Source organism: Dipodomys ordii, unplaced genomic scaffold, assembly GCF_000151885.1.
Source record: "Dipodomys ordii isolate 6190 unplaced genomic scaffold, Dord_2.0 Scaffold155, whole genome shotgun sequence".
NCBI classification, from domain to species: Eukaryota; Metazoa; Chordata; class Mammalia; order Rodentia; family Heteromyidae; genus Dipodomys; species Dipodomys ordii.
In genome coordinates, this window is record NW_012267371.1 from 1,850,891 (window position 1) to 1,990,289 (window position 139,399).

The 139,399-nt window shown below is 48.9% G+C and overlaps 7 protein-coding genes across 9 annotated transcripts; all 7 read left to right on the top strand.

Moving 5' to 3' along the window:
• The first annotated feature begins 7,247 nt into the window (after positions 1–7,247).
• Hoxc11 (homeobox C11) lies at positions 7,248–9,572 on the top strand. The gene is made up of 2 exons (XM_013032479.1): positions 7,248–7,929; positions 9,340–9,572. The coding sequence occupies exons 1-2, from the start codon at positions 7,248–7,250 to the stop codon at positions 9,570–9,572; spliced, it is 915 nt and encodes a 304-aa protein (XP_012887933.1).
• Positions 9,573–19,535: 9,963 nt separating this feature from the next.
• On the top strand, positions 19,536–24,961 carry Hoxc10 (homeobox C10). Its single transcript, XM_013032465.1, has 2 exons — positions 19,536–20,421; positions 23,828–24,961. Exons 1-2 carry the CDS (start codon positions 19,668–19,670, stop codon positions 24,103–24,105), a joined length of 1,032 nt encoding a protein of 343 aa, XP_012887919.1. The 5' UTR covers positions 19,536–19,667; the 3' UTR covers positions 24,106–24,961.
• A 5,426-nt stretch (positions 24,962–30,387) lies between these two features.
• Hoxc9 (homeobox C9) lies at positions 30,388–38,373 on the top strand. The gene is made up of 3 exons (XM_013032529.1): positions 30,388–30,457; positions 34,592–35,714; positions 37,435–38,373. Exons 2-3 carry the CDS (start codon positions 35,177–35,179, stop codon positions 37,677–37,679), a joined length of 783 nt encoding a protein of 260 aa, XP_012887983.1. The 5' UTR covers positions 30,388–30,457; positions 34,592–35,176; the 3' UTR covers positions 37,680–38,373.
• A 5,928-nt stretch (positions 38,374–44,301) lies between these two features.
• Positions 44,302–48,368, top strand: Hoxc8 (homeobox C8). Of its 2 annotated transcripts, XM_013032531.1 has the most exons (3): positions 44,302–44,469; positions 44,511–45,116; positions 46,508–48,368. In XM_013032531.1, the coding sequence occupies exons 2-3, from the start codon at positions 44,681–44,683 to the stop codon at positions 46,798–46,800; spliced, it is 729 nt and encodes a 242-aa protein (XP_012887985.1). In that variant the 5' UTR covers positions 44,302–44,469; positions 44,511–44,680; the 3' UTR covers positions 46,801–48,368. The 2 variants fall into 2 exon arrangements, with proteins under 2 accessions (XP_012887985.1, XP_012887984.1); XM_013032530.1 differs by lacking the exon at positions 44,302–44,469 and having other exon boundaries at positions 44,502–45,116.
• A 3,811-nt stretch (positions 48,369–52,179) lies between these two features.
• On the top strand, positions 52,180–91,208 carry Hoxc4 (homeobox C4). The gene is made up of 4 exons (XM_013032528.1): positions 52,180–52,770; positions 88,269–88,385; positions 89,052–89,496; positions 90,015–91,208. Exons 3-4 carry the CDS (start codon positions 89,058–89,060, stop codon positions 90,368–90,370), a joined length of 795 nt encoding a protein of 264 aa, XP_012887982.1. The 5' UTR covers positions 52,180–52,770; positions 88,269–88,385; positions 89,052–89,057; the 3' UTR covers positions 90,371–91,208.
• Hoxc6 (homeobox C6) lies at positions 52,511–66,133 on the top strand. 2 transcript variants are annotated; one of them, XM_013032534.1, is made up of 3 exons: positions 52,511–52,770; positions 63,789–64,134; positions 64,925–65,627. In XM_013032534.1, exons 2-3 carry the CDS (start codon positions 63,981–63,983, stop codon positions 65,230–65,232), a joined length of 462 nt encoding a protein of 153 aa, XP_012887988.1. In that variant the 5' UTR covers positions 52,511–52,770; positions 63,789–63,980; the 3' UTR covers positions 65,233–65,627. The 2 variants fall into 2 exon arrangements, with proteins under 2 accessions (XP_012887988.1, XP_012887986.1); XM_013032532.1 differs by lacking the exon at positions 52,511–52,770 and having other exon boundaries at positions 63,697–64,134; positions 64,925–66,133.
• On the top strand, positions 68,429–70,822 carry Hoxc5 (homeobox C5). Its single transcript, XM_013032535.1, has 2 exons — positions 68,429–68,950; positions 69,706–70,822. Exons 1-2 carry the CDS (start codon positions 68,497–68,499, stop codon positions 69,918–69,920), a joined length of 669 nt encoding a protein of 222 aa, XP_012887989.1. The 5' UTR covers positions 68,429–68,496; the 3' UTR covers positions 69,921–70,822.
• Positions 91,209–139,399: the final 48,191 nt, after the last annotated feature.

The following is a 139,399-nucleotide window of genomic DNA, read 5'->3' on the forward strand; positions in this document are numbered from 1 at the left end:
GGAAGCTGCAGACAGGAAAGTTGACTAATGAAGACTCCAGGAAACTTTGCTTTTTCTTTCCTTTCTCTCTCTCTCTTTCTCTCTCTCCCTCTCTCCCTCCCCCCCTCTTGCTCTCAGCCAGCTGGGGCTTCCTCCACCCCACCCCCCATCTCCCTGTTTTCCATATCTTTCAGCACTATCTGTAATTCTGGGTTCCATCTCTCTGCTCCCCCTCTCCTTTACTGCAGACTTGTAAATCCGTTCCAAATCCAAGCCTAGCGGAGCAGAGTAAGAATCGGAGAGAAATTTAAACAGCACAAAGAAAAGTTCCCTTACAGCTTAAATGTCTGAATATCATGGTTTTCCTCGGGAAACAAAGCGCTATATTCGGTAAGAAGTGAGGTAGCAGGGTCTGGGAGGGTTGGTGTGGCAGGAGGTTTGGCTTTATTTATTTCTCAAACCCAGAGACAGAAAGAAAGGGAGAGAAGCAGGGATATGACAGAGAAGCATTTTTCCTTTAGTCAACTAGCAAAGCAGGAGACTGGAACTGGTAGAATTGGAAGCAGAGTGCATGCTTATAGGACTGGGTACCCCCAGAGTGATCTCCTGAGCACTAAGCTGGGTTAGCCCAGGCTTTGGGTGCTAAGTAGCAAGTATATGACATATTTGCTGGTTTCAAGGAGCGGGAAGCAGGAATGGAGGAAAGCAGGGAAATATGGAGGGTAAAGGCGGAGCCACAGCCACAGGCAGTCAGCCAGAGGGACAGAAAGTGAGATCCGGAGCAGTGTTGGCTGCGGTGGGCAGCCTAGGACTTAGCAGAAGGTGCCGGGAAGAAGGAGCCTACAGGAGGATCTTTAGCTTGATTTTCTTCCTCCTGGGCAGTGCTAAGATTGCAGGGGTAGGGGAAAAGTTAAGATGTGGGGTGTCTGCAGAAGGCTTACCTCCTTTTATCCCTCCTGTAGTTCACAGCTCCTTGTCGATTCCTCTGTGCTCATGGAGCCATCTTAAGGTCTGATGATGTTTTGAAATTGGCATTCTGATGGCAAGGGAAGAGAAGGATGCTCAGAAAGCAATGAAATATTTAACCAATTTAATCTGATGCTCCAAAAAAAAAAAAAAAGCCCAACCAACCCTAATTGTTGTCACCTACACCTTCCACAACTGGAAGGGAGAAATCAGCCCCCTCCCACTTTCCCTACCTGGCTGGGATACCTCTGTTATTAAAGATCTGAAGTGGGGCCTGCAGCGGCAGCTGGAGCAGCAGACAGGTCAGCAGAGTTTCTAGGCCTAGGTGCTTGGTGTTTAATTACCCTGTTGTTCTGATAGTGGAAAAACAAAGAGATCTGATTTGATTGTGTTTACTGATATTAAAGAATCCTTGTTGGCCATGCTGCTTCTGTCTTAAAGATCTAAGGTGATGAATTTCACCCATGGACATTTAGACTGGGAAAAATGCCACTGTGTCACAAAGTGCCTGGGTTCTTTGCATAAAGGCTAGAAGAGTGGCAAGGGCAGAGATCTTTGCTGACAGGAAGCCTGAGGGAGGGAATGGTAGGTTCTCTTTGGCAAAGCTAAAGTTCTATGAGAGTTTTTTTTTTTTAACCAGTCCAAATGGACTGGGGTGGAGAGCTTTCTTATGTGCCATCAGCTGGGAAAGGGGGTGCTCCCAGAAGTGACTAGCTGCGATGCTTCCCTCTAGTGTGGGAAAGATAGAGATAATTCATCCTGCAAAAAATATTCTTCGTGTCTGCTACAGACAATCGGAAGGCTCTTTGGAGATTTAGGGACTTGCAGAAAGAGGAGGGGCAGATCTAGACACCCTGGTGAAGGCTGAGGCTGAGGTGTGGACTCAGGGTAGTTTGGGAAGTCTAGGGGGAAGGTTAAGACTAAGAAGGTATCACCCAAATCCATTTCCTCAGAGAAGCCAAACACACAATGGGCTCCAATATTGAAAAACCCCAGATGACCTGCTTCGAAGGCATATAAACAGGCCAAGCGGATGCAGGTTAATAAAAGAGAAAAAAAAAAAAGCCCAGACAGGAACACTTAAAATGCCCAGAACAAAGCACACCGTGACAAATTCTCACCCAACACACAAGTACACGTACCGGAATGTTCCCAGGGACAGAGAGAGAGAGAGAGAGACAGAGAGAGAGACACACAGAGAGAGAGAGAGAGAGACAGAGAGAGAGAGAGACAGAGACAGAGACAGAGAGAGGACCTTCCCTACCTCAGACATTTACTCATGGACACTCAGGTAATACCTGCCCAGCTCCAAGAACAAATTTGTTGCATTCTTCTGAACTGAATCAAAGAAACCCCTGGCAGTGAAGGACAGACATCGGCTGCACTACACACCCCACCAAGCCAGCCTGTGTCCCCTGAGCCTCACTAATGCAAGATCCAGATCCATACCCAGAGATAAAAGTCTAGACAATAGACGGCTGTTTATGACAACGAGGCTCTCCAAGTTTGGGGCCGGGTGATAAATCTCTAGCGAATCTTCCTGTAACTCAACTTCTCGTTGAAGTGACGAGAGAACCACAGAGACCGCAGAGGAGAGAAGCAAAATGGGGGATACTTAAATCACCAGCAGAAGGCAGCTTCCTCGCTGGGTCCGCAGGCCACAGGCCTTCACGCTTGCCCCCACGCAGCATGTCCACAATGTGAAAGCTTTGGGGTTAAACTTCTGACCACAGGAGAGTCAGAGCTCCCTGGCTCCCCAATATCCTTCCTTGCGTTAGGCTCCAGGGGAGAATGTGCAGGCAGAAGTCAGGGCTGGTTCAGACCCACAGACCGTTCTTGCAGGGAGCAAAGATTTATTTTTTGGTGGTGGTAGTGACTGGAATCTTCTTGTTCTGTCACCTGAAAATCTCTCTCTCTCTCTCTCTCTCTCTCTCTCTCTCTCTCTCCCTCCCTCTCTCCCTCTCCCTTTTGGATTGATGGGTCGTTCCCTTTTGCATTTTCAACCCAGGCGTCTGATTACAAGTAAAGAGCCACTGAAGTTGATCTCATAAAAATGCCGCGAGCTCACTTTGATCAGCATGGACTGGGTCCGAGCCTAAGTAGGCGCTAAAGCCAGGGAATGGCGGCTCTGGCCAACCCGGCCTGTGTTTCCCGGCTAGGCGGGAGATCCGGGTGGCCCAAGAGGGCAATGTTGCCCAGAAAAGGTATTTTCTGTGGGGCCCCAACTGCCTTTGGAAAACTAAGGTCCAATGGGAGCCTCTCCATTTCAAACTGCTTTTAAGACATTTCCTTCATTTTAGAGCATTTGGTGAGGGGGGCAGTGAAATGGGGGCTCGTAAAATGGGGCTTTTATGGGGAGAAATAGGGTTGTTCTGCTAGTCTCCTGAGGGACAATCCCTCCCCAGAGGAAGCTGGGTGGGGTTGCAAAGGTGGAGAAGCTGCTGCCATTTCCCCTCCTATTCCCCCCCCATACCCTTCAGAGGCCTGAGGAACCTTGGAGTTGGGTCTATCAGCATAGGTGGCCTAAATTGGGGCCTTGAGCTTGAGCTTGCCATATTAACCAAGGCTTAGGAGAGGGTCAAACCACAGATTCACAGGCTCAGTGGTTCCCTGACTTGGGGTATGGTAGTGAGTATCCTGAGTGGAAAATAAACTGCTAGCTTTAAAATGTCAAAACATGCTAAAGGGTTTATTCTATGCAGCAATCTTGCTGTAAAGAGAGAAATATGCACAAGAAGGTGCAAGTTGATTTTTAATGAGGGCTCCTACTGGCAGGGATAGCCTGGGAAAAACTGTGGGTGTCCATGCGTGGGACTCCCTTTGCTTATCTTTTTATTGACTCCATGAGGGGTTGAATTTATAACCCAAGCCCACCAGTAATCTTACGATACTCTTTCTCCTCCCAGGGCTTTCTTCTTAGCTCATGGTCTGCAAGGTAGCCTCCTTCCCTGATCATGATCAACTCTCTGGAGCCCAGAGTAGCCGCAAGTCATAGATAAGCAAGGAGGCCCCAGTACTGTGCTCAGGAGGCTATGCTGCGCAGACAGCTTCTTCAGTAGATTCTGCCCCCTTCTGAAGCTCCCCTTATGGTCCCAGTATGGGAGGAAAGGGCAGTTGGTCATTGCCCTGGCCAGACTACTGAGATGGTTGCCTAGATGGCAGCTGCCTGCTAGTGCCTAGGATTGAGGCCACCAAGAGCCAGTGAGGAGGGTTAGAGGATTTCAGGTGAAAGCTGAGACTTTGGGCAATTGGCAGGGCCATAAGGGCCTCTTAGGTGAGGAGGATGGTGGGGAACCACCTTGAGTGGAGATCGCCAGGGAAGAGACTGGAGGCTAAGGATGAGTCCAAAAGTCGGGGAGACAAGCATTGCTCAGACGGAAGAGGGAGCAGCCTGAAGCAAGCAAGCTCAACTGAGGCTTTCAGGTGACCTGGAACCATGGCTAGACACATTATCTGCTATCCCATACCGTGAACTTTTTGCTAATGAACAATTAGCTGACCTCAGAAACCAGGGTCTTCTCTCCTTGATCCCAAAAGCAACCACCAGTTGCTAGGATTTTTTTTTTAGTTGTTGAAAAATTAAAATTCAAATACTAGAAAAAATACTTTTAAGGGGCAGAATATTACTGGTGGAAGGCTCCAAAGTTCTGACATTCTTTCCTGCCTTTCCTTTCTGTCTCAAAGAAATAAGACAGCCAACAGGTCCCTATAGCTGCCTGGCTCACTTTTATGGTGGCCCCGGAATAAACTTTGGTGGTCAAATTCAAGTGCTCAGGCCCACAAGCTGTCTCCTCACAGGAAGCAGCCCACCTACCCCACCCCCCACTTTGCCCTGGCTGTGCAAAATGTGTCTTGGGGGATTGGGCCCCATATTGACCAGTTTAGTAGGGGGAAAACAGAAGCTGGGACTCTGTTCTCATCCACCTCTCTGCAGGGATAGGGGTACCCCTGTCCTCCCGCTCACTGACTCCTATCGCTGTGTGGGGAGCATTTTGCCTCCAATAAATTCAAGTTTAATGAGGTCAGCGCAAACCCCATAAAAGCCACAGTCCATAGTTCCCCACCATTATAATTAAAAATGCTGCCCCCCAGCTCACCATATAAAACAAGGTTAGAGGAAAAGAGAAAATGCAACAGATTTTCCTTTTTGTGGTCCCTTCCCCAAGGAGAAGTTCCACACTTTAGCAAAGCCCCAATCTAGTTCCTTTTTGCATTCAGTTAAGATTAAGCCAGGACTAAATGAGGATTCAGGAAACAGTGCCTAGCATCCCGTGGGTAGAAGGCTACTTGAGGCCTCTCCCAGCATATTCCAGAACCATCCCCAACAATAATGCAAGGCTTGATCTATACAGACTCCACCCAGGTGTTGTTCTAAAGCTGAACAAATTTGGAGAGGCAGCGAGTGGCGGAAGAATGGACTTTAAAGGTTGTATTTGGAGATAACATACCAGTTTTGTTTCTTCCCTATCTGGTCCAGGGAGGCAGCTCAGCACTTCCACCATGTTTCAGCAAGGAAAAGCAAATTCAAATAATTTGAGAGTGGAAACCAACTTTAGCAAAGAGATAAAGGAAGGTTCACTTTTTTTTTCCTTTTCCTGCGAGTGCAGTGGGTTGAATTCTCGGAGGCTTCAGCTCTTTCTTCTCTAACAATTCATATCCTGGGAGCCCCTCCTTAGGACCAAGATCGCTTTCTGCTTATGTCGGTTGGTCTGGCATCCCTATCATGGAGCCATGAGTCCCCTTAGCCCTCGTCCAAAACCTTTCAAGAAAGTGATTTTGTCAGCTTCCCAGATGTGTGTTATGATCTGAAGAAGAATAGGAGGCAAAGGAGGCTGAATCATTGAGTCTACTCCTAGGGCCACAGGCATCCAGAAGACTGACAGACTTGAAGGAGAGCAGAGACAGGTCTGAGATTCAGGGAGGTACTAAGGTCTGACTGCAATTCCAGAAAGAGGTCTGGGGACTTCCACTAGGAAGTGACTCCTGGCCCTCTCCCTTTCCCATCTCAGGGTCTACAGCTTCTTCCCACTCTTCAACTAGTTTGTGCTGGAAATCCATGCATACCTGATCCTCCAATCACCTCAGCTTTCTAAATCATTTAAAGACAGGAGCCCCAAACCGTGGTATCTCCCCTTTTATATTCTGTCCTGGGCCCCAATACCAGGTTTCTTGTCAGCTTACTAGCTTACTAGTTGAGGCTAAACCCTCAACCCAAAAGGGCCAGAATAGAGAGGATACATATCCCAATCTTTTTCTTTGAGGCTTGGGATTTACAAATCCACAGTGGATGTAGCTTTCTGCACATTGATTGACAATAAAGGCAGGCATGAAATATTCACCCAGGGCCACTCTCTCATACTAAATATTTAACACAACATTAGAGAAGGTTTTTCCCAGACTTCGCCAGGCACCGGCTGGGCGGCTGGCGCACTGCTCACCACTCGTTTATGACTAATCGAGTCCCTTGCCGGCGGCAGCAGAGCAAGCCAAAGTTGGGACACTGGCTTATAGCTAAACTGCCTCACCTTTGGGAAACTTCAGCTACTCTTCCCGGGAGACTCTCTAAAGACAAACCTAAAAGGGAGCTCACCCAGCTCTAGCCAGAAAATAAGCCACTGGACTTCTTCAAACTCTTAAAAACAGGCGCTGACTTTGCGGGTTTGGAGGGGTAAGAGTCCCTGAGAGTTGGGGGTGGGGGGGGGCGAAGAATTCATTATTCTGGGTGAAGCAGACTGTGGGTAAAGAAGTCCTTGCTTTTACCGGAGTCTGGTACTGATCACCAGGAAGAGGCAAGACCTCTATCCTGAAAACTTCCCTCCTTTCCCCAATCCTAGGGGAAAAAAAGAGCAGCAGCTAGAAAAAAAATACAATTACCCCCTCCCAACCACCGCCCCCGCCCATCCCACCGCCCACCCCACCCCACCCAACCCTCTCTCTCTCTCTCTCTCTCTCTCTCTCTCTCTCTCTCCTTCTTTGCTCGCTCTGTGGAATGGAGAGGAGGGGAGTGAGGAGAGAAAAACGAATACAAATCTGCAATTGATTTTCATAATGTTTCTGCGGTGTTTGCAAACCAATCGCCTGAACGTCCCCGATCTTACCTAAGAGAGAGAACCCCTCCTACGTCTGCGAAGTGCTCCGAACTGATATATGACAATATCTACTTTGGATCACGTGCTCTCGGGAAGAGAAGACTACTAAGACGGATAACGCGTCATCTCGCCTTCCCAAATTTTTTTCTCCCCCCCTCGCTAGACCGGGTCCAAAACCCTTCCAATCCGGAGCAGGGCAGGGAGAGGAGAACGATGTTTAACTCGGTCAACCTGGGCAACTTCTGCTCGCCGTCGCGCAAGGAGAGGGGCGCTGACTTCGGCGAGCGAGGGAGCTGCGCCTCTAACCTCTATCTGCCCAGTTGCACTTACTACGTGCCCGAGTTCTCCACGGTCTCCTCCTTCCTACCCCAGGCCCCCTCTCGTCAGATCTCCTATCCCTATTCGGCCCAAGTGCCTCCAGTCCGGGAGGTCTCCTACGGCCTGGAGCCATCCGGCAAGTGGCACCACCGGAACAGCTACTCTTCCTGCTATGCGGCTGCCGACGAGCTTATGCACCGAGAGTGCCTGCCACCTTCCACCGTCACTGAGATCCTCATGAAAAACGAAGGCTCCTACGGCGGCCACCACCACCCCAGCGCCCCGCATGCTGCCCCCGCCGGCTTCTATTCCTCCGTCAACAAGAACAGTGTCCTGCCCCAAGCCTTCGATCGTTTCTTCGACAACGCCTACTGCGGTGGCGGAGATGCGCCCTCCGAGCCCCCCTGCACGGGCAAGGGTGAGGCCAAGGGGGAGCCCGAGGCGCCCCCGGCCTCGGGACTGACGTCCCGGGCTGAGGCTGGTGCTGAGGCCGAGGCCGAGGAGGAGAACACGAATCCCAGCTCGTCTGGTTCGGCCCACTCGGCGACCAAGGAGCCGGCCAAGGGAGCCGCCCCCAGTAGGTAGCAGCGGCCGGGAACCGGCGGGCAGCGAGGGAGGGAGGAAGGGAGGGAGGGCTAGAGTAGGGGTGGGGTGTGTGTGGAGGGGGGGGTAAGGCAAAAGGGAGCAGGGACAGCCTCATGTTTTGGGTCAGTCCGATTTTATGTGGAGTTTTATAAGCATTCAAAGGATTTTATTATAACCTACAAAGCCCTCTCTCCCAACGACTCGACTTTTTTACGATGGAGAAGGGGTGGGGAGGGAGGGAAAAGGGATCTTTGGAAAAGCCGGGTGACCCCCCCCTCCCCGCCTCCTCCCCCGTTATCTCCCTCGGTCTGTGAAATTTTTAAAAGTGCCACCATTGCGGGCGATATTAACTTTGATCGTGAACTTAGAGGATCATTTAAGGAAGGATGGGGAGCCGGGCTGCCAGAAGGGGTGGGAGGGAGGGGAGGGGTGGAAGGGGGGGAAGGGGAGGGCGAGGGAAAGACGTGAAGAAACCCAGTGAGGGGGGGAAGAGGTGGGGGGGGAAAGCTGTGGAGCACAACTTGAGACACCCCCCCCAAACACACACACCCAGCAAAGAGGCGAACCTAGGCTGTTCTACTTCTTTTTGAAACTATGTTTGAAAATGTGCAAACTATGCGTTTGTGGATCTTTGAACAGAGAAATCTGAGCCGCGGGGCGGGTTAGCGGCGACCGGGGAACCGGGAGAGGCGGATCGGAGCTGCGCTGCGCTCCAGGCGGGGGTCTCCGCGTCGCTCCTCGGTCTGCGGCCTCAGGGCCCGACCGTAGCCAGGCAGGCAGTGTGCGTACCAGGCGCGGCCGGGGTAGGCGGGCGTCCCGGGGCGCCAGAGCCCCCCCAAGCCCCCAATTTTAAAAAGAGAGTGTCTTTTAAGTGTCTGCTCGCGGGTCTCCTCCTCCTCTGGTCAGATCTCACTTCTTCGCGCCGGTTTTCCGCGGTCCCCAACCCCCTCCCCAACCTCGATGTCTGGGGTGGGGAGAGGGTAGTTGGGCTTTCATAACCACTAGGAGGGCGGCTGGGGAAGCGCGGAGAACCGTAGGGGCACGGGCCAGGCCCAAAGGGAAGCACAAGGCCCCGCACAGGCTCTCCTTCCTCTCCCCCTTCCCCCCCCCCCCAGATCTGTCAGCTAAAGCTCCAGCCTTGAGGGGGAGGAGGCTCAGAGTTGCTCAGTGCTCCCCCCCACCCAAGCTAAACATGGCAAAGGGGGTCGAGGCCTGCTCTCAGCGCCGCCCGGGCCTGCAGGAGAGCCGCCAGCCAGGCGGGAGGGCGGCCTGGAGGATGGGGCTGGGAGAACGGGGAGAAGGGCCGCTGAGCGCTCAGCGGGGCTGGGGTCGCCCAGGGTCTCACGTGTCTCTCTCCTCCTCCCCCCCCTCTCCTCGCACTTGCCCCCTCCCCTCCCTCCAGACGCCCCCCGCACCCGCAAGAAGCGCTGCCCTTATTCGAAATTCCAGATCCGGGAACTGGAGAGAGAGTTTTTCTTCAACGTGTATATCAACAAAGAAAAGCGGCTGCAGCTGTCCCGGATGCTGAACCTGACGGACCGACAAGTGAAAATTTGGTTTCAGAACAGAAGGATGAAAGAAAAAAAACTGAGCAGAGATCGGCTGCAGTATTTTTCAGGAAACCCGCTGCTGTAACTGCAGACCGAGCCTTTTTCTTTTCCTTTTTTCTTTTGGAAGGGGGGTAGGGAGCAGAGAGGGAGGGAGAAGGGGGAAATTATTTTATTTTATTTTATTTTTTATTTTCTAACTCGTCGTTTTTTTTTGTTGTTGTTGTTTTTTTCCTTCCCGCGGGTGGAAAACTGGACTATGGCCAGGGCTGGCACTCACTGCCCGTGATTGGCATTCTCTCCAGGAACCCCCTTTACCTTGGGATCTGACTCTCAACTATAGAAACAGAGACCCGGCTGGAAAAGGAAGGGAGGAGGGATGAACGGAAGTGTCTGACCCACGGCGAGTGGATCCCGTTGGCGCGCCGAGACCCCAAGACTCTTTATTTAAAAGAAAACACACCTTGCGACAAAGTCTTGCTGCTCGGATTGGGTGGGGGAGGGGCGGGCCTTTGGGCGCCTGCCTGGGCGCCTGAGCCCAAACAATCCTTGAACTAGAAACCTTCCCTTACCCAAGTGAAAAAAAGATTCGCTAAGACACCTTGTTTGCGCCAGAGGAGACCCCTCGGGCGCCCTGCCCTGACTCCCACATGCCCCTCTGCTAATGGGGAGGGGGGCAGCTAAATGTGATCCTGCCTTGCTGTGAAATTCTTGTACCTTTGACCTGGTGTTAGGTGTGCAAAGTCTGTGTCCTACCTCCGTCTGCGCCCTGGCCCCGCCTGAGCCTCCTCGAGCCCTCTTTAAAAAAAAAATCATAATTGGTGCGTTGTCTTAACCTTTTAAAGCAGTGCCCCCCCACCATGGATTTACAGCTAGTCTATGCAGTTGTTACCTCCTTAAAAAAAAAAAAAGATTGGGGTGGAGGAAGCAATAGGGAGATGGGATTGGGGAGCCTCCCCCTTGCTGGGGCCGGACATTTTTTTTTGTAAATAAATTTCATAAGTATTTCTTTCTATCCTGAGAGGATGGGGAGGACCCTCTGGAATGAGATTCAGATACCCCATCTCTCTCCATGTGTGTGAGTGCGATGTGTACGTGTGCAATCCCCACCCTGCTCCTGTCCCAGAGGGATTGCTGTGATTTTTTTTCCCCGTGGCAAATAAAGAGATTTCATTCTGTTCAATATTATGATTTTATTTGACCTTTTTATTAACCCCTCTCCTCTTAAAACCCTCCATGCTCCTAGGTGGAAGAGGAGGAGGAGGAGGAGAAGGAGGAGGGGGAAGAGGAGGAGGAGGTGGAGGAGGAGGAGGAGGAGGAGGAGGCAGGAAGCAGGAGGCAGGAGGCATGAGAACCCAGCCAAGGAGGACCCTCTTTCAGAGGTGAGGTAGGCCAGAGCTGGCCAACCTGGAGTTGCTCTCTCCACTGGCAGGGCTAACAGTGAGGCAGCAGCTTGTTCCTGTAGTTTTATAAGGGAAGGATATTCCATGGCTCCTCCTGAGCTCTCCTCTCTCACGTGCAGCTCGAACTGAGTCCAAATGCCCAGCAAAGCTTTCCGTTTAAGTGAACATTTGTTGTGGAGTTAATTGTAACCATCATCAAATTTAAATTTATAGGAATTTTCTTGGCTCCACCACCCTCCTGCCAGATGTCTCCGTCTGTCTATGTTAAATGCGTAGGGTTGAGGGTAAGGCTTTCTCGCGCCTCTCTCCCCCCACCCCTCACTCCCTCCTGGAATTTTAATATACAGTTTGGAAGGAAGGAGGAGAGAAGAGGGGAAACTAGTCCCTTACTTTTCTCCTTTGCAGCCCCTCAGGGTGGGGAGAGGGGGTGCTTGGCCCCTTCTCCTTTGGCACAAATGGCCAGGCTCCTTCAGACACCACAGACACCGAGGCTGGGGCCACCCTGATGTTTATACTTTAGGTGTCCCAGAATAGAAAGCTTCAGAGATGTGTTTTGTAGGAACTGACATAAAGTAGGGCACTGGGGAAGGAGGTGAGCTGTAGGGACTGTCAATACACCAGTCTGTATCTACTGCATGTTTCTTCTGTGTAAAGATTAATGTGGTCCTTTTCACACTTCTAGTGAAGGAAACTTGTCAGTCCCTGTTCAATATTCGTTGTTTGAGGGCAGAGGTTCTGGACTGATTCTCTCATCTCTCCCCCTCTTGGTTCTTGTGTGATTTAAAATGTTTTGTCATTGCAGTTCTGTGGGATGGAAGGAAAAAGCACTGAGGCCATTGAGCCTGTTTTTGATGACAGGGGTCTTTGCAGCTGAGGTATCTGAATCTTTATTTGTAAATGTGAGTCTCTAAGACAAAATTTGTCAACACAAGCATTGTATTATTTAAGGCAGTGTACCTAGGTGTGTATGTGAGGAGGAATCTTGTTTGCACGCTTTTGCCTGTAGTGGAATACATTTGATCACATATACATCTACAGTACGCATCCTGCATATGGTGTAACCACTGGCAGTGTTTATTGAGTGTGGTCAGCAATTGAGGGTCCTCTCTGTGTGCAGAGAGACACACATACATGTTTCTAGGTATGATGTTTGCCCACTAGCGGGCCGTCTCGCGGCCATGTTTCCTCTTAAATGACATGGTGATAACTCGATAGAATAAACCAGCTTATAAAGGAAACTATTAACCTCCAAAAGGCTTTGGATTTTGAAGAAAAATATTTTAAACCCGGCAGGTCCATTTTCCCTGCATTGTGTGGCCCAGAAAAGACCTTCAGATACAGAATATCCTGAAGGATAAGAGTCATAGTGCAAGAAAAACAATTACTTTCTGTGACCCAAGCCCAAGAACCTGCCATTCTTTGGTGACCTTCTAAAAGGTGGGGGAGAGGACCTGTGGCCCCCCAACCAATCCACCTTCAGCCTCTAGGTATGTCCAGCCCCCTTTACTGTCCAGGGACACTCTGGGCTCAACCTCTTGGGGTAATCCCCTCCAGCCGCAGCGCTGCCTGGGAACAAAAGATCTTCGTCTAGACGCCGCCATAAAGTGCCCCCCGCGCCTCTAAACCCAGTTTCATTTCGCCCTTAACGACCCAGTCTGGCCTGTGTTAGAAAACGCTTCCGCCCTAAATAGTAAACAAACTCAACAGTGGATGGTCTCGCTCTCCCAGCACACCCCAGACCCCCTCCCACCCCATCATCCCTTTACCCCCACATTTTCCCTCTTTTCCTCTAGCCTTTCTTAGCTCCCAGCTCCCCACCCCACCCCCAAGTAAATAAACCAGAGGCCGAGTTCAAAGTTTCCCGGAGCTGAGGAGGAATGTTGGTTGTAAAAATCCAAGCTTATAGCGCACGTGGGAGTTTACAAGGGTATTAAGTGGTGTGGGCTAAGAGAGCACTCTGGGCCCCACCCCCTCCCACTATGGGCTTTGGGGGTGCAAGGGAAGCCAGGGGTACTTGACTTGAGAAGTGGTTTTGGTATAGCCTTGGATTTGGAATTTCTTTGTTACTCCGACCCTGGGTCTGAGTATCTGCTAGGGAAGATAGCAATGCAAGGATTCCGTGGAGGTGGGCTCCTAACACCCCGTTGAATGCTCTAACAGAGCGTTCATGGGTTCTAGATGCCCCCATATGGAGGGGTTGGGGAAGTTTGGGAGGAGCAAAAGAAAAGGTACAGACCTGGTGTGTGGGCAGACTTACAGTTGCCTTCAGCCCCTGAAGCAGAGGGGAAGAGACCACCTTTGAACCAATTTCTCGAGTGGACTGAGAAAAGAAAGGGCTTTTCTCACCAGGCCAAAGAAGAACTTTGAACTTCAAGAGAGTCAAGGGCACCACCCCTTCCTCCCTCCCCACCTCAGGAATCTGGAGGGCAATTCCTTCTAGGCCAATATTCCCTGAAGGGGGCAATCTCGGGGTTTCTAGGAGTTCTAGGGCTGGAGAGGGCTCTTGGCTCAACCCTCCCTGCTCAGAGCCTGCCAGAACACTGTGCACGCGACTATACTCTTTATTATTCATATAAACCTTTGCAAAAGGCAACGCCTGGGAAGTTTTTATAACTTTGTTTGGCATAAAAAGTTTTACAAGATTCCCCCTCCCTTAAAAAAAAAGCTTAAATGTTTAGGTTGTGCCATAGGATGAGATCTCTTGAAAGAGGAACAAGAGGGGTTCTGGAGCTCTATTTTGTGGGTGTAACCTCTCTTTGCTGAAAGCAAAAAGGCTTGGATTTCGGCCAGTCCTTTTTGAGGTTCACCTTGGCTTTTGGGGGCTGCCAGCGACCAGTGGCTTCAGGCCTTCAGGGCAATACTGTGTACTATGCATTTTATAAATCACCAAAGTTTGTACAATGCCAGCCAGGACCATCTCATTCTCTTATTCTCCTCCAGCAGGCTCTCTCTCTCTCTCTCTCTCTCTCTCTCTCTCTCTCTCTCTCTCACACACAGAGCCCACTGCATAGAGTGGAGAAGTCCTATAACCTTGACCCAGACTGCTGATTTTGGAGGGTTTCTCAACACATAGCCCTGAACCCCTGTCGCCTGTAAAGTAAAAAATGGGTGTGAAGAAACAGTCCAAAATGCCAAGAAACTCTTGCCCAGAGTGCACAGTTGTTGCGGAACCCAAAGAGACAGAGGCCAGCAGGGTTGCAGTCTAGGAACACAGAGAACAAAGGTACTCATGTTGAGGACATGGCCTTTGGGCTGCCAAGCCCACAGATGACCCCTTCAACTTGCCCTCCACTTCAACTGACAGAGCTCAGTTCCCTCATTTCCTCTGGCTCCAGTCTTGAGGGCACCAAGCTGAACTTTGGCAAATTTAGCCTTTAGCTTAGGAGTCAGAATCAAGATGAGGGGACTGTTTCTAAACGCAGGCCTAGTGGACAAAGCTCCTCTGGTATGAAGGAAAAGAAGATACCTGACCTCTGGAACCTGGCACTTCAAGGAAGCCATCAGAATTTGTAGGGATGAGCCCCAGAGCTGGTTTTTCCTTCCCATTAATGGCGACTGCTCAGGCCTGACTGCTGGCTGCCGGCCCACTGGAAGTTGTATACCTTGCCTTGTGAGGCTGAAGGCAGAAGGTCAACTCCAAGCCTGAGCAGCCAGGATGGGGAAGCGTGTGACGGAGCCGGCTGTTTTTCCTTGTCTGAGCCAGCACAAGAGAGAAAAAGAAGAGAACCTAGGAAAGAAAGTCAAGAGGAAGAAAAGAATTAAAGAGAGAGAAGAAAAGCACAAGAATAAATTGAAAACAAAGAAAGAAGAAGAAAATAGGAAAGTAAGGAAGCCAACAACATTTTTTTTTAAGACAGGGTTAGAAAAAGAGAAGGAAAAAGGAAATACATGGAGGGACAAGAGCACGAAAAACAGAACAAAGCAAGCAGAAAGGAGGATGCAAAAGAATAAAGAAAGAAAATGACAGAGAAAGGAAGAAGGAAGGTTTAAAAAGGAAGAAAAAAAGGGAAGGAAGGAAAGAAAAAGACAGAGAGAGAAAGAAAACTGAGATCTTCAAAAAGGAATTTAGCTCCATGAAGAAAGATGGATTCTTTTTCTTCCCAGGAACAAATCTGACCAACAGGGAAAACTTAGAAACAAACCATTAAAGTGGGGACCAGGACCTTCCCCCGACCAAGACATTCTCTCATCTGGCTCCTCCTCGCAAAGCTACTCTTGTAGGCATTTGCAGTCTGGTTTCGATTCAGAAGGCAAACTTAAGTAGCTGATCGGCTTCGGCAGGGCCAGGAACGCGGTCGGGCTGATGCGGGTTATCAGACTTCAGGATTTGTGGATCTCTAGGAACACTTTGGGTAAAAGTGAATATTTGTGACGGGGTACACACAATTAAGTGCAAGTCGGACATGTGTATAGATGCTCAACTCAGTAGTATTTGGGCATAATTGCGTCCAGGGTTCAGATGTGAGAGGAATTACGCTAGCCAGCCTACCCAGATAACTGAGATCCGAAATACAGCAGTGAGGCCCCTGTAACTACCCGCAGCCTCTCAGCTCCATACCTGTTTGAAAAACCCTTCCTTTTATCTGTTTTTTTCCTGAACCTCTGTTTATTTCACATTTTTCCTGGGATTATCCTGCTCCCATTTCAACTGGTACTAGTGAAGAAAAGCAAATCCATTCCTTCAAGATTTAGGAATTTAGGAATGATTCATCTAGGCCTCCCTCACAAGAGGGAAAAAAATCATCTTTGCAATGACTGGTGTGGTTTTGCTTTCCATTTTGCTTGAAGAGATTTCAGTAAATACATTTTGGTTTTATTCTAGTTTATTATTCCACCCCAAAGGGATAAAAACACTTCCTTTTTGACTTAATCTTCTAAATTTCCCAGATGACTTCCTTAACCTTTTGGGGAAACCTCCAACAATTTTTAATTGGAGAAATCGGGGTGCTTTCTGGGGATGATTTGAGGGTTACCTACCGCCTAGAAGACAGCCAAGCTTTCTTTCTGGTCTTTTGGAGCACTACACTTTCCTTGTGCTTTTCCCCCAGGACTCCTAGAGCCCCAGGCCGCGTGGAACCGCTGGGCCCTCCTGGAGCTAGCCAGGAGCTTCTGGACCCTCCTAGGCTCATTGCTCACAGACTCACAGGCGGCAGGAGGCCTAGTCTGGCCTTGTTGCCTCTTTAGGATCCCGGTATCCCTGTGGCTGGAAGAGCAAAAAGGGTATGAGCTTTACCCTTAGGGCAGATGGGATTTGTGGAGCCATAGGCATAATCTGAACCACATTCTGGTTTGTGGACCCGCGGATTTTTCCTTCCCTAAATTGAGGTAAAAAGAGAGAGGAGGGGGGAGCCCTGGAGTCAGGCAAAGGCTCTGCTCTCTTAATAAAATGAGCAAGTTGGAAAAATGGCTTAATAAGAATCGGTACATGGATGATTTTAACAATAGAGACTTCCTTGTAGACACCAGTCCAGTGCCACAGGGGAGTGGGAGAAGGGTTTTGGCTCTGTAGGCAGAGGCCGCTAGGTGCATGGCAGCGATGCAGGCTGAAGGCTGGTGGCTGTGGCGGTCTGCATGCCTTTGAACGCCAGGCCTGGACAATAGGAAGCAAGCTGCCTTTGCTCGTGGCCTCGGGGAAAGATAAGCTCAAGGGGGCAGGGCTGGGACCCAGACTAGGTTGGACTTTGCCTGAACCCACACAAATGCTCCTTCCATCAGGCCCCCACATTCACTCTTTCTTCCTTTTACTTCCACCAAGGCAGATCCCTAAGTGTGCAAAAACCCCAACAAGTTAGCCAAGTCTGAGTCCGAGCACACTCTTATTTAACAGGCGCAGGATTTTCGTTCATCTTGAGTAATTAGAGGCAAACATTTGTCCCACCGGGGGTCCCACTTAGGCTGATGAATTTGATTTCTTGTTTCATTAATGGGCCGTGTTTATCATACTTGTAATTATTTCAACTTTAAACACTATTTGTTCTTGTGAGGAGGTGGGAGTTGAGGTGGGGGTCTCCCGGGGGTATTCTGTTCCATTAATAACGGCAGGGATTCTGAAGCCACTTCATCCCCCTCCCCATGAAAAAGGTTTGGAGATGAGAGGTAGGCTTGGGGTGGGGGGCGGGGGTCCGGCTGGTAAAGGGAGACCAGCCAGGGGCCAAGTGATGACTTCTCTCCTGCTGGCACCCCCACTTTATGCCTGGGGGCTTGGGTTTTGTTTTGTTGTTTTTTTTTGAGCAGATTTTTCATATTTGTCTACTTTCCCCCTCTTCTGCTGATCCTCACAACAAACTCCCATGCTAGGCTCTAATCAGTTCCTTGCAAGGCTTTTCCCCTTCTCCTCCGCTCAGTCCACACTGGCAGGAGTGGAGGCTTAGGTGGGTCAGTCATGGCCCCTCAGTAAGAAAAGCTAGGAAGAATGGAAGTGGCTAAGCGGCACCTGGCCACGGGGGAAAGGGCTCACTACACCCCAAAATAGGGGACAAGGGCAGGGAACTGAGATGACAAAACTCCATGGATAGCACACTAGGCAGGAAATAAAGGAGACATGAAAGGGGGGAGGGAGCCCCCCAAAGTCATATAATTCTCAATTGCTTTGGTCTTTAATTTCATCGTCCCATAAATGAGGAAATATCAGTTCCCATACTAAATTTTTATCCCCAGCTGATAAATATGACGGGAAATTTTCGTTGGGTCCTCGTAAAAGGGAACGGTTTCGATCAAACTGGTGGAGAAAGACTTATGCAGATAATACAAACAGAGTGGCCATAAAGGCTCGGCTGGTTCCCGCGGGATGGGCGGTGGGACAAATGGCTCTTTGGATTGACTGCTATCCGGACTGTCCCAAAGTCTGGTCTGGGGCCTAAACAGCCTAACCTTGCCCTGGGGAACCCCCTTGCTTAGGCCACGGTGAGCCCTGCAAATGAAAACACAAAACTATTTCAAATCTTCTCCCCGCTGGCCTGCAAGGAAGTCACACCACTCCACATTTTCGTCCCATTTTCCTAAGAGTTAAGAGATCCCTAAGCCTTCTCTTTTCGTCCCTAGTTCAGGGAATTCGAAGGATTTCTTTCAGAAGTCCTCCTCTTCCAGCCTTACTAGCTCGAGCCTCCCTTCCAGCGGTTTAAGCCTCCAGCTTATCCACGCGGGAGCATTCGGCACTCGGGTCCTTTCCTAGCCAGGCTCCAGCTCTCTTGGAAGTCGAGAGCCTGGGCTCGGTCCAGGGGAAAATGTAGGACTACCGGAAAGACAAGTAATTCTCCCGATTCCGTTTCCTGAGGAAGGGGTGGAGAATTTAGTTCGCTTTGGGAGAAAGGCGGCAGAGAAACGGAAAGAATTGTTTCAAACATACATTCCCCCCCCTAATTTTCTTTCCTTTATTAAACAACAACAACAACAATAGCAAAAATTAGACTGGCCTCCCTGTCTTTTCCTTTCCAAAATGTTCCCAGCCCAATCGCTCAGAAAAGGACTCTTCTTCTCTGGGTCGGATTTGGTTAAGTCTCCAATGCTCCTGTGTTCCGTGTTGATGTAAAATTCCCCCTCCCCCAACCCGATTTAGGCCCCCACAGGTTCGGATCTTTCTCTCCAGGACCATTCTGGGTTTTAGTGAGGGCAAGGTCAAGCGGAAAGGGAGGACCTCTAGCCTGGAGCAAACACAGCCGAACCGGCTCCAAGGCCAAAGCCGTGAGGCAGTGATCCAAAACTGCCCGCCCAGCCAGGCCCAGGCCGTGAGCTCCAGGGTCGGGAGCTGGGTACCTTTAGTCTCAGGCTTCCTCCTGCCGGAGTTTCCATGTCCTTTCCTCGGCAGCCCTGAAGTGATTGTGACACCCCCCTCCCCATCCCTAGCCTTAGAGATTAGAGATTCCCAGTCAATCTCATAGGGAACAACTTGCCACTTAACCAACCTCCAACACCCGCAATCGCGGGCAGGCTCCGAGCTCCCACACCTAGGTAGTAACTGCACCCGTGGAATGGGATGCAGGAGATAGAAACTTTAGTCCTCTTTGGAAATTCTTTAACTTTCTTTTCCATTCTTTGCCTACTGAAGCACTATCACCCCACCAAAAAAAGAAAGAAAGAAAAAAGAAAAGGAACCCTCATCCTGTGCCCACACCCAAGAGAAGCAGGAGCAGCAGGGGCAGGGAGAGAGAGAGGGGGAAAGAGAGCGAGAAGAGAAGGAGAGGTGAGGAGAGGGGAAAGAAGTACCTGAATCCTGTCTTGACCTTTTAATTTTGAATTTGACTGTTTTGAGCCCAGAGTTGCCTCTCCTTTTCCCTCTCTTCCCGCATTTCCCCCCCTACACCCCCCTCTCCCCAGAAGTTACAGGCTGGTTCCCGGGTAAACAAACCCCCCTCTCCCCAGAATCCACCCCCCCTTCCATCTCCCCCTACCACCCCCCTCCCTACTGCCCCTTGCTGCCCGGGGGGCACTTCCTTTGTTTGCAGGGAAGGGCTCGGGTGCCCCTACCCCCAGGCAGCTGCTAGGTGGCGCTGTTACTCCACGCTGCGCGCTCCGCCTGCCGACAACTTGACCCCGCTGACGTCACGGCCGTCTGAATCATCAAGGCCATTTTCAAATCCCATTGGTCTAGCCGTCACATGGTGAGGACCGAATGCGCGGATAATTATGGAGCTGATATTTCCACCCCCCCTCCCCTTCTTTTTTCCTCCCGCCCCTCCAACCGATTCCCTCCCCCCCCCCTTCCCGGATGGGGGAGAGGGAAAAAAAAAAGATGTCAGCTCCTCCGCTGTAGTATTGCTCCTTAAAAACCCCTCTCTCTGAAAATGACATGCCCTCGCAATGTAACTCCGAACTCGTACGGGGAGCCCCTGGCTGCGCCCGGCGGAGGAGAGCGCTATAGCCGGGGCGCAGGCATGTATATGCAATCTGGGAGTGACTTCAACTGCGGGGTGATGAGGGGCTGCGGGCTCGCACCCTCGCTCTCCAAGAGGGACGAGGGAGGCAGCCCCAACCTCGCCCTCAACACCTATCCGTCCTACCTCTCGCAGCTGGACTCCTGGGGCGACCCCAAAGCCGCCTACCGCCTGGAACAACCTGTTGGCAGGCCGCTGTCCTCCTGTTCCTACCCACCTAGTGTCAAGGAGGAGAATGTCTGCTGCATGTACAGCGCAGAGAAGCGGGCGAAAAGTGGCCCCGAGGCAGCCCTCTACTCTCACCCCCTGCCGGAGTCCTGCCTCGGGGAGCACGAGGTGCCGGTGCCCAGCTACTACCGCGCCAGCCCCAGCTACTCCGCACTGGACAAGACGCCCCACTGTGCCGGGGCCAACGACTTCGAAGCCCCCTTTGAGCCGCAGCGGGCCAGTCTCAACCCGCGCGCCGAACATCTGGAATCGCCTCAGCTTGGGGGCAAAGTGAGTTTCCCTGAGACCCCCAAGTCCGACAGCCAGACCCCCAGTCCCAACGAGATCAAGACGGAGCAGAGCCTGGCGGGCCCAAAAGGCAGCCCCTCGGAAAGCGAGAAGGAGCGGGCCAAGGCCGCCGACTCCAGTCCAGACACCTCGGATAACGAAGCGAAAGGTAAGGCCGCCTGGGCCGCGCGGGATCCCCTCCCCGGCCTGGGACGCTGGGGACACTTGGTCTTGGTGGTCAGGAAAAGGGGACAGGGGAGGAGGGTTGGGCCTTTAGCCTCAGGAATGAGAGGTCTCTCTCTCACTCTTTCTATGGACCCCGGCTGGTGGCTAGTGCCTGCTAAGCGCTAGACCGGTGGCGGTGGCGTGTCATTTAGCTGGGGAAGGTAAGCGGCGACGTGTGGAGCGTGGAGGTGCAGAGCCAGCCTTGGGGGCCTTGGGTGTTAAGGCAGGGGCGGTGCGCAGTACCCTCCCCCTGTGGGTGCCCTGGGCTATCCAGGACGGGTGACTGTTTCCGGACCGCATGCTGGCTTGGCTTTCTCCAGGCTGGTGTCCTGAGAGGGCTGATGTCTCCCACTCAGGTCCAAGACTCCAACACACATAGACACACGCACACACACACACACACACACACACACAAAAGCTTAAAATGGCGTTCCTGGGCCAGGGACTTAGGGAAGGCTTAGTAAAATAGATTGCTCCTCAGTGCGTTTTCTCAGTTGAAATTTGCTTATTGCGAAATGCAGTGTGTTGTTTGTGGATCTGATTTGTGCGTGCGGTTTGGGCTCCTGCGGTTTCTGGCTGGGCCTGGGGGCCTTGGGCAGCTAGGCTGAAGCCGGAAGAGGTGGAGGTAGAGGGCTGCCTGCCACATCTCTCCCCTCCTCCAGATGCCTGGCTTGGAGGAGATGGCGTTGGAACAGGGCATTTGAAATGTTTTAAGGGTGTTTTTTTTTCTTCTTTAAATTTTTTCTTTTCCTTACCCCCCCTTCCTAAATTGCATTTTTCCATCGGTTTCCACAAAAACAGCTTACAAATGAGTGGTTGGAATTTTTCTGTATGCGTGGCAAATGGTTTACTCCTGAAAGGGAGTGTGGCTTTGGTTGGATTTCATTGTGATTTTGGTTGTTGAGAGAAAGCCTAGCCAGAGTTCAAGCTCAGGGTTCAAGATTCATTTCTGCTGTAGGAACTGAGGGCCTTCGGGACCTTTCTCAGACACTTGGAGAAAAGAATGGAGACTAGAGCAAGGAATGGTAGGCTGAGGGGACCAGCTTTCCCCAAAAAGTTGAAGCTAAAAGAAGAAAAGAAAAAAGAAAAGAAAAAGAAAGAAAAACTGGAAAAGGCCCAATGGTGGTGAGGAATAAACCTCCCCACAATCCTGGCTACTGGCAGCAGTATAGAAGAGGGACTCATTGAGTAGAAAGGTAGATGAAATATTGAGAGTGAAGCAAGCTGGGGGCAGACTGGATCTGTGTTGCTTTGTATATGGATGCGACGACCGACGCACACACGCCTTTCTGACGGTGACTTGTGTCATACTGTGTCATACACACACACACATACACCCCTTGCATGTCCCTCACACACTTATGCATTCCCATTTACACATACACATGTACTGTTTTCGGCGGGCAAGGGCAGAGCCTTGCCCTTTTGGGTCTGCTCTGCAAAGGTGGCCTTTGCAAATCAGTCCTTAGAGACCTTGGCAAGAAAGATGAACATGGGTGTGCTCCTGGAATGATGAGAGGGAGCGGGAGGCACCCCCCCCCCGCCTCCACACACACATGCAAAAGCCTTCCTCCTCGTTGTGCACATGTGCTGTGTAAAGCTTTAATTTTATACCCTCCCCATAGACCCTGAGCTTGATTGGGGTGCAGCATGAAGCAGAGAAAGATGCCTGCTAGCCCCACAGAAAGCAAAGTCAAGGTTAAACCAGTCCACCTCCTCACTCAAACCCACCCTGATGGGCTTTCCTTTCTCTCCTTGCTGCCCTTTCCATCCCAAACTAATCTCCTCAGCCTGCACTTTGCCTCTGTTCTTCTGGTCCTCACTTCCCTTCTTGGTGTCTCCAGCAGGTCAGAGATAAGAGAGGTTTTGCCTAAACTTCTCCATTTGTAATTTCTCACCTCTCCCTTAAACCCAACAACCCCAATAAAAAATAAAGACTTAGATGTGGAGTTAGATTTGGAAAACTTTGTAAACAACTTGGCAGGAAATCTGCAGGTGTAAAGAGAGGAGACCTGATTATATACATGCAGATTTTGAAGTTGTTTCTTTCAGACTGCTGCCTCAAGTTTGCATTTTTTCTGGCGTTTCCTGGGTCCCCTTGGGATTCTTCCTTACCTCCAATCAAGATCAGATCCTGGAAGCTAGCAGCTGCATTTGGCTTAGGGAGGAGAGAGAGTGCAGAGTCATTAGACAGAGTCATTAGCTGGCTGTCCCCTTTCGGGTCCTTACACTCTGTGTTTTTCCTTTTAAAAGATGGCCAAGTTCCTTTCTACTGCTGGAAGAGCAAGCCTGGTCCTTTTTAGCAAGAATATGTACCACGGAGAGAAGCTGTCAACAAGACAATAAGATATACACACTATGGTGTCTCCTCCTATGAGTAAACCTGTGTGTATACATATACATATATATACATATATATATATATATACATATATATATCCCCAGGTGTACCTGTGTGTGTAGGTGTGTGTACTTCTGCAGGTATACACCTGTATTTGCAGGCATACATCTACCTGTAAGCAGACTGACTAGGAATTTTTCTAGAAGGCTGTAATAATACTTCAAGATATCTCTCTCCCTTGACCTTAGATCCTCTAGCCAGGGAAGTTGTCTGAGGACCTCTCAGCATGCCCCAGAGCTGTTGCCCCTGACCTCCGTTGCTCCAAGCTTGCCTGTCTCAGCTACAAACACCTAGGGTTCCTTGCCAGGAGAGAAAGAGATGGCCAAAGGGAGATCTAATGGGGGCAGAATGACTCCATTAGCAACTCAGGAAGGATCAAGAGCTGGGGGCCTAGTGCAGGGACCATTGTAGTAGCCACTAGGTACAGAGACAGGGACACAATCCCTCTGTGGGTGAAAGCTTTCTGCAAAGTGGCTCTGAGCTGTGAGAAGTGGACTCTGCACTTGGGTCTGAAGCCTGGAAAGTACTTTTCTGTCCAATTGGATTTTTCCAGAGCAGGGGCAGAATATAGTTAAGGGAGAGTCTGGATAGGTTTAGGGAACCCAGCAGCATCAGCAAGCTGGAGGGAGGGGAGCCAGAATTCTCAGAATCTGCTAGATTAAGGAGGACTTGGGTAATGTCAATGTAGTAAGTGCTTTGAAGGCAAGAACCACTGTCTTGCCCCTCCCTACCCCCACCCTCTCCTGTAAATCTAAGTCCCAAAGAAATTCTAAGAGCTCTGAGTCCAAGAGGACCCCCACCAGCCAGGCTTGGGAGGCCTGAGCAGCTCCCACAGCTCCCCACATACTCCCTCAGTCGCCCCCCATTTCAGGCTGGTGAAGGCTACAGTACAGCTCCCAGGGTTTGCCTCTTCCAGGGATACTTATGCAAATAATGTTATTTTTAACAGAGGAGATAAAGGCAGAAAACACCACAGGAAATTGGCTGACAGCAAAGAGCGGAAGGAAGAAGAGGTGCCCCTATACTAAACACCAGACGCTGGAATTGGAGAAAGAATTTCTGTTCAATATGTATTTGACGCGAGAGCGCCGCCTGGAGATTAGCAAGACCATTAACCTTACAGACAGACAAGTCAAAATCTGGTTTCAAAATCGCAGAATGAAACTCAAGAAAATGAACCGAGAGAATCGAATCCGGGAACTGACCTCCAATTTTAATTTCACCTGAACGCTCGCTGCCTCCCCTCCCCCTCCCCCCTCTTTCCTTTCCCCGCCCCCCTCCTCCCTTTGTGCCTGGTGATATTTTTTTTTCTCCTCCCTGAGTATAAATGCAACACGCCTGCAAAAAAAAATGGCAAAGACCTCAGACTCTCCTTCCAAGGGACCTATGGTTTGTGCTGTGAGGACTATGCTTCTACCTGAAGCATGAGAAATGGGGTGCTGGGGGGGTGGGGTGTTATGTGTGCCCTCCTAGAAGGGGTTGGGAGTGTGGCTGGTGTGTGTGTCAACCTCTCACTCACCCACGCACTTACATACAGTGTTCTGTTCTCCAAGCAAAGTTAAGATCAAATCCACCCAATTGTAGGGAGGGGGGAAATGGGGGGGGGATCAACCAGAGAGGGTCTGTAATCTCGCAGAGCACAGTCAGAATTACAACCTCCTTGCTGCATTTCCTATTTAGAATAATAGATTTTTTGAAAGTTCGGCTAGTGTTTGTGTGTTTGTCCTAGCACCTAGCGTTCTCCACCAAACCCTTTCCGTGTCTTTACCTCCCAGTCGCTCTGAGAATCTGCTTGAAGTCTTGTATTTGTACTGCTTTCTGCTTTCTCCCACCCTCCCCCAGATCCCCTACCTCCCTCATCCACTAACACCTCAGAAATTCCATCCAGAGGGGAAAAAAAAGAATTTTTAAATAGAATATAGCAAAGCAAAGACAGAATGCCCCCCCTTGACAAAAAAATTTGCCCTATCCCTGTCTGGGAGTTGTGTTATTTAAAGATATTCTGTATGTTGTATCTTTTGCATGTAGCTTCCTTAATGGAGAAAAAAAAATCCTAATAAATTTCCGGAATCGTAATCCTCAACTGGGTGGTTTTTTTGTTTTTAGTGGTTTTTTTTTAGCGACACCCCCCTCCCCCAAAGAAGCTGAGTGTATGAATGTATGTGTTTTGTGTTTGACTCATCTCCTAGAGCCTTTCTAGAACGTCTCTTGGCGGGTTTAATGTAAGTGAGAGACCATAACGTTGATTTAAATATTATCCAGGTGACCACAATAAGTCAAGGTCATAAAACAGTAATGTCAGGACGGTCTTGGTGCGCGCGAGAGGTGGATTTTATGATCTGCAAATATAATGTGGTGCTGCAGTAAAAGATGCATTTAAAGGTGACTGGAGGAGGGAAAGAGGCAGAGAGCAAACTGCAATCTTGAGGAGCAGACGGATCTGATTGCCTGGGGTACTGGGCTGGACGCACCCCACTGCTGATGGGGGGCACCCCAAGTGGCCCCCACCTATCCAAGGAATAAACTTAACCACCGGAGGGGCACGAGGAGCTCAGCCCCCCTCCCCTACATACACCAGCACCATCCATAGCAGCTAACCGAGACTACAACAGCAGCAGGAGGAGGAGGCAACGAGAAGGTAAGAGAAGCGGTTTCTTATTCTTCTCTTGGTGGCGGAGTGGAGTGCGGGGCTAGCAGCGTCCCCAGGTGCCTGGAGTGCAGCGGGCAGAGCCTGGAGGAAGGTGGCTCAGACATCCGTGCTTGTTGAGAGCCCTGGCTTGTCTTGTAGCCGCTGGCAACAGAAGGTAGCGGCTGTGAGCTCCCTCTTCTCGCCTCCGGGGGCCCATTGCTTATGAGATTCGGTGATTACAGGGGGTAAATTGGTGGCTTTGGCTTCTTTTTCTTTGCGGGTTCTTAGGGTTGTGTCGAGGTCCACACATCGGTCTAGGTGTCTCTCAGTCTGGTCTTATGGAGGGGGAGGAGGGAGTGGAAGAGAGGGTTGGAGCTTGAAGCCTAGGTTTTCCTGCCTCTTTTTTTTTTTTTTTCTGGTGTGGGTGTGATTCTTGTCCATGCTCTTGGTCCTCATGCTTCCTGCCTGTGGGGTTTTGCCAGGCAAGTGGCCTGATTGGAAGTAGCTTCAGAGAACAGGCACTGTGGTTCGGTCACCCATATGTGCTAGGAAGCCTAAAATCAAGCTGAGAAGAGAGGGGATCAGAGAGAGACTGGGAGAAGAGTGCTGGAGAGCCAGATGGACAAGACAGGGGACCCAGCTCCAGAGTGGAAGGACAATCCAGCTTCCTCCAGGACCAGGACCAGATGCAGGGGAATAGCTCCACTGCGGTGCTGGAGTAGGGGGTGGGGTGGGGCAGGAATTTGGCGGCCAGTGGTCCCATTTCACCAGGTTTTCTCTGAGCAATTTGCTTAGTCCAGAAACTAATGAAGGCAATCAGACTCCCTACCCACTCAGCCACCCAAAGTCTACTCTCTGGTCCTTAGGGAGGTTGTGGGGGGCGGAAAGGGGGACGGGGCTGAATTTCTTCCTTCCCCAACCCCCTTCCCTTCTCCTCCGGATAGATTCAGAGCCGAATCTCCCGCCCTGCTTGTTCAGCTGATCTGTGGCTTAGGTAGTTTCATGTTGTTGGGATTGAGTTTTGAACTCGGCAACAAGAAACTGCCTGAGTTACATCAGTCGGTTTTCGTCGAGGGCCCCCACCCACCTCTCTTGCTCTTTTCTTCCCCAGTGGGACTGCCCCATGACCCCCTCCTAGATAAAACAAAAATGGGTGCAGACTGAGGAGGACAAGCGGCTAGTGGGGCCGTGGACAAGTCTGGAGAATCCTGCTTTATACTGTCCCCTCCTTAGTCTGTCCCAATCTCTGTGACTGAGGGAGAGGAGTTTTTTTCCCCCCCAGCAGCTATTGTCTCCTGGGCCCAGCTGATAGAGACAGACAAAGAAGGTCCAGCCAATTCCAAGGAAATTCAGGAGTTTGAGTTTGGCCTGGTGGGGCTAGCTCAGTTGGACAGCAGGGTGGGGCAGAATCATTAGGGGAAAGAGGAGCACAGAGAGAGGACCGAGTCTCTAGAATAGTTAGCTTCTCCCACCTGCCACCTCCAAAGAGAGAACATGGTCTCAGTTGGCTAGGAGCTGCTCATTCAAAAAGTAAGGTGTCTTGAAGTCCCAAGAGTTAAGAACTCTGAGCGATAGCCCTGATCACTTCTTCCCCTGTCTATGGTTCCATCACCAGGGGAAAGACATCTGTGGGGAGTCAGTAGGTTAGAGGAAAACTACCAAGTCCAAGTAGAAATCCTTACCAACAACACACCCTACTGGGAGATAACAGGGCAAAAGCCTGGCTTTGGACTGTCTAGCTATCTGTTGCCTTAGGCCTTGGTCTATGTGCCTGTCATTCTGTGGCTATCAAGCATTTGGTTGTCTTTGTGTTGTGTGGAAATATCTGAGTGAACAGCAGCTACCAAGTACCCACGGTTACCATATTGCTGGGAAGGTTTGTTGATTGATGCCAAGGGGAGGAGGGGAGAAGTATGGGGTAAAGGGAAATCTGAGCAGTGAGAAACTTTGCAGAGCCTTATCTACTCCCTTTCCCTCTCTGGTTCTTCCATTCTGGTCTTGATTGCTACAAGAATAATCTTAAAAGAGATTTCTTTGCCTTCAGTGAAAAAAAAGTGGGATGAGGGGTCCTAGAGAATTGGGAGATACACCTCTGTTCTCAGACAGAGACTGTACAATAAGGTTGAAAGGAAGAGGTCAGGCTCTTGGCTCTCTTCCTTTTGGAATAATTATGATGGTTAAAACATTATAAAATTTAAATAGAGAATAAAATCATGTTTCAAACAAAATATATACATAGAATGGTATATCTGCACAGTGGTTTGCTGGAGCAGGGTATGTGTGATACATGTGACCCTGGAATAAGTGTAGGTCTGTCTCTATCTCTGGGTCTCCTCTAGGCGTTTGCAAATCTTCTATATGTACTTATCTACATACGTATTTATTTCTCTCTCTTATATGAAGAGAGATTGATTTTGACTCCTTTCTGTGAAAACTAGAGGGAAAAAATGAGACTAAACCTTTTAACTCCCCATAGAATTGTCGGTCTGTCTGTCCCCCATTCCTTTGTGGACGAAAATATTCTTCCCTTAGAGTGGAGTACTCAAATCCCTATGGCTCCCAAGGAAATGAGGTTTCCAGAAAGGCAGGCCAGCTGGTGGGAGGCATACAAGGGGTTCTCCTGCCTTGAGAGTACCTAGTAACCCCCAAGTCTTCAGATTGGCCCCCAGGATATAGTTAGTTGGGGTCAAGAGAGTCTCAGGCAGCAACGGGGTGCAAGAGTATTTGACTTAGAAGTATCAGCCCCGATGGGCCGAAATTCACCAAGGAAGGACTCCAGTGCTTTGGGTCCTTTTGCCCTCATTTTTATTTCAAAGCGGGTGGGCTTACAAAAGGTGACCACAGAGCCAGGGGTCAGACTATCCCTTCCTCTCTAGGTCCCTAGGAACGGAGCAAGGTCTCATAGGGCCAAGGTGAGGGCCAGTCTGGTGGTCAGAGCCCACCCCTGGGCCCTGGGGCTATGGATCATGGCTAAGGCGATGACGGTAATCATTTATTCGCTTCGCTAGAAGGGAGTCTTCAGAAAGAACAGCGTGCAGAGGAGGGAAAAAATTATCTCTCTCGTCTGTGGATATTAAGATGGATTTTTATTTCTTAAAGGACCCTCCCCGCCGAGAGCGCATAAGCGTAAACTTAATATATGCTCGGCAGCCCAACTCTAGAAATCGCAATAAAAGTTAAAACCTCCCCTACTGGTTTTTTTTAATTATGATATGGGAAAGAGGAGCAGGATTTATAGAGCTGAACTCTTCGCTTGCGAATGTTGGAGACTTGCGGGAGAAGGAGGAAAAGGCAAGAGCTCGCCCAGGAGAGTCTTGGTTTATGGCATACCTCGCTGGCTGCGGGGGCTCCCGCTCAGCCCAGTCAATTCGCTGTGGCCTTCCCAGGACCTCACCCTGGCCCTGGCCATCGGCCTTGCTTCGGGCAGGCTTGCTAGCAGCTGCCACCCTTCTCTGGAACAGGTGAAGGGGGGGGGGAGGTGGTGGAAAGCAGCAACAACTGGGGAGTGGGGACTCTGGTTGAGAATGCTAGTTAGTGCAAAGAGCTCATGGAGGGTGACCAGATTTGTTGTTGTTGTTTTGTTTGTTAAAAGTCCTAGGCAGGGCTGGCCTGCCCAAGTGTAGCCTGAAGGACCGCTGGATTAGGAGGAAGTGTCCGGACTGAGCAGCAACAAGGTGGATTGTGTGTGGACTTTGGCTGTAGACGGAGCAGAGCGGGGGCTCCAGGGCTGTGGTCAGCGGCATGGCCGGCAACCGGATGTTGAGTCTGTAGGAAGGACCTTGAGGTCTGTCCGGTGTTTGAGCCGCCGAGGGGGCGGCGGCCCGGGAGAGTGGAGCGCGCAGTGTTCGGAGGCGCGGTGGGCAGGCAGGCCCCGCACACCTCTGCGGCGGCAGGGCTATGTCCCAACCAGGGTCAGAGCATGCAAAATAAATGCATTTAAGGCGTTTCCTTTTCTTTTCTGCACAAGAGATCCTTATTTTGTTTTTCCTCCCTGTCTTTTTCGGAGATACCTGGATTTGGTCCAGAGCAGGTTGCCCGCGGGAGGGCCCCGCGCGATCGGCAGCGCGTGAGGGAGGGAGAGAGGGAGGGAGGGCGAGAAGGAGGGAGGGAGGGAAGGAGGGTGGGTGGGTGGCGGCGGCTGCGGTGGTGGCCGGGGCTTCCCTCCCCCGGCGGGAGGCAGGCTTGCCCTGTGTCTGTGGCCGTGGGAAGCCGAGGAGCAGGTAACGAAGGCGCTTCCCGAGGCGGGATTGGACCAAACCAAGAAGGGACCGAGTCTTCTGGGTGTCTCTGCCTGAGGCCTTGGCGGGAGAGAAGGTAGGGAAATCGGCGCCCGCCAGGCCTGGCAAAGAGGTCTCCGGCAATGTTGAACCTGTCTAATGATTTCAGGCTCACACTCATGTTGTGAGTCTGTCTGCTTTGGGAGATGTGATTTGTCTGCCTGTCTGTCTGCCTGCCTGTTTGCCTGTCGGACTGTCTGTCTGAGATGGTCTCCCCCAATAACCCTGGGCTCTCTGTCTTAAAGACTGAGAAAAACAAAAACAAAATCAGAGTGTGATGGGGTGGGGAGGGAAATCGTCGTCAGAACGTGCACTTTCATTCATTTGCTTCTCTCGTGCAACTCAGCGGGGCTTGGTTACGGCGCCCCCAAGTTGGGAGGGAGTGACCCTCTTTTCTGGGTGCGGAGTCCTCTGGCTCCCTCCACCACCACGGGGCTGAGTTTCCGGCTCCAGGTTCGCCAGTCGCCCTGAGAGTTGACGCCAGACAAGCTCCCAGTCGGGCAGGGAGGGCGGGGTGGGGAGAGGGGGGGGGAGAGACGAGCGGCTCAGGGGGGCCCCTTAATTGTACTTCGGAGCCCTTATTGTCTCTTTTTTCACCACCTCCGCTTCCTCAGTCTGGGCTCCAAAGTCACTGCAAATTTCCTTGCGACACATACATCACACAAAAGATCAGGTAACACAAGGCGCTCAGGCCCTTGAGGACACCGGGCAGAGAGCAGCCCCTAGCATGGGGGCGGCTCCCCCCCCTCCTCCAGCCACTCCCCAAGGCTGGAAAACCAGATCGTGTTGGGGGAGCCGGAAATAGCCCCGTTTGCTGCGGAGAGTCAGGGCGGGGGTCGCCGGCGAGAAGGCAGGCCTGGCAGGCAGGCCGTGGCGTTCAGAGGGCCACGTTCACAGGCCCTGGAGGGGCTGCACTCCTTGCTGGGCTTGAGTGGACGAGGGTTCTGCCTCCTGGCGAGTAGGGATCCGGGGTACCCACCTGGGGTGGGGACAAGACGCGGGTCTCCTCGCGGCAGGCAGGAGAAGCTCAGGTTCTGCTGCTGCCAGCAGCGCAGGCCTGAGCTAGGAGTTGTGTGTGGCCGTGTTTTTTTGTTTTTTTTTCCTCTCCCCCCCCCCCACAAAGAGGGGATCCGGAGAGAAGCAGAGGAAAGTAAGCCGGGAAGCAGGGAAGAGGGGGGAGGGGGAAGAGGGCGGCGGGGAGGTGCAATGAGCCCATTTCCAGGGGGAGACGGAAAATGAAAGCAAATGGAGCCCGGCTTCCTCCGTGCAGGACAAGGGCGGGTGCTGGGGGAGCAGGGCGCGGGTTCCCCTCCTACGGAGGCCCGGCTGATCAGCTGGGGGCACCGGGAAAAGCCTGTTTTAAATTTAATCCGAACTTGACGGTGTGGATTGAGCCGGGGGAGGGGGGGTTAAATCACTAAAATGGAGATGCAGGACCAGAGGAGGGGGTGGACTCCAACCTGTCGTCTGTCTGTCCTTCCCATGATGTTAGCTTGATTGTGGTCTCAGCTGTCCAGGTTTGAGGTGATGGCATAAGGATGCTTCCTCCTTTAGGGGGCTCTTCTGTGCCCAGGGGTGAGGTGGGAGGTAAATGCTGAGAACCACTAGAGTGAACCCAGAGCTGCTAGGTAGAGCTGGGGTTCCTCCTCCACAACGGGGGCTCTCAGCTACCTTCCAGTGCTTCAGGTTTTGTCCCCGCAAGGCTGAGAAAAACTGAAGGCAGTGCTGTGGTATAGGTGAGATCTTGAGAAACAGAGTTTTAGGATATTCCCAAAGATTCGGCAGAAGTAACTGAACCCCAGGAAGATGATATTCTCCTTCTGGGTGCCCCTTCCTGGGGTCCCCACACCTACAAGCTTGGATTTAGAAGAAGTCTGGAAGATGTCAGAGCCTGCTCTGCCACCCTACCTCCAAATGTGGGAAGGGAGGGGGGCTACATCCCACCCACTTGCACTCATAGCACCCTGGGGGCCTGGGCCTAGTGGACTCAGGACTCCCAGTCTTTTCCAGACCCCTCCCCAAGGTTGCCTTTCGCTGAGAGGCAAGGGAGAAATGGAACATTGGCCAGGAGGGGGCTGTGGGCGAGGCCTGCTTGCAGATCTACAGCTGTGCTGCACCTCAGTGGGGAGGGTCCGGAGTTCCTGCTTCCAAAAGGAAGGAAGGCGACAATCTCTCCCTTGACTTCACGAGAGGATTTGTCGGCAGCAGGGATGCCTGGATGGCGATCCTGACTGCCCAGCTGCTGCAGTCCTCAGAGTAGGCAGGCTGGGTGTGCAGGCAGCTCAGAAGTTGAAAAGAAGGCATCAAAGGGGGTAAGAGAGAAGGGAGTGTCCCTTTACAGCCACGCAGTCCATATGAGGGGCTCTCCCAAATAGCTGAGATCTATAGGAGAGAATCTGTAAGGACTCTTCCCTTTAGAAAAGCTGAGGTTGGAGCAGACAGGCTCTGTCGCCAGGCGAAGAAGCCAAAGGAACAGCAGGCATGAAACCTCTTTACCCTTCTGTTTCTCCCTCCTTGACTAGAATGTGGCTCAGCCCCCAGCTTCCTGGGCTATCTGCCTGGGCCAACATGGGATTCTAAATCCTGGAGGCCTAGGGTACCCACCCCAGCAGGTCCTCCAGGAGGGGCAGGAGAGGAGGCCTCTTCCTCCTTTGTGTCCAGACAGAAGTGACTGCCGCGCCAGGAGCGGGTCCCCGGCAAAGGCCGGCAAGCAAGCGAACTGCACAATGCCATGGCTGCTGTGCTCCGCCAGCTTTCACCCTGCCCTGTCCTGCTTGTGTATGCTGCCCTGCCTCCTCCTTGCTCTCTGCAAGCTTTCCTTTTCCAGATCTTCTGTCTTTTTTCATCTTGCTTTCCTCTTTTCCTCTGATTCTCCTCCTTTTTTCCTTTTCATTCGAATCCTCCGTTTCCTTCTTTCATAGGGCCTGGTGCCGTGTTTCAGCTGGTCTGTCTCAGGCTGTCTCAGGCTGTGTCCCTTGATGTCCTCTTGGTAGCAGTCTGGCCCCGGGCCCTGCTGAAGGCTAAATGTCTCTACAAGATCTTGCTGCCAGCAGCAGCCCAAGAGCCAGGCTGGGTCCCCAGCCACCCAGGGCTGGGGGAGGTGCTGACTTCCAGGGAGGGGGGAGGTTGGAGAATGCCATTATAAAGGGACTGTAACCCCTTGCCTCTTCCTTGAACTAGAAGGAGAGATTTTTTGATTGACAGCTACATCAAGGCCAAAGAGATATTCTGTTTCTTGTTGTAATTTGGGTTTCCCAGCCAGTCCAGCCACAGGGAGAAGACAGAGGAGTTGAATGAGAGCTTAGTGGTATGAGGGCCTCTCCTCAGACAGGCACTTTTCTCGTCCCCCCCCCCTTGTGCCTGGAAATCCCAGCCCCGCTGGACCGAAAAGAAAGGAACAGGGTCGGGGGGAGGAGCAAGAAGGGGGCCTGACAAGCTGGGGACCCATGCTGAGGGCTACATCAGTATACTTCCCCCAACTTTCTTGCCCCCAACACTTGTACTGGACTCCCCAGTCTTTCTCTACCCCTAAGGAGACAGCTCAATGGTGACACGGAAGAAAAACAGCCCCTGCCCCCACCCTAAGCGTTTGGTCCCCTCTTGGGGACAGGAGAGGGAGAAGAAGGGCAGGCTTGGTGGCTGGGTCTGAGAAGCCTTTTCTGTTGCCTTCAGAGCCTGCATCCTGAGCTTCTGTCTGTTTCTTCTTGCACAGTCTGGGTCTGTTCTTTCTGACCCTGAAATTGCACCCCTCCTTCAAACTCACTTGGCCATGCCTAGGTACATCACATCTCTAGGGACAGCTCCTGCCCATCTCTTTCCCCAACCAACCTCCCTACCCCTTCACCTGCAGCTCACACTGAGGATTTTTCTGCTTACCTAAAGCCTCTAGCCCCCATTTATTAAACCACCTTGGGATAGTCTGATGGGAAGCCTAGGGCTGTGAAACAAACCCCAAATTCAAGAAGGAGGGTAGCAACTAATTGAGGGGGGCAAGAGGCAGAATCCAAGTTGTCTAATATTTCCTTACAATCATACTAACCCCCTCCGGAATTCCTGCATCCGACCCCAAAGAAACTGCTTTCTCCCATCCCTCCGTTGCTTTTTTCCCGTTCCAAAAACAGCCTACAATTTTATTTAATGAAAGACACATTTATGAACAATCAAATGATCCTCATAAAATTTTTATTGAAGGACGTAAAAACAAGCTACTTGCCCACGACCGAGGTCGCTCTCTCGCCTTGCCCGCTTCTCACCCTGGCTTTCTGCAGACAGAACCCGGGAGTGACTTCTTGGGGGGTTTTTTGGGGGGAAGGGTGTCGCAGAGATGAAGTTGTGGGGGGACCAAAGAGGATGAGCAGGCAGATAGGATGGGGATGCCTCACTTAAGTTGTGCAGATCTCTGCTCCACTTCTTCAAGCTGGCAAAGAAACATAAGAGACAATAAATTTAAAATAAAGGCGCTTGTGTATCTGTGCCAAAGCAAAGAGAAGGTTTCTGGGGCTGATGAGGAAGGTGTTCGCGATCTTGAAGTTCTACCCCTCCCACCTTTACACCATCTTCCCCCAAGCTTCTCTCTTCCCTAGATTTGGGGGGCTGAGTTGGCCAGTGGCAAGAGGACGCTTCTCTTCTCCTCCTTTCCTTCCCTCCCTCCATCCTAGCTTGTCCAGTCCCCTCCCACCTCCCTCCCTCGCTGCTGCTGCTGCTGCTGCTGCTGCTCCTGAAAGAAATACATACATACACACTATTTAAAAACGCATTTTTAAAAGCCACGTTCCGAACTGACAATCGCTGATCTCGGCTCGCTGAGAGACTGCGGGAGCGTTGGGGCCGACAGAGACAGATTACGTCAAGAAATAGTTCCTCCACCTACCTCGGCCGGCCTCCCCGCCCCTATGGGGGCTCCCTCGCCCAGCTCAGGCCCTGGGGGGTGTCCAGGAACCCCGAGGAGGGGGTGGACCTGGCATTTTCACCCCCATTAAAAAAATCTTCGTGATAGGGAGGGGGGAGCCATCTGCTTACGGGTGGACACGGGCCAGGGGGGGTTCCCTGATGAGACGTGAGCCGTCCTGGGGGGGGGTTGGCAGGCGCCTTGGGTCTTCTAGTTGCAGACCCCCAAGAAAGCGCAGGTCGCGGGGATCAGCAGAGAGAAGGGGTTGAGGTGAGGGGGGGGGAGAAAAAAAAAGCCAGGGCAGAGGGGAAAAAAAAAAAAAAGCCCCTGCGCATTGATCCGCGCCGTATTTTTGGGTAAATACGATCACGTGGGGGCTGGAGAGCCAATGAGCTGCCGGGAAAAGGCTGGAAAAATAATTACCTGCCTTGATTGTTCTGTGAGCAGATAAAAAGTACATATACAGTTCATACAATAATCTTATGTATGTAAAACCCCGTTACGATGTCGGCGACGGGGCCCATCAGTAACTATTACGTGGACTCGCTCATCTCCCACGACAATGAAGACCTCCTAGCGTCCAGGTTTCCGGCCACGGGGGCTCACCCCGCCGCCGCCAGACCCAGCGGCTTGGTGCCGGACTGTAGCGATTTTCCGTCCTGTAGCTTCGCGCCCAAGCCGGCAGTGTTCAGCACGTCGTGGGCGCCCGTGCCCTCGCAGTCGTCCGTGGTCTATCACCCGTACGGCCCCCAGCCCCACCTCGGCGCCGACACGCGCTACATGCGGACTTGGCTCGAGCCGCTGTCCGGCGCCGTCTCCTTCCCTAGCTTCCCGGCCGGGGGTCGTCACTACGCCCTCAAACCGGACGCCTATCCCGGGCGCCGCACCGACTGCGGCCCGGGCGACGGCCGCAGTTACCCGGACTACATGTATGGCTCGCCCGGGGAGCTGCGCGACCGCGCCCCGCAGACACTGCCCTCGCCCGAGGCGGACGCCCTCGCCGGCAGCAAGCACAAAGAGGAGAAGGCCGACCTGGACCCCAGTAAGTTGGGAGCAATTTTCCTTTACAACCGGGCGCGGGAGGGGAGGGGAGGACAGGCAGGGGGGCAGCCGGATTACAGCCCCTCGGAGCGGTGCAGGGGAGCGCGGGAGAGAGGGCGAGGGGGGCGAGGACTCAATAAAAGCGAATTACCTTGGGGAAGCTTTCAGGGACAGGAAGGTCTAAGAAGTGGGGAGGGGGGGTTGGCCCAAGCAGCCAGGTTGGGAGAGGGCTGCCGAGGGGGGGGACTCCTCTCCCAGGGGCTTGGCTCTGATGAGAGACCCCCTTGACCCCCCCTCCTCCTGGTCCAGGCTCTTTTGGGGGGGGCTCATTTGCCACTTTCCAAGAAAAATACATCCAGGAGCTGGGGCAAGGGGGTGAGGCTCATTTTATGGTTTGAGATGGGACAGGAGAGAAGTGAGGAGGACTCTGGAGGGGGGGGGTAGAGTAAATAGTTCAGAGAGGAAAAACTATCCCTATCTGCCAGTGAGCATGGGGGTCCTCACTCCACTAGCGATTCATAAAACACAAGAAGGTCCACTGACTGCTCCAGGAGCACTGGGTGAGGGGTCTGGGGATTTCACTGCCTGGAAACTTAGAGAGATCAGGACTCTTCCAGAGAGAAGTGAGATTTAAGTCTCCTTAAACTTGAGAACCCTCTTCTGAGGTTCTGCAGAGAAAGATTAAGCATGGAGGGGGAGGGATCATGGATTATTCTACACATGATTGTACACACACACACACTTAAATCAGGGGGGACAGGAGCCTTCTGAGTATTGCAAAGAAGAGGTGGCTAGAGGTAGGTGAGGGGCAGGTGTGAGCTGCAGAACTCAAGAAAGGGGGAAAGAAGAAAAGCAGCAAGGAGGGGGTGCAGTACTCCTAGGTGTGAGGAAGTGTCTGGGACTCCAGGAGGGGCTTCAGGAAATCTTTTCCTCTATCCCCATAAGAAGCCAGGGCCTAATTATACCTCTCTGAAGGCTTCCCTCCCTACCCTCAGCTACTCCCATAAACCTGAAATTGGAGGCTCAGCTCCTGGAGAGCCTGTCCTGGGGCTGGCAGAAGGGGGGGGTGGGCACTGGAGGCTGATGGTGAAGCTGAGATGGGGGGGAGCCTTGTCCCCAAGGCCAGCAGCTCTCTGGGGAGAGGAGAAAGACTTGCCTAGTCCAGCATCACCCTGAGAATTCGCCTCAGCAGGGTTGAACTCTGAGCGGGAGACAGGCAGTAGTGGAAAGAGGTGAGAGGTTTAGGGACTTTGAGGGTCAGGAGGGACTGCTGAAATTTCAGGACTTGGTCGTGGGCTGGGAGGGTGGGAGGGGGCAGAGGAGGAGGGAGGTAGGGAGGAGAGAGACCTCGCTATAAAAATAAAAAACAAGAGAGAGAAGCGTTTATGGGCCTATGAAACGGTTGGGAATTTGGACTTTTTATGAGGATATTCTCGAATTACTACTCTTGAAGCTGAGGACTAGACCAGAGGGACTCGGATAGCTTTGGATTTCCTATAGTTTTAGGTGCTGGAAAACCGGATGAGGAAGGGGAACTGAGGAGAGGGTAGGATGCAAAAGGAAAAAGGGAGAGATTTTCTAAAGCAAAAAAAAAAAAAAAGTGTCCAAATTCAGGTTCAATTATTGGGTTTGGGGAGCCTGGGTAAGCTTGGGGGTTGGGTGGCTGAGGTTCTGAGCTGGAAAGGGGCTCCACTGACCCCTGTCTGTGTTTGACCCTCTAGGCAACCCTGTGGCCAACTGGATCCACGCCCGCTCCACGAGGAAGAAGCGCTGCCCCTACACCAAGTACCAGACGCTGGAACTGGAGAAGGAGTTTCTCTTCAATATGTACTTAACCAGGGACCGTCGGTATGAGGTGGCCCGGGTTCTCAATCTCACCGAGCGGCAGGTCAAAATCTGGTTTCAGAACCGAAGGATGAAGATGAAAAAGATGAATAAAGAGAAAACCGACAAGGAGCAATCCTAAAACCTGCCCCAGCCTGCTGCCTCGGCACCAGCCAAGAGAATAATAATAATAAAAAAGAACAACAAAAACCCCACAAAAAATATCCCAACCCAGGCGGGAGAAAGCACGAAAGAAAAGGAAAGAGCAAGATAGAGAAAAAGTCAAGCAGCTTAACAAGGAAAAAAAAAAAAAGAGGAGGGGGAAAAGGAAAACTCTTGCAATTTGGGAGGGTTAAGTGTTGAAAAATTGATGTTTTAGAGTTAGTTCTATCCATCGAGGAGAGAAGGCAGGAGAGAAACAGAGAAACTACGTTCTCTCAACCCAGCGCAACTGAAATAAATGACACACACAAATGTGATTTTTTTCTCCTTTCTTCAGAGAAGCCAGTACTTGAATTGCTATATTTCTAATTTTTTCCTCCTGTATCATATTTGGTTCAGGCCATCCCTTCCTGGGCCTTGGGCACTCTGCGTGCAGTTTTGTACAAAAAAAAAGAGACACATACACACACAAAGATGATTTCCAGCCCTGGAGCTGAGGGGCGAGGGCCAGGACTGAGCTGCAGGCTGGGTCGGGCGGCGCAGGCCGGTGCCTCGGGCGTGTATATAGCAGTGTCCCCTCTCACCCCCAGCGGCTGTCCCCAGCGTCCGTCCTGTAATGTGCTTCTGTTTGTTATGGTAGAACAGCTCTGTGTTAATATATCGAAGTCACTTAAAAAAAAAACAACCCAGAAACCCAACTGTATCTAGTTCTCGTTATTTCTCCTCCCTGTGGCTCCCAGGCTGCTGTTTTTGGAGGAGGCAAGTGGTGTGATCCTCTAGGGGAAGGCTGGGGCCACAGAAGGGGCTTCTTCTACCTTGGAAGGGCAAAAGCCTGCCGCTTCTCTCCAAACAGGGCAGGGTGGGGGTAGGGGTGCAGGGGAGGGGTGGAGGCTGCTGAAGTGGAGGCCTAGTTTGTGCCTGCCCTGGCTGGCTGCCTACAAGTTTTCTGATGGCTAGATGGAGTGTGTTGGGGTGGGGGTGGGGGGTGGCTGCAAGCATGAATGGTTTTCCTTGACTGTAATTAATTGTAATAATTTATGAGTACATGAGATTGGAGAGGAGATAGGTGAGGATAAAAGTTGGGTGCTGGGTGAAGGCCTGGGCTGGGTTCTTGCCGGGTTGCATTGGTGCATTGGTGCTTTGAGAGATGTCTGGGACTGGATGCTGATAGGGATATTTGGCTTGGAGGAAGGCCTTACAGCCCCTAGGGATCAAGATAGGCTCCAGGGATTGGAGAGACAGAGAGAAGGAAAGGGCAGAGAGGAAGAGGAGGAAAGGTAGAAGAAAAGACAAAAGAAGGGAAGAAAAGAAAGAGGGAAGGGAAGGAGGGAGGCAGGGAGGAAGAAGATGGTAAAGTCAATACAATTAAAATGAAATTGAGTTTCTACTCTTCAATTCATTCTCAGCTCCACTTCTAGGTCTTTTTACTTTATTCTCCCTGTGTCTGTCTCTGTCTGTGTCTGTCTGTGTGTCTCTGTGTCTCTGTCTCTATATCTGTCTATCTGTCTCTGTCTCTGTGGTGTTTAGTTTGGATGTTGGTGAGGCAAGGGGTAACCAGGGTCATGCTAAGAAGCTGCATCACTCCTAGGGGATGGCCAAACCAGGATCTTAAGGATGCTGATGAAGAATTAGCCAGTAGTGGGGTGCTCCCTGGTGGCTGTGGGACCCCAAGCACAAAAGGTGTGGGGATGTGTGTGTAACAGCTTGCTGGGGCTTCTTGGCTATGCTGAACCCCAGTGCTCCTTCTCTAGAACCAGCAGTTTTCATCTGTTAATCAGAAGCAGACTTGAGCTGCCGGGTATGCCTCGGCCCAGCGCCCCTTTTCTCGGAAATCCCCCAATCTGGAAACTATTAAAATCAGACTGCTTGAAATATAGCCCTTTAATATCTCAAGCTGCCCATTCTGCTGAGAATACAGGGTGTCATTCTGAATACCCAAGGATACAGTGGTTTAAAAAATATTTTGGGGGGCCACGGCCCATATGCTCTTTCCCCCAAAGCATCACCTTTCATGATTGGTGAAATGCTATGGAGACCAGTCTCTTCCCCCATTATTTGCATCTCCTGACCTTCCCTATTAAACACTCCAATTTGGGGTATTTGGAGGAAGGTAGAAGGGAGGAAGCATTTTTGTTCAGATACTATTTGGTGGTACAATGAAATGGCAGCAAAGGCCTTAAGCTGTCGCTGGAACATTCTTTCCGGTTTAGAGACCTCATCCCCAATCCCAGAAGCATTGTTTTCTTGGTCCTTTGGAAGGATGCTTTGCCTATAGTTTTCTCTTTTTCTCACTTCTTTGCTCTGGCCTTTGGCCTCTTGGCTGCTCTGGAAGCTGGCCCCAATTCCACTCTTGATGGAAGCCAAGACACCCCCCTCTGTCCCCGGGTCAGAGCAGCCAGGGCACGGGCTTGTCTCCCAGCCCAAGCTCGGCGGTGTTTCCGGGCTTCCACCCCGCCCCTGCTCCCAGGCCCTGTCGCCTCCCTTCCGAGCTGGTCAGCGCGGCCTGCATTCCGCAGCCTGCCCGCCGGAACCGGCCTTGTGCTGGGACGGAAAGGAGGGCTGCAGGGCTTGGAGGACGCTGACAAGCGCGTGGGAACCTGCCCGGTCCACTATTGAATCCCAGCCTCCAGCCTTCAGGGTCGGGAATCGGATTCAATTTTATTCCGGATCATTTATGAATTAAAAACAACCACGATCCATATCTAGGGAAAGAAATGAAAGCAGGCGGAAGAGAGGGGGTTAGTGACCGCCCTCCTCCCCTAACCTTCCCCTCCCACCTCTCCTCTGCTCCTTTGTCAGAATCACAAAACCCTAAAGGTTGTTCCACTTGGGAAGGCAGTGGATAGGTACATTTCCGCAGCCCCGAAATGCCACTTTTATGGCCCTGTTTGTCTCCCAGCTCTGGGTTCTGAATGGGGCCCGAACAAAACAGCAGCGCGGAGCTGGCTAGACGTCTGGGCTTAATTGTTTTATGGTTTAAATAAGGTGGACACTCTTTCCTTTGAAATCGGATTATAGGAATGTTTTGTCTATGCCCCAACGGAGAACAGGACCTCACTGGCTGGGAGGGAGAGGTGGAGAGCCAGGAGCGCGCGGTCTCGCGGCGCGCGCGCACGAGGGATGGGCTACAGACCAGGGGGCAAAACAATCTGAAGAGTCCCCACCCCAAAGTCCTGTAGGCAACGGCGGAATGGGCGGTGCGGGGGTGGGGGCAGCATCAGGGTAAGAAGAAGGAGAAGTTTTAGGGTACAGCGCCTCGAGCAGGCAGGCCAGGCATGGTAGTGGTGGTGGTTGGGGATTTGGTTCGTGCGTCCGCGTGCGCAAAGGTGTTCCGAGCCAGTAAAGCGCCGGAGTAGAGGGAAGATTGTGGCCATTCCTTTGCACAGTGTCTCTTAATGCAAGAAGGGAGAGGATTAACAAAAAGGAAAGAACAGTGTGGAACCTTTCACCAGGTTTATTTCAAGACCGTATAAAAAAACAAAAGAACAACCGTTCCAGGGCAGCTCCCTGTCTGACCAGAGAATCTCTCCTCTGCACCCCATTGTGGAAGCTTTTTTTCTTTTTTAAAAAAATTCTCCCACTTCTCACCTTTGGGCCAAGCTGGGATCAATGTCTGTTGGCTTTTTCTGAGCCGGATTGCATTGGAGCAAGTGGACGCGAGGTGGCGCTGTTGCTCAATGTTAGAGGCCGCGTTGCCCCGGCCTGCTTGGCCGCACTGACATTGGAGGCTGTACCGCGAGCAAGCCGGAGCGGCAGCCAAGAAGAAGGCCCCGCTTCTCAGTCCCGGCCGGGCCAGGACCCCACTGGCTCTGAGCAAATCAATCCTCTCACCTGCTAGGTGTAAATAATTTGCGAGTGGCAGCGAGAGACGAGCCCTCATTCTGGCAGCGGGTTCGCAAGGCGGAGGGTAGGCATGGGGGGGGGAATAATCATCACTTGGTGGAGGAGGAGATAAGTGCGAAGCAGGCACGGCATAATTAACACAGAAAGGCAGAATGACCCGGAAAAACGCACATAAATCCGTGGTACCTAAGAGGGCGGTGCAGGCCTCTGGGAGAGGGACAGAGATGGGCCCCCGGCGAGGATGGCTGCTTGCGGTTCCTTTATTTCCAAGGCTCAGGGAGCCAAATAAACGAGATACGTGCAAAAGCCAAAAACAAACAGATGCATAAACACATATTGAAAAATAATAAATCAAATGAAAGTCAAGGGATTTCCCATCTCCCCAAAGGGGAAATCAAGTCCAGCCATGGGTTTCTGGCTTGGACCAGGGGTTCTCCGGACAGGCAGTGGTGGCCGCTCACTCAGGACAGTCGCATTCCAAGACACAAAGGCCCTGAAGAATAGCTCTGTAGCAGGGTTTTCGCTGGACCATAAAATGTCTAAATATCTCCCCCACCCCTTAAAAGATAAGGCGCAGGCCCCAGAGAGGATCCGGCCCTCTGAGCCTCCTCTTTCCAGGCAGAGAAGAGAAAAGTATTTATGACAGTCCCCAGTGATCCAGATGCCGGGAGCTCAGAGTCCACTCTGTTCATCCCCGCACCCGAAGAGCAGCCTCAGAAATGGCAGGGCTGAAGCCAGGGATGCAGCAGGCTCTGAGAGCCATGCTATGTCCCTCCCTCCCTATGGTTCGCCCCTAGGGAGGCTTGTGGCCCTGGCACAGTCCTCTTGTGACCCTTCCCTCCTGCTGCTCCAAGGCCAGAGTTCTGGGTGCCTTTAAGAGTTTGAGCAGTCCCTCACTCAGATGGCGGTGAGTCCCCTAAAAATGCAAGGGAACCTTTTCTTGGGACATCAGTGAATCTCCTTTGGGAATTTTTGCACAGACTGACCATTTCCCCAGCAATTATTTAATAGAGGCATGGGGGGGGTGGCGGGGAGTGGGGTGCCTCATTTGTATCTTTTCCATCCTACCATACACTGCGATTTCTTCCCTCACCACCCCAGAGCTGGGCTCCGGATGGTGATGGGAAAGGAAAAGATCTGGCTTTCTAACCACCTCCTTCCTCATTCAACCCTGAAACCCCAGGATGTGAAATAAATACAGGTAGTCATTTTTCCCTTTGCTGTAAAGATGCAAAAAAATCGCATCTGTGTCAAGCATTATGCGCACATGTGCCTGGTGTGCACGTGTGTGTACAGTGTCTCTGTACTGTGTGCATAGTATGAGTACAGTGAGGTGTCAGGATTGTTTCTGAAAATGTATGTGCTAGTTTAAAGGAGACATTACACTTGGTGTGTCTTAAGGTGAGGATGCGGCACATTCATTGTGTGTGCGTGTGTGTGTGTGTGTCCTGAGTGTGTCCAGGGTGGCCCTGTTTTTAACAACCATGTACAGTGTTAAGGGAGAGGACAGGAAAACAATTGTTCTTATTGATCTTCTTCATTCACACACACACACACACACACAACACACATTCTCTCTCTCTCTCTCTCTCTCTCTCGACTTTCTCTTTTTTCTATGTCAAGCCCACATAACTGTATACACTGTGGCCAGGAAAGGATACTAATGAACTAAGGTTCTTTTTTATCCATTAGAATTACCTTGAATTTGTCCAGCCTTTGGGATGAGGGGAACCCCCCTCCCCTGAGAAAGTGTGGGTAAATATTTAAAGAGTGTCTGTTGACAGTTCCCATCCACATCCTGGCCTGGGCAGTTTGCCTAGGGATGAAGGGGCTGCGGCGGAGAAGGGAGGGGGTGTCCAGGCTGAGCTGGCATTTCCTATGGGGTAATGGTATGTGGGGATCAGTAGCAGGCCTGCTCTGGTCCTTTCTAACAACTAGGATACAAATAATATCCTAGGAAGAAACAGGATAGATACTAGATCCTGCCAAGCCAGGAGACAGGGACACTCTTAGCTACTCCTTCCATTTTAGTCCCCATAAACAGTTCTGCTCTCAGACTCTCAGCCAAGCATGTGGCCATAGCCTAGATATTCTTCTTCTTGCAGAAGCTTTTATTCTAAAGGGGCGGTGTGGCTCTGATGGGGTATGTGGAGTGTCCCCCACCCCCCCACTCCCTAGCTTCCTTCTCTACCCCTTGAAGTCAAAGCAGAGTCTTGGCCTTAAGGAAGACAGTGTAGCTTCAGACTCTAGGGAGGAGCCAGTAACGGGAGGGTCTGATGTCTGAAATATGTGGGGAACATGATGTGTTCATTCCTCCTCAGAGTTCCCAGACTCGCCCCCCACCCCTTAAGGCACTCATCTTTGGGGTTAGGAGCTCTGTGTTGACTTACTGACATCCCAGCACCCCCTCACCCCCCTGGGGAGGGGCTTGTCTTATACCTGTTGCCCATAACCTGAGTTGACCTGCTGGCTCAGGTACCTCTGTTTTCTCTGAGCGGGAGGAAAAGAGAAGTGGGGAGCCCCTTCAAATCTGACTGCGGTACCTTGGAAAAGCTGGCCTCGGCCATTAGCTTGGGGCTGGTTTGCCAACCCCCCACATCCACACCACACCCCCCATCCATTCCTCCCTCCCCTTTCTTCCCTCCCCTTCCTTCAGGTCCCCCCCCATAGCCCTGAACCCCTCAACCCCCACCATCTCTCTCTCTCTCTCTCTCTCTCTCTCTCTCTCTCCTCTCTCTCCTCTCTCTCCTCTCTCTCTCGCCTGTCTTCATGTCGTGGATTGATGAACGCGAATCGCGTGTAAGCGCCGCCACCGCCGGGAGTCTGAGGAATTCGCCTGGGCTGTTAAAGGAAAAAGCTAAGTGAGGGAGCACGAGCTCTACCTACCGACAGTGAAGAGCGCCGCCGCCGCCACCGCCACCGCCACCGCCGCCGCCCGCGCCCCAGACCCCGGGAGCTCGCCATCCAGGCGCCCCCCGACCTGCCCAGCCCCCCTCAACCCAGCCCAGTCCGGTGGGGGAAGGGAAGAATAGAACCGGCCCGGATTTGGGGGGTTCGATCCCAGGGGGGGAGGGGAGTTTCCAGGGGGTACCGGGAGCCAGAGGGGAGGGGGCCCGCAGGGGTGTTCATGTACCCAGCATGAGCTCCTACTTCGTCAACCCCCTGTTTTCCAAATACAAAGGCGGCGAGTCCCTGGAACCGGCCTATTACGACTGCCGGTTCCCCCAGAGCGTGGGCAGGAGCCATGCGCTGGTGTACGGGCCCGGCGGCTCGGCGCCCGGCTTCCAGCACGCCTCGCACCACGTCCAAGATTTCTTCCACCACGGCACCTCCGGCATCTCCAACTCGGGCTACCAGCAGAACCCGTGCTCGCTGAGCTGCCACGGAGACGCCTCCAAATTCTATGGCTACGAGGCGCTCCCCAGACAGTCCCTTTATGGGGCTCAGCAAGAGGCGAGCGTGGTGCAATATCCCGATTGTAAATCCTCCGCCAACACTAACAGTAGCGAAGGACAAGGCCACTTAAATCAAAACTCGTCTCCCAGCCTCATGTTCCCATGGATGAGACCCCACGGTGAGAAGCCTTTTCTCTTTTCCCCCCTTGGTCTCCCGCGCTCCGGGGTCTTCCCCCCTCTCTCCCTCCCTCCCTCCCTCCCTCGCTCTCTCTGTCTCTCTCCTTTTTGTCTGCTCTCGCTTTCCCTCTTGGCTTTGGGGGTCTCATCCCCATCATTGTGTGTTGGCTGGGTGGGTTTATTGAGGTTGGGAAGGCTTGGCTGGGGTTGGGACAGGGAAGAGATGCCTGAGACATTTGAAGGCTTGGGGTGAAGGTGGGAGAAAGGTAATGTGTGAGTGCACAGGGTTAAAAAAAATCGTTTTATCCATGTCTGTCTGTCTGTCTGTCAGCCTCTCCCTCTCCTCACCTCTAAAGTCAAAGTTGGGGAGGTGACTGGAGAGGGTGTCCTGAGGTTATCTGTCTTTGAAGGTGATAACCAGTTTCTGCCAAGACAGACAGCCCAAGACAGTGACCAAGCTGTCTTGGGTGGAAAGGAGACACCTCCCTTTCCCCCTTCTAGCCAGAGAGAGTACCCAAACCCCAAAGACAGGCACTCTGGTTGTCTAAGGTTCCCCACTGCCTGATCTCAGAGAAATCAGCCTGAGGGCCACTATGCCCAACTTTTCTGATCTGTACTTGGAGAGAAGATAGAGAGCCTGAGGAGAGAGGGAAAGAGTGCTCAAAAGCAGAGAAGCATACAGCTTAGGGAGGGTCTCTGAAATCCAGAGGACTCCAGCCAAGCTCCCCTCCAATCAAGAGCTTATGGGGTCTCCCTGAGACTTGCAGAGCAGCTCAGGTCATGAGCCCCTCCAAGGGTGGCCCCTCATGGCCCAATTTCGAAGTACAGGGGGAAGCGATAAAGCGACAAGTTCCGGCAGGGATGGCCCGTGATTTATTTGCTGGTCCCCAGTTAGCAATCAGGCCGAGCAGAGATACATTCCAGGAGATCAATGATTTTTTCCTTATTGGAAAAGCATTAGACAGAGGCCAAGGAGAAGACAGTGGGCAAAACCCCTCTGTTTACCCTAGGCTTTTGCTTTTCTTTTGGAAGCAGATTATGCCCCCAGCTCTGCTTACCAAACGCCACACTGCACTTGTAAACAAAGCTGCCAGGACCATTTCCTGGGGGAGTGCAGGCCTGGAGGACTCTGTAGGGACTCTTCAAGCCCCGAGTTTCCAGACAGCTCCACTCCCTGCCCCCCCCCTCACCCACCTCCCAAGGTGAAGCCAAACCAAAACAATTCCCCAAACTTCCCTGCCCTTGCCAGCCTTCAGTGCTTGCCTCATCCTTTGGAGGGAGAAGATCTGGAGAGTGGGGGAGAAGAGGAGGAACTTCAAGGGAGTCAGAGTAGCTGGGGGGAAAATCGAGCCCCCACCCAGACATAACCAGACTGGGGTTCTATTCTGTCCAGCTCCGGGGCGGCGCAGCGGACGGCAAACTTACAGCCGGTATCAGACCTTGGAACTAGAAAAGGAGTTTCTCTTTAATCCTTATTTGACACGGAAGCGCCGGATTGAAGTCTCTCATGCTCTGGGACTGACTGAGAGACAAGTGAAGATCTGGTTCCAGAACCGAAGGATGAAGTGGAAAAAAGAAAACAACAAAGATAAACTGCCTGGGGCTCGAGACGAGGAGAAGGTGGAGGAAGAAGGAAATGAAGAAGAGGAGAAAGAAGAAGAGGAAAAGGAAGAAAACAAGGACTAAGCAAAAAGAGAGAGAGAAGAAATCCTCCCCCCCCCCTTAGCAACTCCCTTGAAGTTTCGTTTTATGGTAGCAGATAAATTGAGAAGTTTACGACTGTCATTTGCTTTTATAGGGAATAGAATGACACTCACAACTCTAACTACCTGTCAGATACTTGCAGCTCTGGTTTTATTACCTTTGGACTTCCCCCGCTCTTTATTTGTTTGGGGGCTGGAGGGGGGGGAGACAGAGACACAGCAAAAAGTTCTGTCTCTCTGTTCCATTCCACGCCCCAACACACATGCCTGTTCCTACTTGCACCTTCTGAGTCTTCCTGGATTTTAAGGTCAGAGCCCAGGCCTCCTGACCCCCTCATCCTGCCCCTTCTCACCATACTCCTACCCCCTTGCCTGACTGGTATTTATTTTAGAGGAGAGTTCTTCTCCCCTCAAAGTGCAGAAGTGGACTTCTGGCTTTGTTTTTATGCTAGGATTAGTGCACTACGTTTTATTTGAAAAGGAAAAGATAAAATGTGGAAGGAAAGGAAAGGAAAAAATACTTTAAGAAATAAGGAAAAAATAGCAAGAAGATTCTCTCCCCTAGGGCTCCCCTGCTTTGAAAACCCCCTTGACTTTCTCCAGGAAAATGAACAAAACCTGAAGACTTGTGTCTCTCTCCCCTCCCCTTGCTAGAGGGTCAAGAGGGGCCTATAGTCATCTCTGAAACCTACCTAGCCATCCCATAGTCACTAGGGCCCATGCCTTCCTTGCCTTTGCTGTTGGATTTCTGTTCTTTTGGGCCCTGCTTCTTCTGAGCTGCATTAGTGTTTGCACTCAGAAATCACCATAATCATGAAAATAATAATAATAAAACTGATAATCTTTAACATACTACCTAAAGGGAACCTGCAATAATCTTGAAAAAGAAGCAGAAAAAAATCCTACTGTAAGGAGAAAAAAAAGAGAAAAAATAAAATGAATTTAAAAAAAAAAGAAAGAAACCTCCGACGTATTTTATCACTACCTATAGAAAGAAACCCTGCTTTGAGAGTATTCGTAATGCGGTTTTGTTGTCGTTTGTTGCTGCTTATTTCACTAAGAAAAACCCAACAACTGAGACTGCCTAGCTCGCCGGTCCTGTGCGCTTTTATTGTGCTTCTAACCCCAGTAGAGTAGAACTAAATTGCACTGAATGTATAGTTAACTCTGTCTTGAATTCTCTGTTTATGCAATGTGCTCGAAAGGAAAAAACGTTAAAATATATCTATAATAATAATTTTTGGTCATTTGTCTTTATGTCCAGCTATGAATGTAGATTTTGTGTCCCGACAGCCCTGTTCCTGGTCCAAGTACTTTGTATTGTATACGTGAGTCATAATAAAAAAAAAAGGTGAAAAATATTTGAAGCTGGAATGACTTGGGTTTCTTTTCTCTATAACACCCCCCCCATTTTCTGCCCCCTCCCTCATCATCCCCCTTTTATCAATAGTCTGGAAAAGATTTCCACTGGTCTGGCTTTGGGGTGATGAAACTCCTGTGGAGGGCTAGGCTGGGCTGGGAGGGCAGGTGCCAGGGAAGGGGGGTGAAGAGGAGGAGAATGAGGACCCATTCACTGATAGGAAGGGGTATACTCGTATGCTCATGGGAAATCTTGGCTCCAAATAAAATGGGTTCATAGGTGTTAGAAACCCAATGGGAAGAAAGACCTCATTCATTCACCTTTTCTCTTCAGCTCTGAACTGGGCCCACACAAAGAATCAACCCATTCCCCTCCTCAGGCTATGTCTTTTTCTGATGAAGAGGAGGCAGTAGGTCTCTTTCTCATCTTCCCAAGTCCCTGTGTCCAGCCCCTGGCACCCAACACCTAGCACTGGAATGGTGAACAGGATGGGGGAAGTGTGAGGATCCAGGCAGCTGGCCTGTCAGGAGGGCTAGATGAGAAGATGCTGAAAGAGCTAAGAGACTCTGTGTGTGTGTGTGTGTGTGTGTGTGTGTGGAGGGGGTATGAAGAAGCTTCAGCCTGGGGGAGAGGGGAGAGAATGGGGAAATGGGTGAGCTGGTAGATCAAGGGGCCTAGATTTACATCCTGGAATTCAAATTCAGCCACACAGTCCTCTCCACTCCAGCCTCTGTTCTAGCTGCTTCACCTTGACAATTGGGCAGCTTGCCCCATCCTCCCTCAGTGTGGACCAGGGGTGTGTGTGGGGGAGATGGGGAGATGGGCCTACTGAGTGGACATTCTTCCATAGCAAGGATTAGGGGGGTCCATTGGACTCCATTCCCTAAAATAAAGAGTTGAAGGCTCAGGGAACTAGGGGTAAAGAGATCTCACGTTTCTCTCTGGAGGGTCCTAGACAGAGAAATCTGTTTATGTCAATAGGATTCTGGTCAAATAATCCCAAATTCCAGAGATACAAGTCTTCTGACTCAGCTAGAAGAGAGGAGGAAAGGGGAGGGGATGAAGTCTTCTGGTCTTCAAAACCAGACCCCAAAGACAGAAATATTTTTGAAGTTAGATTCATATTCTCTCTCTCTCTCTCTCTCTCATTCAATGAAGGATTATTATTTTCCCCAGACCCAGGCCCAAGCCAAATTATTGTTCAGTGTGTGTCACTGGGGATCCCAAGTTCTGTCTCCTATGGAAAGTGACACAGGATTTTGCTTCAGTAGGACACGCCCGCAGTTACAGAGAGGTTGTTGTAGGTTCGAAGTACAGGCAAGCCCTTAGCCCAGAACAGCTTTGAGCAAGAGGGCCAGGGAACTCTGTCTGGGGAAAGTAAGGTCCCAGTTGCTAGTTGAGGTGCCAGCCAGGTAGCCCCGTTTATTTTAGGAGACACACCCGTTACTGCCCAGGGGGACCCTAAAAGTAGTGCAATTCGCTCCGACCTCAGCCTTCCACAAGCGGCCCCTTCAAACTCTAAGGGACTGCTTCTGGTCCTTTCATTTGTACTATTAATAAGGAAAAAAAAGAAATATCTGGCCCAGTAGCTGAGCGGGGTGTACCCAGCCATAAGTGGCTCTGAAGGGCCTCATCGCTTACTCCTCACACCAAATGTCCTCATTCATCCCTGGCCCGGCTCAGCAATGTCCGTGGCCCCAAGCCCGACGGACGCGTCGCAGGGCGGGGTGCGTCTGGCGCCCGGCTTCCATGGAAATGTCGGGCGAAGGCAGGGTCAGACTGAAGGAACCCCAGCCGGCCCCTCACGCAGCACCCGCTTCCCCGCTCTTTCTGCTCACCGCCTCTGTTTTCTCGTTTGCAAAGAAAAGGAGGTTAAAAACCCGTTTTATGGGGGAGAACGTAATTGCGAGCGAGATACGCTTTCTTTAGAAAAATGCGTGTTTTGCCAATGGCTCCCGCCGCCCCATTACTGGAATGGGTACCATTCGGCTGCCGCAGATAGGACTTTCTTCCATTCTTTACTTTTTTATTAGCCAATCAAAGTGGCTTCCGAAAGCTATTTGTGATTTGTGAAAAATAGTATGTTTCAGAATGCTGAGTTGAAGCATCTCGCTCATTTCGCCTTGAATTTATTATTCTAATCTCAACCGTCGAGACAGGATGATGCAGCTATTAAGTTGGGGGGTAAATTCGTTTCTCTGGATGGAAAAAAATGCATATTCTCAGCGTTTTCTCTCTACGCGTTTCTCATTTCAGAGGCCAAGGGAGGTGTACACCTTGGAGAAATCTGGGTGGGTGGGGACGGTGGGTAGGGGTGGTAGTGCGCCTCTGAAAGTCTCCTTTGGGGAATCCTGGGACAGGAGGGTGGATTGGTTTCCCGCGACTCTGTCATCCCCAAATGAGGTGCTCTAGCACACTGCCTGGCGGCTGCGAAAGTTGCCCCCAACCCCAATTAGAGAGAACTCAGGACAGGCTGTGCCACAGACTAGAAGAAAAAAAAATTTCCGGTGAGCAACCCTCAGCGTTGTCCCATTCTTCCCGCTGCCCATTGTGAAAAGCTGGGCCAGAGCTTCCTCGTCGTAATTTTTAACTACCTGTTATAAAATTTATGGGTGGGTTTGTAAAAGAAACGAGGTCTCTGCATCCGGCGGAGGGAACTGCTTCGCTTACTGTGGAGGAAGTTTGAGGAGGGGGTGAAGGATTCCTGGTTGGCTGGGGCGGGGGCACCCAACCATTGAGCCTCCTTGGCCAGCTCTGTGCCGCTGGACCGAGGGGAGAACTGTGGGCCCTCAGATCTCCAGCTATGGGGGGCGGGGAGAGAATGGTTGGGGTATAGAGCCTATGAATAGTCTCCATAGAGGATTTTTTTCTGGACCCCCATCATCTACTACCCACCAAAATTAGGGTTCTGGGAAAATGAGGTGTTCAGAAATTTAGTGCAGAAGGTAGGAGTCACGGTGAGATATTCTTTTTTTTTTTTAAACAGGGACTCTGAAGCCCAACCCTCTTGCTCTGACACCAAACGAGTACATAATAATAATAATAATGGCAGGTGGGTGTCAGCAACTTTGACCTGTGAGAACTAAAAAGATTGCAAACTGTCTTGCGTCTCAAACAAACAAAAAAAAAGTGGGATCACCATCTTGACCCTCAATTTTTTTAAGGCTAAAAATAAATGTAAGTTGGTTATTAGAAACTAGGAATTTAGGGGACCTGAAGCCAGGGATGGTCTCGGTTATTCTGCCAGAGGAAGGGACCACCTGGGGATGAAGGTGGTTCCCTTGAAGAGAGTCCTTGGGGCTGCATCATGATTTCACCCCTCCTGCTGCCTCCACCAGATTGTCTGGGCTGGTCCAGCCTTTGCTTTTTAGAGCACATCTAGAGTAGGCTTGGTTGGGAGTTGGTCAAAGGCCTAAGACTACCGTTCTTTCCTGTCTGGGGTTCAGTGAGAGGTGGGGGGGGAGCAGGGAGAGGCGCACCCTGGTAGGGAAGATGTTTTTTTTCCTAGGGGGAAGAAAAAAGAAAGAGATAAGCACAGGAGGGTGTTCCTTTTCAGTCCCTTTACCTCACCAGACTTCACTGCCCCAAGGCTACAAATCTTTGCAAAGCTTTAATTCCCTCAGATCTATCCCTATTATCTCCATTTATTAAGAAAAATACTTAAAAGTCGGTATGTGGAAGAAGAGGCAGCCACCCCCCAGCATGTGAACCCTGCCTTCTTTCCTGCCTGGATCCCTTTTCTGTGCTTTCCGCGCTGGCTTGGAGCAGACGGCCAGTGGGGAGTGGGCGGTGGGTGGGGGTGGGCTGGGGGTCGCAAGGATGCTCCCTTTCTGAGAGAATTGGGTAAACATGGCGACCGCGGCGCCCATTTGCACACGCTACACAAATGCATCGCATTCCCGGTTGTTTGCAGAAAATTTACAGCTGAGTAATAAAAGTTTACGATCGACTCACAAGTTGGATTGGCCACAAGAAGTCATGTGGATTCCATCCATGAACGTGAACTTTTTATTGTGGTTTGTCCGTTCCGAGCGCTCCGCAGAGCAGTCCTCCCTGTAAGAGCCTAACCATTGCCAGGGAAACCTGCGCTGGGCGCTTCCTTCATTACTAGTAATTTTTTATTAATCTAATTAATAATTATTTTTCCCCTATTTAATTTTTCCCCTCCTCCCAGGTGGAGTTGCTGGAAGCTGGGGTGGGGGAGACCTGGGGAGGGCGGGGTGGGAGGGGAGAGGCTGGAGTTGGGAGCATCTCACCCTCTCTCCTACCCGACCCTCTGGCCCCCCAAGGGGCAGAAGGAATGCAGGAGTAGGAGTTGGGATCGAGAACTGCGGATGCCTCCACCCCTCCCCTCTCCCAGACTCTCCCTCCTGCCCCCTTCCTGCAACTCTCCTTAATTTTATTTGGCTTTTTGATGATCGTGACTATTTTTTTTAATTTTTAAAATTCATACAAAATATGTGTGTGTATGGAGCTGAGACAGGCTCGGCAGCGGCACAGAGGAAAGACGAGAAAGACAGAGAGTGGGAGAGAGAGAGAGGCAGAGAGAAAGAGAGAGAGAGAGGGAGAGAGGGAGAGTGACAGCAGCGCCGGGTAAGTGTTTCCTTATTGGTTCAAATATGTAACTAATGGTCCGTAGCTGGGTGGCGGTTTCAAGATAAGGACAGCAATGACTTGTCTTGCTTAGAGGGAAGAGGTGAGAGGGTGGGCGCTTGGGTGATTATGGGGAGGAAGAAATGGGGGCGGGGAGGAAGAGGGTTAACTGAATACTGGTGAGTGGGAGTGGGGCGAATGTGTTGTCTTGGTGTCACCGTGCGCCGCAGTTGGGGGCCAAGAGGACTTGGCCCACGGGGTGCAAGCCCCGGGTTTAGAGCGAGGGCCTTCTGTTGGATGCCCTGTGTGGTCTGTAGTACCTGCTTTATTACAGAATCCTCCTTGTCTTGGCTAATGAGACTGGGACCGAGGGGCCTTGGAATCTCAAACTCCAGGGCACGAGAAAGAACCTGTAAGCTGTGCCCATTGCCCCTAGAAGCAACGTCAGCCCCTCAACCCCCAAACAAACTTTCCAGCGCCCCCTCCCAGTCTGGCAGCCCCCTCCCTCCCAGAGAGGGAGTCTGGCGAAGCTCACACATGCGCAGTGTGAGCTCAGGGCTGGGCTCAGGGAGCAGGAAGCGAGCGCGCAGCTAGGCGGGCGGCGGGGCCTGTTAATTGGCAATTAGGGGGGAGGCTGGTGGCTGGTGTGCGTCAGCTGAGGGGGGGGAGAGCGTCTGCCCACCCCTTGCTCCCGCCCCCACCCGGCTGGATGGAAGGGTGGGAGGTGCCCTGAGCTGCGGGTGGAGGAGTTGGGGAGGAGGGGGGGGATGCAGTAAGCAAAAGCCATTTTGTGTTCGGAGAGGCCTACCCGGCTTTCCTTCCCAGGCCTGACGGATGCCCTGCCACCCTCCAACTACCCCCAGTCGCGGCCACTCTACCCGGGATGCCCACAGAACTGCTGCCTCCGCCTCGCGTGGCTGCTCTTAGACTAGGACCTGCCCTGTCGGGGAAGAGATGGGAATGACAGAGGCCCGGGGCTGGGCGGGGACAGGCCCAGGCCCGGCTTGGCAGGGCCTCCCGGGTGCCACGGAGGGCTGCCAGCTGTTACGGGGAGGGGGCGTTGGGGAGGGACGGTGAGTTCGTGCGGTAGGGGCGTCGGAATAGGGTGGCCGAGGGAGCCCTGGGCGCTTAGGATCTCGCTAATAATTGGTGCTAATGGCGTGTTGTATAGGTTTAACCTGACACATATGGTTTCATAACACAGTGGCTTAATTTCTTCCAAATGTACGTGGCCCTGACAGTGCTGTAATTTGATCTATGACCCCGCCCTGCTCTCCCCCCTCCGCCCCCGACTGGGGACAGTCTTACACGTGTGAATTTGTGTCTTCTAAAGAGCGACAACGCACAAGCAAATGCTTATACAACCCAAGCAGTTACACCACAGAGCTGGGGAGGGGGACATAGTCTTGATCAGGTCGGAGGGTGGGGGTGGGGGGTAGAATCAGACTCACCTTCTATCCAGATCAACCATACCCCCCCACACACACACATCGAGGTGCTGCTCTCCCAGGGGCGCCACGGGGATTCTGCGCCAAGCCTGTGTGGGGGGAGGGGAACGCGCCTCGATTTCCTGTTTAAACCCTGACCCTCGTCGTCGTCGCTTGGGGAGGGATAAGAGTGGGGGAGGAAAAAAAATCTGGCTTTATCAAATTGTTGGGTTTAAAAAAAAATACAGTTCGTCTGCATTCAAATCAAACCCCTTGGGCCCCTTGAGCGTTGATGGTGAATCCTTGCTCCCCTCCCCCAACAACCCCCTTCGCTTCCTCTCCTGCCCCCCTAAAATTTCCCTTTCTCAGTCGGCATAAAGGCCTCCGAGGTATTCTCCCAGGGGAAGAAATGGCATTTTCTCTCCCCCTCCCACCCCACCCCCAATAGGACTAGTGTGTCGGCTGAGGCGTCTGCCGAGGGGCTAATTTCGCGTTCCTTGTTTACGATCGAGAAAAAGCGCTTGGCTCTCCCCAAATGGGCCCAGCTCGCCGCCTGCTCCGGCTGCAGCGCGCTCTCCTGCTGCCCAGGCCGGGTCTGGGAGCAGACGCCCGCAGCAACCAGGTTGCGGCTGACCGGGTTCAGAGTCTGTGGGGACCTGAAAGGGACCAGGGGAGAACGGTGGGACGGTGGAGGGGCCTGAGAGGCCCGAAAATGGGAGCCTTTCTCCTGGCATAATGTGGGAACCGCCAACCGGTGAGGCCACTATTTCTCTCTTTCGCTTGTATTTTGTCTGCCCCTCCCCACCCCAGTGGATGAACTCCCTGAATTGTGTGCGTGTGTGTATGGGGGGGGGGGGACGACACAGGTCTTCTTTGTTCTTCCTTGAAAGAAAACCATTTCCGCAGAAGGGCTATCCAGGCCAGTAAGATTCACCTGGAATATTAGAGGGGGGCCCCCTCCCATGGGATGGGCGGGCCTGGGCGAGGCCGAGGTATTTCTCTAGGCCTACAAGGGTCGAACTTAATGTGCTAACTGTGTGATATCGGCGTGCTAGGATGCAAGGTTATTAGTTAACAGCACCATTCTGAGGTGTCCTTATATATTATTTTTTAATCGATTTCCTATCCTTGTCTTGCTAGTATTGTTCAGGTCCCCTACCTTACCCCATGCCCTTCACCCCTGGCCTCCTTCTTGGGGAGATAGAGAGATACAGACTTAGTGCCTGGCCCTATTTTTTCCAATTTTCCCATCTGGCCAGAGTATAAAGCCCCTCTCTGCCTCTGCTTCCTAGTTACTTTCAATCCCTTCACTCCCTGCCTTTAACAGGAACTCAAGAGGAGCCAGCAGTGGCAATCCTTAACCTCCCTGCAGCCCAGATTCTCTGTAGATGTGATCCTCACTACAAGGGAGTTCTTCTGTGATTATCTAATAATAGCCAGAGTAGCCCAGAATAGAATTTGGCTCAAAGACTCTGCACATCCAAGGACTAAGGCTGGGCAGACACAGAATCTGTGAATTAAGGCCTGGCAACTATCCCCAAAGCCCAGGGCCCATGCATTTCCCCCTTCTCCCCCAACTGAGCCCACCCTTTAGGTACCCTCTGGTCTGCCCCTTAAAGGGTTTTGTGAGCCCTACTATCTGCTGTGTTTCATGCAAGGGTTCCTAATCATGGAGAAATGGGCAGAGCAATGATGCCTTTCCCTCTGTGGTTTGACAGTTGTGATCCCCACAGAGAATGTGACCTTGGTTGGAAAAGACGACCTTGTTGGGTCCGCTGTTCTGTTCTGAAACCAGGCTTGGTGGCTTTATACATTTACTACATACAGGTTCAAATGTACAGGTTCAAGACTTATGTAGGAATATAGAGAGACTCATATTTCCTTGTGGTTAATTGTATATTACCATGGCTATATACGTTCAAACACCGTTTTATGTGCATGTGAAATTTTGTTAACCCTCGGTGGAAGAGAATGGGGCACTCAGGAGGCCTCTGTGCTGTTCTTCTGGAAATATATATGTGTGCTGAAATCGGAATATGCGGGTTCCAATACCAACGGATGCCCACAAGGGCTTTTTCAGGTGTAACGATTTTGCTGTCTAAGCCGCCTGGCTGGAAAATACTAAACCCCTCTGTTCTCCCTCCTCGCCTCCTTACAGACTCTTCCAACAGTACAGATGATCTCTCACAAAGTGATTTTGGTCATCTTGAAAGTAAGGTCTATGGCCTCTTTTGTAGGTGTTGCAGACCTGTATGCAGTTCTGCAGTTCTGAGCAGATATGGTTGGGCCCTGGCTTTACAAGTCTCCCTGGGGTTTCCAAAGGATTAGAGTGGTTAATAAGGTGGCCTCCAGGCAGTGGTTTGTGGTGGCTATCAGCCAAGGAGCTTGGAGAGGCTGGTGCAGAAGGCAAGCCAGAAGGAGTGGATTGTGGTGAATGAAATCTCTTCTCTTTGCTGCTGTTCAACCCACACCAGATTTGTCTGTGTCTGTAGGTACAGATTGAGAGCTCTCTAAGGTTCTCCAAATATTCAAATCTGGTTTCTGGTGGGACTGTATTTTAATCCTGTCTGCTACCTGAGCCAGGGTGAGGCCAGGTTAAGAGAGAAAGGTGGTGACCACCACTCTGGAGTCAAAGCAGGGCCCTACTGCCTGTGGGCCTGGAGCACTGAGTGTGGGCCTCCGTGGGCTTGCATTTAACCTCCTTTCGCAGGCTTTCTTACTTCTCAGGCCACCAAAAGACCAAGCAGAGGGCAAATAAAAATGAGGATCCTTGCAGGACTGTTGGGGTTTCCTGCTGCTGACAAGACTGTCACGTTCCTCCCAGAATCTCTTGTCCTGACTTGCTATGGCGTGAGGCCCTGATGCTTTCTTCCAGGTTCTTTCCACCATCACTGAGTGTGACCTCAAGCTCTTAGGCCTCAGTCACCCAGGGTGCTGAGGTGATATTATTACAGGACCATGCCCCTTATTCAGCCCACAGACTACCACCGAAGGCTGGGCGCCTGCAGCCGCCCCTGTTTATTGTGTCTGTGAGTTGTTTACTTGTTTTGTCTGCTGCCACCCTGCGTCAGAAACCCGCCAAACCAGCAAATTCGCCTAGGAGAACAAAGTGCAGCGCTATCTCCAACTCCCTCCCTTTTCCCACCCCTACATGCTCTCCTGTTCTTCCCTTCCCCAGGGAAGGAAGCAGAAATCGTCCTAAAATAGGGCAGCTGTTGATAGGGTGGAAGAATTACAGTGATACCATAAACCTCCCAGTGTCCTGGTAGAAGAGACTTAAGAACAGCCTTACTCTTGCTTCCAGCTTTTCTTCCTTCTCTCTGGGAACTGCTTGGTTAAGGGGGCCAACAGTCATTGAAAAATATTGAGCTCCTTCCTCACCCCATCCCTCTATTCCTTTCTGGAGGAGTTTCTCTGAAACTCAGATGGTTGGTTTTTCATTGGAAGAATGTTGGCAGATTCCTAATGCATGTACCTCTTCCCCCCCCCTTTGCTCTCTTCAGTGCCCCAAAACAGCAGTGAATTTAAGCAAATCCTACAAAATTAAATTGTCCCTTCTTTAAAGCTGTTATAAATCTCCAATCCCGTCAGGTGTACAGTCTGAGAAACCGCCATTCGCCCCTAATTTTGCTCCTGGCTATCAAACCTAAAAGAGTATCTCCTAAGTAATATTCTTGTTTCTGAAATTAGTTCTCCCCCTCCCTATCTCTCTCCCGCTTTTTTTTTTTTTTGCCAGCATGGATTAAATGTTTTTTTCAATCCACAAACAATAAAGGACAAAATTATTTATTGAGAAATGAGGACGATGTTTCATTGTTGGCTTATAGTTCCAGAACAAAATATTTTATTTGCAAGCAAGAAAACAGAGCAAGGGAAGAAGAAGAAAAAGAAAAGAGAGACGGGAAAAGAGGCCAGGCATTCGCATATAAAACTCTTACAGTACATAACTTTAATGACATTCACAATTTCCGTATGATAACCCACCATGACGTCATAAATGCCAAGCCCTTCAATTTTACAATTCTCATAAACCTCAAACTGAGTCCAATCAATGCTCCATGATCTGGAATCTAAGATATAGTTGGGGAATCCTAGCACAGAGCACAACCCCCTCTTGCCCCTCCTTTTTTATCAAACACACTCCTGAGGCCTTGGTCTAGTGGTCTAAAATATTTTAAATGTTCTAGGTTTTAAATATTCCTCTTGAGCCAGATAGGGCTATTTGCTTTGTCCTTTAAAATATTCCTTGGCTTCTGAACTCCCTTTCCATTATCAATGGGCATGAGATCCAGCTGATATTTAGCTGCTTGGGATAAAGGTGGGAGACTTGAAGGCTAGGTCCCTAAAAGCTAGAAGTGATTTTTTTTTCAGGAGGATCTGGAAGGGAGCTCAGGTCTCAATGTGATAGTACCTATCACACTGTGGAAAGCCAGACAGGCCAATGTGATGGCTTGTATCTGCTGATGGTAGCAACAATAAGTAGAGAGCCAGTAAAGAAAGGTCAGACAGAAATCCGGAAAGAGAGGAAATATGACATGAATTAGCAGAGCCCCCTCCATATACCTTTCTTTTCCGTTGAATTGCAGTAGAGCCAAAGCAGCTACACAGTGCAGTCTTACAACCTCTTCTTAGCTTAAAAGAGTCACCAGTGAGGGCCTCTGAGGAGGTGTCTGGGCCAGTTCTAAGCAGCTGGACATGCCCCATCTGGTCCCTTCTTCCTCCCCTCCTCTTCCTGCTGACCCCCAATTCCTTTCAGCTGTCCAACCTGAGCCCTGTCCCCAAATATCAGCACCTACAAATGGGATTTATTTCCAGGTTGAATACATCAAATTTCACTTTCCTCCTAGTGTCTCTAAGTCTGAACTTTGAAAGGAGTGTTTCTTTTTTGCAATGCAAGATGTTTATGGAGGGGCTTGTGTTAGGAAAACTGGCAGCCCCTTGGGCAAGCCAGACTTTGGTGTCCCCAAACAGTCCAGCCCCTGCGTTCAGGTTCTTTGGTAGCCAGTGAAGCTCTTTACAATCCTTTTGCTCCAAGTGTTCCATGGAGATCAAAGGAGCTTGTATACAAAATACCAGGCATTTGGAGTAGGGATCACTTTTAAATTTTCAAAAGAAAAAATCGAATTTTATTCCAGTGGGGTTAACTGAACAGTCACTCTAGTACAGCAAAGCCTTAACCAAATAGTGTGATTGTGAGGTGAGCTGAGCAATTATTGAAACTCGGCTTTCTCTCTAAGAGGGATTTCAGCCCTCTCCCAATGGCACAAAAGGGGCTGACGGGGCAACTTTTCTTTTCAGTCTCTAGAAATCAAGAGTTAGGGGTGGTGAGAGAATGGGGTTTGCCAGCTGTAGTAGCTTTCAAGCAGCCAAGCACCCAGGTGGAGGGACTAGAGAGTCTTATGGCTCCAGTGTTAGGGTACCTGCTTAGTGCGGGAGAGGTTTAGTTGATGGAGCAGCCCACGGCCAGGACTAGAGTGTATATGTCTGTGTTGGGAGTGAGTTGAAGGATCTAGGGAGACAGAGAGAGACCTACAGAACACAAAATAAGGAGGACTTTTGGAAAATATACTCCCCCACATAAAAATTCCAGTTCCCATCAGGTTCTCTTCAAATGCCTCTCCCCATAAAGCAGGCAAGGTGAGGCCTGTCCATGAACCTCTTCGGGACCAATATCTGCTTCCACTCACCCTTTACCTAGTTCAGAGCCACAGGGATCCCCAGCCTTGCCCTGCCCTGCAACAGGGCAAGGCTGAAGTAGAAACTTTTTAACGTGTACCCAAGTGCCCAGTTCCCCTGAAACCCTTTGCCCTGGGGACTCCAGGCTAGTGACTGCACCCCACTCAGTTCCAAGACACAGGCAGTAAATTCCTCTCCTAGTAATTAGTGCTTATGAAAAGCATGTGTTTTGGATTGGGGTGGAGGGACTGGAGCTGCGTGGTCACTTTCCCCCTTTATTCCTTTGCTGCATTTTCCCCTTAAATGCTGTCTTTTTTTTTTTAATCCACTAATTACAGCTTCCAAAGCAAAAATCTGCTCTTGACACCGAGTCCCTCTGCAAATGTCTAATTCAGAAGGCCGAAGGGCTCCGAGCCTCTCCGAGACTTGCGGGGCCTGATGGGGGTGTGTGTGTGCTCTGATTTCTCTAGGCTTGTTTTTTTATAGAAACAAAGAATGAGTTCGCTCCCTCCTTCCTGAGACTTGTGCATATTTACAGAGCTCAACTGCAGTTTTAATAAAACATCTGTTCTTGCTTCTGCTGATGAGTTTCCATAATTGTTTTCAGACAAATTTAACAGGAAAATATAAATATATTTAGAAAAAGCCAAGTCCCAGCTCTCCCCCTCCTCCACCCTATACAGCCATTCTTTTGCCAAAAAAATTAAATTAACACAAAATGAGGAAAAGGAAAATAAAAGCCAATGGAGGGAAGATCGGGCTCATCGTGACCTGTTTCTCCCCCCTTGGAGCGAATCCTTATAGTAAATTTCAGCTGCATAATTAAAGATCTAAGTAAAAGAAGGCAGCTTCTTTCCTTAGGAACAGAAGGAGACAGAGGAGTGTGTGTTGGAAATTAATTTTTGCCAAAAGTCTTCAAGCATTAAGTGAGGGGATTTATTTGTATTTCTGCTTCTCCTACTCTCCCCCTGCCAGCATTTCTGCCTTTTCCCCTCAGCAGCTGGTTTCTGTTCATTATAAATCGGCGAGACCTTTCAGTCTCTGCCCTCTGTTTAGGGACGTAATAAAACACTTAACTTTCCCCGGCCTGAGACTTACATTCTGCTCCTCAGGTCACCCACCCCCCAAGCCCACTGACTTTAGGCCCCAAAAGATAATCTCCCCCAACTTTGAGGGCCCCTTTCCTCTTCAGATCTAGTTGAGGAGGGGTTAGTAGAAACTTAGGCCACCTTGCTGGGGGTGGGGGCTTTAGCTCATGCTTTCCCAAAAGCTCCTTCTTTCTTTCAAGGTCCCTCCCTCCCCTCACCCACTTATAAAAGAGATTTGAAAATACATAGAAAATCAGCACCTATTGAAAGCAAAGCCTCATTAAGACATCCTATCTTCCATCATTCAATTTGTTGTACATTGCAACAATTTTATATCTCGAAGGAAATATCACTGACATGATTTATCCCTCCAGCAATCTTGCTCTGAAATAGGGGGAGAAGTTCCTCTTTCTTCCGGCTTCCCCTGCTTGTTACATCGCTACCCTCAGGGGCAAAAAGGAGGCTGGGAACTTTGAAAGAGGCTACTTGTGTCCAGGGGTGCACTGACTTGTTCCCTACCTCAGCCCCAGGCTACTTCCTCACCCTTGTTATCTCTCTCCCTACCTTCTTGCCCTCCAAGGGGACTGGAGCCCCAGCCAGCTGTTGGAAACCTCTGCCCAGACATGCCATGAATCGGAGGACAGCTGGATTGAGAGCAGAAAGGAACTCACATTGGTGTCTATATTTGTACCTGTCATGTGTCCCTAGAATGAAATTATTCTTAACATTTCTTTCTTGATGGAAGCACACTGCTCTGTTCTTTCACCTTTATCTCTTTGGGATGAATAGTCCTAAAGGAGGAACCTTTATAATTATAGGGATCTTTCCCTCTACCTTTTAAAATACCAACCAATTTCCCTCCTGTCTGAAGGATGGGGGCTGGATTTTTAAAAGCCAACACAGTTGTCTGGCAGGAAGACGCTTCAGCCCCTAACGAGGTTCATGTGTTAACTAACACGTTGTCTGCACCAGCTCCTACACACTGTCTGCTTTTGGGTTGGAAACTTTATTTTCCCCCCTAGCGACACTCCAGGGAAACCTTAACGTTACAGAAGATGAATAAACGAGTTTTTTCCCAGCGTAGTCCCGTTTATGGCTTTATTGCTACCCATTGATTACTCCGCTTTGTTACACAGAAGGAAAAGATCATAAAATCTGGCGACATCCGGGTTCTTGTTATAGCCAGTCTCCCCCCCACAAATAGTGTGTGTGTTGTGTGTGGGGGGGAATATGAGCTTTCACTGTTCTCCACACACACCCCACTGCACCCCTTTGTCAACTCAAAGCATTTTTAGTGTATGTTGCGACATCAAATTAAGTTTGGATGAATCAGGAGAAAAATCCCCATCTGCACACCTTCCTCTGTTTCAGTTCACTGCAGCTCCCTCTAAAGCTTCCACACAGCTGCCTTTCCCTAACAGTCCCTTTCTCTCTCTTTTTTTTTCCAGTCATAGGATGGGGAGGGGAGAGTGTGTGTAGGGTAGGGGCTGCTCAGAGTCTAAAGATGACTGACACTTGGGCAAAGAGCTCCCCAACAGCCCATAGCTTGAGTCTTCAAGCCTGAGAACTCAGGTTCAGGGGCGCCTCCCCTGGCAGGGCAGTGAATCCAGAGGGGCTGGGGGCTTCTGACCTGTACAGGGGCTTGAGCCTGTTAGAGCTAACTGTCCACCAGAATACCACCAGTTTTCTCTTTCTGCCTGGAACCTACATGAATTACCCCACTGGCCCTGGCTAGCTCCAAATCATAAATTCTCACCAACATAAACAGGAGTTGATGTCTCTAGAAAGACTCAGTGTTCTTTCTTCTCTCTCTCTCTCTCTCTCTCTCTCTCTCTCTTTCTCTCTCCCTCTTTTTCTCTTCTTTTTCTCCCTTACCTATTTTATTTTTTGTACATTTTCCCTTTTAGGTAAAAGTTGTTATGTTTCCCTCAAAGGGGGGTGGGCATGAGGAGAAGGCAGAAAGAGGCTAGAAGGCAGAGGAGACAACATGCGTCTCCTGCCCACTTCAGCTTTGCCACTGTACCCTGAAATCTCACCCTCAACCTTTAGACCCAGTTGCTTCCACATCCCTTCTACACCCAAGGTTCTTCAGCCCTGCTTTTCTCCCTCTGGGCACCATGCTTTATTAATTTTCTTTTTCCTTTTGACTTTTTTTTTTTAGTGATTGGGGGAGAAATATGCTAGTCTAGTGGCAGGGACTCACTTCCTTCTTCAAGCAAGGATGTCCTGTAGAATTGTGAGCACCCCCTTGAATTGGGGAGGGGTTTCTTTCATGAAGAAGTCAGGATGTAATTTAGAATAGGGGCAGATATTTTAACAAATGGAATAAAATGGAAAATACAGAAAATTCTCTGGTCCTGGCCACAGCACAGCAAAGTTAGCTGGGGCTGAGAGATTTCTTTAAAGTCCTTTCCCTGGAGTCCAAAGCCCTGCTCTTGGATATGTACCCTCCTTCACCCTCCCAAGCCAGTTCCCATATATATATATATATATATATATATATATATATGTATGTATATTTTAAAAAGAAATCCAAGTCTTACTTTCAAAGCATACACACTTAGTCTCAACTAGGGAATCAACAGAAGCAGAAGCGATTTTTTTCCCCCTTCTTGACATCTGGCTTGCGATTGGCTGGAAGGGGGTCAGCTGACTTTGTCATTTTGTCTGTCCTGGATTGGAGCCGTCCCTATAACCATCTAGTTCCGACTACAAACTGGAGACAGAAATAAATATTAAAGAAATCATAGCCCGACCAGGTAAAGGCAAAGGGATGAATTCCTACTTCACTAACCCTTCCTTATCCTGCCACCTCGCCGGGGGCCAGGAAGTCCTTCCCAACGTCGCCCTCAATTCCACCGCCTATGATCCAGTGAGGCATTTCTCGACCTATGGAGCAGCCGTTGCCCAGAACCGGATCTACTCGACTCCCTTTTATTCGCCACAGGAGAATGTCGTATTCAGTTCCAGCCGGGGGCCGTATGACTATGGATCTAATTCCTTTTACCAGGAGAAAGACATGCTTTCAAACTGCAGACAAAACACCTTAGGACATAACACACAGACCTCAATCGCTCAGGATTTTAGTTCTGAGCAGGGCAGGACTGCGCCCCAGGACCAGAAAGCCAGTATCCAGATTTACCCCTGGATGCAGCGAATGAATTCGCACAGTGGTGAGTTTTACAGCTCCAAGATATAAATTAAATAAACTGAACTGGCTTTATGACCGGCTTCCCTAGAAGAACGGGCGGAGAGAGTTTTTTATGGCCCCATAAAAACAATCACGCTCTCGTCTCCTCCGTTGCCGAGACAGGGCCCCCGCTTCTGCCCCCTCTGCTCGCCTCCCGCGCTGGCTCACAGGGGCCTGGCCCCCTCGGCCCCTGACGGATTGGAGGGCTCCAAGACGAGCTGAGGGGGCAGGAACAGGGCAGGGGCTGAGGGGAGGGGGCACAGGGCAGAGGAACCCCCCAAAGTCGAGTTAGGCTGAAGAGAAGGGAGGGGAGGGAGAGAGAGAGACAAGGCAGAGAAGTGGGGGAGAACTTTCCAAAGAACTAGGGTGCCTGGTAAAGTGGGGGAAAGCCCCATCCTTAGAGAAATGGGGAGCCCTTATCCCCAGTATTGGAGATTTTTTTCAAAAAAAATTCACCTTTTAGATTGTCAGCTCGCTGCCTGAGGGTTTTTTTTTTTTGCCCCGCCCCACCTCCCCATCTTTCTTTGGGACACACATATCCCACCCTATGGGAGCGCTGCATGAAGTGGGGTTCTGGCTGTACCCCCAGTGGGGGTGGGGCAGAGCAAAAGGGAGCAGGCTAGAGCCCCCCGGAGGGGGGCTCAGGAGCTGTTGGCCAAGTTGAGAGAGAGAGAGAGAGAGAGTCAGAGTCAGGACTTTTTCTGCTAGGCTAAACGGTGAGCGCACGGCGCCTTGCTGATTGCTTTGAGTGTGTTTTGTGCCCGGATCTCTAGGGGTCGGTTACGGAGCGGACCGGAGGCGCGGCCGCCAGATCTACTCGCGGTACCAGACTCTGGAACTGGAGAAGGAATTTCACTTCAATCGCTACCTAACGCGGCGCCGGCGCATCGAGATCGCCAATGCGCTCTGCCTGACCGAACGACAGATCAAAATCTGGTTCCAGAACCGCCGGATGAAGTGGAAAAAAGAATCTAATCTCACGTCCACGCTCTCGGGGGGCGGCGGAGGGGCTGCGGCTGACAGCCTGGGCGGGAAGGAGGAAAAGCGGGAAGAGACAGAAGAGGAGAAGCAAAAAGAGTGACCAAGTGCCACCCCCTTCCCTCTTTCTCCCTTGCTCACCCCAGCTACCCCCCCCCTCCACACACTCTGTATTTATCACTGGCACAAATGATATGTTTCGACTCCCTGAAACAAAAGTAAGGAGTCAGACATGGACCTGAAAATTCAGCCCTGGACCCCCTCCCTTCCCTTCCCTGCACAACTCTTCTTGCGCCTTCTCCTAGCTCCCTTGCTAGCTCGTGTTTTCTTTTTTTTTTTTTTTCTTCCCCCGGCTTGGCTTGTCCGCAGGCCCTTTCCCCAACCCAGGCCTTGGGGACCCAGTCCCTGAACCTCACTTCAGACTCCACAGATTTCCCTCCAAATGGAGGACTTGTACCCCCCCCCATACTCCCTGGATGCCTTCCCCCGCCCCCCACTTCATCCCAGGCTTCTGGGCCTGGGCCTCCATTCTGGGGCCTCAGGGCCTGGCCTGGTGAGCCAGGGAAGGCAGGAGGCCCAAGGAGGGGGCTGCCTTGGCCCCACAGTCACCCCCCAGGGCCTCCCCTATAACCTCTATCCGGGCCCCCCTTTACCCCAGCAAATGCCCAGCCCAGGCAAATTGTATTTAAAAGATTCCTGGGGTCATTATGGCATATTACAAACTGTGACCGTTTCTGTGTGAATATTTTTAGCTGTATTTGTGGTCTCTGTATTTATATTTATGTTTAGCACCGTCAGTGTTCCAATCTCATTTTAAAAAAAGGAAAAAAAAAGAGGGAAAAACTACCAAAAAAAAAAGAGAAAAAAAAAGGTGAATGACGTTTGTTTAGCCAGTAGGAGAAAATAAATGAATAAATAAGTCCCTTCGTGTTACCCTCCTGTATAAATCCGATCTCTGGATCCGTTCTCGAATATTTAATAAAATTGATATTATTTTTAAAAGTTTATATCTGCATTTCTGTTCCTTCGTTCCCCCGCCGGCCTGGAGCAAGGCTCCAAGTGCTCTCGCGTCTGCCTGCCGCCTGCGATCCTCAGTACTGTGCGCTCGCCTTTCCCTGGAACCGAGCTGGGCCTTGGGGTCGCCTTTCTCTGGAACCGAGCTGGGCCTGGGGGTCGCTCTAGGGGGCTGGGCGGTCTCTCTGGGGTGCCGAACAGCAAGTCAAGCACACCCCGGGGCCAAAAAACAAGCCTCTTAGGTTTTCGTTGGGGACGGGGCGGGGAGGGGGGTGGGGGGGCGGAACCCGGTTTAGTCGAGTTGTGCTCCAAGCCAGACGCAGGCCTTTTCTTCCTGCCTGTGATCGCCTGGAGTCCTCAGCTTCTGAACCCTGAGCCTCAAACGACCAGGAAAGCAGCACCAACGAGGCACCAGAGGTACCCTCCCCTGCCCACTCCCAGGGGTGTGGGGAGGGGGACGCTCAGCCAGACCGGCGAGTGTCCAGCCAGCTCCAGGCCGGCTGTTGCGAAAGTGGCGGAGACGGAGAGCGGAGGGACGCAGAAGACCGCAGTCCTTCCGCAGGGATTGAGCGATTCAAGGACATCTCGAAAAAGAAAGCCTGGAAACTGATCTCTCGCCTGCGCTGGGACTCCTAACGTGGCCAAGACGAAATTCCTTCTTCTTTCCTTACAGCCCCAGCCAGTCTGATTCCTTTTCCTCCCCCCCCCTCCCCAAATCTTTTGGATGAAGAGCTCAGCAGGACTCTGACCATTTCTCACTTCTAGCTTTCTCGATCTCGAGTTCCTCCAGAGAAACCTGAGTGGGCCTAAGGGACAAGTAATGAGGGATCTCCCTAAGTGAGGGAAAAAAACATTCCACCAGAGTTTTCCAGACTCTCAGAGCGTCACCATTGCCCCCTCCAGTGCTTCCATCAGCAAGGAGGGGGGCTTCTCCTGGCAGAGGCAGTGATTTCCTGGGGAGAAGCAAGCAGGAGAGTGTAAAATTTGGAACTAGGAAAAGAAGACTTAAGAGTTGTAGAGACCCTGGCCCAGAACTGCAGGGATTGTCCTAGATCCTAGCCTACCCACTGCCCCATCTCTATGCTTGCAAAATCGCTTTCCTGTGGGCTTTTTTGGCTTTTGATTCCTAGAAAGCCTAATCCATAGGCCTCTTCCACCCAAAGGGCATAAACAGACCTTTTCCTCTGCATTATTCACAATATTTTGCCCTCAGGTAGCATCTATCTTGAATCTCAAATATCTGGCATCTATCCCAGATAGGTGAGGTGTGAGGATCACACACACACACACACACACACACACACACACACACACAGGGCTATAGAGGAATCCTCCAGCCCATTGGGCCTGGTTCTACACACACACACACACACACACACACACACACACACACTTGCCCCATTGTCATTTAAGTCGGGGGCTGGCAGCTCCACTTGGCTCCTTATCTCCAAACACATCCTAGAAAGTCCCCAGCATTCTCCACGTCATGGCTTCCCTGTCTAGTTCTGTCCACCCAAGTTCTGTCCTTCCAGTCTAGTTCAGTCCATTTCCTTGGTCATCACATCTGCCTCTCCAGAAGTTGAAGTCCACTTTCCCACGTGGATAGACACCTCCTCCCACATGCGTCCTTGAGACTTCCCAGCCAAGAGACCTTGTCCTTTGGTTTGGAGAACCAGAGATAAGCCTCCTTGGTTCTCCGGCCTGGGGAGGAGACACCCTACCTTAATTCCCTATCCTTGGTCGCCTTTTGAAGTTTGAAAGGCTCTGAAGGCAGGGAGGACAGGACCACTACCAAAAGTACTTCAGTGCATCCTAAATAGGGCTTTGTCTCCTCTTCCCCCTAATTTAAATAGAATTAGAAAAGCCAGCTCAAGGGTTTGTTTCAGCAACAACCAGTTAGTTTCTCTACAGGACAGAAAAATCCAGCTGCCTGAAGGCGAACCGCAGCATCAGAATGCAATTCCTTCAAGTAAGCACCAGGTGTCGCTGTGGACTCGTTATCCCGGCTACCCCCCAATTCCAAGAACCATTTTTTTCCCTCCCCCTTCCCTCTCTTTTTCTCTCACTCCCTCTCCCCCTTGGTTGGGCTTTGCCAACATATCAAGATGCGTTTCGCCGGCTTCCATCACTAACCTCCCGGAGGTCATCAAGCCAAATTTATGAGTGGCCGCTCAAGTCACGTGACTCTATTTAAGGCTCCCTTATTTGGGAAGAGCGCATAGGATAAAGAAAGAGATATCTCCACCTATAAATTGTGCACTTTGGAGAACAAAAAAACCCCCTCAACTTCAAAGAGTCACAAATCACCCTTAATCAAAAAGGGTGCAGAAATTTTTTTTGGGCCCTCCCCGCCATGAGCTCCTACGTAGCCAATTCATTCTATAAGCAGAGCCCCAATATCCCTGCCTATAACATGCAAACTTGTGGGAACTATGGATCGGCCTCAGAGGTGCAGGCATCCAGGTACTGCTACGGCGGATTGGACTTAAGCATCACTTTCCCACCGCCTGCGCCTTCCAACTCTCTCCACGGGGTAGACATGGCTGCCAACCCCCGGGCTCACCCCGACCGCCCCGCCTGCAGCGCCGCAGCCGCTCCGGGACACGCTCTGGGCAGAGACGAAGCGGCTCCTCTGAACCCCGGGATGTACAGTCAGAAGGCGGCTCGCCCAGCGCTGGAGGAGCGAGCTAAGAGCAGTGGGGAGATCAAAGAGGAACAGGCGCAGACAGGGCAGCCCGCCGGACTGAGCCAGCCACCGGCCCCGCCACAGATTTACCCGTGGATGACCAAACTGCACATGAGCCACGGTAAACTTTAGGACTTCATTTTGCGCGCTCGGGTCCGCCTGGGTTTTATAGGCCATGCGGGGCAAATAAAGAAAAAAAAACCTGCGGCCATAAATTTTACGATCCAGGCATCAATGGCTCGTAAAACTGTCCACTAAAAGGCTTAGAGGCTGTGTGCGCCCAAATTTACGACGACATAATTGGATCATAGGAACAAAACGTGTATAAAAGGCAATATTCAATTTTTTGGGGGGGAGATAGAGAGAGAGCGAGGGAGGGAGTTAAAAAAATAGAGGGATCTGAAGGGTGAGGAGAGAGGGGCTCCGAACGGGGATTCCCCCCCGCGGTACCCTCCCTCCCTCCCCTGCGGAGCCGGCTCGGCCGGTGCTCCGAGCTCCGGAGGATTCCTGCGACTCAGGGAGGGGCGGGAGGGGGGTCCCCGGTGCTCGGATCTCGAGGGTGCTTATTGTTCGGTCCGAGCCTGGGTCTCCCTCTTCCCCCCACCCCCACTCAGCCCCCCCCCCTCCGGCTTGCTGAGTGAAGGCTGCGGTGGAAAGTTTCCTGCCTAGGCGGAGGCGACTCTCGCGGGGCTAGGCTGGGTGGGCCCGGCTTGCCTGCGGCCCTCTGGGCCTGTCCTGTGACTCTGGCTTCCTTTCCCTCCCGGCTGCGGGGCGGATGGAAGGCATTGGAGCCCGGGGTGGGATGTTGGGGTGCTGCACGCTCTTCACCCCCCTTCCTGGCATTGTGTGTGTTTGGGGGGGGGATTTCTGTTCCAGAGACCGACGGCAAGCGTTCCCGAACCAGTTACACGCGCTACCAGACTCTGGAACTCGAGAAAGAATTCCACTTTAACCGCTACCTCACTCGCCGCAGGCGTATAGAGATCGCCAACAACCTGTGTCTCAACGAGAGACAGATCAAGATCTGGTTCCAGAACCGCAGGATGAAGTGGAAGAAAGATTCCAAAATGAAAAGCAAAGAGGCTCTTTGAGGCCGCAGGAAGGAAGGCCCGCCCGCAGAGAGAACCCCCAACCCCTAAACCCCCAAGTCGGCTTTTGCTCCCTGCGCCTTTCCTTTTCGATTTTCCTTTCTGTATTTTGGAGGTGAAGGCTGGAGCCTTGGCTCCTGGGCCTCACAGACAAAAAGCAATTCCCCCCCCCCTTGGCATTCCGTATCTCCACTGACCCAGGGTTCCCACGGGGGCTGCCCGAACTGTCCATTTCCCATCCACTCCACTGGGCACTGGAGGAGGGGGCCCAGGGCATGTGTTGCAGGACTTGCCCAGAGGTCTGCAGGGCACTGTAGGCTGGTACCAAACGAACCTCAGCCTCATCCACCTACGCTGGCAGGCACCTAACCCAGCTCTGCCGGGGCCAGAGTTAAGGTGGGTCTGGTCAGTCACAGGCCCTTCACCCCGACTTCACCCTCTCCTTTGTTTCTGGCTAGGTGGACAGGGCAGCTGCAACCTGGTGAGCCAGTGGTTGTACCTGGCAGAGTCTATGGCCTGATTTGGGGGGTACTTATAGTAACTAAAGTCCTTCACTTATTAAGAATTTGCATATGAAAGGGGGAGGTGAGTAGATGTGGGCCTAGGCCCTGGAGCTTCCCTATGCTGTCTTAACCTTCTTCTCACCCCCCCCCCAAAAAAACCCCAGGGAACCTCCCCAGTCAATGCCTGCTGCATGCCCTCTCAGGTTCTGAGCCCCAGCCTACTAGCTAGTTCAACTATTGGGGTTTCCTGCCATTGGACCCCCCAGCAAATGGTTCTCAAGGCTCCTTGCTATCCCATATTTCCTGCCATGACTTTCTTGCCCTCTTGACCTATTGCTGTTGCCCAACTATTTATTGACTCCTAGTCTTTCCTGAAACTATATTTTGTCATATCAAATAAAAGAGAGAACAGGACTAAAAGATGCAGTGGCTCCTGTCTGTTCAGGGCACGTATCGTGGTAAAAGGTGTCTAAGTGGGAAATGAGGTTGTAGGAGAAGACCACACCTGGCCTCTAAGACTTCTTTTTTAAAAAATCGAGGTACTTCTTTAGGCAGTGAAAATTGGTTCTTTTCCTGATTTCTTAGCTCTAAAAAGGGCCTTTGAGAGGCAAAGAAGAGCACCTGGGCCTCCTGCACAGATTTTCCCATGCTATAGCTATCTAAGGCATTTGGGCCTGGGCACTTGATTCTCGCATTTGCTGACTGAATGTAAAGCTTCTACACTAGCAGTAGATCCTACTCTATGCCAGAGCTAATGAGTAGGGACCAGTGGCTCCGCCGTGCTCAGAGTCAGGCCCTTCAGGCTTCTGAAGGTCCTGTCTGGGGCTAATTGGTCTCTGGGGGGGCCTTACTGGACATAGGAGGGTGACCCTTTCAATCTAAGGATGCCCTGCTTGGTCAAGAGGTGCTGGGGGAGTTGGCGAAGGTGTACTTCAGCTTTCTCATGACCTGGGAAAGAAGGATTCTGGAAATGCAGTTGCAGTGTGCACCTGCCTGGTAGAAAATCTTCGGGCTGTTTAACCTGCGTTCGAGAGTGTAAAGTGATGCAGGACAATTAACTAAGTTACGAGCTGGCTAGTCCAGGGCTGGAGTCCTATCTGTTTGCTATCATTTATCTCAGTCTCTGAGATTTTGTATGCAGGAGGAGAGTGGCCTTACAGGGAGGGGGAAAGACAGCTAATTCAGGTGGTGCCTGAGGCTGGCTTAGGCCTACACTCTGCTCCTGCTCCTATCCGGTCTCCTGGGATGAGCTGGGAGAGGAAGTACTTTACAGGAGAAACAAATGTGGGAAGGGTCCATAAAACTTTACAGCATTTCCTCTCCCGCCTCTCACAATGGAGTGATTTCCTGGAATCAAGCCTAGGCCCCCCACATTGGTGGAGTCAGTGTTTGGGAGCTAGACTGGGAGCTGGCCTAGCAGCGAAGAGGGAAAAGGAACAGAGTGACTCTGGAGAGGGGCAGGGACAATATTTATGATTATTAATGCTGATGCTCCTTGGATTTATTGTAAGGAATGGTTTTGCTGTATCCCACTGCCTAAACTATCCAGCTTTTTAATTTTTTTAGAAGATGGCTGAGCCTTTCCTCACCCCATATGTAGCACATAAGAGGTCTGACCAAGTATTTACTGATGCTCCCATGACTTCTTCCCTTCCCCACTCTCACACTGCACTCAGGACAAGTTAGGGTGCGTGCAACATCTCTACTCAACATGTGCACCACAGGGACGATCCAGTTCCAGCTCCTTCTTTTCCTCTCTCTCTTTTCTCTCTCCCTCCGTCCCTCCCTTCCTCCCCCCCCCTGAAATAAAATGTGTAATTTTCTTCAGGGAGTTATTTTAATTTTTTTTCTCCATGCCAAGTAAAACTATTGGGGGAGCAGTGAAGCGTGAAGAAGCACTGGCGTCTCTGATGGGTAACAGTTAAGTAAAGAGGAGACTATGTCACCCGCACTCACCCACTCCAACCTCCCAAGCTGTGGAGTCTGTGTGCTTCCTCCCCAGGGAACAAGCAGCAGGGAGAACCCAGGGGCTTTGCCTGGACTGGGGCAATGTTGGTATGACCCATCCAGCAAGGTGCATCAGCCCCTGCTATACATGTGTGCAGTGCATGCATGCATGCATCCACTGACTGCTTCCTCTCAGCAGGGCCTGGGCCTCTCCTTCCCTGGAGGAGTAGAAGGAAAGAAGGACTGACTCAGCTTGGCCAGGCTTGGGGAGCCACAAGCCCGCCCGCTCTGCTGCGGGGCCTGCCTACTCTCCTCCCTCTTGTCTGTCAGTCTGCAGGCCCGAGCCTCAGCTTTAGTGTTGCTGCCCATGCTGGCAGCGGTAACCGAGCCAGAGGCCTCCGACCTTCTCTCCTGTGTTGGGGAAGGTAAGGCCCAGACCCTTGCTTTTTCCCTGAACAGAAGCTTCTGGGGGTAATGGACCATCTAGGCAGCTTCCTGAAGCGATCTCCAAGGACCAGGGCTTGCCATTGCTCTGGGGAGTTAAGTGGAGGGGCTTCTGGCTCCCCAAAGGAGCCGCCCCTGGAGCCAGTTTCTCCACTTTGCCCTGGAACCCACCCATGCTGGCAGCAAGAAAGAAGGGGGAAGAAGCATGACTTACCTTCCCGGGGGAGTGGGAAGAGGGGACACGGCCCACTCTGAGCAATTAGAGGAGAGAGGAGGAAAAAAAATAGGAAGAAAAAAAATATCAACACGACCTCGAAGGCGACAGGTCCTTATGGAAATAAGTGAGTAAGTAAATAAATAAATAAGGATCCACCCTCTCCCCCCCTCCCGACCCTGCAAGGGGGTGGGGGTGGGGCAAAGGAGCAGCATGAGGGCTTTTTAGTGTAACTGAGCATTAGAGAAATAGGCGCAGCTTCCATGTGAATTTAGGAGTTTGAAACTTTTGGAGGTTATTTATGTGAATGGCCCGAAGGCAAGCCCATGAGTGGCTCTTGGGGGACCACGTGATGTCATTAAACCAAGTTTTATGGTGTAGGGAGAGCTGACAAACCCACAATATATTTACATCATATATAATCTTAACTGTCCAGCCACGCAGCTGCTGGTGAGGTTTAATGCTAGGACAGAGGGCCTGGCAGTTAGAGGGGATTACGGCGCTGGGGATGATGGTGAAAGAGGTTACATCTTCGCAAATGAATCCCAGGCGAAATCTGTAAGTTAATTCTCTCTCTCCTCGCTCTCTGTGTCTCAGACCCTTTCTCCTATTTACCTAACTCCCTCCTCTCCATACCAGAAATAAGGCTATTTCCAGTCATTAAGAGTGGGGGAGAAAAGGCCTCCCCAGGCTTCCTCAGGCTGGGTTGGGAAAAGAGAGGAAGCCGCTGGCAAGTAGGAAAAATGGGGAGCTAGTCTCTTCAAACCAGGCCTCCCTTCTCCACCCCTCATTCCCTCGGCCTGCAAGTTAATTGGGGTAAAAGGTGGCCTTGGTTCTTTACAGTTTTATAAGCTCTTCCTGCCTCTCTCTCATTCGGGAAGAAAGCCAGTGACACCAACATGGGTGTTGGGTGTTTGTAGGAGTGTGTAAACTCTAAATACAAGCACAAAGGGCCTCTAGGGTCCACTATTCCAGGGAGGGGCCAGTTCAGCCTTTGGCCAGTTGCCCAGAGTCCAGACAAAATGGGAAGCTGGGAAGAAAGGCAGGGAAGGAAGGCTCTGAGCTTTCCTTCAGAAGGCTCCTTCTGAGCCCCCTGCCTGCTGCCTGGACTGGCTCCAAAATATATTCCCCTGCCTCGCCACCAGGTTGAGGTGGGCAGCTGTCCCAGCCTCCCAAGTCGGGTCTTAGTCAGCCTGGGGCTATGTCCCCCAATTCTAGTTTCTGGGATTTTGTTCAAGTGAAGGCCATGAGGCCTGGAGATATCTCTGAGAGTGTGTATCGGGGGAGGGGATGTGTGTTGGATGTGGTGGTGGGGAGGGGACAATGTCTGTGGAGCTGGGAAGCTCCTAGCCCAGAAGATGGAGCTAGCAGGGGCCCTGGTCTGGGCACTGTACACAAGGACCAATCTTCAAGAGAGACTCCCTTCAGGTTTCTAGAAAGGAGAAGAGGCAGTAGACATGGAAGGCACGTGTGTCCCCCTCCCAGTGCAATGCTGGGAGCTAAGCCAGGGAAATGACAACGTGTGAACTCAGGTTTTTCTAGGTGCCTGTGAACACAGAGGGTTTTTTCTTTTTTCTTCCTTCCTTCTTTCCTTCCTTTCTCTCTCCTTTCTTTCTTTCTCTTTTTCTCTCTTTCTTTCTTTCTTTTTAAAGCAGGGCTTAAAGACCTGCAGACCTCAGGAGAAAGTGGAGGTGAACAGAGGGGAAAATCTTTCCAAAAGCTCTGTGAGTGTCTGTGTGTGTGTCTGTGTGTGTCTGTGTGTAGGGGGAGAAATCTAGGCACAGGTTTTGTGGAGAGGTACTACTGGGGAGAGAAAAGGAAATAGTATTAACACCGCCCAGGTAGTCCAAGCGATTAGGGAGGAGGGAAACTCAGGGAAGGGTAAATAGCCAACACAGATTCTGTGAAGACAGAGGCCCCAAAACAGAGGGAGTTCAAGCCAAGCTCCAACTTTGCTCTAGGCACCCAACATGGAGGACTCTCCTGCGCCTTCTTTCAGTACCTGGGTCTTCTAGCAAAAAAAGGGGGCCTCTAAACCGCTACCCCTACCCCTTTATTTGTCAGCAAATGGATTCCGGAGGATTCTCTTCAAGAGCTCATTCAGGAAGTTAACTCTCAGGATTTGCCCTCCTTCTTATTCACTCTCCTCCACTCTCTCCACTAGTTTGTGATTTTTTTTTAAGGGTTTGTGGAAAATTTCAGACTCAAGATGGGAGCTTCCCTTGGTCTATAATTTGGCTCTTCCCCTCCTTCTGGCCTCCCTAGGGCACTACCGCAGTCCGATGGTCTTTAAGGAAGAAATTAACCCCAGCCAAAGCCCCATTCCCAGGCAAGGCTGCGCTGCCCTCTTTGACCCCAGTGAAATCTCAGTCCCAATTCGTTTTCTTTCTCTCTGTATGAGGGGTGTTTCTATGTTTTACAGATTTTTACATTGCTTCAATACTTCTTCACCCTCCTTTCCAGTCTTTGGGTTCAAAAGTTTCACTTAAATACCATTCCATTCTTTTTGTAACAATAGATCCTCCTTTGCCCTAAACTATTTGCTTCGATCAGGTCAGGAATTTTCGTTTTGTTTTGTTTTTAAATACAGCTTTTTTCCAGGTTTCACCTGGAAGGTAAAAACACAAAAGGGGGTTGAAATCCGTGTATCCTCTATTCTTTTTCCTCACCATAATTTGAGATGAGGGGGATGGGCAACTAACCAGGTACCAAGGTAGCTGAGCCAACCCACAAAGCTTTTAATTTTGTTCCTAGGTCTTTAACCTTAGAAGAGGTCAAGCAACCAATCAGAAATGGGTTAGGCAGGGTCACATGGCTTCCAACAACCAATCAGAAAAATGTCTGAGTCTGTCTCGCTCTTTCCTTTCCCTCCTCCCTTCTAATCACCCCTTCTCGTTTCTGGGTCTGCCCGATCTCAGCTAGGAGAAGAGCAGAAAAGACAGAATGGGAACTGAGTATATTCTAGTCTGGTCCTCTGCCCCTGGATGAGCTCTTGCGGAGTCTTTAGCTTGTGTCTTCAGTTTCTAACGATTCTAAGTGAATATCAATCTCAGTTCTATAGACATCTGAACTTGTTGAGGACATCTGGAACATTCTCACATTTATCAGTGTGATCCTATCTAATTCTTTGGGCTTTATATAATCTCCATGCTACCTAGTAAACGTGGATAGAAACTGAACTCCAGCCCTTAATTCAAATTCTGACTGAGAATACACCTTATAATTTACCTTCGGATCTGCGGGCAGGTGGAATAATTAGAGAAGACCTCTTTTCACTTACCTTTCAGGAAATGCTGCAGGAACCATTAGCTTTGTCAGACTACCTCAGGCATGGTTAGAGAAGGAAGCAAAAGATAGAGACTATCTTTAAAAGTTGTGTTTGGTGCCTGAAGATTGTCAAATACCTTTGAGCCAGTTAGGAGATAGGTTCTAGAAATGAGTAGACCTACATAGGGGGTGGCTCCATATTAAGCAGTCAATGTCTTTGTTTAAGCTCTTTTCTTTTCCTTTCTTTCAGTGTAATAAAGTAAAAGGCCTGGAGTGTGTGGCTCAGTAACAGGTTGTGCTTAACATGCTTGAGGCTCTGGACCCATTCTCAGCACACACACACACACACACACACACACACACACACAGAGTGACAGACTAGGGGATGATTCTGTGTTGTTTAGGCCATTAGCTGCCAAGACAATCACTAAATGTTTGGATTTTGATGCTGTGTTTACTTGGGGGCAGGTTAGAACCAGCAATGAGTGAGAAACTTCTGAAAGAGAACCTTTGATGGCACAAACAGTGTGCATGTATGACAGAAATACATTTTATGAACACTTGGGCTAGGCCTTGAGTGAGTCCACAGGTAGGTCAGAAACAAGCATTCTTTTCCCTACCCCCATCTTGGTTCAGGGCTAGTTTTCTGGTTGGATTCCTCTGCTCCCCCCTCCCTTTCCTCTTGATTTCCTTGTGCCTTTTGAGCTTAAGGGGCAAGAGTTTTGCTAGGCTGTGATCCTTGGGCTTCTAAGCACTCCTTTAGAGATATTAAGGGTAGAATGTAGGAGTAGGAAGAATAGCTTGGGCCTTGTCAACACTCCTCTGCTGTTTGTCTTCTGGGTTAGGCTGCTTTGGGAACAATGCCATAGGTCAAAGAGAAGGATTAGGATGAACAACCAGAAAGAAGGCAGATCTTCTCAGAAATCATTGAGTCCCCACTTCTCACCAACTTCACACCCACTGTTCCATTTTCATTTATGAGTTACAGTTAAAGCACACATCTGTTTTTTCTACATGTGGAGGGTGTTATAGCCTTATCTAAGACCAACTCTTACCTTCACTGTGGACTTCCCACATGGGGCTTACCAGATCTCAGGGTAGATGAGGAGAGAAAAAAAAAGAGATTGGCTCTGTCTACCCAGGCTCTGAAGAGAGAGATTTCTCAGAGTGTTTCAACTCTCCTTAATGTCCAAGTAAGTTGTCTTTCTTTGTTCCTCTCTGTAACTTCTTTGGGCTAGTTTTGAGACAGGTGGGGAAAGATGCTGCAACATCCTTGTTATTGGCTTTAATTCGGCATCACTTTTTTTTTTTTTTTGGTCCGGTTGTGGGGCCTGAACTCTGGGCCTGAGCACTGTCCCTCAGCTCTTCAGCTCAAGGCTAGTGCCCTACCACTTGAGCCACAGCGCCACTTCCGGCTTTTTTCTTTTTGCTTATGTGGTGCTGAGGAATCGAACCCAGGGCCTCAGGCATGCAAGGCAAGCACTCTACCACTGAGCCAACTTCCCAGCCCCCTCGGCATCACTTTTGCTGACAAAACAAGGTCTGCCATGTGGAGCCTCTTCTGGGATAGCTTTAGAGTCTCTAATGGTCTTAGAAAGGGAGAGGAAATAAAATATGGAATGAGGATGGCAACCTAGGACTTTGGGTGTTCAAGATTCAATATAAGAAGAATTGGCTGTTAGAGGCCCAAGGTAGGCACATCCCTTCCTACTCTCCTGACTTGTTGTATTGGGTCCTTGTAATGGTGTCTGTTTGGCTTTTTAAAAAAGTCTGTCTTGGCCCTAAGAGTCCAAGGAGTTGCCAGGATGTATCTGGCCAAGAAAGTACAGTGATTGAAATTTCTTTGTCCTTGAGCCATAAGACTCAAAGATTCGTCTCCTCTCCCAGTTTTTAGGATCAGTGAAGTGCTGAAATGGAAGTTTGTGTGTGTGTGTGTGTGTGTGTGTGTGTGTGTATACACAAGTGCTTGCAATATGGGATTCAGGGAAGTTAGACTAAGATATCCAGGGCCTGTTCAGTCTCTGATGACAACCCATTAGAAGCTATGATAAGAGATCCCATTAGAAGCTCTGGGCATGCTAAGAATCTGGTACAGGGAGGAGGCTACCTATCTAGCAGTATCATGATCTGTAGCCTCAAATGGACTGGGCAGAATATGTGATCTTAGTTCCCTGGGATCCTTTGCTATTGCATCATAAGTCACAAAGAGACAGAGCAGCTCTCCAAAGATCCTTAGTTTGCCCACCCCTGACCCAAAACACCAGAACACCTGAGCACACAGAAATACATGCATGTGCCCCAATTATGGTTTGATAGAGGTGAGAAGCCTTGAACAGAGCAACTCAGCCTTCAACCAATATCTCAAACCTTACCTCCAATCATACCAGACTGGAAGCCATTTGGCCTCCCTATCTCACCTCAACCATCAAGCCCTGGGCAATTAACTGTTGAGTTTTCTTTCTTTTGTCCTCTCTAGTGAACCCCTGAACCCTGTAACAGTCTCTATGATGATGGCAGCCAGGCTATTGGTGACTCTCAGAGGCTCAGATTGGAGGGCCACTGGGACTAAAAACTAGGTTCTTGTGTGATTAAATCCTTTCCTGCTTTTCCAGGCTCAAATTCCAAAACCCTCAGAGGCTTCTTTGGTTCAGACATTGAGGAAAAAATATTTTCTAAAAACCAGTAAACTTTCTGGTTAGAAATGCATGCGTGTGTGTGTGTGTGTGTGTGTGTGTGTGTGTGTGTGTGTGTGTGTATAGCAAGGGTCAGGTCCCTCACTTCAGATTGCTTTCTTCCCACCCCCAGTGGAAGATGGAGGCGTGGGCTGCCAAGGTTTTATTGAGGGTACTTTTCCTGTTGGGAATAGAGATGGGGTCATAAACACCTAGAGGAGGCTGTTTTGATCTGGTGACTTCTCAGGAAGTGGCATCTGAGGTTTTGCTTTGTAAATCACTCTCCCTTAAATTGACCAACTAGATTGGGTTGCACTTCCCCAAACCCACCTGAGGCCTCCTCCCTAATGCCTTCTTTGGGAAACCAAAGGAGAAAAAATAACAATACCTTTAGAGCCCCCCCCCCAGTCATTTGCCTCCAATAAGAAAAGGGCCAGTAGGAATTCCCTCACCCTCCCAAGTTCCCACTGCAAAAATCTTGCAGCCTTTCATTTCCTTTTGCCCATAGAGACTGTGGTCCCTCAAACCCTTAATCACAAGGGCACTAACTTTGGAAGCTAATAGCTTCATAGTCTGACAGTAGATACCACAATTACTAAGGATTCTCCTATAATCTAGGACTGCTGTCTATCTGTGCTCCTTTTCCCAAAGCCCCAGCCTCTTCTTAGTAAGGAAGGACTTTGGATGTATAATAGAGCTAGCTAGATGGGACTGAGGTGTGTAGAAACCTCATCTAGTATCACAGGAATGGAGGAAGCCACAGGCTCTGACTGGGTTTCATGTAATTAAGGTAGATGTAGAGGTGTGTGTGTGTGTGCGCTCGCGTGTGTGTGTGTGTGTGTGTTCTCATTTTCATCTCTATCAAGCTGTCTCCAAGCCAAATATATATTTAACCCAATGACTCCATTTTGCAATGATTATGAGCCTTACCATGCAAAGACACCCCAACCCTCACAGGTCCTTCCCCCTGAGCTAGGAGGCTAAAGTGAGTTTAGTCTACATCTGATCAGGACACTTTCAGAGGCCCAGCCAGAGGAGCTTATATCCATTGTCAATGAAATATCCATATATTCAGAAAATGGAACCATATATGACAGAATCTCTGGACGTTCTCAGTACTTGCAAATACTCTCTAGTTTATCCTCATCAGTTTTGCCAAGAAGTCCTGGCTGGGGCATGACAAACCCATAAGCACCTATTCCTCTGGACAGACACTGTGCAAATACATGGAGAGCTATAATCGCATACATGAAAATGTACTTACACATTTTCTCTGTCTATATCAGGATGTGTGTTTCTCACCCTTTTCTGCTCCCCATCTCCATGCAGATTTATAGATCTTTAGATTTATAGATCCACAGTGAACAGAACAGTCCCCTGTCAGATTCCTGTGTATATATTGCCAATCTTTCTATAATGGTTGTATACATATGCTAGAATATATTGGTATAGCTCTCTCTAAACATCCCCATGAATATTTGGAGGGTTTCCTCCTCAGTTGGGAGGAATGATGCATGTGCTACTCAGTCTCTATTTTGAAATTTTTATCTACATTTATTCAAGGGATATAACCCATAAAGTAGCTACTTATTAAAGCCACACATGTAGAGAACTTGATAGTCATTACAGTTTTTCTGTAAACTTAAACAACTAGTTGAAATAGAGTCTATGTTGAAATAGAGTCACGCAGTGCACATATCTGAGTTTAAGGGCGTAGATCTCCCTCCAGAAAGACTCAAACTTACTGCATCTCTGTTTCCCTCTCTTTCCTCTTTCTCAGTTCTCTATAAAGAAATCTCCTGGTGCGGGTGGGGAACAGGTATCTTTTAGATACTTTGCCTATTAAAACAGGCCATTTTTGTCTCTTGCTTCCACCTCTAGTTCAACAGTGTCATCTGGTCCTTGAAAACCTACTCTAGAGATCTCATCCTTTCTCTAGGCTGCCTCTGTGGCCTGAGACCCCCAATCTAAACTCCTCAACTTGCAAGTACCTCTCAAGGCAGTCATTTAAAAACAAATGGGAGCTCTCCATAAGCAAAAGCAAGAATCTCCTGGTGCAACTCCTCCCCCCCCCCACAACAGGTTTTTAAATTTTAAAGAAAAGAGTATTTAAGCCTTAACTGTCTGTTTTTTGGAGGGTGCCCAAATTATGCCAGGGTGACTGTACAAGCCATTGGTACCCCCTTTCCAATTGCTCATGGTGCCCAGAGCCCAATTAAGCCTGCCGCCTTCGCTCCCCACAGCCCGCTCTTATCGGCGGGATTGATGCCTTCTCGGCTCCTCTATATCATTTCCAAGATTTTTTCTGTCCAAGTCCTCGGCTCCTTTGGCTTTGGCGGTTTTGACTAATGATCGCTACAGATGCCAGCGTCTCCAGAATCCTAATAGCCAGCCAGGCGGACTCTTATTTACCCGGCAACATTGCTGTGGGGGGAAGGGTTTTTTATTTTTTGTAGGGGGGGAAGTAATTGGGGTATTATAAGGACAGTGGACGGGGAGAGGATTGTGACCACTTCAAGCTTTGCTGAACTTCTGCAGTGAAGACAGCATTCTAACCCCCTCCTCTCCACGAGGTGGGACATATTATATATAATCATAAAATATTGCTACCAATAACTCATTGCTACCTCGTTAGGAAGGATCAAAGAATGAACAGGACGCGGGAGAATCAACAGAGAAGTGTTTATTAGCTGTAAATAAATGAGAGATTAAGCGGAAACCCAGCAGTTTAGGGAGGAAAAGAGTTTCCCCTTCCGGATGAGAAAAGGGAAAAAGGTCAGCCACGGTGGGACCAGGAGAGTCCCTGTTCTTCAGTCTTGTCTTCCACTTTCTCTCCCAATTAAATCTCATAAATTAAAATCTCATAGATGAACATTTCCCTCGCTTCGCCTCACCTTTAGATCCTTGCGATGCAGCAGAGGGTCTATTCCTGGATGTAGATGCCCGCACCCACCCCCGGAGGTGACCCGGCGGGCCGGGTGCCCGCTGGGGCTGGCAGGGCAAGGTGGGCTGGATCTGCGAAAGGGGAAGTGTAGGGTGAAAATTGCCTACTGAGTGTTAAAGGGCCCCCGCATCCAGGATTGCCAGCCCTTTGACCCCACTGGCGGCGCTTACTCGCAGAAAGTTGTGGCCGAATTCGCTTCTCTTGGCGCTTCGCGTCCGTCTAGTCTGCGCGCGGCCCAGGTGTTTGCTCCAGGGGCTGGGGCTCCCTCTGAGCCTGCTTCCTCCGGTCTTCGTCCACACCTTTTTCGGGTGAAATTTGAAAGAAAGAAAGAAAAAGAAAAAAAAAACACCCAACAACACAAAAACGCAGAAATCCCAGCTTCAAGGCCAGGCATGAAATGATCACGCACACAGGGACGGCTTGATGGTTTGTGGCCGTTGTTTTCAATCAGGAATAATGGAGCACAAAATAATTAAGAAAGGCAAATGGGCAAGACCACAGAACTACCAGAGTCCGGCGCCTTGGGGCGGCTACAGACCTGGCCGCACTGAATAATAACGATGACAAGGCCATTTCGTTGGAATGTAGGGAGAAGCAGCCGCGGGACCCCGACCCAAGCAGAACCGACGCGCGCCCACCGCCCAAAGACACTCTCTGAATTACAACCCGTCAGGAGGACTCGCACATACAAAAGAGGAGCCGAAAGATTTAAATAGTCCGAGGTTGAGGCGTCCCGAAGAGGCCCAAGCGAAAATCAATCAAGTAATTAAAACCGGGAAGGGACCAGCGCCCGCGCCTGGGGGTCTGGGATTCGGAAGAGGTGACCAAGGTGCTGGTCAAAGTCGGGCGAGCGGTGGCTGGCGTGGAGATCAGATCTGCTGCCGCTGGAGCGCGTTGGGGCTGCGGGAAGTTTATTACAGATCGCTATTGATCTCTGCTTGTCTGGCAAGGGTAGTGTGTATTCCTTTCCCAAGCAGGATCCTGAAGCCACCCATGACCCCTAATCCGGCTTTTATGGGGTTGGCATCCGCAGTTGTATTTGAAGATTGTTCCCCAAATCTCAATGGTGCCTCGCATCTGTGAGACAAGTTTGTGGGAAAATTCCAGCACTGAATGCCTCTGGGTGTGAGGGAACAGAGCGAGTGTATGTATAGCATCCCAGTTTCAAACACTTCAATATTTCCTTAGGCCTTCTTCCCTAACCCAAGATTCAGGTCCTATCTTAGAATGATTCCTGTTGTACAGGCAGAGGCTTTCAAGAGGATGGGAGGCCAATGGCCTTATAAAGGAGGAACTTTAGGCCGAGCAAACAAACGCCTTTAGGCAGGGAAAAAGAACCATTCCTGGAAGAAGAAGAAAATAAGGCTCACGGGAAACTGTTTGGTGATGGCGGAAAGGCATTCTTGTTTATTACTGAGGTTAGTAATGGTAATGAGCTGCAAAGGGCGAGGAGATTGTAGGCGCGGTGCAGTCTCTTCTCGCAGAGACTTCTCTGGAGGAGCCAAGGGCTCCCTAACTTGGCCATGTGTAGGAAGAATAAAATAAAGACCTTCCTTCCCTTCCTTTCTCATTCTTTGAGAGCACCAGAAAAAAGGGAAACCTTATAACATTTTATCACCATCTCTCCTCTCTCCTGCTTCTGTTCTCCCTTACCCTCTTTAGTTTCTTAACATATTCTGCTCTTTGGTCTTTGCGCTTTGGAGGAGAAGAGAATCTCCTCTTTAGGAAAGAGCAGCGTTCCTCAAGCTATTACCCAACCCTGTCCTCACACACTCTGTGACACCAGAGTGGATCCAGATTCTCTTGCCTACTCCATGGAATTTTCCTTCTATCTTCAGCCTTTCCAAGTCTCTTCTTCCTTGGTCCTGGGTATTTGATCCCATGAATCTCTGGGAGCTTAGAGGCCAAGAAGACCTTGAAGTCCTTCATTAACTCCTCAGAGAGTCTAGAAACTTTCCTCAATTCTGGGGACACCAGGCCAGGGAACTCTCTATAAACCTAGAACAGACTAATTTCTAAGTCTTTTCAGATCACATTTAGGCTCCTTTAAAAGTCCTCCTTCCAACATGGAACTTTAGGTTTTAAACCTCCAGCAGAACAAGCTTCCTGAATCTACAGGTCAGATTTTCCAAAAACAATAATATTAATAAAAAGTAATGCATCAGTGAGAGAAAGGCATATCTCAATCCAAATTTTAATCCAGCAGGGTTGGATGGGAATGGGGTGTGTGTATTGGGGGGGGGGGTAGAGGAGAGAAATCACTGAAGCTGGGATGAGCCAAGAGGGTGGGGGAATCCAACCTCTAACTAACAATTTCTCCAGCATAAAAATGAAACATCAAATTCGTTAGCCCAGGGCCTTCATTTTTCCCCTTCCACATTATAACTAGTTATTGAACTCGCTGGAAGATCTAAAGGCCATTTGCGAAGAGACAAATTTCAATGGAGTTTCCCCATCAATAACCCCATGGCAGTGACCTATTGGAACAAGTCAAACACCCGAGGTGAAATGCAGGTCACTCTGTCTAACCAATATTAAAATGCGGCCACTTTTTAAAAAGCCACTTTAAACGAGATTTGAGGAAAATTGAATTCCAAGGAAGCCAAGGCAAGGCGGGGGAAATACACGAGAGGACCTTGACTATGGTCTCCCAACAAACAAGAAAAATTCATCTTTAATATTTTAAAGGGGGGCAAATTAACATTCTATGATTGCTTTTTTTTTGAGACTATAAGCAATTTCAGGAGGAAAAAAAGGTTGAGTGTTTTCTGGTGACATGTCCGGGTTATTAAAATCATTTTAGACCAATTCATTACTTTTACTGACAAGAGATTTAAGGAAAAAAATCAATTAAGCATTTGCATATTCTTTTGCATACATTAGCCCTGCCTGCTGGCATTAGGAAGGGACAAAAACACACATATACTCATGTACACACAGATACATGCACAAAGGAAAAAAAATGGTTTGAGTCTTGTTTCAGTTTGGGGGTTTTTAAGTTGCCCCAGGGAGAAAAAAAATCAAAATGAAATGAATTGCCTGATTGCATACCATCTCAAAGTCAATTTACTTGAGGAACAAGGAAAGAGACATGTTGTAATTTTTAATCCTTAAAGCAACAACAACACATACACATGCAAAAAGAACACTGCACTTTGGAGAGTAGGGAAGGAATGACCCTCATTTTCCTTTTTTTTTTCTTTCCAAATCTTGATTTGGTTCTTCCATTTATTTTTTCTCCCTCAGAAAACCCAGAGAGTATGAGAGGTGAGATTTTTTTTTTTAATGCAGCACAGAATCTGTGGAGCTGCTGAGCTCTCTCAGCCGGCAGCTTGTTACTGGGAAGGGGTGGGGGGAATATGGGTTATCCAACGGTCAGTATGGTAATCTGGACACAATAAGGCCTCACACACAATGGACACATATTTTTCTTCAGTGGTGTCAGAAGGGAAGCGCTTTGTACTGAAACATGTTTCCGAAAGAGAAACCAGATCGAGATTTAGAAAGGAGTGGGGTGTGGGATGTCGTGTGGAGGGAATTTGGATGCTAGCAAAAGATAGAAAAAATGTAAAAATAAAATTGGGACAGAGTGAAGTGGGGAGGCAGTGGGGAGGTGGAGGACTTTTGGCTGTCAAGGAGGCTGGCTGGAGAAGCACAAAAGATAGGACCAGATACTAAGGTTCATCATAAGCAAGTACCCCCAGCCTATTGCCAAATACTGGAGCTCCCTGATAGGATTTTGTTCCCATGCTTGTAATAATGTCCAGGTAAAAATGTTTGTGTGTATATGTGTGCAGAAGTATTTTACCCATGCAATAGGTTGCTTCCTTGCCAGCAAGCTATAAGAGCTCAAAGATAGCTTTATGTTGTTGGTTTGGGAATTTGTTTTTTATTGGTGTAGATTAATGTGAGCACACTTGGAAAAATCTTCTAGATTTCACTTCCTGAATCTCTATGTTAAATTTTTTTTTTGCTGTACAAACCTTTGGTGGAAACCCCATGTACTTAGGGCTGCAGCAGAGGTATTTAGTAGTTTGGTAAATATGAGTACCATGTATGCATATCTATTGAGAACCATAATAACCAAAGAAAGACTAGACCTTTAGTGGAAAGCATCTGAGCCCTCTGTGTCTACTCACTCAGACTAGCCCCAAAAGGGTCTCCTGACCCACTTGCAGAAGCTTAGAAACTTGGGAGGATGGGTAATATCTTAGGATATTACCCTAATTAGGCCATGGTGGTGAGAGTTGAAGAAAAGAGGATTGAGACTGGGAGCAGGGCTATAGAAAGAAGGTAGAAGGGAGCAGGGCTGAGAGGAAAGGAGCCAGCAGGCAGCTCACCTTTCCAGGTGGAGAAAAGAATATTCCCATCTGGGGCCAGGTAGGGCTGCCTCCTTCAGGTGTTGGCCTAGAAAGGAGATGGGAGTGAGGCTACAATAGCCTTCCCCTCTCTTACCTATATTCTCTACCTTTTCAGATCTGTCTGGAGCTATGGATCTCCCCCATGGGGTAATCTGGGGCTATCGTTTAGATATGTGTAGCTCAGGATTTAGTACTGACTTCCCTGGGTCCAATTCTAGCAACTTGCAATATATCCGTTTCCCCCCCCCCACAACCAATTACAAAGAAAATGAAAAACCTTCACACCATTTCCCAGCATCTCCAACCAAACAGCTGCCTTCCCCTTTGCTCACAGCCTCAAGTTCCTCTACCAACCAAACAGCTTCTCACTCCTCACATTCAGAGGGTCCCCAGAGCAAGGGTCTCCCATCTACTAGAGGAGTGTGACATCTGTAAGAAATTTGGGGGGGGGCCTCCAGGGAACTACTGTTCCCTCATTCTGCCTATGATAGGGAATCCTATCCGCTGGGCGGGGGGGAGAGATGATAGAAGATCCCCCCATAGGCTGGGCTGGATGGGGGTTAAGCCCCAAAACAGGGCAGGCAGCCAGGGGCATCTTGGGTCATCTCCTGTGGCCCAGGCACCTTCTCTCTATAGCCCTCAAGATGAGCCCTAACTTGAATGTGGGGGGACCCTCTTCCACATCCCAAGGTTGTGAGAGGAGGTTGGGAAACTCCTGCTTTCACCCTCCCTCTGTCAGGGCTTTATATATATATATATATTTTTTTTTTCCTTTCCCCTCCTCATTCACTTAATTGCAGATGTTCTAATTAAACCCTCAAATAGTTGTTATGCCGTTTTAAAAGGTACTTATTCAAGTGTCAACCAGGCTGGGCTGGGAGGAGGCAGCGGAGGGCGGCGAATTAAAGGTAGATTGACTAATCACGGCGGCGATCATAATAATAAAATCAGAGGGAAAAAAATCACATTACGACTTTTCGTGGAAAGGAGGGAGCAGGCAGGCAGCGGCCGCCAGCCCTGCGCCGCTGCCGACACAAAGAGTGCAGGCGATTCCCCGAGACTGATTTATGACGTTTTACAGCCCTATAAAAGCTGTAGCGACGAGGCAAGCGCTCCTACCACCGCTGGCAGATTTAGTCTAATAAATAAAACATAAACAGTTAACTTTATGTGTCACTTTTATTGTTATCAAGTAAAATATAGCCAAGCCTCGGCAAGCTATGATTTTAAACTATAATTGTTATCAAGTACAACAAGGGGACCTAGCTCCCTCCCTGGGCTTTCCCTTCTGCTGCACCCCCTACCTCCCTACCCCGTCCCCCCCAACTCTGACATGGATGATCAGTTAATTGGAATCAGTCGCATGACGTGACCACCCCTAGCTGAGGGAGGGGAGCTGAGAAAGCAGCCCTTCTTTGCTCCCTCCCTCCCCTGTGACCCTGCTTCCTCCCCCCCAAAAAAAACCCCTGGGTATTTCCTGTGAGTGGGTAGCAGAGGGAGAGGGTGGGTATGAGGCCTGCCACCCCCCAGGTCTGCTTTGCCTCGCCATCTCTGTGACCTCACCCCTCCTTTTTGGAAGACAGCCTAGAGTTGGCCCTGGGGAATATGTGTTTACATGTAAACACACGTGTTACATAGATACATCCCTGGCTGGAGGCAAGTAGGCTCTACCCACACAGGCCTTACTCTGCTCTAGATCTACTCTTTATGGGGATGGACAAAAGAAGAATTCTCAGGGCTTTGGCTGGGCACCATCACAGGGCACTGACACCTGGCAGAAAGCGCTCTTCTTTACCAGAGCTTCTTAGAGCCAGTCTGGAAGGTAGCTGTCAGCCACAGCAGGACAGGCAGGGTGGAGAGTGGAAATCGGAGGCAGCAACAGCAGAGGTCCTGCAGTGCTCTGGGGCAGGGGCAGGGGCAGGGAGGGTCAGTGGGTAGCCAGGGGAGCCGAGGCTTCACTGTACTCTGCTTTTGCCAACCACTTCCTGTCTCTCTTCAGAGGGGCCACAACCCCCAGACCTCCAGAAATGACGTCAGAATCATTTGCATCCCGCTGCCTCTACCTGCCTGGTCCAGCTGGGACCCTGCCTCGCCTGCCCCAAGGCCAGAGGGTTGGGTGAGTGTGTAGGGAAGGGGGAGGCTGGACCATTGGATGTGGGGGGGTACCCCAGGCTCTTCAGCCTCTTGGGCTCAGCCTGGGGCCCTCTCCATCCAACCTCCACTCCAGTCCTCATCCAACTTCCTCTTCCTGCGAAAGAGGGGCGCTGCCCGGTGACCTACACAAGCTGAAACAGGCTCGCCATGAATGGAAAGCGCTGGAAAATCATTGGAGCCAAGGCCCACCGGGCCCGCTGGAGGCCGGCGAGGAGAGACCCTGGATGGGGGCTGAATCAGTCTCACGCCAGCACCCCTCCCCACCTCCTCATCCCAGTGCCCAGGCTTTTGGAGAGCAGCTGGAAGCTTCTCATCTCCTTTTGCAGAGAAGGGTTGTCAGTCTGGTGGGGTGTGTACTGGTGGGTACCCCCAGCACCCCCTACCAGCTATTCCCACCTCACACACCCCCACCCCCACCCACAGCAACAGCAGCAGCAGCACCACACACACAAAAAATTGGATACATTTTGAATAAAGCGATTCGGTTCCTTATCCGGGGACTGGGTTGCTCCGTGTGATTGGCCGGCGGAGTCACATGGTGAAAGTAACTTTACAGGGTCGCTAGCTAGTAGGAGGGCTTTATGGAGCAGAAAAACGACAAAGCGAGAAAAATTATTTTCCACTCCAGAAATTAATGATCATGAGCTCGTATTTGATGGACTCTAACTACATCGATCCGAAATTTCCTCCATGCGAAGAATATTCGCAAAATAGCTACATCCCTGAACACAGTCCGGAATATTACGGCCGGACCAGGGAATCGGGATTCCAGCATCACCATCAGGAGCTGTACCCACCACCGCCTCCGCGCCCTAGCTACCCCGAGCGTCAATATAGCTGCACCAGTCTCCAGGGGCCGGGCAATTCGCGAGGCCACGGGCCGGCCCAGGCGGGCCACCATCACCCCGAGAAATCGCAGCCGCTCTGCGAGCCGGCGCCCCTCTCAGGCGCCTCCGCCTCCCCGTCCCCAGCCCCGCCAGCCTGCAGCCAGCCAGCCCCCGACCATCCCTCCAGCGCCGCCAGCAAGCAACCCATAGTCTATCCATGGATGAAAAAAATTCACGTTAGCACGGGTAGGCAACTTTGCTTTTTTGCTCCCTACCCTCCCTCCCCTCTTTTTTTTTTCCCGGCGCTCCCCACCCTCTCTGGCCCCCTCCGGCCCCCTGTCCTCCTTTCTCTCCTTTCCCCCTCTCTCTCTCTCCAGGAGCGACTCTGGGTTAGCACAATTGAACTGGATTTACGAGCGAGAATGGGTAATTACATCCCCCATAAATTTTATGGCTTAGCTACTCTGGGCAGTCCGAGCCATGTGCTACGATCTGTTATGTATGTGTGAAAACTATGCTCGCTTTCTAAGGGCGCATAAATAATTCAGTGTCGTTACAATGAGGATTCCCCTCTTATTACACTACAAAGTCTCCAGCTTCCTTCAACTTCTTTATAACCCATTTAGGTTGATGACTTAATTCTCACCAATCCCTCCTCCTGTTCCTCAAAGCTGAGGATGGGGTGGAGGGTGGGGGGGCGGGGAACCTGATGCCTCTGAACCCCACTATTTGCTTTCCCCCCATTCCCCCCTCCCTCCCCCCAGTGAACCCCAATTATAACGGAGGGGAGCCCAAGCGCTCGAGGACAGCCTACACTCGGCAGCAAGTCCTGGAATTAGAGAAAGAGTTTCATTACAACCGCTACCTGACCCGAAGGAGAAGGATCGAGATCGCCCACTCGCTGTGCCTATCTGAGAGGCAGATCAAAATCTGGTTCCAAAACCGTCGCATGAAATGGAAGAAGGACCACCGACTCCCCAACACCAAAGTCAGGTCAGCGCCCCCGGCGGGCGCTGCGCCCAGCACCCTCTCGGCAGCCACCCCGGGCACTTCTGAAGACCACTCCCAGAGCGCCACGCCGCCGGAGCAGCAACGGGCAGAGGATATTACCAGGTTATAAAACATAACTCACACCCCTGCCCCCACCCCATGCCCCCCATCCTCCCCCCACACACAAATTGACTCTTATTTATAGAATTTAATATATAAATATATATTTTTGGTTCTTTTTCTCTCTTCCTCCTGCCTCCTCCCTTGTTAATTCCAAACAGACAAAACAGATAAACAAACAAGCCCCCAACCCTTCTCTCCCTTCCACTGTTAAAGACCCTTTTAAGCATGTGATGTCTTAGCATGGTACCTGCTGTTTTGTTTTTATTTTTAAGGCCATTTGGGGAGGGTTATTTATTTTTTAAGGGGAAAAAAAAGCTGCAAGAATTATATATTGCAAGGCACGATGGTCTGTCTGGTTTGGGGGAATTTCAGGAGAAATGAGGAAAAGAAAAAAGGAAAGGGAGATTTTTAAGCCAATTCTCCTCCTCCTCCTCCTCCCCCTCCTCCCCCCCTCTTTCCTTAGGCCTTTTGCATTGAAAATGCACCAGGGGAGGTTAGTGAGGGGGAAGTCATTTTAAGGAGAACAAAGCTATGAAGTTCTTTTGTATTATTGTTGAGGGGGGTGGAAGGAGGGGGGAGGACAGAAGACAAAGCTAAATGCATCTGGAGAGCCTCTCAGAGCTGTTCAGTTTAAGGAGCCAAAAGAAAATCAAAATGAACTTTCAGTTCAGAGAGGCAGTCTATAGGTAGAATCTCCCTGTCCCCCCTCCCAACATTCTTATCGTGGTTATTGTGTTTTTGGACTGAATTTACTTGATTATTGTAAAACTTGCAATAAAGAATTTTAGTGTCGATGTGAAATGCCCCGTGATCAATAATAAACCAGTGGCTGTGAATTAGTTTTACGTCAATGTCTGATGGTTTCTTTTTCTTCCTTTCCTACTGGCCTGGTAACATCCTACCTTCTATGTAGTTGCCTAAGTTTACTCTTAGCAAACACATAAACCTTAACTCTTAACTTCAGCTTTCCAGTGTCTTTAAAAGAACCAATCAGGAAGGAGTCTGGAGTAAGGGATATGGAAAATTGTGGCTAAATTCTTGTGTCTCCTCTCTCTAAGTCTGAAGAGAAGCCAGATTTGGGGGGTGAAGCTTAGGGGTGGGGGAGATGTCCTCACTTTTCCATAGTTAGACACAGACTTTTCACTTCTCTTTCCTTCCCCTTTCTCTCTGTCCAGTAGGCCTGTCTAATCTGTAGACTGGAAGGCAAATTGAGGGAATAGAAAGGAGAAAAGTTTCTTAGAGCTCCTTGGGATGAAAAAATTGTAGAAGATGTCCCACTCCTCCATTTGCATTCTCCTTAAAAGAAGAAAGGTTTTGAGTTGATGATTCTGAAGCAGCCAAGTGACCTGTCAGGATGCCATCTCTGTTTGTTTAGACTTGGAAAAAAAAAAAGGGTGAAGTGGAGGCCAGAGGCCTGGGAGGCCCCCTTGCATGAGTAGGCCTCAAAGGCTAATGCCAGGAGATAATGAAGGACTTTCATGTTTTTGTGTAACTTTTATCTTGGACCTGCCAGGTGTTAAGAAAGAGACTCTGAGAGAGGCCAGCTCCACCTCCCCATTCCTATAACCTAGCAGGTCCTAGCAGAGCTTGGTTATAGACTGAACAAGGTACTACTCAGGCTATCAAATAAAAGTAAATAAATAGTTTTCTTGGGGTTAAGGAAAAAGTACTAGCATGGACTCACCTGAAGAATTAATTCATGCCAAAAGCCCCCCAGATAATTTGGGTCCTGTTAGAGCAGACCCTAGATTAACCTACTTACTTCTCTCTCTGTCTCTCTGTCTCTCTGACTTTCTTCTTTTTTGGTGGGAGGGAACAGTTGTTTAGTCCCCCCCTCAGGCAATTTATACAAATTTAGGTAAAGGACAATGAGAAATAGGAGACAGGGAGAAGCAATCAGGAGTACATAGGGATACCCCTCCTCTATCCCAAATTCTAAAACGAAAGGTATCAGCAGGTTAGGGGCTATCAGTCTGTGAAAATCTGTTTGGTGTGCTTTACATTTCATCCTAAACCACTTGCTGGCTGGCACTTGGAGCTGAGTGTGTGTGTGGGAGGGGGGTGTGCACATTCGCTCACAGATCCTGTGGATGGGGGGGGGAGGAATTGTTTAATCCTTTAGGTCTACTTTCTCCTCTCTCAATGGTCCCCTGGAGACAACAAAACATGTTGTCTATAGTATGAGGAAGCAGGGCCAACAATTATCTGGAGTTATTTTATGTAATTGAGTGAATTAGGGGCCTGATCTGACTGTAGCCCCTATCATCTTGAGGCAATTGCCTTTGGGCAGGAAAAGGGGGGGGGGTAACTGTGCTTAGAAAAAGAGAAAGAAGGTCTGAGTGGTAGACCAGGGTATCTTTTTTAAACCTGTGAAAGAAGACGAGGTAGAAATAACTTCAGATCCATAGTTCTTTCCTCAGTTTGCTGCTTTGAAGAGATGGAAACAGGAGGGGGAATGGCTACATTTTATTTAAGTTTCTTCATGACTTACTGAAAGGGATTCTTCAACACTGGAAAACTAGCTTAAAGGGGCTTGGATATTTATTTTATTTCCCTTTCTTTACCAGCTGCTAGGTTGTTTTTTGTTTATTTTCTTGTCACACATACATAATTATTTGATATGTGTCTCTTTCTGTCCTTGATCAGAAGGGGGGGAGGAAACATGAGAAGTCCTTAAATTCTTGACAAATGAAACAAAATTTTCATCTTGTATACTTGCATTTTTGAAGATTTTAGCCTCTGACTACCAATGAGCTTGCTTTCTTGCTGTCTTCCCAAAGCTTTCCTTTGCTTTGGGTCTGACCACCCAGAAAAGAATCTAGCTCTCCAGGCAGGCATGAGGTGAAGTGTGTGTGTGTGTTGGTGTGTGTGTGTGGGGGGGCCTCCTAACCTATAATGGGGCCCCAAGCTCAAACAGTCTGGTGTCTAATACTCCTCCTCTGGATGCTTCTACAGCCTCACTGGGAAGCTGAGGGCCAGGCTTTTATTGAAGTTATGTTGAGCAGTGGGGAAAGACTGGGGTGGAGGGGGAGGACACAGCCCAGGTTCACGGGGAGGACACAGCATTTTCTCTCCCATTGCCTTTATATTCAGCAGCGCCTCTGACCTCTCCCCCACCCCCATCTCCGACCCTCCCAAGCCAGTCCTTGCTCAGTCCCTGGTCTCCAGATCCTATGCCACTGCTTTTGTACGACTGGGGATTTCTTGCCCAGAGTTATGGGAGAGGCAAGGCGCATGAATGCCCGCAGCATTGTATCTTCAATGGCCAAGTAAAAAGAAGACCAGGGTCGAAATGGCGACACCCATCTTCTAAGGTCCTTTCCTCCAAGCACCTGGAGATCCCCACAGGCCCCCAAATTCCCTTGACATGTAAGTAGTTAGCACTTGATCTGTTCTGGGGTGAAGGGCACAAAAGTTTAGCTCTGTCTGCCACTTGATTTTTGTCTCAACTCCCAGTGTTTGGGAAGGAAGGCGGGAAATCCAATTGTGGATGGAGAGCATCTGCTTGGGGAAACGGAAGTTTCAGTGTGGAGTTTCTGTGTCTGGGGAGTAAAGAAACTTAGCTCAAAAAGGAAAGCGAGAACTTAGGAGAGACTGAGACTTGAGGGAAAGATTTGTGTCTCTGAGAGTTTCTCACTGTTGTTTATGTATGAAGTTTCCTACAAAAGTTTTCTCTGTACTCTTTCTTCCTGCAAAATTGAAATCCAGAGATCTCTCTGTGATAGTGTGTGTGTGTGTGTGTGTGTGTGTGTGTGTGTGTGTGTGTGTGTATACAGGCACAAAGAGGTTGTGCTGGAGCTTGTGATCAGGGTACCCTCTACTAGGGAAGGATTCTCTGCTTTTCTAAGATTCCAGGGCCCTAAAGGAGGACTAGCAATCACAGGCAGATCCTTTCCCTCCAGTTTTGTTTCCCCTGACCCCCAACTTGATCTAAGGGGAGCTTGGTATTGTACTCACAAAGCCACTTCTCCAGGCTGTCCACATTTTCTATCTGGTACCCCATCGTTAAAGAGCTGGTTGTAATTCCAAAGCTTTTCTTCCTAGCAAACCCTCTTAGGCTTAGCAAAAAAGATGGAGAATCTCCCTAACTTCAGTGGCCACCAGAACAGAAGGAATATTTATTACCTTTCTGGCTGTCATTACCTAAGAATATGATTTTATGAACTTCCTAATCTGTTAGTTTGATTTATCTAGATGGGCAAAAGCCCAAAATAAACATTTGGGGAATTTGGTGGGGAAAATATAATAGTCTTTGCCTCTGACCAATCTTTCTGATAGAAATGGCCACATCTCCCAGCCTGCACCCCATCACCCCGTAGCTTGTTTTAATTTTTCTCCTGCAGTCTCTTGAGAATTAGAATTTAAAATGATAGGATGTGCTGTTTGAACCAGAGACTTATGGGGCTTCCCCCCCCAATACCTTAAAACTCACAGGTCAGGGAGCTCCCTTTCCTTAGAGCAGAGGGAAATGAGAGCCAATGGAGTTTAGCTCATCTGCCCTCCAAGGCCAAGAGCCCTTTCTCAGACCTGAATCTCCTTTCATTTCTCGACTTTTTCTTTTCTTTTTCTTTTTTTTCTTTTCTTCTCTTTGGCTCTGTGTTTGCAACATAGGCTCATCCAGCAAACCCCTCATCCATGGAAGCAGTGTGTAGTTTTAGCTTCCAGCTTCTTCTTCCCCCCAGGCCCAGTGAATGAACTGGAAGGAAGGGAAAACAGGGGGGTGGGCAGAAGATCTCAGAGTGAGGGAGAAAGGGTAAGGGATTGTTTTAAATTTCCAGATTCCTTCAACAAGTGCCAGATTTGGTAATATATAGAGTTCTCTCCGCTCTGCTCTGCCTGCCCTGGAGGGGTAAGGGTCAGGCCAAAGGAAGTGTCATCTCTACTCACTCTTCATTTCTGACTCCTCTTACCAGCACCAGACACTTGGAGAGAAAAGTGTATGTGAATTTCAGCGAGGAGGAGTAGAAACTCTGAAACCCAGTATGTGGCAGGCACCTCATGAAACACTTACATACTACATTGCCGGCCTCTAGTGGGGGGGGGGGGGGGATTTTGCCCCCCCTTCCCCCCCCCCAAAAAAGGAGAGAGACTGATTTTATCTAGGGGCCAGGGTGTCAGTTCCTTATTTTGGAGTGGCAGGATCTGGAGGATCGGGAAATTGGGCCAATCCTGGCAAGTACGTGGTTCGGTTTGAAAGTATACCTTCCCGCTGCTTCTCTGGCTGTCTGTGCCCAGGGGCGCGGTGTCGCCTTGGGCTGGGTCACGATCCCAGGCTCCGATGGTGGACAATAGGGCGCAGGACCGGCAGGGGAGTGGGGCGTAAGAGGGTCGCGGGGTGAGTGGCCCGAGGAGCCCAGCCCGTTCGTGGCGCGGTGAACGCGGCACGGCCCTTGGTTCCCAATCTCTTTCTCTGTCTTTCCCCTATTCCACCTTCCATTTTCTTGTTGAAAATGAAGCGGGTTTTCAACTGTTCCTCGACCCATAACCCTAAGCGACCACCTCCAAATAAGGAGATTTCATTTCCTTTAGAAATGATAGTTTCTTCTGAGTTACAAGAGCAAGAAATGGGACCCTTGCAAAAATCTTTGCAGGGATGGAGAACGGGGAAGATCTAGCCCTCAGAAGAAGCCTTCCTTTGAGATGTATCCTCGGCTATCTGGATGGACCATAGTTTATCTGACTAACAATTCTGGGCCAAGAATTCTGCTCCATTCACGGGGGGAGTGGCGGGGGGAGACAATGGGGGAGGGATTGCCTTCTTAGATCCCCAGGTCTTTGTCCCCAATGCTAGGCTAGGGTTAGGGTTTTTTTTTTTTTTTAAGTAAATGCTTTTGAAATCTGATGTGCTGGGTTGGACAGGGCTAGATGGAGAGGAGATTTGAGGGGTGAACCTCAGGATAGAAGTCCCTCTGATCGGTTTGCTCTTACTGGGGTGATCTTTCCCCACCACAGAGCTAAAGCTTATCCTGTTCCCCCGCACAGCAACTGTCTGTAACTTTGTACATGTAAAAATCTCTCCCCTCAGCTGGAACAGATTTTGGAAAATAAGGTTACAGATTGGGGCTTGAGGTCTCTCTAGCTGGAGATTTTTTTTTTTTAAGGACAGATAGTTTGGGGAGAGGAAAAACGAGATGCATGAAATAATCCTATGATATAGTCCTGGGGTATAACTGCTGTGACCTTGTGCTGACTTCCAAGTGTCCTACCCCATCACTGCTCTATCTGACCTGGCTCAGGTATGATGGGGCTGTGGGCCTCCTAGCTGAAACCGGCCCCCCACCCCCATTCCCCACATTAGACTCAGTGATCTCCATCTCGACTGTTAGGAATTAGAGCCTCTTGATCTGATCTGTCTATTGGGCTGTCTTTTCTGATGTGTCAGGGTGGCTGCCTATGATGACTGCTGTTTTCTGTGTCCCACATTCCTTTGTATCTTTGCTCCTCTTCTTTTCTTTATCCTGCATTAATCCTCTGGGACAATCACCAACCCCATACCCCCTCCCAGGTCTCCCCTAACTATAAAACTAGAGGAAGACAAGCCAAAAGGTAGGAGGTGGCAATCTTGGAGGGACAGCTGAGGTTCAAAGCTTCCTGTCTGGGCCTTCAAGGCCTGCTCACCTCAGGGCTGATCTGACCACTTCAGAGTGGTCCTTGGGTCCTCACCAAAGAGAACTCCCGTTTTATAGCTGGGGCAGATGTTGCCTCAGCCATCTCACCATCGGATGCCCCTTTATCTCTCCTTCACTGCAGAGGCTCCAATCTCTGCTATACCTTTGTTCTCTCTCTTTCCCCCTCCCCCTCCTCTTCCTCTGTTTGATCCTGCATCTCCCCCCTTTACACACACCCAAATTGTTTCTTTAGATCTGGAAGCATCTGTTCCTGTCTGCCCCTCCCCCATGCCCTCTTTCCCTTCTTTTTCTTCTTCCTTCCACCTCAAGCAGTTAGAAAAGCCCCAAATGGAAGGCCTCTGGTCTATGCACACCATGATCTAGATAGCTTTGAGGCCAAACCTTCAAACCTTTCCCTAACTTCTACTCATTTATTTCATTCCCTCAGCTGGAGACCATCCCAGAATTGTACAATTTGAGTCTTGGCATACAAGGCCCAGATTTTTCTCTCACTTGGACAATTATCCCATTAAATTCAGGTAAAAGCAAGAAACCCAAGGATGGAGGTTTGGTGGTGGATTATTTAGATAACTGTCTTCCTTCTCTGCTAGGTGTTTTTCAGACTGTAGATTTGGAATATACATTCACATTTTGACCACAGCAAAGAGATGGCCTCTACCTAGCTATGTCTTTTTTATTTTGGTAATACTACCTTCTGCCTCTTCCCTTGGTTGCAAAGTAATTTCCTCAGCAATTAGAAAGGTCCCCTAGTTCCTCTGAGAATTCCTTAACTTAAACTGAGGAGATTGAGGCAGTGTCCACATTTTGCATATTAGAGAACCTTTCTTCTTTGTCACATCCTCCTTTCAGTCACTCGTTCCCAGAGAATATATGATCTCCAAAATTTGAAGGAGAGTGCAGTATAAATATAGTCAGGATAGACAGTAGCCATCCCTCCCCCACGCCTCCCCCCTTTGCCTGTCTTTGTCAATCCAGTTGTGCCAATTCAGCTCAAAGGCTCTTGAAGTCGGCTTGGTAGATTTCTCTCTAGCAAAAACCCACTCTATATCCTCAGGACATCAGCCTGGAATAATCCCAAGGTCCTTACCCTAATTCCCACAATTGAACATGGGTAGAAGACAGTAACCTTCCTCACTCCCTTTCTTTTAGCTCCCTCCTGAGATCCAGCCCATGCCTGGGATCCTGTCTCTTTCTCTATCCTGGAAGAGCAGCAGTTGGCCAAGAGCCCTGGATTCATGCTCCCTGTGGCTTTGTCACTCAGTTTCCATGGTGATGAAAGCAACTGAACTACCTACTACCCTACACACACATATACATACACACACACATGCACTCTCACGCGCGTGCGCGCGTGCACATGCAGACCTGGACTAGCCAGGATGTTCTCTGGGGAAACTATAACTAAGAGAAATGTTTTGAGATAACATCTTTGCTAATTAGGAAGGAAGAGGAAAGGCAATGGAGTCCTTCCTTCTAATCAACAATTTCACTGTCTTTTTTTTTTGCAAACAAGTTTACTTAGAAGCACACTCTCAAAATGCATGACACGTACATACAAGGATGTAAATACATGCATGTCTTTCTGTTCATAGGTGGGGAGCTGACTTTCTTGAAGTGATGTGGTGTGTGTGTATGTGTTTGTGCACGCACGCACCCAGAAGCAATGAATGGCAGATAGTAATACAACCGTGAAGCTAGGAAGTGGTTTGTTTGACTTACCACTGTATCACTAGTGACAAAAGCTTCCCCATACAGGGTTCTAAAGTCTGTCCATTTGCTGAAGATCATGTGGCCTGAAGACTTACCCCTGACTTGGCTCTTTGAACCTTGGGTGGCTAAAAAGGAAGGAGGTAATCAAAAGACTGTCTAAAAGACCAGATTCTTCATCTACTACTTTTACATCTGAGTCAAAGTAAAGTCAAAACCAGGAAAACTTATTTAACCTTCCAGCCTACACTACTGACATCATGGTTGTTAGCAAAACACCACAATCACAATAATAATAACAGTAGTAAGAAGCAGATATCTGTAACTGCCTTACAGAAGTACTGGAGGGTTCAGTAGATTGGCACCTGAGAAGCACTTAGATTAATGCTTGGAATAGGCTAAGCCTCCAGTGAGTGCCATTTACTATTATTAGTAATAACAGGTATTTACTTAAGTATTTGCTACAAACCAGGCACTAGGCTCCATTCATTATCTCATTCAAGCCTCATATTAATACTGTCAAAAAGTTAGTACATTGCTGGGCTCTGATGGCTCATACCTGTAATCCTAGCTACGCATGAAGCTGAGATTTGAGGATCACAGTTCAAAGTCAGCCCAGGCAGGAAAGATCATGAGACTCTTCCCTGTCCCCTCCCCCTTGTGGGTCTTGAACTCTGGGCCTAGGAGCTGTCCTTGAGCTCTTCTCATCAAGGTGAGTGCTCTACCACTTAAGCTACAGTGCCATTTCCAGTTTTCTGCCCAGGCTGATCTTGAACCACAGTCCTCAGATCTCAGCCTCCTGAGTAGCTAGGATTACAGGCATGAGCCACCTACACCCAACTCCATGAGTCTCTTATCTCCAATTAACCAGCAAAAAGCCTGAAGCAGAGCTGTGGCTCAAGTGGTAGAGCACTAGCCTTGAACAACAATAACAACAAAATCTCAGGAGAGTGCCCAGGTGCTGAGTTTAAGCCCTGGGACCAGCACAGAAATGCAAAAAAAAAATTATTACATTGCCATTTGACACAAGGAGGAGCTCAGTGGGGCTCAGAAGGCCAAGGATATGTTGTACTGGCCATAGACTCCAGTCAGATTTGTCTGACTTCAGAATGGGTTCTTTGAACCACTGTAGTTGCTCATGATGGATATGGACACTGGCTTGTGACATGGGACAGTTTGGCAGGAAGCACAGGTGAGGTGGTAGAGCTGCACTAGCTTAAGGCGAGCAGGACCCCAAGCGGCTTGCACTTTGATGCTCTCTGGCTTGGTCTTGCCTTAGCAAGTTTTTGTCCTCACCAACAATTGGCTCTGACTTAGTGGTCTTGAAAATGCTTGGTTTCAATTTTTGGTTACACTCATACACATAAATAGAATTTCAAGATGTTTTTAGAAAATTTTAGATGGGTTATACCCATCAATATGTATCTTATTAGAAATAAAAACTTCAAGCCAGGCACTGGTGGCTCATGCCTGTAATCCTAACTACTTGGGAGGCTGAGATCTGAGGATCGTGGTTCGAAGCTAGCCTGGGTAAGAAAGTCTATGAGCCTCTTATTGTCAATTAACACCAGAAAACCAGAAGAGAAACTGTGGCTCCAAGTGGTAGAATGCTAGTCTTGAGCAAAAAAAGCTCAGGGACTGTGCCCAGGACCAGAAAGAAAGAAAAATAAAAACTTTTAAAAATCCTTTAAGAATAATAATTGCATGCCAACACAATTGACTTTTATGGAAAATGATTCCCCCCACCTTTCCCAAACAGAAACAATTTAGTTCAAAAGATGTTGCTTTACTTGGGCCCCAAATCTCTTTAATGTCTTGCTTCATAGAAGTTGAATTCTCTTACCTATTTCTATTCTCTCTCTTTTTTTTCTTTTTTTTGGGGGGGTGTCAGTCATGGGGCCTGAACTCTGGGCCTAGGCACTATCCCTCAGCTCTTCAGCTCAAGGCAAGCACTCTATCACTTGAGCCACAGCACCACTTCCGGCTTTTTCTGCTTATGTGGTGCTGAGGAATCGAACTCAGGGCCTCATGCATGCAAGGCAAGCGCTCTCCCATTGAGCCACCTTCCCACCCCCCTATTTCTATTCTCTGTTTTATTCTGTAGCTTATTTCAGGTTGTTTTTAATTTGCTGTTTTGATTGAACTATCTGAAGCATGCACCTTTATTTAGATATGTAACTGTGTGTGGAAGGACTTGAGCTTCTCCCTCTGTAAGTCCTACTGATCTAATCAGCCACTCCTTGTGGGCTCCATTTGAACTCTTCAGTGAACCTTCACGGCACCATCTTTGAAGCATCAGTTAATTTTCTTATCTTATGGATTAGATTAGATAGACTATGGAGGTAAACTATGTATGCCATAGGCATCTTATTCATTTCAGTATAAATGAGTAGGTTTACATGTTTGGCATTGTTTGAGGCATGCAATTCAATCATTCTTTCAGAAAGGGAAAAAGAGAGCCAAAGAGGAATGATGTGACTTGCTGAAGATGGCAAGTGGTAGACAGGAGACTAGAACTCTTGTCCTCTAGCTATGGACCTGTGTTTACCCTCTTTGCACCCTCTCTATAAAGACTTGGCTCTATAACCTGCCTGTGGAAGGTGAATGGGTGCATTTACAAGAGTATCAGATCTTTGCATTTTTCTGAACATACCTATATAAAAGAGAAAGAAATGTCTTCTCCGCCTACATCCAAAGTTTCAGCTTTGCTGAGAGATACAAGGTCCTAGCTTGACAATGTTCTTTTTGTTTTGTTTTTTGTGTGCCAGTCCTTGGGCTTGAGCTCAGGGTCTGGGTGTTGTCCCTGAGCTTTTTATCTTTAGGCTAGGGATCTGCCACTTGAGCCACAGCTTCATTTCCAGCTCTTTCCTGGTTAGTTGGAGGTAAGGGTCCCATAGACTTTCTTGCCCAGGCTAGCTTCAAACCACAATCCTTAGATCTCAGCCTCCTGAGTAGCTAGGATTGTAGGTGTGAGCCTGCCCACCTTCCAGCCTGACAGTGTTTATACCTCCTCACCAAATTTTCCAAATGTTTATCTTTCCAGCCTGATGTGTCCAGTGTAAGGGATAGCTCTTCCTCTAGGTCTCTTGCTGCTACATTCTTCCCAAGCTAATTTAGAAATCTCAGCTTTCCCCTGAGCAGGTATAATAAGCATAACTGGAGATAGCAGACTGATTCTCTTCAGTGTTCTGTACATCATGTCTAACATATCTTTTCAACATAAATGGTCTACATGTGTAGAGCCAAGGAAAGAATAACTAGGTGTGTGACTCAACTGTGGAGCCCTCAGGTGTCCACAGACCTGCCTAGGTATGCCCCATACAAATGTATGAACAACTGCAGTCTCAGTTCTTTCATTCATCTGGTAGGTATTTATTCACACATTCCCTATTTTATGGCTGTATGAAGTCATGTTTATGCAGTATCCAGCGAGAAGAACACTCAGTCAGAAGTCAGTCTGCCTGAATTCTAGCCAAGCTTTAGGCTCCCAGCTGCCTTGAGCAAATCACTTACCCAGTGAGAGCTTCTACTTCTTCATCTGCATAATGGGGGGGGGAGGGAGTGGGGGGAAAGAATTACAGTCTCAGCTTCATCTTGGGATGGGGAGAATAAAAAGGAGTAGGGAGTAGGAAATTCTTGAGTAAATGTGTTTTATAGGAAAGTTCAAACAAAGTAGTAGGGAAAACTGGGTGCTGATGGCTCATAACTATAATCCTAGCTACTCAAGAGGCTAAGGTCTGGGAATCACAGTTCAAAGCCAACCATGGCAGGAAAGTCCAAGAAACTCTTATCTCCAATTAATCACCAGAAAACTGGGAGTGGTGCTGTGGCTCAAAGTGGTAGGTAGACCACTAGCCTTGAGCAGAAGAGCTAGGCCCTGAGTTCAAGGCCCACAACTGACAAAAAACAAAACAAAAGGTAGCCTTAAGTGAAAAAAGCCAGGTGAAAGTTCAAGGCCCTAAGTTCAAGCCCCAGTACTAACACACACTCAAAAAATTAATACAATCAAATAGAATAATCAGTGCTTATCACCCCATTTCAACAATAGTAAATCCCCAGTGAATCTAGTTTCATCTATTTCTGTACCCAACACTACCTCATGTATTTTAAAACAAATCTAAAACATCATATAATTTCTTCTGTAAACAAGTCAATTAATATCTCAAAAAGATAAATACTTTTTTAAACAACATGACCACAATATGATTATCTCACCTAATAGTGTGTGTGTGTGTGTGTGTGTGTGTGTGTGTGTGTGTGTGTTCCAGTCCTGAGGCTTGAGCTCAGGGCCTGGGCACTGACCCTTAGTTTTTTTCATCAATGCTGGTGCTATACCACTTGACCCCCAGCTTCACTTCCTGATTTTTGCTGGTTAAATGGAGATAAGAGTCTCAGACTCCTGCCTAGGCTGGTATCAAACAGTGATCCTCAGGTCTCCGCTTCTTGAGTAGCTAGGATTAGAGCTATTAGTGCCTTTTTTGGTATTTGGTGTTTTTAAGAGTAAAACAAGGTACAAGAAATGCAGACCATCTGACAGTATCTCATCCTGAACCTCATTCTCAGGGTTGATGAATGTCAATAAGAGAAATTTATTTCCACCTTAGAATCCTAGACAACTTCTAACTCCTCCATTTTATTCATGAGGTCCATTAAAAATGGGCTAAGAGAGGAATCTGGAGGTCCAGATGCGGTGGGGCAGCCAGAAGGGGCTCTAGAAAGATACTATAGATCTCATCCTATCAGAAAATAAGACTTGAGACAGAGGGAATCTAAGCCAAGGGAATATGTCCAACCTTTCTCTAGCATCAGATTTCTTCTTTGAGAGATGTCTTAATTCCCTTTGGTGTTACTGATCACCAAAGATGTGCAGATTGTGCAACAGCATACTCATACAGAAACCCAAGAGGAGATTGCACAGAGGCCCAAGTAAACACCTTGATAGACAGAGTTCATGTATAAACATATGCAAACACCTAGAGACAGATGCTAATATACAAGTACCTATCAACAAATTCAGACATATGGGAAAATACAGAGGTAAAAAACAAACACCCAGGTATGTGGGACTATGCAGGGATATAAACATGAAAGTCTTGAAACCAAATATAAAAGCCAGAGGCATGCAAATACATTTGGGTTTGCTTTTACCCAAGACCAGTGAATACGGCCAACCTCCAAATCTGCTCAGTGCCTTTCCTCTCATACTATCAAATGGGCCAAATATCCACCAAACTACAATGTGAGTTACATTCACACAGATGTGCACCTAAGGTAACTCATACCAAGGCCAACACAAATTTTTCATCCTTCAGTCCTCTCTCTCTGTCTGTCTCTTTACCTCTCTCTACTCATCACCCCTTTTTAAAGGCAAGAATAAGTAACACAAGTGTGCTACACATTTGTGCACATGTCCATATGAACACACATTTCTTTGTTCGGGCAAGTCAGCTTAGTGAGGGGAAAAAGGACACCCGGCATATACAGACTTCAAGTTACCAAGGGCAGATGAGGAAACACTGTTTTGCCTGCTCTGTGCTACAGCTGTAGGTTGAACTGATTTTTCACTCAATTGATTGACCTAAGTGGGTGTTTTGGCATTTTATAGACATGACCTGAGGGTGCTTTCTCTGGGCCTGAGTGAAGCTGTGTCAGTTGTTTGAGGCTGACTCTTCTGCGTGAACTTACTAATCAATTAAAAGAATAAAGATAATGGAACAGCTGGATCCAGTGGTTGACTAGGTGTGCATGGCAGAGTGATTGTGACTCAGAATGGATGGACAGACTCTGACAGTTTCAAAACCAAAATCCACTAATTAAAGGCAGATAAACTAGTAGGGCTACTTGGCACTGTCTCAGCAAAATCAGCCAGTGGACTAAATGCTTGCTTTTCAACCAATTTTTTTTGGGGGTCCGGTCATGGGGCCTGAACTCTGGGCCTAGGTGCTGTCCCTCAGCTCTTCAGCTTGAGGCTAACACTCTACCACTTGAGCCACAGCGCCACTTCCAGCTTTTTTTCTTTTTGCTTATGTGGTGCTGGGGAATCCAACCCAGGGCCTCAGGCATGCAAGGCAAGCGCTCTACCACTGAGCTATCTTCCCAGCCCCTCAACCAAATTTTTGAGAGCTGCTACATAAGCAGCCATAGCATCTCAGAGATGGAACACCCAAATGTGGTTGCATTGCAGGCCACTGGATCTGCACTGGTATTAAGGTAAGGGAAGGGTTCTGTGCAAGTGATTTGCATTTAGGGGGATTACACAGTGATAAAGGCTATAGATGTGGCTATATAAGCTCATGTATCTGTTCTCATTTTATTTGGACTCACAGAATGTTAGGTATTAGGGACCATAGAGCTTATATAGAAATTGAGGTTGACAAATTTGGGATGGGAGGGCTTGAGTTCAGGACCTCACACTCTTCCTTTTTTTTGGGGGGGGGGTCCGGTAGTGGGGCCTGAACTCTGGGCCTGGGCGCTGTCCCTCAGCTCTTTCAGCTCAAGGCTAGCACTCTACCACTTGAGCCACAGAGCCACTTCCAGCTTTTTTCTTTTTGCTTATGTGGTGCTGAGGAATCGAACCCAGGGCCTTGAGCATGCAAGGCAAGCGCTCTACCATTGAGCCACCTTCCCAGCCCTCCTTTTTTTTTTGTCGGTTGTGGGGCTTTTTTGCTCAAGGCTAGTGCTCTATCACTTTGAGCCACAGTTCCACCTCCTAATTGGAATAAGACTCTCAAGGATTTTCCAGCCTGGGCTGATCCTGAGTAGCGAGGATTACAGGAGTGAGCCACAATTGCCTAGCTCTTGCTTGAGTTTTTTGTTCAAGGCTGGTACTCTACCATTTGAGCCACAGCTTCATTTCAGGCTTTTTGCTGGTTAATTGGAGGTAAGAGTCTCACATACTCTCCTGCCTGGGCTAACTTTAATCTTTGAGCCTCAGATCTCAGTCTCCTGAGTAGCTAGGATTACAGACATAAGCAACCAGTGCCCAGTGAGTTGAATGAGTTTTAAATGACTTCTCTAGGGTCACAAAGCAAGTAACTCTGTGAGATACATTTAGACACTGCTAGTTTTCTAAGGACTACTATAAAAAAGGACCACAAGCCAAGTGACCTAAACAATAGAAATTTTATTTTCTCACAATTCTGGCAGTTCAAAGTGACAGATCAGAGACGGAGCTCTCAGCAGCACTGGTTCTTCTCAAGGCTCTTCTCTTTGGCTTATAGACAGCTGTGTCTGCCTCTGCCTTCACATGGTCTTCCCTCAGTGTCTGTGAATGTATGTTATTTTTATAAGGACATTAAGCTATTGGATTAGGAGCTACCCACAACCTTTCATATTAGGTTAATCACTTTTTTTTCTTTTTCTTTTTCTTTCTTTTTTTTTTTTGGTGCTGGTCCTGGGGCTTAAACTCAGGGCCTGAGTACTGTCCCTGAGATTTTTTTACTCAAGGCTCACATTCTATGATTTGAGCCATATCTCTACTTCTAGCCTTTTGGTACTTCATTGGAGATAAGAATCTCATGGACTTTCCTGCCCTGGCTGGCATCAAATGGTGATCTTCAGATCTCAGTCTCTTGAGTAGCTAGTATTTACAGGCCTGAGTCACTGGCACCTAGCAAAGTTAATCACTCTTTAATGGTCCTATCTCCAAATGTGGTTACATCCTGAGTTAAAGGAACTTCATCATGTGAATCTTGAGGGGGGCCACTGTTCATCCCGTAATAAACATGATGGCTCTGGACTTCCAGTCAGTGCCATTGTGCTCACATCAGAGTAAGTGATCCCATGGATTTTATTCATTAAACAGTTCCACTAGGGCTGGGAAAGTTGTTGTTTAGAGCTAACGTGAGATTGAAAAATGTTTCCTGAACCCAAAACCCAATAGAGTGAACACTGGTTAAAGACCCTGGGATTAAAAAGACCACTACTAGATAATAGGGGGGAAAAAGTTCTAACCTGAGTGTGTTTTATTTCCTTTCTTTCTTTCTTTCTTTTTATTTTAGTGCTAGTACTTGAACTCAGGACCTTGTGATCTCACTTGGCTTTTTGTTCCACGTCTAGTTTTTTGCTAGAGAGCCTCACAGACTTTTCTTCTCTGGCTGGCTCTAAATCTTGATCCTTAGGCCTCAGCCTTCTGAGTAGCTACGATTATAGGTGTGAGCCACCAGCTCTTGGTTGTAAGCTGATTCTATGAACTAGAAGAAACCCAGTGTGGTTACCTTGGCAGCCACAGAAAGATGAGAACTTAGCGGATACATTCAGAGAACACAGGCAGCCTCAAGGCCAAGCAATGCTTTCTTCATTCTCCATGCTAAGCTTCAGTCTCATCCCTTGTCTCCAATCCTTAGAGCTGGACAAGAAAAGAAGCCCTATTCAATAAGAGGTTTTCCCTTGGGCTGGGAAGGTGGCTCAGTGGTAGAGCACTTGCCTTGCATGCTCGAGGACCTGGGTTCGATTCCTCAGCACCACATAAGCAAAAAGCCGGAAGTGGCGCTGTGGCTCAAGTGGTAAAGTGCTAGCCTTGAGCTGAAGAGCTGAGGGACAGCGCCCAGGCTCAGAGTTCAGGCCCCACAACCAGACCCAAAAAATAAAAAAAAAAAAATTGAAAAAAAGAGGTTTTCCCTTTAAACTTAATCAAAGCTTGATAGCATCTTAAGGAAAACTTTTGAAACAATCCTTTTCTATTCTCCCTCTGGTAGAAGGGAGGTAGTAAGGCAGTTAGAGGCAACATTGTTCTTACCTCTCTGCCCTCTGTCTTGAGACCTTCAGCCCCAACTCCAGATCCTGGTCAGCATCAGGGAATGGATTGAGGGGAGCTGATGTGTAACTGGTATAGACATATGTGAGGGAAACTCTAATGTCATAGAAATCCCAGCTTGATGCCTATAGGATAACAAGTATGGTCTAATATGGGTCATGTGCCCTCAAAACGGCCACAGCCAAGATCCATTATTGTGATGGCTGGTGCCTATGTTCTCTGCCATAAAAATCAAGTTTGCATTCTGGGGTTTGTAGGGAGATATTATAAACTTATCGAAACACAGCAAGATTCAGTGTAGAATCAAGGCGAGTCCTAGCTTGCCATCAGAACACCTAGTGTCTGCTCTCTGGCTAAGCCTCAGTTTCCCTTCCTTCACAATAAAGTGGTTCAAGTAGGTTATCACTATGATCCTTCCAGCACTAAGCAAAGACTGGAGGATGCTGGGGAGGGGGTGGGCAGAGAGCAGGAATACTCTTTGTAGCAAATCAAATGATGAACTATGTGTCTCCATGAACCAAACCAGGCACAGAAAACTCTCCATCTTCATTCCAGAGTTGGTGGGCGGGGGGTGGGGAGGAGGGGAGGAGTGAGGGTATCTGCTGTGGTGTCTCCTCATTTGACAACTCAACCTTTTCCACAGGGCCCCTTAATGACATGCCATGGGGGGGGCTGTTTCCCTTAAGGACCCTGCCCTTGAGAGAAACAAGGCAGAGACAAGATAGGACGGGAAGCTGGGACAAGATAGGACAGGGAGAGTGTCTATGGGATACCAGCAGCCAGGTGAAAACAGAGAAAGCAGCCCACTCTCTGCTTAGTTTCAAATATCAGAATAAAGGGATGCAATTTTGGAGCTTTCATCTGATGTTAATGGATAATGAGATGCAGGATCAGCCTTATGCAGTGATGCAGTTTAAAGCCCTTGGGAAAGCTCTGTTCCCCCTCCCCAATTATCCTGCCACTGAAATGCCTTAAGTTCTACCATTAGAGCACATGGTGTTAAGTATAGCCCTCTGCAGATCACATCCTTTAAAATACAAATGCACCACTGGGATACTTTATCAAACAAGGATCGAGCCAGAGAAGTAATGCTTGGGGGGAGGGGGGAGTATGCTTGGGGAGATGTGGAGCTCAGAAGATCAATCTCTAGATGCTTCTCAGTTTCACAAGCCAATCCTTGTGGGAAAGCAGGCCTCTGCCCATGAAAATGGGAACTCATGGATTCCCCCCTAGAAACCAGATGCCTGCAATTATGGGTATAATCCTTGTCTTGGGAGAGGGGTTGGGCTCTAAGTGGTGAGAGTAGTGATCATGCTGAAAAATCACAGGGCAGCCAGGAAAATTGAATTCAGGGAGAAGAAAATTCCTCAGGTACACATGCACCTGGGTCAGCCATTGGAGAGGCCCGTTGAGAAATACTTCATGGAGTCCTCCTCTGTATGCTCAGAAGGTGTAAAACTATCTCATGGGAGATGGAGTGGGGTAGAGGAAATCCAGTTCATTTCTGTGCTTATCTGCAGTTTATTTAACCCATAAAGTATACTTTGGAAGTGTTAAACCTGATAGGGAAATATACAAACAGAGTTCAAACCTTAGTTATGTGACCTTGAGCAGGTAACTTAACCTTTATGAAATTACACTTCCTCATCAAATTCTGTATAAAGCATCTGGCATATAGCAATCATCCATAAATGGAAACTGTTATAGTTATGAGTGTTGATGCAGTGCAGGACACTATCTACAAATTGGAACTAAGTTATGGAATAAATGACCACCATGGTTAGAACAAATGAGAAGTTCCGACCTTGATTAATTCATGCCTGATCTTCTTCTTCACTAGATGAATCATGCCTCTTTCCAACTTAATTTTACCTTTCAAATTCTGGCAATAAAAGAAGCAGAAAGAGGTCTGTACTCCTCCAAGCAGGCTGGGGACTTTAGATTTGGGGATGGGTAACTGCCTCTGTGATTTAAGGAAAATCAAAAAATACCTCACTCAAATTTATATCGTGTTACCTGTCATCTAAGTCTAAAATTCCACCATCATAGCTATTTCCATCCCTTCTGGGCAATGACTCCCCCCTCTATCCTCCTCTTCTTCCTCCTTCACCTTCTTTTGTTGGTGGTCCTAGGGTTTGAACTCAGGGCCTCCCACTGGAATCACATCCCAGCCCTGGACAAATGACTCCTAAAAACCCCTGCCGAAAAAAGTTGCCTGGGAGAATAGGCATGTGGGTCAACACATTAGTCCTTAATGATGGAAGTAGCTCTGCCATGACCCATGCTATTGTGCCAGCAGTTACCATCTTTACTTTGGGCTGAGATCACAGCATAGGTTCTGCAGCTCTCTAGGACTTTGTGGGTTCTTAGTTGGTCCAAAAAGCTACCCAGAATCCATTGACCAAAAGCATGAGTCTAGTTTTTGTTTGGCTAGTAATCTTTGAGAAAATACAAACTGATATTTTTAAATGCAAAGAAGTGAACATTTGTAAAGGTGTAACTGGGGGCTGGGGACATAATTCCATAATTAAGTACTTGCCTCGTGCTATCATGGTTATTTTATTCAGAAAAAAAAAAAAGAATGTGAACCAGGCGCTGTTGGCTTACGCTTGTAATCCTGGCTACTCAGGAGGCTGCGATCTGAGAATCACAGTTCAAAGCCAGCCCAGGCAGGAAAGCCCTTGAGACTCTTATCTCCAGTTAACCACCAGAAAACCGGAAGTGGCACTGTGGCTCAAGTGGTAGAGCGCTAGCCTTGAGCTGAAGAGCTCAGGGACAGCATCCAGGCCCAGAGTTCAAGCCCTATGTCCAAAAAAAAAAAAAAGGATATGTGCCTGTGCCCCCAGCAAGGGCACACAAGCATGCTCTCTCTCTCCCTCCCTCCCTCCCTCTCTCTCACACACACCAACACAAACACACACACATACATATACAATCATCCCTCTACTTAGTTCTTGTACCTTCCAGCTTAGACTTCCTTCCTTCCCTCCTTCTCTTCCTTCCTCCTTCCCTCCCTCCCTTCCTTTCTTCCTTCTTTCCTTCCTTCCTTCCTTCCTACTCTTCCCATCGCCAAAAGGGAAGGTTTTGCCTGCCTGCCTTCCCACTGGAGAAAGAAGACAATGAAACATTAATGAGATCTGAGACTCATAGTTCTGGGGGCTGACCTGAAAAGCTGGAAGCCAAGGGAGTAGATCCTTTCTTCCCAACACTGATCACACTCCTACTCTTGATTCATCACTTTGGTATCATGGTAGCCCAAGTCTTCTTCTAACCCTGCCTGCCCTGAGAAAGAAGGAAACGGTTCCCACACAATTGTAAACATTGCTACTATCAAGGGGGAAAAATGTTAATACAATTGCAAAAAAAAAAAAAGGTGGATCTTTTTGGGCTTACTCCCCTCCCCAGCCTTTCTTTGTGCAGTGTGGGGTAAATTCCTCTCCTTGGGATGGGAGATGAAAACTGGGGCTGGGGCAGAATGTGCTAAGCTGGTGGTGTAACACACAGGAAGGGGGTCTGTAAAGCTTCAACTCAGAGAGTGACTTTGTGAATGGAGGAGGAAAGAAAGCTGAAGGGTGGTAATTAGCTTGTTATTGTTTCCCCTGAGTGTTGTGAGAATTCCTTTGGAGACACTTGTTTTAAAAAAAAAAAAGCAGAGCTGAAGACAGTAAATACACATCTAATGATATGCTAAATAAATTATTATTGTTATTATTATGACTATTATTATAGCAATTGTAACTTGCTCCTGGCATCCAAGTTTCCACTAGAGATGGGAATTGGTTCCCCTACAGCAGGGTCCTCCACTGCAGTCAATTTGCCCCCAGGCACTCCTTCACCCTCCAGAATTAGCTGAGTTATTGGGCAGTGTAGACCAGTCTTCAGTGAACCGCCAGCCTCTGTCTTTGTATAGGATCAGAAGCGCAGCAAAAGCATGCAAGGCTTCTGGCAGGTGCCTGCTCTACCAAGGAAGAAAAGGAAGAGACTTTGCCATGGATGCCGGGGGTGGGGGGGAGGGGGGGTTGTACTTCAGAAAAAACTTCTTGATGCCAGCCGTGGGACTCAGAGGGCCAGGAGCCAAGAGAAAGAAAAATTATACAAATTAGAGATAGTTTTCAACCTAGAGGTGGAGACTTTTAGTCCTCACATAATCCCAGCGATTATCTGAGGTGAGTTCACGGCAGGTAAGAGTAAAACTAGTTTTGTCAGCTTCTCAAAGGCATGTGGGACTCAGAAGCCACTAAGAGCCACTCCAGCTTAGGTAAAGGGACCCAGGACTGTTTGGACTCAATGAGTGGCCAGTGTTCTATGATTTCCTGACTTTAGGCTGCCGGCAGATGTTATTTTCTCAACCCCAAGGTTCTGATGTTTACAATGATTGTTCCACAGTCTACCCCCATCTGAGCCAGAGCCCAGACACCTGCCCAGAGCCCTTCTGAGGCAAATATATGTAAATGAAAGCCCCAGAGTCTCTCTCCAGGCTTTAGGGAAAGTGTAACTATCCTGGTAGGTGTCCTGGGGCTGGGGAGAGGCAGCACGCTGGCTAATGCAAGCACTGACCAAGGCTGGGAGGCTTAACTTAGACCCTTCTCTGAACTCACCTAAACAGCTCCGAAGGAGCTTTACAGAAAAAGGAACCATGTCTAGGCTAGCATTCCACACTCTAAATCCTGATAGGAGGAGAAGAAGGCTGACCCCTCCCTGCTAATAATAATAATTAATAATAATAATAATCCTTACTAGATTGGCAACCCCAAATGCAACTGCCCATCTATCTACTTGCATTTGTGGGCTCCAAACTCTTAAAGGCAAGTAATTTACAGGAAGAAAATGATAACAATATTTTTAAGTACATAAATGCAGTCATGGTATTCAATGTATACTATGGAAAAAAATGAACTATGCAGTTTATGGAGGGGGAAAGCAAATGGAAGGGTGACATTGTCCAAGAAGCATTGTACTCATTACCTGACATATGGCATTGTGATCCTTTTGTACAACTCCTTAATAAAAAGAGAGGGAGAGATATAAGAAAGAGAAGAGAAAAAATTTAATCCATGACAAAACGTGATTAGAGGACATTCCTAGATCAGAAAATTTGTAAACTTTTAACATTTCTTTTTTAACCCTTTAATTCAAAATTTTAACTATGAAATCTAATCTGTTTGGAATTCCTGGAATAGAATCAAGACATGAAAAACAGGCCTTTCCTTCAGCCTAAGCCTGTCTGTCCATCTCAAGCTGATTTACTTTTGTTTTATTTATGTATTTCTTAGGTAAAATAGTGTTTCCCCCATTGGTCCCTTCAGTTTTCTTACTAGTACAGGTTTCTCTCGGGTTTAATTTTCACGTATTTCGAAGTCTAGAGAATCAAGGGACTGGGAATAGTGTCACGGCACAGGAACACTTGGGGGAGAAAGCCATGACTACCCCCAATTTCCTAGCATCCACTACCTTACTCTCTTCCCTTATCCAGAGTTTGAGCTGATCTCCCACACCACCTAACACCAATCCTGCCAGAGCCACACTACTGCCAGGCACCATATTATTCCTTGGTCTAGTTAGGTTGCCACTAATATGGGGGTACCAGGTAAGTGTCTGATAACTGGCATCCATGGTGGTGTCAGAAAGAGAGCGAGAGCGAGAGCGAGCGAGCGAGCGAGCGAGAGAGAGAGAGAGAGAGAGAGAGAGAGAGAGAGAGCACGAGCTTTTGGGCTGACTGCGTTCTGTGTATCTCGGCAAGTATATTTTGGACAGCCACTCTGCCAAGCTGCAGACAGAGGCCCTGCCCTGGACGAGTTCCCAGCGCTGTGGGTCGTGGTGTGTGGAGAATGGCGCGTGGCACTTAACCCCCAGCTCAGGGGTCTCTTATTCCCTTCCCAGCATCGAAGGGATCAGGGAGGGCAGGACTGGCTGCCTAGACAGAGTTCGGGGAAAACACAAACATTTGGCACACAAATATTTGTGACTCTGGTGGAAAAAAAGAAAAGAAAAGACTTTGTGTGTATGTCTTTTTCCCCTGGGATGGCTCGTGGCAGGGAAAGAATTGTGGAGCCTTGGCCCAGTGGTGCCTGGAAGGGGGCTCACAGGGAGGAGCCCTGTCAATGCAAGTAGAAGTGAGATCTAGGGGCTTAGGTCACTTATTCTTAAAAAAATCCCCCAAAGAGATGCTTTGAGGAGTACAGGGATCCCTCTGTAAGGGAGACCCCAATGTGAAAAGTGACAAAGAGGGTTGAAGATCAGTCCTAGAAGGTAGCCGGTGAGGAACACTTCCCAAAGGCCTCTCAAAAACAGGCTTCATTCTTGAAAGTTTGCCCCTCTACTCACTCAGCTCTTAGTTTCCCAACCACACAAACTTTAGGGGTCCAGGAGTCCCCAGTGGAAGCGAGCTGAATTTAGCTACACAGCCTTACTTTTCTGGCAGGGTTGCGATTGGGCTGCATTCATGATCAAGAAGCAGACAGCGAAAGGACATTTTCCTCTCAACCTGGCACCCCCCCACCCCCCACCCACTCACACACCTCTTTCACTTGTAAAGCCCACTCTTTGAGCTTCACAATTTAGGGCTCTAGAGAAATAAGGTAAGAACCATACTGGGCAAGACAGTCCTTAAACAGTGAGTTCATTAAAAGCTGAACCATAGGCTGCTTCCTACTAGGCTGGTTTAGTGGAGAGTACTTAGGGTGGTGAGGAGATAGGAGATAGGGCTATTCACTGCCCTCCCTGCCCCACTTCCATAAGCTCCCAGGTCTTACCTGTCTGCATCAGACCCTCACAAAACCAGTTTTTGCCTTCTAGCATGTGCCTGCGTGGTTTTCTTTTTCTTCTGTTCCTCCTGGTCTAAGCAGTGTCGGAAATCACCTACCATTTGCTGCCCTTCCTGAATGCCTCCTATGCTCTGTTTTTACCCGTGTGTAATTCCATCCCTTTCTGAATGAAGAACTTTGCTAGCTAGCTTCCTAGATGGCCAGGTAGAGCTTTTCAGTTATTTCAGTGAACAAGTTTCTCCCAGGCCCTCCACATAAATATGTCTGTTCGGAGATAGACTGGCCCAAGTCCCAAAGCACACACATCATGAGATAATTACCCCTTATATACATACGGATATCTCTATAGAGTTATATTCAAAAGTGTCTATAACTCTAGAGAGAGATAGCAGTACATGCATATAGGACTATAATTACTTAAGTCTATTTTTATAACTATGTGGTTATAAATAGATATGTCTGCATATAGTGAGAATAATATAGAAATGTTTCCATTGCCATATACGGCTTGAAGCAAATACTCTAACAACTCTATATCACAATCAATAAGTATATATCTCCTGATACATAATTGTAACGATATACATTTATCTATATAGCTGCTGAGAGATATAAATCTGTCAGGATATCAAATGTCCATAAAGCTGGATGGCTATAAGGGAGTCGTATATTTTTTTACCATATATAAATCTGTTCCTATAACTACTGTATATGCACAAATACAATGGAAATAATTATATCTTCCTCAGGCATAAATCTGCAAATACAACTGCAGCACATTTAGGTACAGTTAGAGATAGAGCAATATTTTGTAGACATCAGCCTGTCAATAGAGCCACCAGTGCCCACAAACAGAGAGAGTTATAGAGGGAGTTATAAATAAAGCCTCCAGATGTGAATGGATCGGTAGAACTAGATGTAAACACAGCTCCAAGCTGTTCTTTCTTCTTTGTAAGTTATTCCTGAAGAAAGCCAGGCCACATAGAACAGGGCAGTTAAGGTGCAGGGGTACTGTTATCTTCCCCAAATGGGAGTAGATGGTCTGGTCACTGGGTTTTGGGGGGAAGCTAAGCCCAAGTAGGTGGAAAGCAGAGTCAGTTCCCAACAGCAGCTCAGAAGTCTCTTGGGTCAGTCTTCTGGTGGCCAAGGGGGAAGGCCTAAGTGAGAAAAATGAAAAACAAAAAGCAAAACAACAACAAACAAAAACAAAAATGAAAGCCCCCCAAAACAGAAGCTGGCTTGAGTCACTGGGACCTATCTTGGGCCCCCCAGGGCTCTCACCAGGGAAACTGGAACCCGATCCTGAAGTGAAAAGGGTCTAAGCGGCATTGAGGCTATGAGGCTAGAGAGGCCAGGACTACGGGGGTTCTGCAGGCAGCTCCTAGCCAGAGCTGCTATCTTGCTGGTGTCCTGCCTGGAACTCAAACCCGGACCTCCTCGCACCCTCTGTCTTCCACGTTCGGCTTTTCAATCTGTTTTATTTGATCTTATTGCTATTTTGTCTGATCGGCTAAGAACGGTGTCCTCCACCCCGTGTTGCTCAAATGCCAAGGGCTTTCTCAGGGATTTTTGTGTGTGACTCAGTGGATCTCGAGCATCTCTCTCTCTCTCTCTCTCTCTCTCTCTCTCTCTCTCTCTCCTCTCTCTCTCTCTCTTTCCAGGTCAAACAAGTCATCGGGTGTTGGGAAAAAAAAAAAGAATCCAAACTTCTGAAAAGGTTTGTAGCTTCAGTTTTCAGATGTCCTTTGCTTATCAACTACAGTTATACTCGTTTCTTTTTCTTCTCTTTTAAAAAGTTGGCGAATGTGTGTTTTCATATTTATCCTTTAAGTTGTTCTTTCTTTCTTTTGGTACAATTGTTTTAAAAGAGGGATTTCGTTAGACCCGAGACTGAGCCGGCTTCCTTTCCCGCGGGCACTTCCTGCGTCTCTCAAAACCTCGGACTCTCCCCTCCCCTGAAGAAATGAATTTATAAAATTATTTGAAAACCTACCTGGAGAGAATGAAGTAGACATTGCAGGAATCTGGATAGAGATCTCTCTTTTCTTTATGGAAATCCACACGGCTCCAAGCTTGGGAAGGAGAATTCCAGGCACTTCTTTTTGAAAAGACCGTAGGAAGGGAACTTTCCCTGAGGCCTGTAGGAGTCCTGCCCTCCTTCTCTCACTTCTCCACTGCCAGCAGCCATAAATATTTTCTTGCTTTCCTTCTGGCCTGCGGTCGTCCTGGGGGCACCTCTGAGCCCAGACAGCCATATGGAAGCTGTGGCCAATGCCCCATTCATCTCTGCCCCTCGCCCTGACCCTGTGCATTTGGTCACCTCTTTAAAACAGGGGCTCCCAGAGATCCCCAAATGTGGGGCTCCCTTTCTGTTTGCACAAAGCAAAAGCCAGAGAAAATGAGCAAGAGAGTAGCTTTCCTTTCTCCCTGTCACTGGCAAATTCTGTCTGGGGAAGGGGCTCTTTCTCTCAGTCCCCCTCCCCAAGGGCATTTTGAAAACCTAACTTCCCGCATTTCTTGTCTTCCCTTTGGAGTCTCTTCCCTTTGGTGCCTCTTCCTGCATCCCTCCTCCCTCGTGGAAATATCTCCTCTGGCATTTTATTGTTATCTTACTGTAGAAGGACTGTTAAGTACTATTTATTATTTTTGTTATTTGTTGTTGTTATGATTGTTGTTAGAGATTTTTTTTCCCCCACTGGGATCTGGGAATTGCAGCCTGGCCTAAAGTGGAGGCCTGTTCCACGTGGGTGAGGTGCACACACACACACACACACACACACACACACGCACACTAATGCAAACCTAATGGTGCCAACACTCACGTACATGCCCACCAATGCCTGCTGCCTTCAGGTCTCTGCACTGCAAGTCAAAGGCAAGCATCCTCCTACCCCAAAATAAACAGCACGCTGCCCACGCACACCAGCATTCAGGCAGAACACCACCCCTAGGCCAAAGCCAAAACCCACGCACCGAGATTGCAAGGCAAGAAAAATCTCTTCTCTCCCACAATCTGGAGGGGCGAGTCAGGCCTCTTTCCCCTAGTCTCTTTTGCTTTCTCTCTCTTGCTTTCTGTCTCTCTCTTGCTCTCTCTCTTGCTTTCTATCTCTCTTGCCCTCTCTCTCTCTCTCTCTCTCTCTCTCTCTCTCCTTGTTTACAGCTTCAGAGAGCTCAAGGCCCATAAATCTTGAGGGGCCTACAGAGCACAGAGCACATTTGTATGCATCGTTAGGACTCGCTAATACCTAAGCCCATTAACGAGCGTGTATGCGCGTGGTTTCCGGTGTGTATTAACTTATAGTTAAATTCTGGAGGAAAGGGCATTGTGAATTAACATATACCAAATCCATCACGGGCTTTTGTCATATCAGATTCGCCTGCTATAGGTTTAGGGGCGCAAGTTGCCTGGATTGGGATGTACCCACCCTCCAAACTTTGTGTATCAAGTGTGGGGGGGGTGTCTGGGAAAGATGAGCACCTAGCTAGCTCTGAGCCCCAGGCGCAGCGGCACACCTGTGGGAAGGCAAAGAGGTCGAGGTTGTGTCCTGGAGGCTGTTGCTGGCAGAGGAAGGCCAGTGAGGTGAGGACCTTCTGGCTTTAAGGCTGCTGCCCCTTGGCCGCTGGGATTGTCTGCTTTCCACTTACCCAGAGAAATGCTAGGAGAGGCAAGTGGAGTCACTGAACTTTAATTAAATCGTAGACAGTGGGAGGAGGGGATAAAAAGAAAGGAAGGAAGAAAAACAAAACAAAACCAAGATCGGAGGAGGAGGAGGAGGAGGCCTAGAGGCCAAGGCAAGGGAGTCCCAGCCCTTCAGAGCCTGGAGATAATCTCTCCGAGGGGGTGAAAGTTGGGTAGCTGGGTGGATATAAATAAGTTCACACCCCAATTCCAACCCTCTTTAAAAAAAAAGTAAGGAAAGGTAAAAGAAAAGAAAATCTAATTGCATGGCGTGATTCAGCTAGGTGTTCCTAAATGCCAATGGCTGGGACCTGTTTGGGACCCCTGAGGATCTGGTTAATTGGGCTCGCGTAGACAAGAGATGGAGGAGGACAAAGGGGAGAGAAAAGGTGCATCTCCGGGTGTCCTCTCGAAAATGCTAAAGACCAAACAAAGCTAAACGCTGATGTCCTTGCAGATCTATTTGCCTGTTTAAATACAGCAAATAGATGGGTTGGAGGCGGCTGGCGGGAGTGAAAACAATCCTCCTCCTTTCCCTTTGCGGGAACCGGGGAGAGGGTTCCCCGGGCAGGCAGGCAGGCAAGCGAAGCGCTGGAGGCCTGGAGGCCCGGGCGGCTGTACCCAGGCCTGGCCAGGCCGGGCCGGGTCTGGGGGGTGGGGGAGGGGATTGGGCCCGGGGAACCGGGTCTCCGGAGCCGGGGGGCCGGGGCCGGGGGGCGGGCCCTCCCCGGGCGCTGTGAACTTTAGCTGGGCCGCCGCCTGTCAGCCCCAGAAAGCGTTAAAGGTGCAGCAGCCCGCGCCAGCCTCCGCAGCCGCCTTTGTACGCGTGATTTATGACTTCAATCTTGGTTCACCGAGAGTTCACACGGCTTTCGCTGCTGTTGAAGGTTAAAAGATGGTCTTCGCTTGACAAGTGGGACTATTGAAAATTCCTTCTTCTTCGGGTTTTTTTTTTTTTAAAGAAGCGAGAAGAGCGGAGACTCGGGAGAGAGGAAAATTTGGGGGAGGGGATAGGGGTTGCAGGTGGGGGCAGAATGGTAGGTTGAGAAGGTTTTCTTTTTGCCTTTACCTCCCTCCCCTTACATTTAGGATTCCTTCCTTCCTTCCTTCCTTCCTTCCTTCCTTCCTTCCTTCCTTCCTCTCCTCTTTCCTTCCTTCCTTCTTTCTTTCTTTCTCTCCTCTTCCCCCCCCTCTCCTCGATCGTATTGGTGGGTTGGGGAGGGGGCAGGGAATAGGAGAGGGCTAGGAAGAAGTGGTTCAAAAAGCTCTCCTATTTGGAGGCCGAAGGAGTAGCATTTTGAAAAACAAACAACTCATGCTTCTCCAGCAAATCATTGGTAACTTACAATCCCTAAGCCATGATCTTGAGACTGAAAGCAGAGAGGGGGCCTGATGTGTTGTCCCAGGGCCCTAGGTGGAGTGGGTACAGGGCTGTGTTTACCTGGTTATCCATCACATTGTCTAGAAAGCTAGGCTTCAAGTGTACCTTGTGCCCACAGGTTGGTTCTAAAGTGTTTGTAGGTCCCAGCGTTCCAGTTCTCTTTCATCCTGTAAATTGGAGTTGACATGTGTATTGGATGCAAAAGAAGGGGAAGGAAGGCTGTAGGATTGGACTTGGAAATCTTTTCTAGTAGATCTAAGATCCAGTCCGACCCTCCTCCTTCCAGCATTTTTGCTGAAGGTAGTGCCATGCTGCTTGTATTTCTCGTTTGTTTCTTTTGTATCAGTACTGGGGCTTGAACTCAGGGGCTGGCCATGATCTCTTAGCTTCTTTACGTTTTTACTCAAGGCTGGTGCTCTTCCACTTGGGCCACAGCTCTACTTCTGTGTATGTGTTGTGTGTGTGTTCAATTGGAGTTAGGAGACACATAGACTTTCCTGCAAGGCTGGCTTTGAACTGCAGTCCTCAGATCTCAGCCTTCAGAGTAGCTAGGATTACAGAGTTGAGCCACCAGGCACCTGGCTATTTTTCCTATTTGGTTTTTTTTTTTTTTGGCAGTCATGGGCCTGAACTCTGGGCCTGGGCACTATCTCTCAGCTCTTCAGCTCAAGGCTAGCGCTCCACCACTTGAGCTACAGCACCACTTCCGGCTTTTTCTGCTTATGTGGTGCTGAGGAATTGAACCTAGGGCTTCATGCATACAAGGCAAGCACTCTACCACTGAGCCACCTTCCCAGCCCCTGTTTTTCCTATTTGGAAGAAAAAGAATTTTTCTTCCCTTTCTGGACTCAGAGAGAACGAGAAAGAAAGAGAAAGGAATGGGGCACCAGTGGCTCACGCCTGTAATCCTAGCTACTCAGGAGGCTGAGATCTGAGGATCATGGCTTGAAGCCAGCCCAGGCAGGAAAGTCCATGAGACTCTTATATTCAACTAACCACCAGAAAACCGGAAGTGGCACTGTGGTTCAAGTGGTAGAGCACTAGCCTTGAGCTGAAGAGCTGAGGGTCCGTGCCCAGGCCCAGAGTTCAAGCCCTACAAAGGACAAAAAAGAAAATAGAGGATAGAGGGGAGATGAGGGGGGAGGGAGGGAGGGAGAGAGGGTGGATCCTCAGGATATTAAACCTGTGAGGGGATGAGGGGCTCTTTGAAGTTCCTTTAAATCCCCTGGTGTGGGAATTTTATTTATTTATTTATTTTGGGTCCGGTCATGGGGTCTGAACTCTGGGCCTGGGCACTGTCCCTCAGCTCTTCAGCTCAAGGCTAGCGCCCTACCACTTGAGCCACAGTGCCACTTCCAGCTTTTTTCTTTTTGCTTATGTGGTGCTGAGGAATCGAACCCAGGGCCTCGAGCATGAAAGGCAAGTGCTCTACCACTGAGCCACCTTCCCAGCCCCTGGTGTGGGAATTTTTGAAATGATGAGTATTAGGTTGCAGGAGAGACCTGAGCCTCTTGTTGAGCATGCCTCCACCTATTCAAGCCCTACCTCTTATTATCTCTATCATTCTTATCATGTTGATTCCCCCCCCCAATTCCATGTTAGTGCTGAGGATAGAACCCAGGGCCTCATGCATGCTAGGCAAGTGCTGTGCCCTTGAACCATACTCTCATCCCTGTAGAGGTCTTCATAAAAAGTTAGAGACAGCCCTTCAAATTCAGATCCAAGAAGGAAATGAGATAGAGAAAGGGCATGTCCTGTCTCTCTTCCTGCATGTGGTTGGAGAGGCTTTCCACCACATGAGGAGGGTTTCTTTATCCCCATGGAAAGGAAGACAGGAGAACAAGAAAAGCCAAGATGATGTCCACATCTCTTAGGACACCCAAAAAGGCTCCATATATAAACAGCAGAACAATCTGAATACATGTCTGTAATCCTAGCTACTCAGGAATCTGAGATTCTGAGGATGGTGTTTTGAGTGAGGCCTGCCAGATCAAATATAAAGGCATAGATTCCATCTCCAAAATAATCAAAAATCAGAACTAGAAGCATGGCTTAAATGGTGGAGCACCAGGCATGAGCAAGCAAGCAGATCAAGTTCAAGGCCCTGAGTTCAAACCCCAATACCACCAAGAAAGAAAAAAATGAATCAAATTTAAAAGATTAGCAGAACAAGTAGAAGAGACAGAGATGCCTCATAAATCCAAGCTCCAGGTTCTAAGATCAATTTGAAAAGATCAGCTCCCCTTGGCCTCAGGAGGGACAAAGAAGCAGTGTGGTGCTGTATTTAGAAGCTTGCTGGTAGAGAGTTATAGGGAAGAATGGCCAAGGAAACTCATGAATCTCTTCCAGGTTCTGGTTGGGAAGCAGAGGAATGAACTTAATGGCCTCTGGAAGTAATAGTTGCTCTGAAATGACTTTCCCACCACCTCTGACAGTGTTCTTCCTTGGGAAATTATTTCAGTGGATTTGTGCCTATCTGCAATTCTGAAATAATTATGAATTATTAATTCATAATTAAGACTGTTGATTGTGACCATTGTTCTCTAACAGACCTGTTATTTTACTTTTTCTCCTCGAGGAGATAAAAAGCAGTCTCAGTCCCTGCCCTCTGTAACAAGGAAATGGAACCCTGGGCCTACTTGGAGGCAGCCCTTGAACTGGACCATTTTTGAATGATAGCCTCATCCCTAGTCAAATCATGCTGTACCTCACAGAGTATTTGTGCTGAATACAACCAACCTTACCCTCACTTCAGAGTTCAAAGTGCTTTTATAGGCTTGACTCCTGGAAACACAGAGTAGGGATTGAGAGAGAGAGCATGATTCCGTCAGGGAAAGTGCCTTGGCTGAGCTCAGAGGAGAGATAGGAATGAAGGCCAAGTGGTAGGATTCCCAGGGATAACACTCAAGCAATCTAGGATCAGAAATAGAGAATCTGTGATTCCCCCCCCCCCAGCCGCTGCCGCTTTTTTTCTGACGTTCCTTTCCCTATACTACCAGGGAAGTGTGTGCTTCAACACAGATCATGACTTGGAATGCCTGGGAGAAGGCAAGTGGGATCTGTTCATGTTGCACACCTGTAAATGCCTGCAGAGGGGGAAAATGGCCCCTCCCCTGAGATATGTCATCTGAATTCCTGCCTTCAGTCAACCTCCCCCAGCACCAACAAATTTTCTTCATCCTCTTTCCCCCTTTTCTCTTTACCCTGGGGAAATGAATGTAGGTGGGGAGGTCAAGGGTAGGAGAGGCATCTTGGAAAGCTATACATAGAAGTGCTCCCAAAATGTTTCCTTAGACACTTCACTCGTTAGCTGCTGGTGGCTCACGCCTGGAATCCTAGCTATTCAGGAGGCTGAGATCTGAGGACTGCAGTTCAAAGCTAGCCTTGGCAGGAAAGTCTGTATGACTCCTATCTCCAATTACACACACACACACACACAGAGCCAGAAGTAGAACTGTGGCTCAAGTGGTAGAGCACCAGCTTTGAGGGGAAAAAAAAAAAACAAAGGGAAAGCACTCAGGCCCTGAGTTCAAACCCCAGTCCCAGCACACATACAGCCACAGCCACAGCCACACAACCAATCAACCAAACAAACAACCAAAAAGACAAACAAACAAAAAAAACCTCTTTAAACACTTGGGAACCCATGCATCTGAACCCCTATAATCCCCCAGTGCCAATGTCCCACCAGTATAGCCTTGCTTTGACTCCCACACCTCCATGAATCATCTCACCTCCATCCCCAAATTCACCTGCTCTTTCCTTAAGCTAACCCCCACATCCTTTGGTCTTCCTATAAACCAAGAGGCAGGTAGAAAACTCATCAAGAGATTCCTTGGAGCTGGCTAGTATAATTTAATGTACTGCCTGATGGGAAATAAAGAGATGGTGGGGGGGGGAGGGGAGAGAACTGTGCCCTCCCCTCTCACCCCTCCTCTGGACATTGGCTTTCCCAATGAAACAGTGCACTGTTGTTCTTGGGTAACCATTCCCTACCATCTCTGCTCGAAGGGCTTGAGTTTCACCCTCCGTTCACCCCCATTAATCACCCCAGCAGCTAAACATCACCCAGCCCCCTCTAGCCCTTTCTCTTCTTCTTGCCCTTAGTATTCATGGCGGGGCATTCCTCACTGGGAGGCTCACAAAGACCCCTCCTCTGACAGACCTCCCCCCCCCAGTCTCCAGCCACCCGGTCCACAGTGGGCACTACTCAGTGTGCAGGGTCTTCTGCCTGCCAGCCCCCACTCTTGGGCCTCTAGCCCCAGCTTTTTCCACAGCCATGGTTTTCCAGATTCCCTTGTGCCCTCCCACTCATCCCACCCTCCTTTCAGGTACCTCATCCATCCCCATATCCCACCCACCCTTTGCAGTTTCTCCTCCTCCCCCACCATTCCTTTCTCCATGCCCATCCGCTTGTAACCCCCATCTCCTTCCTACATTTCTCACGACTTCTCTTTCCTTTACTATTTCCTCTGCCCTTCACCAAGTGGCTTTGAAGCCCTTCCAGTCTAGAGAAACTGGGAGGCAGTGGTTTAAAAGCCTGGAATCAGCCAGATGCCAGGAGCTCATGCCTGTCTAAGATCTAGGGATTGCTGTTTGACGCCAACTTAGGCAGACAAATCTGATAGACTCTTATTCCCAGTTAACCACCAAAAAGTCAGAAGTGGAGCTATGGCTTAAATGGTAGAGTGCCAGCCTTGAGTCAAAAACCAGGGATAGCACTCAGGCCCTGAGTTCAAACCCAAGTACTAGGCACCAACACAAACAAACGAAAACCATGACTTCAGATCCCAAATTTTGACATTTTTCTATTGTACAAGCATGGGCAAATTACTTAACCTCTCTGAGTCATCCATAAAATGGACATTCCACTGGCCTTATGGAGTTGGTGTGTAGATCATATTAAATTTTATTTGCATAGATCCAAGCATTCAGCAGGGGCTTGATAAATGGGAGTTATTAATATGAAAAGCTTCTTCTGTAGAGGGAAAGAGATGCTCTTCGGATTCCAATAAACGCGAAGGAATTGCCTCCTATAGTACCTGAGAAGGTAGGATAAAAATGACATCTCTTTACACATAAACAGGGCTCATTTACCAGGAAGGTTTCCTTGTTCTTGCCTCAGCCCCAGGGAGTCTCCACTTAAGCTGTATCAGAACCAGTAGAGGAGGCTCGTTTAGGCAGGATACCCAAGTTTTAATTCAGTGCTTTGAGCTTGCTAGGCAGGTGCTCTGCTGCTTGAGTCTCCAGCCCTTTTTGTTCTGGTCACTGTCCATGAGCCTTTTTTTTTTCTCTCTCTAGGTTAGTGCTCTACCACCTGAGCCATAGTCCCACTTCTGCTTTTGGATGGTTAATTGGAAATAGGAGTCTCAGAGACTTTCCTACCTGGGCTGGCTTTGAATCATGATCCTCAGAGCTCAGCCTCCTGAACAGCTAGGATTATAAGTATGAACCAACTGAAACCTGGTATGATCTGGTTATTTCTTAGGGTCTTGCTTTGGTGCCTCACTGTCCTGGACCCAGGTTCCTATTATAGCTACAACAACATGTGTGTGCTACCACACCCAGTAATTGGTTGAGATGGTAGGCGAGAGGAGGGAGGGTGGGTGTCTTAAGAGCTTTTTTTCTGGCCTGGCCTTGAAGGAAGATCCTTTTGGTGTCTGTCTCCTGAGTAACAAGATTACAGACATGAGCCATGGACTCCAGGCTAAGGAATTTTTAAAAACCCTGATACCTGGGCTCTACCTCCTGAAGATTCTAATTTGGTTGGCTAAGGGCTAATGTGCAGCTAAGGGGCTGAGATGTAGCTGTAGGAACTGAGAACATCTTTCCAGCAGGGAACATAAAATGTCTCAGTGGGTGGGGCTGTATCCTTTGGGATGAGTTCTTGAGATCCTAGAACTTCAAACTCTTCGTCCTTCCCATTTCCTCCACCTATTAGGACCTAGAAATCCTAATAGTCTCAAGGTGTCCACTTGGGACACCCCCAAAAGGAGACAGGGGAATGGACAACTAGACCTTTTACAGGCCTCCTCATCAGAAAAGTATGCAGTCTGTACATCCCCCGTGGCAGAGGCAGCTACCCTCACTAGTGGGAAAATGTGTAGATCTGTTGTAAATGGAATTTCTACCTGGTTGCTTAATAATAGACCAAGCAATTAGGATACAAGTTTCTAGGATCTTTTCCTATATTTTCAAAAAGATAAATCACTCCCTGGGAATAAGAATCTGCATATTGTAATTAACTGATAAATATTTCATGCCTAGTTCAAACTTTCTTCTCTTCTATTTAATGGCCACAAAGTTGCACACTGAGGTAACCCAGGACAGAGACTAGGGGGCGGGTGGGGGAGACACAACACTGGTATGCTGGCTTTGGAAGAGGGAGACACTGTCTTAGCTGGTTCTTTATTTACTTTCTTCCTATTCTTTTAAGAAAACATTGCTCACCTGGGGAACATCAGGTCACAGGTGGTAGAGGGTGTGACAGGTTTGTTAGCCTCAGTCCTGACCCTTGCAGGCAAGGCCAGCCCCTGGTCATTGGGAGCCACTGGGAACTGCAGGCTTTGGAATCCAAGGGCCAGTGTTTGAAAACAAGCTGTGCTCTGCCATTTATTAACAGGGTGGTTTTCAAGAATTGACTTAATTTTTCCAAAACTCATAGCGATTTTTTTTCTGGTCCTGGGGCTTGAACTCAGGGCCTGCTCACTGTCCCTAAGTTTAGTTTAGTTTTGTTTTTCTGTTGTTTTTGTTTTCTTTGCTCAAACCTAGGACTCTAGTATTGAACTGCACTCCACTTCTGGCCTTTTGGTGGTTAACTGGAGATAAGCGTCTCATGCACTTTCCTGCCCCTGGGCTGGCTTCTGACTGTGATCAACAGATCTCAACTTCCTGTGTAATTTGCATTACAGGTAAAAGCCACCAATACCTGGCTCACTTGACTTTTTTGCTCAAGACTGGTGTTTAACCATTTGAGCCACACCTTCACTTCCAGCTTTTTGCTGGTTAATTGGATATATGAATCTTATAGACTTTTCTGCTGGCTAATTGCAAATTGATTTGGAAATACAATCCTCATATCTCAGCTTCCTGAATACCTTAAGTAAGATTACAAGTATGTGCCATGGATGCTCAATGAATAGCATTTTTTCCTACTGTACAGGACTACTTGGATTTAGCATGATAATGATCATTGTCAACAATTACAAGTCATAATTTATTGCAATGCATTGAATTATAGAACCCATTCCTTTACCTAATACCACCTCTATGTTTAGAGCACCTAATCAATTAAAGGCTAACTGTGAAAGGCTAACCTTATCTCATTGAATCAGTGCAAGAGAGTGAAGGGGAGCATCTTATTTGTCTATTTATGATCGATGTTTGGCAGATGAGGGAACAGGCATGGAGAATTAAATGTTTTGCTAAGGGTCACATAAGGTATAGTTTTATATCTGGACTCTGCCATTTAACCAAAAGTTGCAGGATATGCATAAGTTACTTAAGTTCTCTAACCCCCGGTTTCTTTATCTATAAGTTGGGAATGCCAGCTACCTTGAATGGTAGTTATGAGAAGTAGGTGAGAAATGCAAGCTCAGTGCCTACCTTAGTTCTAGCAAGAAGCAAGAGCCTTAACAAATATGAGATAAGGTCTCCTGATCAACATATCATTCTGAGGGTCATGGTGTCTTTTGGTTTGACATTTGGGGTTAGTGTGAGTGAGGGTTCTCCAAAGCCACAGAACTGCTCTTTTATCACCCCCAACACACACACATACACACACACACACACACACACACACACACACACACACTTCAGTAGCCATGACTTGGGAGAAAAGGATGCTAAACAGATTATGACTCCATTTCGGGAATTAAATCAAAACTCAAGATTAATTCAATTTGGCTTCTGACGAGAGGGAAAGGTTAAAAGGCAGTGAGAAGGCGTCTGGTGTGCCCTCAGAACTGTAATTGGTCTGGATCCTCACTCCCAGCCCCTCCACAGGCCAAAGACTCATGGGGATCCCCTGGGGCAGGGAAGACGGAAGTAGCCTTAAAACCAGGGACTCCTCAGCCCGCAACAAATGCTGGAGGGGATTTGGAGAAAGAGGAACCTTATTACACTGCTGGTAGGAATGTACACTTATACAACCACTTGGAACAGCAGTCTGGAGGGCTCTCAGAAAGCTAAATATTGACCTCCCCTATGACCCAGCCATACCATTCCTAGGCATCTACCCTGAACAACAGGAACCAATATACAAGGACACATGCACCTCCGTGTTCATTGCTGCACTGCTCACAATAGCCAGGATATGGAAACAACCCAGATGCCCCACTATGGATGAATGGATCCAAAACATGTGGTACCTATATACAATGGAATATTATGCAGCCATTAGAAAGGAAAATATAATGGCATTCACAGGGAAATGGATGGAACTAGAAGAAATCATGTTGAGTGAGGAAAGCCAAGAGCAAAGAGACAAATGGCACATGGTCTCCCTGATAAGTGGATGCTAAATTCAAAATGTAAGGTGACTTCTTTTTATTGCAGCATTATTTAGCATAGCTAAGATATGGAACCAACCCAGATGCCCCTCAGTAGATGAATAGATCAAGAGGATGTGGTATATATACACAATGGAATTCTATGCCTCCATCAGAAAGAATGACATTGGCCCATTTGTTAGGAAATGGAAAGACTTGGAAAAATTTATATTAAGTGAAGTAAGCCAGGCCCAAAGAAACATAACTCCCATAGTTTCCCTTATTTGCAATAATTAATGTATGTCTGAGACAAGCAGAAAAGGTCAGATAAGTTGATGTTGGGTGAAATGAACCCCAAGATAAGTATTCAAATGTTTTTTCTTTCATGTGATTGTTTTTTTTTAACATATAAGATGATTGCTTTGTTGCTTTGTATGTCCCTCCCCCACGGTATAACCCCTGATTTCACTGTATTTGATGTTGGTATAATTTGTGGAAGGGAAGGAAAAAAGCAAACTGTCTAAATGGGGATACAGGTGGACCCATTGCAACAATGACATGTACAAGTCGTTATGTCAAAAAATGAACTTTACAACCTTGGCGGAAGGAGGAGGAAGAGGGGAGGGGGGAAGATGGGAAGGGGAAACAAAGGAGGAGGCAACAATGCTTGATAAGAAATGTACTCATTATCTTGCCCATGTAATTGTAACCCCTCTATACGGTATTTTCGAAATTAAAAAAAAAAGTGATACAACAAAGTAAACAAGACTGGAGAAACAAAGGACCGCCACTCATCTGGTTGAATCATTACTAAATAACCCCATGCTGCTGATCACATATGTGGTATATATGTATACACTGGAGGGAAACTAGGAGGAGGACACAGAACTAGAGGGAAACGGGAAAATATACAACAGTGGGACCCATCAGATGGACACTGATCAAAACGAACTAAGCAACTCAATGGCTGCGATGGAGGGAATGAGCAGGAAAGAGGGAACAGCTGACACTAAGCAAAGGAAAGGAATGTACATAGCACCCAATGTGGAAGAAATAACTGTGTTGTCAAAGCTCATAGAACTCATAAACGTTATAGACCACGATAAACAATTTGCCCATGAAGGGTAGAATGTGTTTGTGACTTTAAGTATCACTATCCCACAATACTGTGAAATTTGTGAAATTATGTAATCATTTAATCACAATAAAGAATTTGCAAAAACAAAACAAAACACCCCCCTAAAAAAAAACAAAAAACCAGGGACTCCTCTTTGGGGCGCCTCTCTGGATGGAGAATCTTACCACTTTTTTTTTTTTTGGTCGGTTGTGGGGCTTGAACTCTGGGCCTGGGCGCTGTCCCTCAGCTCTTCAGCTCAAGGCTAGCGCTCTACCACTTGAGCTACAGCGCCACTTCCGGTTTTCTGGTGGTTTATTGGAGATAGGAGTCTCACGGTCTTTCCTGCCCCGGCTGGCTTTGAACCTCGATCCTCAGATCTCAGCCTCCTGAGTAGCTAGGATTACAGGCGTGAGCCACCAGCGCCCGGCTTAGAATCTTACCACTTTCCTTTCACAACTTGCCTCTCAATTTCAAATAAACTTAATTCTGTTTACCTTAAAAATAATAAAATAAAAATAAAAGACCCACCTAAAAGTGAGCGAGGGGCTGAGAAATTGTCCAAGAATGCTTCCCCAAAGGGGATGTTCCCTCATACCTCTTAGGCCTAGATTTGAGTAGCAGGGAACCCCAACACTGGATGGGGAGTGAGGGTCTAGATGGCGCCTCAGGATGGTGGAAAGTTTGACTGGAGACAGGCAGATCCACGGAAAAATACCTACCTATGCCCACAGCTTTATCTTGGAAGATATCTAAACAGTACTGGTCATGCCTTTGCTTACTTTCTGATACATTTGTTAGCCTAAATTATGGTACATGAACAGATATACAAACATATTCTCTGTGTGAACAGGCAGCTTCCTATAGTTAGCTTAGATTAGTCTAAGCACTATAAAAATAAAACCCAGTTCTCCTTAAGAGAGAGTGGTAATTCCCCTCCCCCCACGTGTGTGTGCACGCGTGAGCACGCGTGCATGTATGCCCATATGCTAGTAAGGAGGAAGAGGCTTTAGGGCCTGAGCCCTGGGCTGGTGTTCTACCACTTGAGCCATAGCTCCATTTCTGGCTTTTTGCTGGCTAATTAGAGCTAAGAGTCTCATGGACTTTCCTGCCCAATAAATTACTCAGAAAAAGCTGAAAGTGGCACTGTGGCTCAAGTGGTAGAGCACTAGCCTTGAGCACAAAGGAGCTCAGCTTCAAACAGCGATCTTCAGATCTCAGCCGCTTTTGTAGCTAGCATCTGGGCTTTAAAAGACCAGTATTTCCCATTATACAGGATGGGAAACTGAGTCTCACAAGAATAAAATGCTGAGTGAGAATCACAGATGAAGTAGATCCAAGGAGGATTCCAAGGTAGACAGCAATGTCTGGGGGAGGAGATGGGGGGAGAAAGGACAGGGAATGCCCCCACTGGACTTCCTTCCCAAAGCCCAGTGAGTTGATATGCGGGGTGGCAGGCGCTCTGGAGGGAGGGAGGGAGGGAGGGACTCCTGGGCTAGCCAAACAGCGGGGCCGGCCTCGGGGCGAGAGCGTCGCCAGCGCGTCCTCATTCTGCGATTACTGTCAAGGGACCATCCATCAGCGCCGCCCGGGACGCTGGGCCAGACTGCCCGCCGCCCGCCCCCGTCTCTCCAGATCACATTAGCGCGGGGCGAGGGCGCAGTGTGGCGGCTGCACTGCGAAGGAGAAGCGGGTGGGTGGGGCGCTCAGGGGAAAGGCCCAGGACCCTCCTCCCTCCTCTCTCCTCCTCTCCTCCCAGCCTTCCTTCTGTGGGCTCTAAGGTTGATTAGGAGGACTCTGGAATGACAGAGGGGGCCTAAAGGCACAGAAGATTCCAAAGAGTGTAGGGAGGGAGTCCTAGAAACAGAAAGAGAGGAGAAACATCTGTAAAGGTTTAGGGGGAGAGGAGAGACAGGTGTAGAGGTACTAAGAAATCGAACCCAGAGCCTTATGCATGCACTCTACCACAAAACCACATTCCCAGCCCAAGTGGAAGGATTTAAAGGGATGAAAAAAAGATGTAGAGGAAGAGAGAACTGTAAAGGTAGGGATAAGATGGCAAGGAAATAGAAAGCCACATAGCATGGCACAGTTGTGCATGTCTATAATTCCAGAATTTGAGAGACTGGGGCAAGAAGATTTCAAGTTCAAGGCCAGCCTGGGAGGTATAGCCAGACCCTGTCTCAGGGGGAAAAAAAGCCAGATGCCCATGTCTCACACCTGTAATCTTAGCAACTCAGGAGGCTGACATCTGAGGATTGCAGCTTGAAGCTAGCCCAGACAAGAAATTCCGTGAGCCTCTTCTCCAATTAACCACCAAAAAGCCAGATATGGAACTGTGGCTCAAATGGTAGAACACCAGCCAGCTTTGAGTAAAAAAAGCCAAGCAAGACCCAGGGAAAAGGGTGACGTTGATCAAGACATATTTTATTTATATATATTATTCAAGATGGGAACTGGTGGCTCATGCCTGCGATCATAACTACTCAGGATGAGATCTGAGGATCACGGTTCAAAGCCAGCCCAGGCAGGAAAATCTGTGAGACTCTTCTCTCCAATAAACTACTCAGAAAAAGCTGAAAGTGGCACTGTGGCTTAAGTGGTAGAGCACTAGCCTTGAGCACAAAGAAGCTCAGGGACAGTGCCCAGACAGTGAGTTCAAGCCCCAGAACTGGCAGAAATAAAGTTGTATTTTATTCATAAACTGCTTTGTTAAATAGCACCTCCTTTGTACAACTACTTGACTATAATTTTTTTAAAAAAGAATGCATGAGAAATAAAAATTAAAATTAAACATATATCAAAAGACCTGAGTTCGAGTTCTAGTACCTGCATGCATGTGTGTGCGGGTGCATGCACGCATACACAAACACACACCCACACATGCACACACAAAAGCCAGAGATTGTCAGGGCTGCAACCTTACAGATAATCCTCCTCGATTTAGAGATGAAGAAACCAGCCCAGAGAACAGAATCCCTCATCCACAGACCTGATCCAGTTGCTTGCTCAGCAAGCTCCTGGTCCTTCAAGACAATATTTTGGACATCTGCTCTGGACCAAATCTTAGAGCTACTGAAATAATTGAGGATCAGCTTCTCCCTCCATTAGCTGTCATCCTACTTGAAGGGTGGGAGATGGTGAGGCCAGGGTCTAAACATCCAGAGAACCTTCCTCACTGCAGCCAAGAGGGCCTCCCTGACCCGCCTCTCCTAGACACTGGACCTTCTTTGCCTAGTGCTACTCCAGTTTGCTCATGGAGTACAGCTGTTTTGTGGGAGAGCCCCTCCCCATTTCCAGGGGGCTCCCTTGTAGCTGAGTAAAGAACTTGAAGGTTTGCCCAGACTGTTTCCCCTGTAGCCCATAGGCTGAGAACAAGGCTATTCCCTACTTAGATTGTCTTCAGGGATGGTCCAAACCCCTAGGTTTCCATGAGATCAAATCAAGCTGAGCACTGAGGTCAGAGAAGTCCTTCCAGGCCCATGCTTGGAACTTTCTCCTCCTCCTCCCGCTCCTGCTCCTGCTCCTGCTCCTGCTCCTGCTCCTGCTCCTCCTCCTCCTCCTCCTCCTTCTCCTTCTCCTCCTCCATTTCTCCTTCTTTCTGTACTAGGGTTTGAACTACTCAGGGCCCTGTACTGGCAAGCACCTAATATTACCCCATGCCCTCTAGTTCTTTTTGAGTTCTCTCTCTCTCTCTCTCTCTCTCTCTCTCTCTCTCTCATTCTGTGTGTGTGTGTATTGAAGCTTAAACTCAGGGCCTTGCACTCTCTCATTCTCTTGGGTTTTTTACTGAAGGATAGAATTCTACCACTTGAGCCACATCTCCACTTTTTCTGTCTTTTTGCTGGTTAATTGGAGATAAAAGTCTCACAGACTGGCTGGGAAGGTGGCTCAGTGGTAGAGCGCTTGCCTTGTATGCCTGAGGCCCTGGGTTCGATTCCTCAGCACCACATAAGCAAAAAGAAAAAAGCCAGAAGTGGTGCTGTGGCTCAAGTGGTAGAGTGCTAGCCTTGAGCTGAAGAGCTGAGGGACAGTGCCCAGGCCCAGAGTTCAGGCCCCACAACTGCCCCCCCCCAAAAAAAAAGTCTCACAGACTTTCTTACCCCGCTGGCTTTGGACCTCAGTCTTCAGTCCAGAGCCACTGATCTAGGTGTTTATCTTAAAGAAAGGGTCTTTCATTCTTGCTTTCTTTTTTCTTTTTTGCTAGTCCCAGAGCTTGAACTCAGGGCCCAGTTGTTGTCCCTGAGATTTTGTGCTCAGGGGTAGTGCTCTACCACTTGAGCCACAGCTCCATTTCCAGCTTTTTAGTGATTAATTGGAGATAAGAGTCTCATGGGCTTTCCTGCCTAGGGTAGCTTCAAACCTGGATCCTGAAATCTCAGCCTCCTTATTCACTAGGATTACAGGTATGGAGCCCTGGCACCCAGCAAGAAGGGGTCTTTCCCCTAAGTGTGGTGGTGCATGCCAGGAAGTAGAGGCAGGGGAATCAAGAGTTCAAGGACAGGAAGAAGGCCTCCAGAGGACATGTAGATACCTCTAAAGTGCCAGACTAAACACATAGCCAATACTTTCAGCCCTGTTCTTCTTCTAGGCTGCTTCTAAAGCCCCTGGCCTTTCATCCAGAGCAGGATATGGGCTCCATCCTAGGAGCAGCATTAGAAGTAGATAGGTTGGGAGCAGACTACAAAGCAGTTCTTCCAAGGTCATGCCAGATGATGGGGTTACAGTTTTGAGCACCCAGCCAAGAAGAGCATCCAAGGAAGGAGGCCTTGGCAATAATTCTCTGTGCCTCTCTTCAAACATCTCACACTTTGTCTCATGTGAGCCTTAGTGCCAAGTTCAGCGCCTGACACAGAATACACTCTTGTACAACGGATGAATAAAATGCTTCAAGAGGAAGGTCAGAATCCTCAATTATAGACAAAGAAGCAGAGGCTGGAAAGGTTAAATGACTTGCTCAAGGTCACATGTCTTGTCTGGGGCAAGGCCAAGTTTCAGTGGAGAGCCGCTGGAGAGTGGCCACAGTGGAGAGTGATGGTGGAGGGTGTTGCAAAGAAGGAAAACAGAGTGGGAATAAAAAAGCAAGCACCACAGAGTGGCAAACAAACAGAGCTTTATAAAGAAAGCACACTTTATAAAGAAAACACAGCTTTTGAGACTTTGCTCCTTCTAAACAAAGTCATGGGAAGCTGATTTGTGGGTGGTTCCTCAAATCAACGGGCAAACTAGTCCATGAAGGACCAGAAGGAAAAGTAAGCACTTGTAGTCTAGACATTCAACACTGAGTCTTTGGCTGACCTCAAATGCTGTGTGACATCAGTCTAGCCATGCCCTTCTCTGAGCCTCTATGATGGAGTTGCCCGAAGAGGAGGGGGGCCCCCATGGGCAAGCCATTGTCCTTGGGGGAACAACGGAAGACATCAAGTTTTCCCATTGACCCGATCTATTCTTTGTGATGATTTTTTTGTCTGATTTTAATGATTTCTCTGAATAGGAAATACATGAACATTGTTCAAATCTCAAAAGGCATCAAAAGTCATACAATGACAAGTAAGTAGCCTTCCTGTCTTCAGAACCCCAGGCCACCCAGGTCCATTATCAGCTCAGTAGCCACTCTCTCAGACAGCTGCTCTCCAAAGACATTTCCTGCTTCTCCTGGCTGGTATCCTGATGTCCCCACATCAAGCATTGCTGTTTGGAGAGGTAGAAGGGGGACACACCTGAAGAACTCAGCACTTCCTGTTCCCCGTCCCATCCTGGTACAGTGCGGAAGTGCCCGGCAGGAGAGAGGACGGAGGGAGGGCCTTGTACCTTCATTGTTCAGAAGCCCATAGGTGAAAGGGATCCAGATCCCTCATTCCCCACACCCTTTCCCCAGAGCTGAGTCACCCCCCAGGCCCCTCCTTTCCCAAAGTCTCAGCCTTGCTGCCCTTTGCTCAAAAGGGTGAGGCTCCACCCGTGACTTGGTTGGGAAGTCTTCCTTGATGTCTAACTCTAGTTCCTTCTCCTTTCTGTGTAGCCTATGGCTTGGTATTCTGCCCTCAGTGCAGATGGAGATCTCTTCATTGAACATCTCCCTGCCGCAGTGACTCTGTTTCCTCCTCTCCCTGGCATGCACAGTCTTCCCCACCATTCCACCTCCATCTTCTTGTCTTCTTTTCCAGACTCAGAAGAGCCAAAGCTGCTGACTTCCTGTCCTACCCCAATTCTATCCCTACCTCATCCTCACTCTCCTTTTGCTATTATTCTCCAAGTTAGGAAGGTGATAAAATTCACCGCAAGTTAAAGGCTTACACCTGTAATTCCATCTAATCTGGAGGCTGAGATCTGAGGATTGCGGTTCAAATCCAAACCCAGGCGGGAAGTCTGTGAGACTCTTCTCTCAAATTAACCATCAAAAAGCCAGCGGTAGAGGCGTAGCTCAAGCGGTAGAGCACCACCCTTGAGAGAAAAAGCTGGCCCTGAGTTTAAGCCCCAGAAAAAAAAAAAGCAGCTAAGTCCACTACCAGGCTCAGATTTGGCCTAGTTCTTTTTTCAATGGAGTCTCTCTCTCCTCATTTCTGGTGAAGCTCTGGCTCAATTCTCCCACTGTGCCCATAACTCTGATAGCCAGATACTTACACAGCCTGTTTGGAGATAGGTACATGTTAACTCCAAGCTTGGGATGGCCTCGCTCTGCCCTCTGCTTGAAACTCTGCCCTAATTAACCCATCTTTTGCCATTGCTCATTAAGCAACTATTATTCCATACAATTCCAGTTCTTGGAAGACATTGACACTCAAAAAACAGAGTCTCCTACCTGTGTACTGTTTATATTCTGGAAGGAAGAGCCAGACAGTGAACAATATACCCACTAAATAAGTAAATTATACTATATATTAGGAAGTAGGCTGGGTGCTGGTGGCTCATACCTGTAAGTCTAGCTACTCAAAAGGCTGAGATCTGAGGATCCTAGTTTAAAGTCAGCCCAGGCAGGAAAGTCCAGGAGACTCATCTCCAATTAACCACCAGAAAATTGGAAGTGGAGCTGTGGCTCAAATTGGTAGAGCACTAGCCCTGAGCAAAAGAGCTCAGGGACAGTGCCCAGGCCTTGAGTTCAAGCCCTAAGACCAACCAAAAAGAAACGAAAAGAAAAGAAGGAAAGTAGTAATTGTTGGTAGAAAACAACACAAAACCCAGGAAGGAAGAACCCGGATGGAGAAAGTCGAGGTTTTAAGTGTGGTAGTCAAAGAGGCGCCATTGAGAAGATGCCATTTACACACTTAGAGGTGAAAGGCAAGTGAGCACCACAGATGGCTTGATAGGAACATTTGTGGAGAGCAGACAGCCAGTACAAGGGCTCTGGGGCAGCCACATGTCTAGAAAGTATATGGAACCTGGGTGTTCGAGGGGCTGGCAGGCAGCGGGCAGGGGAGGTAAGAGGGCGTGATCTCGGAGTGGTAATTAGGAGCCAGCTGACGTAAGGCTACCCCGTGACTAACATTGCTTTTTACTCTGAATAAATGAAGGAAGAAAAATCATCATTGGACTTAAGTTGCTTTTGTTGTTGTTTTGTTTATTTATTTATTTTGATGCCAGGGTAGAGGCTTGAACTAAGGGCCTCACACTACTACTTGGCTTTTTCACTCAAAGCTGGTGCTCTATCACTTGAGCCATACTTCTACTTTCAGCTTTATTTATTTATTTTTTTTGGTCAGTCATGAGGCTTGAACTCGGGGCCTGGGCACTGTTCCTCGGCTCTTCAGCTCAAGGCTAGTACTCTACCACTTGAGTCATAGCGCCACTTCCAGTTTTTTAGTGGTTTATTGGAAATCAGAGTCTCATGGACTTTGCTGCCAAGCTGGCTTTGAACCAAGATCCTCAGATCTCAGCCTCCTGAGTTGCTAGGATTATAGGCAGGAGTCGTCAGCTCTGGCTTTACTTTCAGCTTTTTGATGGTTAGCGATAAGAGTCTCCTAGACTTTCCTATATAAGGCTGGCTTCTAATTACAATCCTCAGATCTCAGCCTCCTGAGTAGCTAGGACTACAGGCAGGTTTGAGTCACCAGCACCTGACTTGGTCTTCAGTTTTTAAATGGTCCTTCTGTCATTTGTGTTGAAGATTTCAGGGAGACAGATTGAAAGCTGATTTCATAAGTCTAAGTGAGAGATGGTGGATTGGACCAGAATGACAGGAATCGATCCTGGAAGAAGGTCTGCATTTGGTGGCAGTGTTTTCTTTCTTAACTTTTACCATTTTGTTTTTTCTTTTCTGCCAGTTCTGGGGCTTGAACTTTGGGGCCTTGCTCTCTTTCTTGGCTTTTTTTGCTCAAAGTGGGCACTCTACCACTTCTGGTTTTTTGCTAATTGAAGAGTCTCACTGACTTTTCTGCTGGAGCTGATCCTTTGATCTCAGCCTCCTGAATAGCTAGGATTACAGGTGTGGGCCACCAGTGCCCAGCTGACTTTAATCTTCTTGCTCTCTTCATTGTCTGTCTTCTTTTCTAGGTTGTGATTTATCTTTCCTTAAAGGCCAAGAACTCTCTGAGGGTGGGGCTCAGTTCCTGGTCCTGGGTCTGCCTCAGCACCTGGGGCAGGACCTCAGGCCAGGGGCAGATAGGCCTGGCACTGCCTTTGGGATGGCTGACAACAATGCAGCGAGCAGTCCTCCCAGGCCACAGGCTCCGTGAACAAAGGGAGAGGGTTGATGTCTCTAAAGAGGATGTAAAGGATAGTTATTGAAGATGCTCAGCTGGGGGCTCCACTCTAGTCTCAATCTGAGCTGCCCTCAAAGAAATCCCAAGTAGCTCTTCAAAACATGTTAACACCAAAGCTGGTGTGTGTATGTGTATGTGTGTGTGTGTGTGTGTGTGTTTGAGGAGAGCCTCAGACAGCTACTTAACACACTGCGGGGAAGGGGGCGGGCCCAGGCCTTTGATTCCTTCATTCTTTGCCTTGCTCTCCACCCACCCACCCTGCCAAAATCTGGCTGGTGTTTATCGGTTAAGATGTTTAACTCATGCTAGTTTCCTATAAACATTTCATTTGAAATGCTATCCACGGCTTCAGAAATACATCTCTCACTGGCTTGAGGGTGAACGGGAGGAGCCTTGGCTGATGGCTCCCCTCTTTCTCTCTCCTGACCCACGTCACAGTCTCAGGTTTCCTGACTTAAGAACTGCTTCCCCTGGGTGTAACCGGGCACTTAGTGCCAGGATTATTTACAACACTGAGATGGCGGCAGGCTCTGGGGAGCAGCCTGGCCTTGGATACTTTCCTCTTTCTGAGCTCAATAAATGGACCTGATCACGGTTACCACCTGGTGTCTGGAGCCCCTCTGTGCTTCCTGCTGCTTTCAGGGGAACGCAGGAGGAGGGTTGAGAGGGGGAACAAACCTAAGCCAGTTCAGAGCAAGGCTGTCCTCAGAGTTTTAGGTGCTTATAAGCCAGGCCCCAAATAAAGTGGGCATCTCCATGGGCCTCTCCATCCATGCCAGATGCTGCCCCGCCTCTCAGTGAACATTCTTCTTGATTGCAGGGGAGGCTCACTGTTTCCCCTGGAAGGCCAGCATTGGGTATCCCCCCCCTCCACACACACACAGCTGCAGAGTGCAGACTCAGGCTGAGGAAGCCATCTGACCTGGATTGGAATGGAAGAGCCTAGAGATTCTGGAAGTTTGAACTGGCTCAACTCTGTCTAGAGTGAAGGTGAAGGACAGATGCCTTCACTTCCTGAGGACTGAAAACTTTCTTGCCATCCTGTTCCTTAATCGTTATCCTAACCACTTCCTATTCCATTGTTGCATTGCAGAAAGGGCCTACCTGACTCTCCCAGACCCTGGGAGAAACAACCAGCTGGCCTCCATCCCTGTGGCACTACATGGGGGAGGTTCCTTGTGAGTCCCCCCCCCAAAAAAAAAGTCCAGGTAAGAGACTCCAAGAAGCAGGGAGAAAGCAGGGCTAAGCCCAAGAATAAGGTAGGCAGGAGAACCGGGCAGGTCCCAGCCTTTGGGATGGACAGGTACTATCCCTTTACGAAACCAAACGAAGAAAGAAAGTTCTAAGGGGAGCATATGACTCCATAAAATAAAAGGATATAATTGGGAGCGATATCTAATTTATCTATTGAATGCCTCCTACGTACTCCTTTATCACTTAGATGGACAGAATATAATTGGTGTGCTGAACGCCATCAATCTCAAGGCCTGGGCTTCCTGCGCTGGCTACACCTATTACTGTCAGATTATGACACTGTAATACCAAGATCAATGACATTTTAAATGTGCTCCAGTTATGGGCAATTGCTGACAATAAAAACAGTGACAAATTGATGAAACTTGGGCAGCGATGATCTGGTGTCAAAAGTAAACCATAAATAATTTGCTTTCCAAACTGGGAGAGGCGCCTGGGACACCAGTGTGGGGAAAAGTGACCCAAGGCCAGGAGATCCTATCCCATTCACAGAGCGCTGGCATTCCGGAAGCCCACCTGCTTTGGAAGGCTCCCTCCAGGTGGGCTTCAATGCCCCCACAAGAAGAGG

What these genes read in the sequence shown, in the direction of transcription:
- Hoxc11 (XM_013032479.1), top strand. Translation starts at nt 7,248, where the DNA reads ATGTTTAACTCGGTCAACCTGGGCAACTTCTGCTCGCCGTCGCGCAAG. An exon ending in GGCCAAGGGAGCCGCCCCCA is followed by an intron (nt 7,930 to 9,339) that starts GTAGGTAGCAGC and finishes CCCTCCCTCCAG; the next exon opens with ACGCCCCCCGCACCCGCAAG.
- Hoxc10 (XM_013032465.1), top strand. Translation starts at nt 19,668, where the DNA reads ATGACATGCCCTCGCAATGTAACTCCGAACTCGTACGGGGAGCCCCTG. An exon ending in CTCGGATAACGAAGCGAAAG is followed by an intron (nt 20,422 to 23,827) that starts GTAAGGCCGCCT and finishes TATTTTTAACAG; the next exon opens with AGGAGATAAAGGCAGAAAAC.
- Hoxc9 (XM_013032529.1), top strand. Translation starts at nt 35,177, where the DNA reads ATGTCGGCGACGGGGCCCATCAGTAACTATTACGTGGACTCGCTCATC. An exon ending in GAAGGCCGACCTGGACCCCA is followed by an intron (nt 35,715 to 37,434) that starts GTAAGTTGGGAG and finishes TTGACCCTCTAG; the next exon opens with GCAACCCTGTGGCCAACTGG.
- Hoxc8 (XM_013032531.1), top strand. Translation starts at nt 44,681, where the DNA reads ATGAGCTCCTACTTCGTCAACCCCCTGTTTTCCAAATACAAAGGCGGC. An exon ending in CCCATGGATGAGACCCCACG is followed by an intron (nt 45,117 to 46,507) that starts GTGAGAAGCCTT and finishes TATTCTGTCCAG; the next exon opens with CTCCGGGGCGGCGCAGCGGA.
- Hoxc6 (XM_013032532.1), top strand. Translation starts at nt 63,735, where the DNA reads ATGAATTCCTACTTCACTAACCCTTCCTTATCCTGCCACCTCGCCGGG. An exon ending in GCGAATGAATTCGCACAGTG is followed by an intron (nt 64,135 to 64,924) that starts GTGAGTTTTACA and finishes CCGGATCTCTAG; the next exon opens with GGGTCGGTTACGGAGCGGAC.
- Hoxc5 (XM_013032535.1), top strand. Translation starts at nt 68,497, where the DNA reads ATGAGCTCCTACGTAGCCAATTCATTCTATAAGCAGAGCCCCAATATC. An exon ending in CAAACTGCACATGAGCCACG is followed by an intron (nt 68,951 to 69,705) that starts GTAAACTTTAGG and finishes TTTCTGTTCCAG; the next exon opens with AGACCGACGGCAAGCGTTCC.
- Hoxc4 (XM_013032528.1), top strand. Translation starts at nt 89,058, where the DNA reads ATGATCATGAGCTCGTATTTGATGGACTCTAACTACATCGATCCGAAA. An exon ending in AAAAATTCACGTTAGCACGG is followed by an intron (nt 89,497 to 90,014) that starts GTAGGCAACTTT and finishes CCCTCCCCCCAG; the next exon opens with TGAACCCCAATTATAACGGA.